The sequence below is a fragment of the Eulemur rufifrons genome, chromosome 30 (assembly GCF_041146395.1).
Source record: "Eulemur rufifrons isolate Redbay chromosome 30, OSU_ERuf_1, whole genome shotgun sequence".
Classification (NCBI taxonomy): Eukaryota; Metazoa; Chordata; class Mammalia; order Primates; family Lemuridae; genus Eulemur; species Eulemur rufifrons.
This window is the reverse complement of record NC_091012.1, coordinates 68,093,917-68,238,095: the sequence shown is the minus strand read 5'-3', so window position 1 is coordinate 68,238,095 and position 144,179 is coordinate 68,093,917. Positions and strand designations below refer to the sequence as shown.

General features: G+C 40.3%; 2 protein-coding genes, 2 non-coding genes and 2 pseudogenes across 8 annotated transcripts; 3 read left to right on the top strand and 3 right to left on the bottom strand.

The window, feature by feature from the left end:
• The first annotated feature begins 82,157 nt into the window (after positions 1–82,157).
• Positions 82,158–82,912, top strand: LOC138378933 (POU domain, class 5, transcription factor 1-like; annotated as a pseudogene).
• An 8,889-nt stretch (positions 82,913–91,801) lies between these two features.
• Positions 91,802–117,022, top strand: CSTF2 (cleavage stimulation factor subunit 2). Of its 3 annotated transcripts, XM_069462919.1 has the most exons (15): positions 91,802–91,885; positions 93,302–93,380; positions 93,945–94,114; positions 94,758–94,894; positions 95,378–95,497; positions 95,611–95,748; positions 98,129–98,252; positions 104,474–104,536; positions 106,940–106,999; positions 107,655–107,796; positions 108,572–108,747; positions 109,019–109,296; positions 113,145–113,255; positions 114,027–114,152; positions 116,203–117,022. In XM_069462919.1, the coding sequence occupies exons 1-14, from the start codon at positions 91,828–91,830 to the stop codon at positions 114,147–114,149; spliced, it is 1,779 nt and encodes a 592-aa protein (XP_069319020.1). In that variant the 5' UTR covers positions 91,802–91,827; the 3' UTR covers positions 114,150–114,152; positions 116,203–117,022. The 3 variants fall into 3 exon arrangements, with proteins under 3 accessions (XP_069319020.1, XP_069319022.1, XP_069319021.1); XM_069462921.1 differs by lacking the exon at positions 106,940–106,999 and having other exon boundaries at positions 98,180–98,252; XM_069462920.1 differs by lacking the exon at positions 106,940–106,999.
• On the bottom strand, positions 106,643–106,829 carry LOC138379182 (U2 spliceosomal RNA). Its single transcript, XR_011231986.1, has one exon. It is a non-coding gene; the product is annotated as a U2 spliceosomal RNA (small nuclear RNA).
• Positions 117,023–119,331: 2,309 nt separating the features above from the next.
• On the bottom strand, positions 119,332–139,598 carry NOX1 (NADPH oxidase 1). 3 transcript variants are annotated; one of them, XM_069463727.1, is made up of 13 exons: positions 139,554–139,598; positions 135,447–135,542; positions 130,696–130,806; positions 130,379–130,463; positions 129,881–130,032; positions 129,596–129,777; positions 129,373–129,505; positions 125,349–125,441; positions 124,194–124,429; positions 123,674–123,836; positions 122,764–122,910; positions 122,441–122,565; positions 119,332–119,458 (listed from the first exon to the last, which is right to left on the bottom strand). In XM_069463727.1, exons 1-13 carry the CDS (start codon positions 139,596–139,598, stop codon positions 119,332–119,334), a joined length of 1,695 nt encoding a protein of 564 aa, XP_069319828.1. The 3 variants fall into 3 exon arrangements, with proteins under 3 accessions (XP_069319828.1, XP_069319830.1, XP_069319829.1); XM_069463729.1 differs by lacking the exon at positions 122,764–122,910; XM_069463728.1 differs by lacking the exon at positions 130,696–130,806.
• On the bottom strand, positions 123,979–124,074 carry LOC138379278 (U6 spliceosomal RNA; annotated as a pseudogene).
• On the top strand, positions 125,761–125,867 carry LOC138379270 (U6 spliceosomal RNA). The gene has a single exon (XR_011232049.1). It is a non-coding gene; the product is annotated as a U6 spliceosomal RNA (small nuclear RNA).
• Positions 139,599–144,179: the final 4,581 nt, after the last annotated feature.

The window sequence follows — 144,179 nt, the reverse complement described above, 5'->3', positions numbered from 1 at the left end:
GAAGGTCTTGCTCTTGTTCAGGCTGGTCTCGAACTCCTGACCTCAAGCGATCCACTCGCCTCGGCCTCCCAGAGTGCTAGGATTACAGGCGTGAGCCACCGCGCCCGGCCTTTTAGACCACTTCTTGCAAGGAAAAATATTCAATTCTCAACAAGCTGTGGAAAAGGCCTTTGGCGATTTCATCGCCACTCACCCTCCAGACTTCTTTGCTGCTGGCATAAACAAGCTACCATTAAGATGGAAAAACTGTGTGGATAGTTTAGGCACATACTTTGATTAATTGCACTGCTTCTTGGTTGAGATATAATAAACTACACTTTTGATTCGAAATAGGACATTTCATATTTAATTAAAAAACCAGAAAACTTCTTCAGTGTGGCAACTCTGCATTAAACATTGTTCTCGCTATACCAGGGGTGAACACTTTAGGTCATTAATACCTCAGTATTAGTGGATTTATGGGGGAGGAGCTGAAAGAGCAGAAAAGAAGCCAGTTAAAAATAGGTCCAAGATGTACTGAAGACTAATTTCTGCTACAAATGTACAAAGTCTAGGGTCAATCCTACCAAGAGCAGTATTCTGGAACGCTAGATCCTCGGATCCTGAAGAAGCAGTGTACTAGGGGAATAAAAGATTGGTTTATGAGAAACCCATCGCTTTTTCCAGACACCACAATTCTAACCAAATGATTTCACCACCAGAAAACCCATCTCATTCCATGTTAAGGGCCAGAGAAACACCTTTTCTGCCCTGCTACAAACCATCACAAGAGCTAGAAGCATTCTGTGCCCCTTCTGAGGGTTTCTGGGCGGCAAGATAAGCAGTTCGGCTCCAGAGCACACATCCTGGTCCCCAGTCCCAAGCACAGAGGGAGCCCATTGAGGCAGGACTCAGGCCAACCGGCCTCCAGCCTTTACCTGCGGGGGACTGGCCAGGCCAGGAAAGCCAACACAGCAAGGTCCGAGGTCCGGAGACAGTGCAGGTTACAGACCCCGCGCGATGGCCCAGAGCTATGAGAGGAACCCACGAAAGGTGACCGGACACCTCTGAGGGCACAGTTCCAGCTAAGAGCTCGGATCCACCCCCGCCGCCAGGGCCAGCTCTCTGGAGGGGCCCGGCTCCGGCTGGCGGGAAAAGCCCGGGCACTCTGCTCACAGAACGCGGAGCCCAGAGGGACGCAACCCGCGTTAGCGACGGGTGGGCCAAGGAAGGAGCCAGAAGAGGCCCGGGAGAAAGAGAAGTGTAGGGGAGGGACCGCCCCAAGCAGACGGAGTCAAAGCCTGGGGGGTGCGGTCCCGAAGAGGGGACTGGGGAAAGGGGACAGGCGGTCAGCTAGGGAGAAGGAAAGACAGGGAGAGCAGAAAGTGGCAGGGAAGGAAGCGGGACCGTGAAATGGGGGTGAGGGCTGCTTCAGCGGCAAAAAGGGGCTGGGGGCCCAGAAGGAGCCCCGGACCGAGGGTGAGGGGGCGGCCGCTGGCTGCAGATCTACCTGTCACCTGCAACAGGTGCCGCGAGAGAGTGAGACGTCCCAGTGCCGGGTTGAGGTGAGGGTCTCCAGCTCTGGGAATACCACAGCCCTGCTCTGGCGGCCGGCCCTTCTCACCCTCCCAGGAGGCGGAAAAAGCTGCAACTTTCCCTGGAGCGGGGAGGAGCTGGACTCTTAAAGGGGCCGCACAGCGCTCCCGGCTCCTTACTAGGGGGCCGCTCAGCCTGAACTCGAGCCCTGGGAGCCAAAGGCCTAAGGCACTGGAGGAATGTCCTCCCAGGTTAGGGAAGGGAACTTGGGGCCCGAGGATAGGGGCCTGAGACTAGATGTACCGCCCTCCTTTACTTCCATCTGGTTCACTCTCTTTGATGGTAAAATCAAACTTCTTCCGTTCAGCTGAGCCAAAAGTTGTCAAATTGTGTCGTACTTTTAAGATAAAGAGTCTGAGCTATAAATTAGGGAAAATGTGATATCATTCTGATCCTTTGACTTTCGGCCTTTTGTGGCAAATAAAAGCGTCTGTCTAAACTAGAAAGGTTTTGGGCAAAGGACACAGACTAAATTTACACATACACACTCAAAGACACAACTGGTTAAAATATTCATCTCACTAGTAATCCAATAAGAGCAAATTAGAACAATAATGAGATTCTTTGGCAAAGAGTTTTTTTAAAAAAAAAATAACACTAAATGACAAACTGGCCACCAAAACAAGCTCTCTCATAATTGCTGGTAGGAGTGTATGTTGGTTAAAAACCCTTTTAGAAAACATATGACCAACATATATATAGATAGACTTTAAAATGTTACTCGGGAGGCTGAGGCAGGAGGATCGCTTGAGCCCAGGAGTTTGAGGTTGCTGTGAGCTAGGCTGACGCCACGGCACTCACTCTAGCCCGGGCAACAGAGTGAGACTCTGTCTCAAAAAAAAAAATAAATAAATAAATAAAATAAAATGTTTATATCTACACAGTAATTGCAACTTCCTCTCTTTCTCTTTTTCTCTCCCACCCCCTATCTTCTTTTGGGGGGAAGGAGAATGGTTTTTATTTATTTATTTTTATTTTTTATTTTATTTCAGAGTATTATGGAGGTACAAACATTTTGGTTACATAAATTGCTGTTGTACAGTTTGAGTCAAAGTTATAAGTGTGCCCATCACCACATGTACTCCCCCCATCTTCTTTACATTAGCCATTGAACGTGCTCAAGTCTCTCCCAGCTTAAAAATATATTCTGAGCCAGGTGCGGTGGTTCACACCTGTAATCCTAGCACTCTGGGAGGCTGAGGCGGGAGGATCGCTCGAGGTCAGGAGTTCGAGACCAGCCTGAGCAAGAGCGAGACCCCATCTCTACTAAAAATAGAAAGAAATTATCTGGACAGCTAAAAATATATATAGAAAAAAATTAGCTGGGCATGGTGGCACATGCCTGTAGTCCCAGCTACTCGGGAGGCTGAGGCAGAAGGATTACTTGAACCCAGGAGTTTGAGGTTGCTGTGAGCTTGATGCCACGGCACTCTAGCCTGGGCAACAGAGCGAGACTCTGTCTCAAAAAAAAAAAAATATTCTGCCTACACAAAAAGTCCCTCTCCAGCTCCTCTTTATGGGCAAATGTATTGAAAATGTACTTTGCAAGTAAGTGCATTTGTAATTTTCATTCCCTTACTTCTCATTCATTTCTCAACCCTCAGCAATCCAGCTTCCTTCCCCACTGAAACTGTACTCAGTAAAATACCCACCCAATGAATTCTGTGTCAAATCCATCAATAAATAGATAAATAAATAGGGCATTTTCAGTCCTTATCTTGCTTGACCTCTCCCCCACATTTAACACTGTTAACTATTTCCTCCTTGGAACTTTCTGTGGCATCTATGACATCATACTCTCTTGCTTTTCCTCCTACTCCTTTGCCCTCTCCTCAGTCACCTTTGTAGGTTCCTCTTCCGTTATCTAATCTCTGAAAGTTGGACATTATTAGGGCTAGGATACAATACTCCCTCCCTGAATCATCTCTTTCACTCACTTAGCTTTCATTACCATCTACATGGCCACATCTGTAATTCTATAACTCCACCCAGACTGCTTCATTGAGCTCTGTTTTCTTGACATCGCCACTTAGATGTCCTGCTGACACCTCAAACTCAACACATCGAAAGCTAAACCTACCATCTTTTCTCTTAAATTTGCTCCTCCTCCAGTGTTTCCTATCTCAGTAAATGACAACATGCCACTCAGGGAAGAAACCTGGCACCTAGACCTTGCACATAGTAGGTCCTCAGTAAGGTTTGTATAATAAATGAATGTATCCTAAGAAAAGAGAGATGTACACAATGCTTTTGTTCAGCTATGTTAATCCCAGTATTACTTAGAATAATAAAATACTAGAAAAAAATTAATGGTTCAATGGTTAAGTAAATTATAGTATAGTCAAACAATAGAATATTATAAAGCCAATTAAACTGATATTTACACATAGTTTGTAATGACAGAGAAGTGTTTATGCTATAATATAAATTGAAAGTAGGATACAGCATTTAATATAAAATATGATCAAAACAATTCATGGAAACAGAATATGCGTGGAAAAAATTAAAAGGAAAAACATGCATAGTTTGTTTTATTGCACTTCGCTGATATTGTTTTTTACAAATTGAAGGTTTGTGGCAACCCTTTGTCAAGAAAGTCTATCGGTGCCATTTTTCCAACAACATATACTCACTTCACGGTTTCTGTGTCACATTTTGGTAATTCTCACAATATTTCAAATGTTTTGATTATTATATCTGTTATGGTAACTTGTGACCAGTGATCTTTGATGTTACTATTGTAATTGTTTGGGGGCACCACAAACCATGTCCATATAAGACAGCAAACTTAATTGGTAAACACTTGTGTTCTGACTGCTCCGCCAACTGGACATTCCTTTATCCCTCTCCTCAGACTTCCCTACTCCCTGAGACAAAATAATATTGAAATTAGACCAATTAATAATTCTACGATGGCCTCTAAGGTGTTCAAGTGAAAGGACGAGTGGCACGTCTATCACTTTAAATCAAAAGGCAAAACATGATTAAGCTTAGTGAGGAAGGCATGTCAAAAACCAAGCTAGGCCTTTTGTGCCAAACAGTTAGCCAAGTTGTGAATGCAAAGGAAAAGTTCTCCAAGGAAATTAAAAGTGCTAACCCAGGGAACACACGAATGATAATAAAGAGAAACAACTTTCTTGCTTATATGCAGAAAGTTTTAGTGGTCTGAATAGAAGACCACTAAAACTTCTATTTTAATGAAACCAGCCAGAACATTCCTTTAAGCCAAAGCCTAATCCAGAGCAAGGCCCTAACTCTCTTCAATTCTTTGAATGCTGATAGAGGTGAGGAAGCTGCACAAGAAAAGTTTGAAGAGAACAGAGATTGGTTCATAAGGTTTAAGGAAAAAAAATCTCCATAACATAAAAGTGCAAGGTGAAGCAGCAATGGCTGATGGAGAAGCTGCAGCAAGTTATCCAGAAGATGTAGATAAAACAGACTTCTACCAGAAGAAGATGACATCTAGGACTTTCATAGCTAAAGAGAAGTCAATGCCTGGCTTCAAACCTTCAAAGGACAGGCTGACTCTCTTGTTAGGGGATAATGCAGTTGGTGACTTTAAGTTGAAGCCAATACTCATTTACCATTCTGAAAACTCTAGGGCCCTTAAGGATTATGTTAAATCTACTCTGCCTGTACTCTATAAATGGAACAATAGAACAACAAAGCCTGGATGACAGCACATCTGTTTACAGTATGGTTTGCTGAATATTTTAAGCCCACTGTTGAAACCTACTGCCCAGAAAAAAAGATTCCTTTCAAAATATTACTGCTCATTGACCCAAGAGCTCTGTACAAAGAGATTAATTTTGTTTTCATGCCTGCTAACACAACATCCATTCTGAAGCCCATGGATCAAGGAGTAATTTTGACTTTCAAGTCTTATAAGTTAAGAAATACATTTCATAAAACTATAGATTCCATTCCCCTGATGAATCTGGGCAAAGTAAATTGACAATCTTCTGGAAAGGATTCACCATTCTAGATGCCATTATGAACATTTATGATTCATAGGAGGTCAAAATGTCCACATTAACAGGAGTTTGGAAGAAGTTGATTCCAATCCTCATAGACGACTTTGAGGGGTTCAAGACTTCAGTGGAGGAAGTCACTGCAGATGTGGTAGAAGTGGCAAGAGAAATATAATTAGAGTGGAGCCTGGAGTCATGATTGAATTGCTGCAATCTCATCATAAAACTTAAACAGATGAGAAGTTGCTTTTCATGGATGAACAAAGAAAGTGGTTTCTTGAGATGGAATCTACTCCTGGTGAAGACACTATAAACGTTGTTGATATGACAACAAAAGATTTAGAATATAACATAAACTTAGTTAATAAAGCAGCAGCAGGGTTTGAGAGGCTTGACTCCAATTTTGAAAGTTCTACTGTGGGTAAAATGCTACCAAACAGCAACAAATGATACAGAGAAATCTTTTGTGAAAGGAGGAGTCAATTGATGGTACAATCTTCATTGTTGTCTTATTTTAAGAAATTCCACAACAACCCCAACCTTCAGCAACCATCACTTGATCAGTCAGGAGCCATCAACATTGAGGCAAGCCCCACCACCAGCAAAAAGATTGTGGCTTCATGAAGGCTCAGGTGATCGTTAGCATTTTTCAGCAATAAAGTATTTTTTAATTAAGGTATATACATTGCTTTTTAACATAATGCTTTTTCACACTTAATAGACTACAGTATAGTGTAAACATAACTTTCATATGCACTGGGAAACCAAAAAATTCATGTGGCTCACTTTATTGTGGTGGTCTGCAACCAAACCTGCAATATCTTCAAGGTATGCCTATATAAAAAATATTAATGGTGGATGTTTCTCTATGTGGTTGAACTAAATGAATTTTTAGTTTTACTCCTACTTTTCTGTATTTTTCAACTTTTTTTAATGAGCATGTATAGCTATAATAATATAATAAAAACTTTAAAAGGACAAAAAGTATTTTAATTCTAGCAGACAAAACAGTAAAGATCCAGGTCTCAGTCTCTACACAGAGGTTTTTCTTTTTTCTTCATTTTTTAAAAATTTCAGCATATTACGGGGGTACAAATGTTTAGGTTACATATATTGCCTTTGCTTCACCCAACTCAGAGCTTAAAGCATGTCCATCCCCCAGATGATGCACGCTGCACCCATCAGGTGTGCATATGCCCATCCCCTCCTCCCCCCTCCCATCTGCCCAATGCCCGATGAATGTTACTGCTATATGTACACATAAGTGCTGATCAATTAATACCAATTTGATGGTGAGTACATGCGGTGCTGTTTTTCCATTCTTGTGATACTTCACTTAGTAGAATGGGCTAAGCTCTATCCAGGATAATACAAGAGGTGCTAGATCACCATTGCTTTTTAGGGCTGAGTAGTACTCCGTGGTATCTCTATACCACATTTTATTAATCCACTCATATATTGATGGGCACTTGGGTTGTTTCTACATCTTTGCAATTGTGAATTGTGTTGCCGTAAACATTTGAGTGCAGATGTCCTTTTTATAGAATGTCTACCCACGGCTACCCAGAGGTTTTTTCCCCATATTTTAGCCCTCCAATATCCTACTCCCACCCTGAAGTGTGAAGAAGCCACTTCAAAAAGGAAATGCTTTTGTCCTGTCTATTTATGCCTACTCAGTCTTTCTTCTGGGCCCTTCTGCTCAGCCAGGGCTTTGAATTGTGTTCCACCCCCCAAACCTGGTCTGTGAGAACTCAGACCAAGCATTTCTCTGCTCCTTCTTTGCAGCTGGTGCCTGACAGGAGCTGAAAACACCTTCAGCCAGAAGTAACTTCAGATTTGGGTGGGGCAAGGGCAATATACATAACCTAAACATTTTTACTACCGTAATATGCCGAAATAAAAAAAAATTTTTTTTAAGTAACTTCAGAAAACATTTGCTCCAACCCCCTCACTCTTCGGCAAAAGTTTGAGTTTTTACTTCTTTCTGTGTACAGTTTCTCATTCTCCAAGGTCTTCTTCACTAAAGATGTGAGAATCTGATCCCTCTTTTCTAAGACAGTCTCACTGATCCAGCGGCAAATATACACAGAGAGACAAACATAAACAAAGAACCAAAACAAAGTCAGTCAATGGCCTGTTTATATATATTTGGTGCTTTGCAAACTGCTGTTTATTTCTATTTGATCTTCCTTGCTGCCACAAGGATTCTGTGTTCAAATTTTCATACTAGGCTGGGTGTGGTGGCTCACACCTGTAATCCTAGCTCTCTGGGAGGATGAGGCGGGAGGGTTGCTTGAGCTCAGGAGTTCGAGACCAGCCGGAGCAAAAGTGAGACCCCGTCTCTACTAAAAATAGAAAAATTAGCCAGGTGTCATGGTGTACGCCTATAGTCCCTGCTACTAGGGAAGCTGAGGTAAGAGGAACGCTTGAGCCCAGGAGTTTGGGGTTGCAGTGAGCTACCATGATGCCACTGTACCCTATCCAGGGCAACAGAATGAGACCCTGTCTTTAAAAAAAAAATCCTTATACTAAATATTATGAGAGTTTCAATGTAAGCAAACCCAGGCACTATCCTGTGCAAAAATGTAAACAGGAACTTATGGATATCGTATTATGTATAGTATGTAATCTCCTCTGTCATAGTGAATGATTGGATTCAATGAGTTGTTTGATTTTGTCACATGGAGAGAGTTCTGGTTAGCGCAAACTTTAAAAGATGGAGATTTTCCTCAGCCCCAGATGATAGGATACCTCAGTATTGAGCAATTACTTTTTTAAAAAAGTATTAAATATTTCAAAAATACATAAACATACAGAGAATAATATAACAACAAGCATATACCCACTACCCAGCTTAAGAAATAAGGTAGTACCACTACAATTGAAGCCACCTTTATGCTCCTCCATCCCGAAGCTTTCAGTCTCAGATTTGGTCCTGATCGTTTCCATGTATGTCTACATACATTTACTACATATGTGTCTATTTCTAAACAATATGTAGTACTTTACATAAATAGTATCATTTTGTATGTACCTTCCAAAATTTGCTTTCCTCACTCAACATTATGCTTATGAGATTTATCCCTGTTGATAGATTGTAGCTCCAATTCATTTATTTTCACTGCTATAGAGCTTTCCAGGGCATAAGGATATTGCAATTTATATCTCTGTCGTTCTATTGATCAGGTACTTTTTAATTGCTAAAGTTTTAATTCTGTTTGCCAGGACACACTCCCTCTTCATCTCGTGTCGAGTAATAGTTTACTTTGGTAAAAACAAAACAAAACAAAAAAAGCAGGCTTCCTGACAAAGCAAATTTAGTGCACTAGTGGTCTGCAGTGAGTGTACTGTGTAAAAAGTAGATTCAGTCTCTTGAATGGTCAAGGTCAAGGTTTCTCATTCTCTGCACTGTTGATATTTTGGACTGGATACTTCTTTATTGGGGGAGGAGGGGCTGTCCTGTGCACTATGGGGTGTTTAGCAGCATCTCTGGCCTCTATCCACCAGATGCCAGTAGCACTTCCCCAGTTGTGACAACCAAAAATGTCTCCAGATATTGCCAGTGTCCCCAGGTGAGAACCACTGGTCAAGATGTACTGAGTACCCACTACATGTAAAGCACTTTAATAGGTGCTATGGGAAGATAGAAGATGAACAAACACTGAAAAAAAGTATATTCATTCAAAGATATGTATTGAGCATCTGCTATATGCAAAGTATGCTGTGCTAGGTAGGCACTGGGATTTTGGTAACCCTTCCCTCAGGGAGTTTACAGTTTATTAAATGGGGTGAGGGGAGGCAGGCAAACTATAAACATAAAATTATAATACAGTGTGGAAAGTGCAAAGCTGGGCTGATGCTCAGCATATGGGGGAACATTTCAGAAGGCCACTTATACCACCCTGGTGTGGCAGTGGTCAGTGAACGATCCCTGGAAGAAGTAATGGCTTCTCTGAGCCTTAAAGGATGAGTAGGAATTAGTTACACCAAAAGGTAGAAAGGCATTGCAAGCAGAAGAATAGCATAGGCAAAATCAAAAAGTCTAGAATCACTAGATATGTGTAAAGAAAGTACAAGGAAGTTGGTGATGCTGGAGCATAAAGTGAAAGAAAAAAGTGATGATAGATGAGGATAAAAAGATGATGTATTAGTTTGTCAGGGCTGCTGTAACAAAATACCACAAACTGAGTAGCTTAAACAACAGAAACTTATTGTCTCACTGTTCTAGAGGCTAGAAATGTGAGATCAAGCTGTCCATAGGATTGGTCCCTTCTGAGTGAGAAATAATCTGTTCCATGCCTCTCTCCTAGCTTCTGGTGCTTTGCTGGAAATCTCTGGTATTTCTTGGCTTATAGAAGCACCACCCCAATTTCTGTCTTGATCTTCACATGGGGTTCTCCCTGTGTGTGTGTGTGTGTGTCTCTGTGTCCATATTTCCCCTTGTTATAAGGACACCGATTGTATTGGATTAGGGCCCACCCTAATGATCTCATCTTAACTAATTACATCTGCAAATACCTTATTTCCGAATTGGGACACATTCTGAGGTACTGGGGATTAGGACTTCAGCAGATGAATTTTGGGGTATACAATTCAACTCATAATAGATGGGTAGGGACTAGAACAGTGGCCTTGTGAGACATGTTAAAGAATTTGGACTTTATCCATTAGCTTATTACAGCCTTTCAAGGAGCCCTGGAGTTCCCTACTCCACCATTTTTGGTGACATCATTCAAATCATTCCTCATGCTTTTTATGGCTGAATAATATTCTACTATGTGGATATACAACATTTTGTTTATCCATTCAGATGCTGATGGGCATTTGAGTTGTTTCTACATTTTGGCTCTTATGAATAATGCTGCCATAATCACTAAAGCATGAAGTCTTTGTGAACATATGCTTTCAAAACACTTGTGTATATACCTAGGAGGGGAATTGCTGGCTCATACGGTAACTCTATGTTTATTTATTTTTTTTTTTTTTTGTTGAGACAGAGTCTCACTTTGTTGCCCAGGCTAGAGTGAGTGCCGTGGCGTCAGCTTAGCTCACAGCAACCTCAAACTCCTGGGCTCAAGCGATCCTACTGCCTCAGCCTCCCGAGTAGCTGGGACTACAGGCATGCGCCACTATGCCCGGCTAATTTTTTCTGTATAGATTTTTAGGTGTCCATATAATGTCTTTCTATTTTTAGTAGAGACGGGGTCTCGCTCAGGCTGGTCTCGAACTCCTGACCTTGAGCAATCCACCCACCTCGGCCTCCCAGAGTGCTAGGATTACAGGCGTGAGCCACCGCGCCCGGCCAGGTAACTCTATGTTTAACCTCTTTTTTCTACCACAATATGATCTACAGGATTGTTTAACATTTTGAGGGATGGCCAGACTGCTTTCCAAAGTGGCCGCATCATTTTACATTTCCATCAACAATGTGTGAGGGTTCTAATTTCTCCACATCCTCAATAACACTTGTTACTATCAGTATTTTTTATTATAGACATCCCAGTGGGTGGGAATTGGTATCTCATTGTGGTTTTTATTTGTGTTTTCCTAATAACTAATAATATTGAACATCTTTTCATGTGCTTATTAGCCATTAGTATAGCATGTTTTAATTTTTTTTAATTTCAAAATATTAAGGAAGTATAAATGTTTTTATTACATAGATTTTGTAATGCTTGGGTCATGGCTATAAATGTGCCCATCACCAGAAGAGTGTACCACTAGTATATCTTCTTTGAAGAAACGTTTATTCAGATCCTTTGTCAATTTTTAATTGAGTTGTCTTTTTATGATTGAGTTATAACAGTTCTTTGTATATCCTACTTATACTTTTGAAAAGAGATAAGGTAGGTAGGAGGAAGGGAAAAGGACATTCTTAGGAGGGGAGGTCTCGTGGAGTTGTAAACAGACATAAAGAGCAGGTTGCATTGTCTGATTCAAGAGGAGAGTCCAAGTCAGGGAAGAGCATACTGAATTGCATTAAGGATGGGTCCTTTAAGGTTAAGGCCAAGACTAAGTAAGTGCAGGACTTGTTCTTTGGAGGTTGGTAATGAAGAGCTGAAAACTTTTAAGACCTATTATCAAAGATTTATTCTGAGTAGTCATTCATTTTAATAAAAGCATCTTTCAGGGAAATAAAACCAGTATTTACCAAGATACGAAAGTGAAAAATGGGGCTTCTTGTTACAGAATGCAATGACTGCTTTTTAGTTTTATTTTCCTTTGACCCTTTAGCAATGTTTGACATGGCTGACCACTCCTTACTTGTTAAAGTCTTCTTTCTTATGATTTCTGGAACATCATGACCTCCTTGTTCTCCCACCTCTCTGGCTGTCTTTCTTAATCTTCTCAGATCCCACTTTTTCTGCCCATACCTTAATATTGAAGGCTTAATTGTCAAATTAATTTATTCAGAAGTCTGAGGGCACTAACATTTACTAGTGCCGATTATATGCACTGTTTTTCAGGAGCTGAAAATACAGCAGTAAACTCTTGTATACATGGAGCTTATATTCTAAGTCAGAGAAAAATAAACACTGGCACTAATAGTAAACACATATAGCGCTTACTGCTATCCTAAGTACTATTCTAAGGTACTAATCTAAGAAACACAAACAAATGTGCACATGTACATAGTCTTCACATAGATCCTATGATGTAGATACTATTATTATCCCAGTTTTACAGATAAAGAAACTGAGGTACAGAGAGGTCTAATGGTTAACTCAGGATTTGAAACCAGAGAGTATATGGCTTCAGAGTCCATATTCTTAACTAATACTCTATATTGCCTCTCAGCAAAAAACAAGCATATCATGTATGTATGTGTGTATATATATATGCACATACACAAGATATATATTTATATATGTGTGTGTGTTCATATTGCTATATATACTTGTAAAAGGATGTTAAATGGGACTTTTTCTGCTGTTTCCCAAAGTTTGGACTGAGGCCTCAAGATTGAAGATATACACACTCAAAGGGTAGCCATAGATTCTAAAGAGAGATGCTAGACAGATTCCCACAGGACTTGCTAAGAGGTAGCCACACTCATATATCAAATATTAATCCCCACTATTCAACTCCAGTCTCTAAAAGACAATTCTAGAGGTTAATTGAAGGAACAAAGAGGATTTTTTGATGGGAATTCATGACAGTAGAAGGCACTATAGTTCCCTTGCTCACACCAAGCCAAAAAGATCCCAATTAAACCTTTCAAAGAGAGGAGACTAGCATCTTCCTCCCAGGCTGGAGGCTTGCTGCACTACAGAAATTTACACCTACCTGTGTTTCTACTGAAACAGAAGCAGTTCATGGGAGAACCTCACATGTGTCCCCTGGTATTAGGAAAAGACAGAAACTTGCACTTGCAATTAAGATCTGAAGTCTGAAAGGAGAAGGATGGTTGAAGTTGCACACAGTGGCAGGGCACAGAAAGAGATCTAGACTTCCAAGGGACCATGTTTTCTGTAGGCCAGGTAGTTTCTTCTGAGTATATCTGACAACTCCAGCATAAGAATGAGGATCCCATGAGAAGAAAGGTTTGGGAGCAACAGCCAAGGGGGAATACAGTCAGATGGTACACTGTTCCTATCAGGGAACAGTGCAGGGAAGAGGTCCCCACTAGGGGTGAGTAGTGAGGGAGTCCCTGAATAAACCACAAAGCCACACCATAAGGAAAGGCAGTATTGGGGCATTACCTTACAAAGGATATCGATAGCCAGATTATACCTGCATCTGTCAATTAAGCTTCTTACTGTCCCTTTAAGACTCTCCTCTCCCCATCCACCCCACCCCTAAGTCCTGAGTGTGAAGCAGTAGAGCAAGTAGGGAAGGAGGTGGAGCAATGAAAATGAAATAACAGACCAAGTCACTTTTCTTCACTGGAGATCTATGGGATCGCCAGTCAAGCTGCATTGGAGGTTGGAGGCTGGAGGAGAAGTTCTAAATTGGATGTGAGATAGCAGTTTTTATTTTGAGTGGTTGAACTTTTAAATGCCTGCAAATTAAACTATTATAAATATCTGAGAATAACCAAAAAGCTAATGGGTTAAATACATAACATAATATGGGATACTAATGTGTTACCACAAAAAATTAGGGTAAAGGAATAAAGACTGGTAGGGGTGATATTTTATATGTACCAGTCAAGGAAAGCCTCTCAGAAGAGATGACACAAGTGAAGTGAAGAAGCGAGCCATGGAAAAATCCTTGGCCCTCATCTCTTTTCAGTATACACATTCTCCTTGGATGATCTCTTTCATTCCCATGGCTTCAGTTTCTCCTGATGACTCTCAATCTTGCATCTCTACCCTAAGTTTTCTCCTGATCTTCAGACTCATATATTTAATGCCTACCAGCTATCCCCATCTCAATGATCACAACCACCTCAAATTAAACTTTTTCAAACTGAAACTTCATCTTCTTTCCAAATCTCTTTTGTCCCCAGTGTTTTCCATCCCAGTGAATAGCACTACCACCTACCCAGTAGCACAAGCTAGAAACCATCCCCATACTAAACTAGTCTCCAGACCATGTTGTTCTCCTCATCTAAGTAGATCTTGAATTCTTTCCCACTGTCACAACCCTAACTCAGTCCATAATCAACTCTCAATTGGACTACAACAATAGCCTCCTGTCTGGTTACCATATTTCCAATCTATTTTCCACACTACTGCCAAGGTAATCTTCCCTAATTCCAAATCGGATCATGGAGAAACTCAATGGCTCTCAGTGGCTCTCAAAATTGAGTCTTTTACATGACTTTGAAGGACTTTCGTGATCTACTCCCTGTCGATCTTGCAAGCTTCCATTCTACCACTCTTTGTTTTTGATCATTCTGCTCCCATCCAACTTAAATGATTTGCATTTTCCTTCAAACAGCAAGTTTTCTCATGTATCTTCCATCTTCCCTTTATCTTCTCCAGGCTAATCCTTACTTATCCTTCAGCCCAGACATGATCTTTTCTGGAAAGCCTTCCTTGCACCTCACTAGGGTGGTTGCCCCTCCTCTGTGCTCCCATTGTCCCATAGCAACCTTTATATTAAATATATTTTTAACATTGTACTCATTACACAGTATTCTCATTGTCTTTTCAAGTGGCTGCCTCTACCACTAAAATGTGAGCTCCTTGAGAGCAGGACCTATGTCTTACTAATCTGTTTCAATAAGGCCTGCATATGAAATAGGTTCTCTTTCAAAATCCAAACTGTTCCTCTGCCTGAACTCTTCTTTCCCTTGTCCCCCCTTGCCCTTTGAATTTCCAATCATTCCTGGGTATTTTTATGCCAAAGAGCTAGCTGATTCGTTTCTTCTAGGGCTGCATCTCAACCAGGGACAATGCTGTTCCTCTTCCCAGAGGACATTTGTCAATGTCTAGAGACATTTTTGGTTGTCACAACTTAAGGGAGAGGTGCTATTGGCATCTAGTGAGTAGAGGGCCAGGATGCGGTGAAACATCCTATAGTGCACAGGACAGACCCCCACAATATCCAGCCCCAAACATCAATAGTACCAAGGCTAAGAAATCTTGCCTTAGGGTAAGCAAAGTCCCTCAACTATGGTGTACTTTTGAGACTTGTTTCTTTTATGCTAAATTATAGAGTTGCCTGTGAAATTCAGTCCTGTCTTCTGGAGTCTTAGATATGGTGAAGAGGAAAAAGGAGTTATAAAGATAAAGTTTCTGTGGGCTAGGGTTTCACTTGTTCTTGCTGGATGAGAAAAACACATTCGAGCATAGGATAAAACCCATATTTGGGAAAACATTCACTTACCAAGAGATGGGCCATTTTATAAATGGCCCAAAGGGCTTTAACTAAATTCAGAGAACACTTTAGAGATACTATTTTTTATTTAAGCTAAGCACACTAGACAAACTCCTGTATCAGTGGAAAAAGAAAGGGAAATGATCATTTGTTGAGCTATTTCTTGATGCTGTGTAAAAAATTTACTGTGTAAAATGCTTTACATGCATTATCTTTTTTTTTTTTTTTTTGTTGAGACAGAGTCTCACTTTGTTGCCCAGGCTAGAGTGAGTGCCGTGGCGTCAGCTTAGCTCACAGCAACCTCAGACTCCTCGGCTTAAGCGATCCTACTGCCTCAGCCTCCCGAGTAGCTGGGACTACAGGCATGCACCACTATGCCCGGCTAATTTTTTCTATATAGATTTTTAGTTGTCCATATAATGTCTTTCCATTTTTAGTAGAGACGGGGTCTCGCTCAGGCTGGTCTCGAACTCCTGACCTTGAGCAATCCACCCGCCTCGGCCTCCCAGAGTGCTAGGATTACAGGCGTGAGCCACCGCGCCCAGCCGCATTATCTTTTTTAATAATAACAATAGCATTATAAATTAGGCACTGTTATTATCTCCACCTTACAGATGAGGAAACTGTGGCTCAGAGAAATTAGATAGCACATTAACACTAAGTGAAGAAATACGGACTTAAATCCAATGTCTTTCTATTACACCATGCTAGAATGATTCAGTACTCAAGGCACACCAAAATGAAGTTCTCAACGCAGAAGATGTCCTCTAATACTTTCAACATTTTGTTTACTCTATCAAACTTAAAAAGAAAGAGCAGCTTGACATTCACTCCAAGTCCAGTTAATCCTGTGTCTGATTCTTCACACTTGAGTAGGACATGTCTTTCTTTGGTATATTTCCATTTGGAGACACTGTAGTTTGATAGGATCTTGCCTGAGCTGGGAACCAAAAGTTGTGAACTCATCCAACTAATCATGTGTTCTTGAAAAAATGACTGTAGAAATTACATCACTATTCCTTGGTTTCCCATCTGCATAATGATAAGGTTTGATTATGGTAATAATAGGCTATAATAAATGTGATATATCCCACATATAGGAATTTCTAAAATGCAACTTCAGAGTCCCTTTTCAGGCCAAGACTCCCCTGCCAAAGGCCTCTAGGAGTCAATCTTCCTTTCTCTCTTTCCAAAAGTGCTGCTACCTTCTCTATCCCCTTGAGGTTCTCAATACTCTCCTTCCCCCATTCTGTGGAGTGGGACACAATCTCAATACTCCAGAAGACAATCACAGGAATTCTTTTTACGTAACCAGTTATAGCACTACTGAGCACTACTAAGTGACTCTTTGCATTGGCCAGACTCAGAGAAAAACATGGAGTGTGTAACTTTTCTGTTGTCATTAAGAACACCATCAAAGACTGCTCTAGCACCATGCATAATGTTTCATAGGAATTGTGGTCATTGTAATAGGAGTGTGCACGTCTTATAATGCCTCAATTACTCAATCATCAACACTTGCCCCAACACAAAGGGCAATTTGTGCTGATACTGTAACATATGGTCTAACCATGACACACCACAACCTGCATTACTAGCCTTTCTCCCACTCTGTTTATATCTACTTTAACATTACAAGCTTCATCTTCAAGGATCTTGAGGTCACATCTGCACCTACCTTGATGTTGCCATTCTGTTTTTGATAATGCTGCTCAAAATTTCTCTCTTCAGGCCGGGCGCGGTGGCTCACGCCTGTAATCCTAGCACTCTGGGAGGCCGAGGTGGGCGGATCGTTTGAGCTCAGGAGTTCGAGATCAGCCTGAGCAAGAGCGAGACCCCCGTCTCTACTAAAAATAGAAAGAAATTATATGGACAGCTAAAAATATATATAGAAAAAATTAGCCGGGCATGGTGGTGCATGCCTGTAGTCCCAGCTACTCGGGAGGCTGAGACAGGAGGATCGCTTGAGCTCAGGAGTTTGAGGTTGCTGTGAGCTAGGCTGACGCCACGGCACTCACTCTAGCCTGGGCAACAGAGTGAGACTCTGTCTCAAAAAAAAAAAAAAATTTCTCTCTTCAGACTTATAAGGAGGAGCAATCTACAAATCACCTCATCTGTGTTTAATCCCTGCTTCGTTTTCCTAAAATTTTCTTTATGGTTCTTCTTCCACTCCTACTTGACAATCTTTTTTTGTTTGTTTGTTGTTTTTGTTTTTTTGAGACAGGGTCTCTCTCACTCTGTCGCTCAGGCTAGAGAGCAGAGTAGTGTCATCATAGCTCACTGCAACCTCAAAATCCTGGGCTCGAGCGGTCCTCCTGCCTCAGCCACTGGAATAGCTGGGACTACAGGTGCATGCCACCATGTCAGGATAAATATTTCTATCTTTTGTAGAGATGGGGGGTCTCGCTCTTGCTCAAGTTGGTCTCGAACTCCTGGCCTGAAGTGATCCTCCTCTGCCTTGGCCTCCCAAAGTGCTAGGATTACAGGTGTGAGCCACTGCACCAGGCCCTACTTGACCATCTGTTCTTACTGTGTAGCCAAAGGTATGTGAAAATGAAGCTTGACAAAAATCAACTGCAACTAGATCTGCAGGCAGTTAGTAGGGAGCTTCTGCAAATTCCTTCAATCCTGGCACTCATTTTAAGCAAACAAACAAGTTTATTGAGAGTCCACTTTGCCCAGATACTTTTCTATTTGAAACTCAGTAAACTTACAACTATCTCACCTCACCATGAACTGAAAAGGTGCAACAAGATTTCCAAAAGAAAGGTATTTGATTCTGCTTCACTTTCAGTGATGAAAAAAAAAAGGTATTTGACTAGCAGAGTTAAAGTGAAAATTAGTCTTTAAAAAAGAAAAGAAGGGCCAGGTGCGATGGCTCATGCCTGTAATCCTAGCACTCTGGGAGGCTGAGGCAGGAGGATTGCTCAAGGTCAGGAGTTCAAGACCAGCTCGAGCAACAGTGAGACCCCATCTCTACTAAAAAAAAAAAAAGAAAGAAAGAAAAAGAAAGAAAGAAATTAGCCAAACAAATAAAAATAGAAAAAATTAGCCGGGCATGGTGGCGTGTGCCTGTAGTCCCAGCTACCCGGGAGGCTGAGGCAGTAGGATTGCTTGAGCCCAGGAGTTTGAGGTTGCTGTCAGCTAGGCTGATGACACAGCACTCTAGCCCGGGCAACAGAGTGAGACTCTGTCTGGAAAAAAAAAAAAAGAAAGAAAGAAAAGAAAAAGAAGATTGGTTTTCTCTAGTCTCCAAGTTCTATGATTGGTGTGACAAATTTTTCACATTGATAGCTCTTTCTTTAGGTCTTCAAAAAAAGCAGACTCACAAACAGGCTTTTTTTTTTTTTTTTTAGCATGAAACTAGAGACTTGAAGAATAATTGTACAAGAAAGAAAGAACAAGCACGAAGGATGATGCCCAAATTCGATCCTTCTGTTGCTACTGCTAACTGTCCAGAAAAGGGAATTGGTAGAAAGTTGATGTTTCAGTTGCTCTGAAGTAGTGAGACAAGTAATCAAATGGGAGCCTCCCTAGGAAGAAAGATCGTGAACGGTCACCAAAGCAGCTAGTGCAGAGGAGCCTCCATTCTGTGTACATCTTTGCCTGTGCAGATTCCTTCTCTCTGGGCTCTTATTTTCCTAGCCTAATTTTTTAAGCTTGATGACAAAAGGATTGATTATTTGGGGTCAGCATAACACCGAGCAATGGAAGAGCAAATACAGGGGACAAGATGTTCTACGCATACATAATAGTGTCATTTCTTTTGAGGAGACACAGGAATCAAATAGCAGAGATTCTGGCTCTTCGGATTCTGAAGGAAAACAAAATGACCTTGGCATCTAGCAAGTAAGCTCCAGTTCCGAAGATTGAAGTTATTACCCACAATGAGGTTAGATTCTGCCCTGTGGGAATACATTTGTGTTTCTCAGTCACTTTGGGATTAACCTTTTCAGGGCTGCTGGAATATTAATTGGTTCTTAACTTCTCTCTCTAGACTGTCTCAGGCTCTAGAGGTTTCCATGTATTCCAAGTGGAAAGGGAGGTTTGTGCAAGGCAGCCAGCTGTGCAACCATGGCTTATTTACCCATGCTTCTGGCGTAGATTCCTCTGAGTGTGAGAACTGTGGAAGGCAGCCCCTCCCAGAGAGCACACAAGCCCAGCCCAGCACAGCAGGACTTAGTGTGGGTGGAGTCCATCCAGTGCATCAATTATGACAGTCCAGAAAAGGGCTGAACTATGAAACCACCCCCGGTCTGCTTCCTCCTTCTCTATGTTTTTATTTTTTCAATTGCTCCTGCTTTGCCCACACTACCATAGATAGGGGGAAGCTGCGGAAATTCCAAAAGACCAAGAATTCAAGCTGGCACTGCCTCAGGACTTGTGGGTTTTTCAAAGAAGTATACAACTTAGACATGTGTAGTTAAAAAGGATATTCATCAAAATGTTAACAGCAATCATTTCTGCAGAGTGGGATTACTGAAGATTTTTATTTCCCCCTTTGTGGTTTCCTAAATTTCCTGTCATGATCATGTATTTCTTGTGTAGATTTTTTTAAATTTCTTTTTTTTTTTAAAAAAGTAACCTTCCTAGATGAGTCATTTTTATTTCCCTAGTGCTCTATCTCCAAACGCTATAGAACAGCCCTGAAAGTGTACAGAAAAACACCCAAGTGGGGAGTTTTCCACTTCCAGCATTATTGTTCTTTAAAAGAAGGGAGATAAGGCAAAGGATGAAGATATAAACAGACTTTATCAGCAGGGCCTCAGCAGGAAAATAATTCACTCCAAATGGTTCAGATGAAGGGAGTTTGTAAAAAGACAATGTGCAGGGAGTGGTCAGGGTTACAGGAAGAAACAAGGAATAGTGAGGGTTGACTGGGAAACTGTTACCACCCCACAAGCCAAGGGGTCATGGGATGAAATAGAGTTACCAGAGCCCAATCAGTGTGAGCACTATGGAGGAAGAGTTGCCCAGTGGGTACTCTGGTTGTGCAGGAATGCAGCTACTGCTGGGGATGTAGTGCCACAGCAGAAAGAGTGGGGAACAAATACCCTTGACCCCTCTATCCTCCCACTATCTGATCTCCTACTATTTCTACCCCTTTACTAAATCCAACTACAAGCCAACAGGCAAGGGAACCAAGAATATGCAGTCCATAGGGGTAAACCTCCTAGGGCATAAACAGGGACCAGGAAGAGTAAAGAATGGATAAGGGCAGGAGATAAAGTATATCTAGCAAAGGTTGCTACCCCTTTTATTAAAAAACCACTTCATTGAGGTATGACTGATATGTGAAAAGCTGTACGGATTTAATGTACACAACTTGATGAGTTTGGAGATAAGCATACACCCATGAAATTATTACCACAATCTGTACCATAAATGCATCCATCACCTCCAAAGTTTCCTCTTGCCCTCTTTCTTTTTTTATAAGAATACTTAACATAAGTTCTATTCTCTTAGCAAATTTTTAAATATGTAACCCAGTATTGTTAACTATAGACACTATGCTGCACAGTAGATCAGAGGACTTATTTATCTTGCATAACTGAAACCTTGTATCCTTTGACCAATATCTTCCTATTTCCTCCTCTCCCTAGCCCCTGCTAGGGAGGGTAGAACCACCATTCTACTCTCTGCTTCTATGAGTTTGACTATTTTAGATTCCTCATAAGTGGTATTATATAGTATTTGTCCTTCTGTGTCTGGATTATGTCACTTAGCATAATGTCCTCCAGGTTCATCCATGTGTTACAAATGTTAGGATTGCCTCTTTTTTTTTTTTTTTTTTTTTTTGTGGAGACAGAGTCTCACTCTGTTGCCCTGGCTAGAGTGCCATGGCATCAGCCTAGCTCACAGCAACCTCAAACTCCTGGGCTCAAGCAATCCTACTGCCTCAGCCTCCCGAGTAGCTGGGACTACAGGCATGCACCACCATGCCGGCTAATATTTTTTACATATTTTTAGCTGTCCAGTTAATTTCTTTCTATTTTTAGTAGAGACGGGGTCTCGCTCTTGCTCAGGCTGGTCTCTAACTCCTGACCTCGAGCTATCCTCCCACCTCGGCCTCCTGGAGTGCTAGGGTTACAGGCGTGAGCCACCGCACCCAGCCAGGATTGCCTCTTTTTTAAAGGCTAAATAATATTCCATTGTGTGTATGTATACACACACACACACACACACACACACACTCTCTTCCGGCATTATTGTTCTTTAAAATCTGCATATATATACCGATTTCATATATATATATATATATATATATACACACACACACACACACTGTATGTGTGTGTGTGTATATATGTTACACACACATACAGTAGCCACTCCCCCTTATCAGTGGTTTTGCTTTCCTCGGTTTCAGTTACCTGTGGTCAACACAGCAGTCCAAAAATATTAAATGGGAAATTTCAGAAATAAACAATTCATAAGTTTTAAATTGTGTGTTGTTCTGAGGAGTGTGATGAACTCTCACCCTGTCCTGCTCAGTCCTGCCCAGGACATGAATCATCCCTTTGTCCAGTGTATCCATGCTGTCTACCCTACCGTATGGCAGTGCTTGTACTCAAGTAACCCTTATTTTACTTAATAATGGCCCCAAGCACAAGAGTAGTGATGTGGGCAATTAGGACACGCCAAAGAGAAGCTGTAAAGTGCTTGCTTTAAATGAAAAGGTGAAAGTTCTCAACTTAATAAGGGGAAAAAATTGTATGCTTAGGTTGCTAAGATCTACAGTTAAGAATCAATCTTGTTTCCACATCTTTGCTATTGTGAATTGTGCTGCTATAAACATTTGGGTACATGTGTCTTTGTTACAGAATGACCTTTTTTCCTTTGGGCATATGCCCAGTAATGGGATTGCTGGGTCAAATGGCAGGTCTACTTGAATCTGTTTAAGATACCTCCATAATGCTTTCCACAGGGGTTGCACTAGTTTGCAGTCCCACCAGCAGTGTATGAGTGTTCCTGTCTCTCCACACCCACGCCAACATGTGTTGTTTTGGGTTTTTTTGATAAAGGCCATTCTCATTGGAGTTAAGTGATATCTCATTGTGGTTTTGATTTGCATTTCTCTGATGATTAGGGATGTTGAGCATTTTTTCATATGTTTGTTAGCCATTCTTATATCTATCTTCTTTCGAGAAGTTTCTATTCATGTCATCTGCCCACTTTTTGATAGGGTTGCTTGATTTTTTCTTGCTGATTTTCCTGAGTTCTAAATAGATTCTTGTTATCAGTCCTTTATCTGATGTGTAGTATGCAAAAATTTTTTCCCATTCTGTAGGTGGTCTGTTTATTCTCGTGACTGTTTCTTTGGCTGTTCAGAAGCTTTTTAATTTAATCATGTCCCATTCATTTATTTTTGTTGCTGCTGTGATTGCCTTGGGGGTCTTCTTCATAAATTCTTTGCCTAGGCCAATGTCTGTAAGAGTCTTTCCTATATGCCCATCAATACATGATTGGATTAGTAAGCTGTGGTATATGTATACCATGGAATATTACTCAGCTATAAGGAATGATGAAGATACGACATCTCTATGGTTCTCCTGGAGAGAGTTGGAACCCATTATATTAAGTGAAGTATCCCAAGAATGGAAAAACAAGCATCACATGTACTCACCAGAAAATTGGTTTCCCTGATCATCACCTAAATACAAATCTGGGAACGACACCAATTGGATATCAGACTGAGGTGGGGGGTGGGGGAGGGGATGGGGGTATGCCTACACAATGAGTGCATTGCGCACCGTTTGGGGAATGGTAACACTTGAAGGTGCTGGCTCGGGAAGGGGGGGTGGGGGAGGGAGGGATATATACCTACACGATGGGTGCAACACGTACGACCTGGGGAACAGACACGCCTGGAGCTCTGACTTGGGGGGAAAGGTAGTACAGGAGCAACGTATGTAACCTGCAATTCTGTATCCCCCATAACAAGATGAAATAAAAAAAAAAAAGAATCAATCTTTTATCTGTGAAATTGTGAAAAAGGAAAAAGAGATTCATGCCAGTTTTGCCATCACACCTCAAACTGCAGAAGCTATGACCACAGTGGGTAATAAGTGCTTAGTTAAGATGGAAACAGCATCAAATTTGTGGGTGGAAGACATGAGCAGAAAACATGTTCTGACTTACAGCAATGTGTTGCTCCAGAAAGCATTCAGTCTATACAAAGACTTTGGCAAGGGATCCTCTGAATTGACATCAAGCCATTTACTACAAGTAAGGAATGGTTACACAGATTCAAGAATAGGTTTGGACTGAAAAATATAAAATTTACTGGAGAAGCTGTGTATACCAATGAAGAAGCTACTGCCACACAAGTACAGTACAATATTTTGAGAGAAAGAATATGCATACTCACATAACTTTTATTACAGTATATTGTTATAATTGTTCTATTTTATTATCAGTTATTGTTGTTAATAAATTGTGCCTAATTTATAAATTAAACTTTATGTATGTATAGGAAAAAACATAGTATATATAGAGTTTGGTACTAGTAAGTTGTCAGGCATCCACTAAGGGTCCTGAAACATATCCTCCGTGGATGAAAGGGAAATATTGTTTCTTTATTCATTTGTCTATCCATGGACATTTAGGTTGCTTCCATGTCATGGCTATTGTGAATAATGCTGCAATGAACATGAGAGTGCAGATCTCTTCCAGATCCCGATTTCAATACCTTTGGCTATATACTCAGAAGTGGGATTGCTGGGCTGGGCATGGTGGGTCATGCCTGCAATCTTAACACTCTGGGAGGCCAAGGTGGGAGGATTGCTCGAGGTCAGGAGTTTGAGACCAGCCTGAACAAGAGTGAGACCCTGTCTCTACTTAAAAAAAAAAAAAAAAAGAAAGAAAGAAAGAAATGAGCTGGACAGCTAAAAATACATTTAAAAAAATTAAAAAATAGAAAAAGAAGTGAGATTGCTGGATCATCTGATAGTTCTGTTTTTAATTTTTTGAGGAAATTCATACTGTTTTCCATAGTGTATGTACCACTTTACATTCCTACCAATAGTGTTCCAGTGTTCCCTTTTTTCTACATCCTCACCAGCACTTGTTACCTTTTGTTGTTGTTATTTTATAATAGCCATCCTAACAGGTGTGAGGTGATATCTCATTGTGGTTTTGATTTGTATATCCCAGATGATTAATGATGTTGAGAACCTTTTCATATACCAGTAGGCCATTTGTGTGTTTTATTTGAAGATATGTCTATTCACTTCCTCTGTCCATTTATCATTATTATTATTATTTTTTTTGAGACAGGGTCTCACTCTGTCATCCTGGATAGAGTGCAGTGCTGTCATCCTAGCTCACTGCAACCTCAAACTCCTGGGCTCAACCATTCCTCCTGTCTCAGCTTCCCAAGTAGCTGGGAATACAAGCACACACCACCATGCCCAACTTATTTTTCTATTTTTGGTAGAGATACGGTCTCGCTCTTGCTCATGCTGGTCTCGAACACCTGACCTCAAGCTATCCTCCCTCCTCATCTTCCCAAAGTGCTAGGATTATAGGTGTAAGCCACCGTGCCTGGCCTACTTTTTAGACAGAGTCTCGCTTTGTTGCCCGGGCTAGAGTGAGTGCCGTGATGTCAGCCTAGCTCACAGCAACCTCAAACTCCTGGGCTCAAGCCATCCTCCTGCCTCAGCCTCCCGAGTAGCTGGGACTACAGGCATGCACCACCATGCCCGGCTAATTTTTCTATATATATATTTTAGCTGTCCATATAATTTCTTTCTATTTTTAATAGAGACAGGGTCTCGCTCTTGCTCAGGCTGGTCTCGAACTCCTAACCTTGAGTGATCCTCTCGCCTCGGCCTCCCAGAGTGCTAGGATTACAGCACTCTGGGAGCCACTGTGCCCGGCTACTTTTTGTCTTTTTGATAACAGCCATTTTAACTGGGATGAGATAATATTTCATTATGGTTTGATTTGCATTTCCCTGAGAGTTAGTGATGTTGAGCATTTTTTCATAAGTCTGTTGGTCATTTGTATTTCTTCAGTTGAGAAATGTCTATTCAGATCATTTGCCCATTTTTTCATTAGATTATTTGGGGTTTTGCTATTGCGTTGTTTTAGTTCCTTATATTCTGTTTATTAATCAATCCCTTGTCAGATGGATAGTTTGCAAATATTTTCTCCCATTCTGTAGGTTGTCTCTTCACTGTGTTGTTGCCTTTGCTTTGTAGAAGCTTTTTAGGTTGATGTGCTCCCATTTGTCTATTTTAGCTTTTGTTACCTATGCTTTTGAGGTCTTCAAAAAATCTTTGACCAGACCAAGATCCTGAAGCATTTCCCCTGTGTTTTCTTTTAGTAATTTCATAGTTTCAGGTCTCACATTTAAGTCTTTAATCTTTTTGAGTTGATTTTTGTATGTGATCTAGTTTCATTTTTCTGCATGTGGACATCCAGTTTCTCCAGCACCATTTATGAAAGAGACTGCCCTTTCCCCACTGAATGTTTTTGGCACCTTTGTCAAACATCAGATGGCTGTAAATATGTGGATTTATTTCTGGGCTCCCTATTTTGTTCCATTGGTCTATGTGTCAGTTTTTATGCCAGTGCCATGCTGTCTTGGTTACTATACCATTGCAGTATATTTTGAAGTCAGGTAGTGTTATGCCTCCAGCTTTATTCTTTTTGTTCAGGATTGCCTTGGTTATTTGGGGTCTTCCATGGTGCCATTTGAAATTCAGGATTCTTTTTTCTATTTCTGTGAAAAATGTCATTGTTATTTTGATAGGGATTCTGTTGAATGTGTGGATCACTATTTGTAGTATAGTCATTTTCAAAATATTAATTCTTCCAATCTCTGAACATGGGATGTCTTTCCATTTTTCTGTGATCTCTTCAATTACTTTCATCAGTGTTTTATAGTTTTCTTTGTAGAGATCTTTCATCTCCTTGGTTAAATTTATTCCAAGGTATGTTATTTTATTTTCGTAGCTATTTTAAATTAGATTGCCTTCTTGATCTCTTTTTCTGCTAGTTCATTGTTAGTATATAGAAATGCTACTAATTTTAGTATGTTAATTTTGCATCCTTCAACTTTACTGAATTCATTTATCAGATCTAAGAGTTTTTTGGTGAAGCTATTAGAGTTTTCTATATGTAAGATCATGTCATCTCCAAACAGGGACAATATGGCTTCTTCCTTTCCAATTTAAATGCCCTTTATTTCTTTCTCCTGCCTAATTGCTCTGGCTAAGACTTCCAGTGTTATATTGAATAAGAGTGGTGAGAGTGGGCATCCTTGTGTTGTTCCAGTTCTTAGAGGAAAAGCTTTCAGCTTTTCACCATTCATTGTGATGTTAGCTATGGGTTTGTCATATATGGACTTTAATGTGCTGAGGAATGCTCCTTCTATACATAATTTGTGATGGCTTTTATCACAAAGTGATGTTGAATTTTATCAAATGCTTTTTCAGCATCTGTTGAAATGATCATATGATTTTATTCCTTCATTCTGTTAATGAAATGTACCATGTTTATTGATTTGTGAATATTGCACCATCCTTGCATCCCTGGGATAAATCCCACTCAATCATGGTGAATGATCTTTTTAATGTGCTGCTGAATTTTGTTTGCTAATATTTTGTTGAGGATTTTTGCATCTATGTTCATCTGAGATGTTGGCCTATAGTTTCCTTTTTTTGTTGAGTCCTTGTCTCTTTTTGGTATTAGGGTTATGCTGGACTTGTTCAATGAGTTTGGAAGAATTCCCTCCTCTTCTATTTTCTGGAAGTGTTTGTGAATAATTGATATTAGTTCTTTATTAAATGTTTGGTAGAATTTGGCAGTGAAGCCATTAGGTCCTGGGCTTATTTTTTGATAGGAGACTTTTTATTACTGATTCAGTCTTGTTAATTGTAATTGATCTGTTCAGGTGTTCTGTTTCTTCCTAGCTCAGTCTTGGTAGGTTGTATATGTCCAGGAATTTATCCATTTTTGTTAGGTCTTGAATTTGTTGGCATACGGTTTTTCATAATATTCTCTAATGATTCTTTGTATGAAGTATCTTATTCCATCTCTTCTCTTTTACACTGTGTGTTCTTAGATTTAAAGTGAGTCTCCTGTAGGCAATATATAGTTGCATCTTGCTTTTTTTTATTATCCATTCAGATAATCTATGTTTGTAATTCGCATAATTAAACCATTTAGATTTAAAGTAATCACTGATAGGGAAGAACTTACTATTACCATTTTGTTAATTGTTTTCTGTACATCTCAGAGCTTTTTTGCCCCTATTCTTTTGTCTTTCTGCTTCCTTTTGTGTTTCATTGATTTTTTTGTAATATCATGTTTTGATTCCCTTCTCATTTCCCTTTGTGCATAGTCTATAGATATTTTCTTTATGGTTACCATTGTAATCAAATAAAACAGCTTAAAGTTATAATAATGTTTTTAATGGATGCTACTGTGGTTTGGAAATAACAATCTTTTGAATGGATAACAACTGAATTTCAATCACAAATAAAAACTCTACTGCTTTACATCTCTGTTTCCCACAAGTACTTTGTTATTCATGACACAAATTACCTTTTATATTGCATATTCATTAACATAAATTTTAAATTACCATTTATGCTATTTTATATTTTTTTATTTTTTTATTTTTTTTTGAGACAGAGTCTCACTCTGTTGCCCAGGCTAGAGTGAGTGCCGTGGCGTCAGCCTAGCTCATAGCAACCTCAAACTCCTGAGCTCAAGGGATCCTCCTGTCTCAGCCTCCCAAGTAGCTGGGACTACAGGCATGCACCACCATGCCCGGCTAATTTTTTCTATATATATTTTTAGCTGTCCATATAATTTCTTTCTATTTTTAGTAGAGGTGGGGTCTCGCTCTTGCTCAGGCTGGTCTCGAACTCCTGAGCTCAAACGATCCGCCCACCTCGGCCTCCCAGAGTGCTAGGATTACAGGCGTGAGCCACCGCGCCCGGCCTTTTATTTTATTTTATTTCATTTTTGGAAACAGAGTCTCGCTCGGTTGCCCAGGCTAGAGTGCTATAGCGTCAGGTCAGCCTAGCTCAATGCAACCTCAGACTCCTGGGCTTAAGCAATCCTGCCTCAGCCTCCTGAGTAGCTGAGACCACAGGCATGCGCCATCATGCCTGGCTAATTTTTTCTTTATATTTTTAGTTGTCCAGCTAATTTCTATTTTTTTTTTTTTTTTAGTAGAGATGGGGTCTCGCTCTTGCTCAGGCTGGTCTCGAACTCCTGACCTCGAGCAATCCTCCCACCTCAGCCTCCCAGAGTGCTAGGATTATAGGCATGAGCCACCGCACCAGCCCTAACCTCTTGTTTTTTAAATGCTAGACAAGATTTTTTTAAGGGATTTGTGCACCTGCATTACAATACTACAGAACTCTACATTTATCTATATATTAACCTATACCAAGGAGTTTTATATTTTTATATGGTTTCATGTTGCTGTTTATTGTCTTTTTGCTTCAACTTGAAAGACTCCCTTCAGCATTTCTTATAAGGCAGGTCTAGTGTGATCAATTCCCTCAGCTTTTGTTTACCAGGGAAACTCTTAATTTCTCCTTCATTTTGCCAGATATAGTATTCTGGGGTAGCAGTTTTTCTTTCAGCACTTTGAATATATCATTCCACTCCCTTCTATTCTGCAAGGTTTCTGCTGAGAAACTGGCTGACAATCTAACTGAAGCTCACTTGTATGTGATGAGTCATTTTTCTCTTACTGCTTAAAAGATTTTCTCTATGTTTGTGACTTTTGACAATTTATGACATATCTCAGTATAGGTCTCTTTAGATTTACCCTAGTTGGATTTCTTTGAGCTTTGTGAATATCTACATCTTTCTTCCTCAGATTTGGGAAGTTTTCAGCCATTACTCCTTCCAATAGGCTCTCTGCTCCTTTCTCTTTTTCTTCTTCTAGGACTCAAATAATGCATATGTTGTTATACTTGATGGGGTCCCATAATTCCCTTAGACTCTGTTCACTTTTCTTCATTCTTTTTTTTTTTCTTTTAGCTATTCTGCCTGGATAATTTCAAATGCCTTGTCTTCAAATTTACTGATTTTTTTTCTTCTGCCTAGTCAAGTCTGCTACTGGACCTGTGTAGTGAGTTTTTCAGTTCAGTTATTGTATTCTTCAGTTCCAGAATTTCTGTTTGGTTCTTCTTTATAGTTTCTATGTCTTTGATGATATTCTCATTTTGTTCATGTATCATTTTCCTGATTTTGTTTAGTTGTCTCTCTGTGCTCTCTTTTAATTCACATAGAGCATCCTTAGGATGGTTATTCTGAATTCCTTCTCTGGTAATTCATATATCTCTGTTTCTTTAGGATAAGTTTCCAAATATTAATTTGTCCTTTAGACTGGGTCATGTTTTCCCATTTCTTTGTATGCCCTGTTATCTTCTGTTGGGACTTCAGCATCCAAAAATCAGCCATCACTCCCTGTCTTTAGAGTCTGGTTCCATACAGTGAGGATTGTCTCAAATCAGTCTGGCTAGAGATTCTGGAGATATCTGAAGCTTTTACTGGAGATCCTTCCTCTCTGGACTTCTGTGTGAAATCTAACTGAAGAGGTTTACTGGTTTCTACCCAGGAGCGCCACCTGGTGTCTATCTGTGGTACTGTAGCCTGCCTCGCTGGTAGTTTAGTAAACCACGGTACTGGAGCTCCACCCAGTGTCTACGTATGATACTGCAACCCTGGTGGGCATCAATCTCCTTTGTTCTCAGCAGCCCTCAATCTGGCACCTCATTCTTGTCAGTACTTAGCTTTAGCAAGACAGAAACTAGACTCTTGGGAAGTCTGCCCTCCAAAAAAGTTAGAATATTGGAAGTATGCTCCACTCTTCTCTTTCCCTACTCAGTCTTCTCCCAATCACTCCCACTGTTCTGGGAAAACAGATTCTGGTTAGTGTCATATTTTCCTACCACGTTTCAATTTGGTTGGCTTCCCACTAACCTAGGGTTCAGGGACATCTTAACTGGATGCTGGGTTTCTTACAAATGCAATTGACCCATGTATTGTTGTTAAGTAAGTGTCTCCACGGGGGAATTAGGGTCTGAGGCTTCCCATTCTGCCATATTGCTGACATTACTTTTGTAAGTCTACACATCACTTTTTAATTAATTTAATTTTAGAGACAAGGTCTCATTCTGCTGCCTTCATATATGGATGTGGTTCGTAACACCCCAGTACAATTACAATAGTAACATCAGAGATCAACATAACAGATTTAATAATAATGAAAAGTTTGAAATATTGCAAAAATTACCAAAATGTGACACAGAGACATGAAGTGAGCATATGTCAGAAAAATGGTGCTTATAGATCTCTTTGTTGCAGACTTGCCACAAACCTTCTATCCTGCCCCCTGTAAGCATCTTTATGACCATTATTTTAAATTCCCTGTTGGGTAAATCACAAAACTCCGCTACATTAGGGTCAGCTTCTATATATTTATCTTGTTCTTTTTTTTTTTTTTTAGAATATATCCCTGTTTCTTCATTTTCCTTGATTCTTTGTGTCAGTTTCTGCACATTATATAAGGCACCTACTTCTATCTTATTAGACTGGACTTGTGTGGAAGAAGGTTTCCACCAATCCATCTGTCCAGAGAGTTTAAGGTGCCTCTCTAATCTTTGTGTTTGCCCAGACTGCTATTTCTGTTTTTAATGGCCCCCGGGAGCTTGGGATGTGCCACATCTTGTCAGCACCTCAAAACTGGTATAGGCCAGGCATGGTGGCTCATGCCTATAATCTTATTACTCTGGGAGTCCAAGGCGGGAGGATCACTTGAGCTCAGGAGTTCGAGACCAGCCTGAGCTAGAGTGAGACCCCATCTCTACTAAAAAATAGAAAAATTAGCTGGGCGCGGTGGCACATGCCTGTAGTCCCCAGCTACTGGGGAGCCTGAGGGAGGATTGCTTGAGCCCAGGAGTTTGAGGTTGCTGTGAGCTAGGCTGATGCCACGGCACTCTAGCCTGGGCAACAGAGTGAGATTCTGTCTCAAAAAAAAAAAAAAAAAAAAAATACCAGACTGGTATAATAGCAGCCAAGCTCTTTAGATGTAGTTAATAAAGTTGGGGTGTTGGATGTGAGTCCCAGTTCTTTCTATCTTCATGGTGAGGCTGGGTGAAGGTGTCTATCTCCCATTCTCTCTGGACTAAGCCAGGAGAGGATCTGTGGCAAATGCTTGTGCTCATGTTCAAGTTGCACCTTCTGATCCTTAAAGGATAGCTGCTAGGAGTGGGCCCATTATACCTCCACCTGTTTGTTTTCTGTCATCTTGGTTCACTCAGGATTGCAAAACCCCCTTGACTTCCAGGTCTGGGTTGTTGAGAAGACAGTCCCTTGGATAGGAACTATAGAAGTTGTAGTGCTTGAAGACTAAATAGGCCTGGATTTCTCTCTTGAACAAGTCAGAGCAAGGTCTCATGAAGTGCCAACCTCTGGCTCCAGCTGCCAAAGGGTTACTGTTTGTTTGCCCAGTTAGCTCCCTGATCCAAGTTAATTAGAGCCCACACCATCAAGTAGCCACTGGCAGTGTGTCATAAGCCCCTTCTGGAGAGAAAGTGAAAGCTTCATGTTCCTGTCCCCTTTCTGCACTGCTCCAAAAGGTGGTATTCCCTGCAAGTGTTTGGACATTTATTAAAATCACCTCCCTCTTTGTTTGGGGGTCAGGAGAGATTTGGGTATGACAGTCCTTCCTGTTTCCAGAGCTACTAGATTTAGGATGGAGTCCTTCAGGAGGCAGCTTTAAGAATTGAGGCTCAGCTGGGCGCAGTGGCTCCCGCCTGTAATCCTAGCACTCTGGGAGGCCGAGGTGGGCAGATCGTTTGAGCTCAGGAGTTCGAGACCAGCCTGAGCAAGAGCGAGACCCCATCTCTACTAAAAAAAAAAAATAGAAAGAAATTATATGGACAGCTAAAAATATATATGGAAAAAAGTAGCCGGGCATGGTGGTGCATGCCTGTAGTCCCAGCTACTCGGGAGGCTGAGGCAGGAGGATCTCTTGAGCCCAGGAGTTTGAGGTTGCTGTGAGCTAGGCTGACACTACGGCACTCTAGCCTGGGCAACACAGCAAGACTCTGTCTCAAAAAAAAAAAAAAAAAAAAAAAAAAAAAGAACTGAGGCTCTTTATAATTGAGTAGTATTCCATTGTATACATATACCGTATTTTATTAATCCACACAGTAGTAATATTCTTTGGGGGTTGGAGGGTTCAGGGTGGGTAAACTCACAACTAATGGACGCGGTGAGCAGTGTAAGGGGGAAGGGCACGTCTCAAATCATGGTTGGGATGTGGCAAAGTCATAACATGTAACCAAAATGTTTGTACCCCCATAATATCCTGAAATAAAAAAAATAAAAAAATAAAGAATTGAGGCTCTCAATGTGTGTCCTAAACCCACTCTGGGAAGAAACAGGGAGTTGCTTGTTTTGGGAGGTGCCTTCTCTTCCCCACTCTAGGGGGATGGAGTCCTTAGAGGTGCTTGCATGGCCATTTAAAAATGCCGCTTTTTTCCTGCTGTCTAGGGAGACATGTGTATGACAGTCCCTTCTGTTCGCAGATCTAGGAGACTTATGATGCAGTTTCTTAGGTGGATGTTGTAAAATTGTGCTCTAGATGTGAGTGCAAATTTCTCAGGTTGGCACCAGGTTAATAGTTGAGTGTCCGTATAACTCTTTAATGCAAGCTAGTTAAAAGTCAGACCACAAGTTAGCTGCTGGAAGGGTGTTTCATAAACCCCTTTCAGAAGGAAAAAGGGGGCTGTGTTTTTAAGGCCCTTTCTTGGCGCTACTCCCAAGGGGATGGAGTCCTTTCAAGAGCCCATGCACCTGTATAAAGGCACTGCTTTATTTCCTGCTGTCTAGAGAAACATGCATATACCTGCTCCCAGAGGTAGGAGATTTATAATGTAGTCCCCTCAGTCAGTTTAAGAGTTGGGGTGCTTGGTGTGGGTACAAACTCCTCCCAGACTGGTGTTGGGTTAATAATTGACTGCTTCTTTATCTCCCCAATGCCAGGTAGGTAGAAGCCAGGCTGTCTGGCTGCCGCAAGATGGACACTTCCTAAATGCCTTCTGGGGGGGAAACAAAGGAATGTGTTTTTGTTAAGTCCCTCCTCTGCACTGCTTCCAGAGGGATGAACTACCTGGAAGTTTTTGTGCACCCATATACGACCACTGCTTTATTTCCTATGGTCTGGAGAGACACAAGTGTGTTGAATCCTCTCCATTCCCACAATGGGTGAATTAAAAGTCAAACCACGAGGAAACTTGGTGTTAAGACAGTATATGTAAGGTCCAGAACCTCCTTTCTATAGGGAGAAAACAGTTGTTGGGGATTCCTTCCCCACTTGTACAGTGCAGTTCCTGGTGTGGGATCTGGGCCTGAATGTGCCTCAGCTTATCCTAGCTGTTCAATGTGAATGTTTCCCACATGGGTAGGGATCTCTCAACTGGTCTTTGACTTTCTCTTAGAGGAAACTGATCTGTGGATAGATGTTTATTTGGTGCATCTGTGGGTAGAGGGAGAGTCAGAAGTTTCCTATTTTGCCATGTTTGTGATGTCATTCCTAACCATCATTTTTCAAACAGCTTTATTAAGTTATAATTCACATACCATACAATTCACCCTTTTAAAGTGTACAATTCGATGGTTTGTAATATATTCACAGATAATTGCAACTGCTACCATAGTCAATTTTTGACATAGAATATTTTTATCACCTCATGCAAAAACTCTGTACCTTTTAGCTATCACTGTCCTTTTACCACCATCCTGCCAATCCCCAAGCAACCACTAATAAAGCTTTTGTCTCTGTAGTTTTCTCTATCCTGGAAATCTCATATGAATGGAATCATATAATACATGATATTTTATGACTTTTTTTATTTCATCTTATTATGGGGGATACAGAATTTTAGGTTACATACGTTGCCCACGTACCGCCTGTCCCTCCAAGTCAAAGCTCCAGGCATGTATGACTTCTTTCACTTAGCGTGTTTTCAAGGTTGATCCATGTTGTAGCATGTATCAGTACTTCATTACTTTTTTAGCCAAGTAAAATTCAATTCTCTGGTTATATCACATATACAAGAAAAGGAGACATCTACAGATAAATATCTCTCATGTAATTAGACGCAACAATATACAAGGAAATATTAAGAAATTGAACCCAATAATGTATTAAAAATTGTATCAGGGGTGGGGCACACTGGCTCATGCCTGTAATCCTAGCACTCTGGGAGGCGAAGGTGGGAGGATCGCTTGAGGTAAGGAGTTCGAGACCAGCCTGAGCAAGAATAAGACAACATCTCTACTGAAAATAGGAAGAAATTATATGGACAGCTAAAAATATATATGGAAAAAAATTAGCCGGGCGTGGTGGCACATGCTTGTAGTCCCAGCCACCTGAGAGGCTGAGGCAGGAGGATTTCTTGAGTCCAGGAGTTTGAGGTTGCTGTGAGCTAGGCTGACACTACGGCACTCTAGCCTGGGCAACACAGCAAGATTCTGTCTCAAAAAAAAAACAAAAAAAAAAAAACCAATTATATCAGGACCTGTTTCTTTCAAATATGTAGGGTAGGTACAATATTGAAAAATCAATCAATGTAATCCATTGTATTAACAGACTAAAGGGAAAAACTCACACTATCAATTCATCCTGAGAAGTACTTGATAATTAAACATTCACATAAATTTACAAAAAAAAAAAAAAAAAGGCTTTTGAAAAAAAGCCTGAGCAAACTAGGACTATAAGTGCACTATTACTGAGGATTTTTGCATCTATATTCATAAGGAATATTAATCTATAGTTTTATTTTTTGTAATATTTTTGGTGACTTTTGGTACCAAGGTAATACCGGTCTCATAAAATGAAGTTGGAACTCTTCCCTCATCTCTTTTTTGGAAGAGTTTGTATAGAACCGATATAAATTCTTCTTTAAATGATTAATAGAATCACCTATGAAGCCATCTGGTCCTGGGCTTGTCATTGTAGAAAAATATTTTATTGAGATCTAATTCACGTACCATAAAATCCAACCTTGTAAAGTGTGCAATTGTGCAACTAGCACCACAATTAATTTTAGAACATATGTATCACCCCTAAAAAACAAGTCCATACGAATTGGCAGTCATTATCCTGCCCACCCCACCTCCTCTGCCCTCCCCAGCCCTAGGCAACCAATAATCTATCTTCTATCTCTGTGTCTTTTCCTATTATGGACATTTTGTATAAATGGAAACATAAACTCTATGGTCCTTTGTGATCACATAGCATAATACTATTAAGGTTCATCCATGTTACATCATGTAGCAGGACTTCACTGCTCTTAATGTCCAAATAATATTCCATTGTATGGGTGTGCAACATGTTGTTTATTCCTCAGTTGACAGACATTTAGGTCATTTCCACTTTTGGTTATTAGGAATGATGCTTCTAGGCCAGGCGCGGTGGCTGACACCTGTAATCCTAGCATTCTGGGAGGCCGAAGCGGGAGGATCGCTCGAGGTCAGGAGTTCAAGACCAGCCTGAGGAAGAGCGAGACCTCGTGTCTACTGAAAAACAGAAAGAAATTAACCGGACAACTAAACATATATAGAAAAAAAATTAGCCGGGCGTGGTGGCACATGCCTGTAGTCCCAGCCACTCGGGAGGCTGAGGCAGGAGGATCGCGTGAGCCCAGGAGTTTGAGGTTGCTGGGAGCTAGGCTGATGCCACGGCACTCTAGCCTGGGCAACAGAGCGAGACTCTGTCTCAAAAAAAATTTAAAAAATTAAAAAAAATTAAAACTTAAATTATAAAGCTAGTTAAATCTTCCTAACAACTAGTTTTAATGTTCACAGCTACATTTTACCTTAAATTACTGTTTACATTATATAGAAATACAGATTCATCTTAAGCACAGAATGGATATTGGGAATCAGTTTGGGAAAGAGGTTTTTGTGGATTCTTCTATACTGTAAAAGAAATAAAAATGCCTTATGGGGGGAATTCAACTGATTTCTAATCTAGTCTTTAAGACTAGAATGCTAAAAACAAACATATGAAGGAAAGGAAACCCCTTATTATTGAATTGATCTGTAACAACATTGTTACTGGAAATTGATTGGGACTTGAGGCCTTTTTTCCAGAAAATAAGGACTTGATTGTCAGGTCTTTATAAGGTTTTGAACTTTAATGCCATGTATTTGTACTTATTAAAAATTTTTCCGCCGGGCGCGGTGGCTCACGCCTGTAATCCTAGCATTCTGGGAGGCCGAGGTGGGCGGTTCGTTTGAGCTCAGGAGTTCGAGACCAGCCTGAGCAAGAGCGAGACCCCACCTCTACCAAACATAGAAAGAAATTATATGGACAGCTAAAAATATATATAGAAAAAATTAGCCGGGCATGGCGGCGCATGCCTGTAGTCCCAGCTACTCGGGAGGCTGAGACAGGAGGATCGCTTGAGCTCAGGAGTTTGAGGTTGCTGTGAGCTAGGCTGACGCCACGGCACTCACTCTAGCCTGGGCAACAGAGTGAGACTCTGTCTCAAAAAAAAAAAAAAAAAAATTTTTCAATGAAAAGTGTATTATTGGCCGGGCGAGGTGGCTCATGCCTGTAATCCTAGCAATCTGGGAGGCCGAGGCGGGAGAATCGCTCGAGGTCAGGAGTAGAAGACCAGCCTCAGCAAGAGGAAGACCCCGTCTCTACTAAAAAAGTAGAAAGAAATTACCTGGACAACTAAAAATATATAGAAAAAATTAGCCGGGCATGGTGGCGCATGCCTGTAGTCCCAGCTACTTGGGAGGCCAAGTCAGGAGGATCGAGTGAGCTCAGGAGTTTGAGGTTGCTGGGAGCTAGGCTGACGCCACGGCACTCGAGCCTGGGCAAAAGAGCGAGACTCTGTCTCGAAAACAAACAAACAAACGAAAAAAAACAACGAATTATATCAGGACCAGTTTCTTTCAAATATGTAGCGTTGGTTCAATATTTACAAATCAATCGATGTAATCCATTGTATTAACAGACTAAAGGGAAAAACTCACAGTGTCAATTCAACCTGAGAAGTACTGGATAATTCAACATTCACGTAAATTTCAAAAAAAAAAAAAAAAGGCTTTAGAAAAAAAGCCTCAGCAAACTAGGACTATAAGTGCACTATTATTGAGGATTTTTGCATCTATATTCATAAGGAATATTAATCTATAGTTTTATTTTTTGTAATATTTTTGGTGACTTTTGGTACCAAGGTAATACCGGTCTCATAAAATGAAGTTGGAACTCTTCCCTCATCTCTTTTTTGGAAGAGTTTGTATAGAACCGATATAAATTCTTCTTTAAATGATTAATAGAATCACCTATGAAGCCATCTGGTCCTGGGCTTGTCATTGTAGAAAAATATTTTATTGAGATCTAATTCACGTACCATAAAATCCAACCTTGTAAAGTGTGCAATTGTGCAACTAGCACCACAATTAATTTTAGAACATATGCATCACCCCTAAAAAACAAGTCCATACGAATTGGCAGTCATTATCCTGCCCACCCCACCTCCTCTGCCCTCCCCAGCCCTAGGCAACCAATAATCTATCTTCTATCTCTGTGTCTTTTCCTATTATGGACATTTTGTATAAATGGAAACATAAACTCTATGGTCCTTTGTGATCACATAGCATAATACTATTAAGGTTCATCCATGTTACATCATGTAGCAGGACTTCACTGCTCTTAATGTCCAAATAATATTCCATTGTATGGGTATGCAACATGTTGTTTATTCCTCAGTTGACAGACATTTAGGTCATTTCCACTTTTGGTTATTAGGAATGATGCTTCTAGGCCAGGCGCGGTGGCTGACACCTGTAATCCTAGCATTCTGGGAGGCCGAAGCGGGAGGATCGCTCGAGGTCAGGAGTTCAAGACCAGCCTGAGGAAGAGCGAGACCTCGTGTCTATTGAAAAACAGAAAGAAATTAACCGGACAACTAAAAATATATAGAAAAAAAATTAGCCGGGCGTGGTGGCACATGCCTGTAGTCCCAGCCACCTGGGAGGCTGAGGCAGGAGGATCGCGTGAGCCCAGGAGTTTGAGGTTGCTGGGAGCTAGGCTGACGCCACGGAACTCTAGCCTGGGCAACAGAGCGAGACTCTGTCTCAAAAAAAATTTAAAAAATTAAAAAATATTAAAACTTAAATTATAAAGCTAGTTAAATCTTCCTAACAACTAGTTTTAATCTTCACAGCTACATTTTACCTTAAATTACTGTTTACATTATATAGAAATACAGATTCATCTTAAGCACAGAATGGATATTGGGAATCAGTTTGGGAAAGAGGTTTTTGTGGATTCTTCTATACTGTAAAAGAAATAAAAATGCCTTATGGGGGGAATTCAACTGATTTCTAATCTAGTCTTTAAGACTAGAATGCTAAAAACAAACATATGAAGGAAAGGAAACCCCTTATTATTGAATTGATCTGTAACAACATTGTTACTGGAAATTGATTGGGACTTGAGGCCTTTTTTCCAGAAAATAAGGACTTGATTGTCAGGTCTTTATAAGGTTTTGAACTTTAATGCCATGTATTTGTACTTATTAAAAATTTTTCAATGAAAAGTGTATTATTGGCCGGGCGAGGTAGCTCATGCCTGTAATCCTAGCACTCTGGGAGGCTGAGGCGGGAGAATCGCTCGAGGTCAGGAGTAGAAGACCAGCCTCAGCAAGAGCAAGACCCCGTCTCTGCTAAAAAAATAGAAAGAAATTACCTGGACAACTAAAAATATATAGGAAAAATTTAGCCGGGCATGGTGGCGCATGCCTGTAGTCCCAGCTACTCGGGAGGCCGAGGCAGGAGGATCGCGTGAGCTCAGGAGTTTGAGGTTGCTGTGAGCTAGGCTGACGCCACGGCACTCGAGCCAGGGCAAAAGAGCGAGACTCTGTCTCAAAAACAAACAAACAAACAAACAAAAAAAAACAACGAATTATATCAGGACCCGTTTCTTTCAAATATGTAGCGTTGGTTCAATATTTACAAATCAATGGATGTAATCCATTGTATTAACAGACTAAAGGGAAAAATTCATAGTGTCAATTCAACCTGAGAATTACTGGATAAATCAACATTCACATAAATTAAAAAAAAAAAAAAAAGGCTTTAGAAAAAAAGCCTCAGCAAACTAGGACTATAAGTGCACTATTATTGAGGATTTTTGCATCTATATTCATAAGGAATATTAATCTATAGTTTTATTTTTTGTAATATTTTTGGTGACTTTTGGTACCAAGGTAATACCGGTCTCATAAAATGAAGTTGGAACTCTTCCCTCATCTCTTTTTTGGAAGAGTTTGTATAGAACCGATATAAATTCTTCTTTAAATGATTAATAGAATCACCTATGAAGCCATCTGGTCCTGGGCTTGTCATTGTAGAAAAATATTTTATTGAGATCTAATTCACGTACCATAAAATCCAACCTTGTAAAGTGTGCAATTGTGCAACTAGCACCACAATTAATTTTAGAACATATGTATCACCCCTAAAAAACAAGTCCATACGAATTGGCAGTCATTATCCTGCCCACCCCACCTCCTCTGCCCTCCCCAGCCCTAGGCAACCAATAATCTATCTTCTATCTCTGTGTCTTTTCCTATTATGGACATTTTGTATAAATGGAAACATAAACTCTATGGTCCTTTGTGATCACATAGCATAATACTATTAAGGTTCATCCATGTTACATCATGTAGCAGGACTTCACTGCTCTTAATGTCCAAATAATATTCCATTGTATGGGTATGCAACATGTTGTTTATTCCTCAGTTGACAGACATTTAGGTCATTTCCACTTTTGGTTATTAGGAATGATGCTTCTAGGCCAGGCGCGGTGGCTGACACCTGTAATCCTAGCATTCTGGGAGGCCGAAGCGGGAGGATCGCTCGAGGTCAGGAGTTCAAGACCAGCCTGAGGAAGAGCGAGACCTCGTGTCTACTGAAAAACAGAAAGAAATTAACCGGACAACTAAAAATATATAGAAAAAAAATTAGCCGGGCGTGGTGGCACATGCCTGTAGTCCCAGCCACCTGGGAGGCTGAGGCAGGAGGATCGTGTGAGCCCAGGAGTTTGAGGTTGCTGGGAGCTAGGCTGACGCCACGGAACTCTAGCCTGGGCAACAGAGCGAGACTCTGTCTCAAAAAAAATTTAAAAAATTAAAAAATATTAAAACTTAAATTATAAAGCTAGTTAAATCTTCCTAACAACTAGTTTTAATGTTCACAGCTACATTTTACCTTAAATTACTGTTTACATTATATAGAAATACAGATTCATCTTAAGCACAGAATGGATATTGGGAATCAGTTTGGGAAAGAGGTTTTTGTGGATTCTTCTATACTGTAAAAGAAATAAAAATGCCTTATGGGGGGAATTCAACTGATTTCTAATCTAGTCTTTAAGACTAGAATGCTAAAAACAAACATATGAAGGAAAGGAAACCCCTTATTATTGAATTGATCTGTAACAACATTGTTACTGGAAATTGATTGGGACTTGAGGCCTTTTTTCCAGAAAATAAGGACTTGATTGTCAGGTCTTTATAAGGTTTTGAACTTTAATGCCATGTATTTGTACTTATTAAAAATTTTTCAATGAAAAGTGTATTATTGGCCGGGCGAGGTGGCTCATGCCTGTAATCCTAGCACTCTGGGAGGCTGAGGCGGGAGAATCGCTCGAGGTCAGGAGTAGAAGACCAGCCTCAGCAAGAGCAAGACCCCGTCTCTGCTAAAAAAATAGAAAGAAATTACCTGGACAACTAAAAATATATAGGAAAAATTTAGCCGGGCATGGTGGCGCATGCCTGTAGTCCCAGCTACTCGGGAGGCCGAGGCAGGAGGATCGCGTGAGCTCAGGAGTTTGAGGTTGCTGTGAGCTAGGCTGACGCCACGGCACTCGAGCCAGGGCAAAAGAGCGAGACTCTGTCTCAAAAACAAACAAACAAACAAACAAAAAAAAACAACGAATTATATCAGGACCCGTTTCTTTCAAATATGTAGCGTTGGTTCAATATTTACAAATCAATGGATGTAATCCATTGTATTAACAGACTAAAGGGAAAAACTCATAGTGTCAATTCAACCTGAGAAGTACTGGATAAATCAACATTCACATAAATTAAAAAAAAAAAAAAAGGCTTTAGAAAAAAAGCCTCAGCAAACTAGGACTATAAGTGCACTATTATTGAGGATTTTTGCATCTATATTCATAAGGAATATTAATCTATAGTTTTATTTTTTGTAATATTTTTGGTGACTTTTGGTACCAAGGTAATACCGGTCTCATAAAATGAAGTTGGAACTCTTCCCTCATCTCTTTTTTGGAAGAGTTTGTATAGAACCGATATAAATTCTTCTTTAAATGATTAATAGAATCACCTATGAAGCCATCTGGTCCTGGGCTTGTCATTGTAGAAAAATATTTTATTGAGATCTAATTCACGTACCATAAAATCCAACCTTGTAAAGTGTGCAATTGTGCAACTAGCACCACAATTAATTTTAGAACATATGTATCACCCCTAAAAAACAAGTCCATACGAATTGGCAGTCATTATCCTGCCCACCCCACCTCCTCTGCCCTCCCCAGCCCTAGGCAACCAATAATCTATCTTCTATCTCTGTGTCTTTTCCTATTATGGACATTTTGTATAAATGGAAACATAAACTCTATGGTCCTTTGTGATCACATAGCATAATACTATTAAGGTTCATCCATGTTACATCATGTAGCAGGACTTCACTGCTCTTAATGTCCAAATAATATTCCATTGTATGGGTGTGCAACATGTTGTTTATTCCTCAGTTGACAGACATTTAGGTCATTTCCACTTTTGGTTATTAGGAATGATGCTTCTAGGCCAGGCGCGGTGGCTGACACCTGTAATCCTAGCATTCTGGGAGGCCGAAGCGGGAGGATCGCTCGAGGTCAGGAGTTCAAGACCAGCCTGAGGAAGAGCGAGACCTCGTGTCTACTGAAAAACAGAAAGAAATTAACCGGACAACTAAAAATATATAGAAAAAAAATTAGCCGGGCGTGGTGGCACATGCCTGTAGTCCCAGCCACTCGGGAGACCGAGGCAGGAGGATCGCGTGAGCCCAGGAGTTTGAGGTTGCTGGGAGCTAGGCTGACGCCACGGCACTCTAGCCTGGGCAACAGAGCGAGACTCTGTCTCAAAAAAAATTTAAAAAATTAAAAAAAATTAAAACTTAAATTATAAAGCTAGTTAAATCTTCCTAACAACTAGTTTTAATCTTCACAGCTACATTTTACCTTAAATTACTGTTTACATTATATAGAAATACAGATTCATCTTAAGCACAGAATGGATATTGGGAATCAGTTTGGGAAAGAGGTTTTTGTGGATTCTTCTATACTGTAAAAGAAATAAAAATGCCTTATGGGGGGAATTCAACTGATTTCTAATCTAGTCTTTAAGACTAGAATGCTAAAAACAAACATATGAAGGAAAGGAAACCCCTTATTATTGAATTGATCTGTAACAACATTGTTACTGGAAATTGATTGGGACTTGAGGCCTTTTTTCCAGAAAATAAGGACTTGATTGTCAGGTCTTTATAAGGTTTTGAACTTTAATGCCATGTATTTGTACTTATTAAAAATTTTTCCGCCGGGCGCTGTGGCTCACGCCTGTAATCCTAGCACTCTGGGAGGCCGAGGTGGGCGGATCGTTTGAGCTCAGGAGTTCGAGACCAGCCTGAGCAAGAGCGAGACCCCACCTCTACCAAAAATAGAAAGAAATTATATGGACAGCTAAAAATATATATAGAAAAAATTAGCCGGGCATGTCGGCGCATGCCTGTAGTCCCAGCTACTCGGGAGGCTGAGACAGGAGGATCGCTTGAGCTCAGGAGTTTGAGGTTGCTGTGAGCTAGGCTGACGCCACGGCACTCACTCTAGCCTGGGCAACAGAGTGAGACTCTCTCTCAAAAAAAAAAAAAAAAAAAAAAAAATTTTTCAATGAAAAGTGTATTATTGGCCGGGGGAGGTGGCTCATGCCTGTAATCCTAGCACTCTGGGAGGCCGAGGCGGGAGAATCGCTCGAGGTCAGGAGTAGAAGACCAGCCTCAGCAAGAGCAAGACCCCGTCTCTGCTAAAAAAATAGAAAGAAATTACCTGGACAACTAAAAATATATAGGAAAAATTTAGCCGGGCATGGTGGCGCATGCCTGTAGTCCCAGCTACTCGGGAGGCCGAGGCAGGAGGATCGCGTGAGCTCAGGAGTTTGAGGTTGCTGTGAGCTAGGCTGACGCCACGGCACTCGAGCCAGGGCAAAAGAGCGAGACTCTGTCTCAAAAACAAACAAACAAACAAAAAAAAAAAAAACAACGAATTATATCAGGACCCGTTTCTTTCAAATATGTAGGCTTGGTTCAATATTTACAAATCAATGGATGTAATCCATTGTATTAACAGACTAAAGGGAAAAACTCATAGTGTCAATTCAACCTGAGAAGTACTGGATAATTCAACATTCACGTAAATTAAAAAAAAAAAAAAAAAAGGCTTTAGAAAAAAAGCCTCAGCAAACTAGGACTATAAGTGCACTATTATTTAGGATTTTTGCATCTATATTCATAAGGAATATTAATCTATAGTTTTATTTTTTGTAATAGTTTTGGTGACTTTTGGTACCAAGGTAATACCGGTCTCATAAAATGAAGTTGGAACTCTTCCCTCATCTCTTTTTTGGAAGAGTTTGTATAGAACCGATATAAATTCTTCTTTAAATGATTAATAGAATCACCTATGAAGCCATCTGGTCCTGGGCTTGTCATTGTAGAAAAATATTTTATTGAGATCTAATTCACGTACCATAAAATCCAACCTTGTAAAGTGTGCAATTGTGCAACTAGCACCACAATTAATTTTAGAACATATGTATCACCCCTAAAAAACAAGTCCATACGAATTGGCAGTCATTATCCTGCCCACCCCACCTCCTCTGCCCTCCCCAGCCCTAGGCAACCAATAATCTATCTTCTATCTCTGTGTCTTTTCCTATTATGGACATTTTGTATAAATGGAAACATAAACTCTATGGTCCTTTGTGATCACATAGCATAATACTATTAAGGTTCATCCATGTTACATCATGTAGCAGGACTTCACTGCTCTTAATGTCCAAATAATATTCCATTGTATGGGTGTGCAACATGTTGTTTATTCCTCAGTTGACAGACATTTAGGTCATTTCCACTTTTGGTTATTAGGAATGATGCTTCTAGGCCAGGCGCGGTGGCTGACACCTGTAATCCTAGCATTCTGGGAGGCCGAAGCGGGAGGATCGCTCGAGGTCAGGAGTTCAAGACCAGCCTGAGGAAGAGCGAGACCTCGTGTCTACTGAAAAACAGAAAGAAATTAACCGGACAACTAAAAATATATAGAAAAAAAATTAGCCGGGCGTGGTGGCACATGCCTGTAGTCCCAGCCACTCGGGAGGCTGAGGCAGGAGGATCGCGTGAGCCCAGGAGTTTGAGGTTGCTGGGAGCTAGGCTGACGCCACGGCACTCTAGCCTGGGCAACAGAGCGAGACTCTGTCTCAAAAATATTTAAAAAATTAAAAAAAATTAAAACTTAAATTATAAAGCTAGTTAAATCTTCCTAACAACTAGTTTTAATGTTCACAGCTACATTTTACCTTAAATTACTGTTTACATTATATAGAAATACAGATTCATCTTAAGCACAGAATGGATATTGGGAATCAGTTTGGGAAAGAGGTTTTTGTGGATTCTTCTATACTGTAAAAGAAATAAAAATGCCTTATGGGGGGAATTCAACTGATTTCTAATCTAGTCTTTAAGACTAGAATGCTAAAAACAAACATATGAAGGAAAGGAAACCCCTTATTATTGAATTGATCTGTAACAACATTGTTACTGGAAATTGATTGGGACTTGAGGCCTTTTTTCCAGAAAATAAGGACTTGATTGTCAGGTCTTTATAAGGTTTTGAACTTTAATGCCATGTATTTGTACTTATTAAAAATTTTTCCGCCGGGCGCGGTGGCTCACGCCTGTAATCCTAGCATTCTGGGAGGCCGAGGTGGGCGGTTCGTTTGAGCTCAGGAGTTCGAGACCAGCCTGAGCAAGAGCGAGACCCCACCTCTACCAAACATAGAAAGAAATTATATGGACAGCTAAAAATATATATAGAAAAAATTAGCCGGGCATGGCGGCGCATGCCTGTAGTCCCAGCTACTCGGGAGGCTGAGACAGGAGGATCGCTTGAGCTCAGGAGTTTGAGGTTGCTGTGAGCTAGGCTGACGCCACGGCACTCACTCTAGCCTGGGCAACAGAGTGAGACTCTGTCTCAAAAAAAAAAAAAAAAAAAAAAAAAAATTTTTCAATGAAAAGTGTATTATTGGCCGGGCGAGGTGGCTCATGCCTGTAATCCTAGCAATCTGGGAGGCCGAGGCGGGAGAATCGCTCGAGGTCAGGAGTAGAAGACCAGCCTCAGCAAGAGGAAGACCCCGTCTCTACTAAAAAAGTAGAAAGAAATTACCTGGACAACTAAAAATATATAGAAAAAATTAGCCGGGCATGGTGGCGCATGCCTGTAGTCCCAGCTACTTGGGAGGCCAAGTCAGGAGGATCGAGTGAGCTCAGGAGTTTGAGGTTGCTGGGAGCTAGGCTGACGCCACGGCACTCGAGCCTGGGCAAAAGAGCGAGACTCTGTCTCGAAAACAAACAAACAAACGAAAAAAAACAACGAATTATATCAGGACCAGTTTCTTTCAAATATGTAGCGTTGGTTCAATATTTACAAATCAATCGATGTAATCCATTGTATTAACAGACTAAAGGGAAAAACTCACAGTGTCAATTCAACCTGATAAGTACTTCATAATTCAACATTCACGTAAATTTCAAAAAAAAAAAAAAAGGCTTTAGAAAAAAAGCCTCAGCAAACTAGGACTATAAGTGCACTATTATTGAGGATTTTTGCATCTATATTCATAAGGAATATTAATCTATAGTTTTATTTTTTGTAATATTTTTGGTGACTTTTGGTACCAAGGTAATACCGGTCTCATAAAATGAAGTTGGAACTCTTCCCTCATCTCTTTTTTGGAAGAGTTTGTATAGAACCGATATAAATTCTTCTTTAAATGATTAATAGAATCACCTATGAAGCCATCTGGTCCTGGGCTTGTCATTGAAGAAAAATATTTTATTGAGATCTAATTCACGTACCATAAAATCCAACCTTGTAAAGTGTGCAATTGTGCAACTAGCACCACAATTAATTTTAGAACATATGCATCACCCCTAAAAAACAAGTCCATACGAATTGGCAGTCATTATCCTGCCCACCCCACCTCCTCTGCCCTCCCCAGCCCTAGGCAACCAATAATCTATCTTCTATCTCTGTGTCTTTTCCTATTATGGACATTTTGTATAAATGGAAACATAAACTCTATGGTCCTTTGTGATCACATAGCATAATACTATTAAGGTTCATCCATGTTACATCATGTAGCAGGACTTCACTGCTCTTAATGTCCAAATAATATTCCATTGTATGGGTGTGCAACATGTTGTTTATTCCTCAGTTGACAGACATTTAGGTCATTTCCACTTTTGGTTATTAGGAATGATGCTTCTAGGACAGGCGCGGTGGCTGACACCTGTAATCCTAGCATTCTGGGAGGCCGAAGCGGGAGGATCGCTCAAGGTCAGGAGTTCAAGACCAGCCTGAGGAAGAGCGAGACCTCGTGTCTACTGAAAAACAGAAAGAAATTAACCGGACAACTAAAAATATATAGAAAAAAAATTAGCCGGGCGTGGTGGCACATGCCTGTAGTCCCAGCCACTCGGGAGGCTGAGGCAGGAGGATCGCGTGAGCCCAGGAGTTTGAGGTTGCTGGGAGCTAGGCTGACGCCACGGCACTCTAGCCTGGGCAACAGAGCGAGACTCTGTCTCAAAAAAAATTTAAAAAATTAAAAAAAATTAAAACTTAAATTATAAAGCTAGTTAAATCTTCCTAACAACTAGTTTTAATCTTCACAGCTACATTTTACCTTAAATTACTGTTTACATTATATAGAAATACAGATTCATCTTAAGCACAGAATGGATATTGGGAATCAGTTTGGGAAAGAGGTTTTTGTGGATTCTTCTATACTGTAAAAGAAATAAAAATGCCTTATGGGGGGAATTCAACTGATTTCTAATCTAGTCTTTAAGACTAGAATGCTAAAAACAAACATATGAAGGAAAGGAAACCCCTTATTATTGAATTGATCTGTAACAACATTGTTACTGGAAATTGATTGGGACTTGAGGCCTTTTTTCCAGAAAATAAGGACTTGATTGTCAGGTCTTTATAAGGTTTTGAACTTTAATGCCATGTATTTGTACTTATTAAAAATTTTTCAATGAAAAGTGTATTATTGGCCGGGCGAGGTGGCTCATGCCTGTAATCCTAGCACTCTGGGAGGCCGAGGCGGGAGAATCGCTCGAGGTCAGGAGTAGAAGACCAGCCTCAGCAAGAGCAAGACCCCGTCTCTGCTAAAAAAATAGAAAGAAATTACCTGGACAACTAAAAATATATAGAAAAAATTAGCCGGGCATGGTGGCGCATGCCTGTAGTCCCAGCTACTCGGGAGGCCGAGGCAGGAGGATCGCGTGAGCTCAGGAGTTTGAGGTTGCTGTGAGCTAGGCTGACGCCACGGCACTCGAGCCAGGGCAAAAGAGCGAGACTCTGTCTCAAAAACAAACAAACAAACAAACAAAAAAAAACAACGAATTATATCAGGACCCGTTTCTTTCAAATATGTAGCGTTGGTTCAATATTTACAAATCAATGGATGTAATCCATTGTATTAACAGACTAAAGGGAAAAACTCATAGTGTCAATTCAACCTGAGAAGTACTGGATAAATCAACATTCACATAAATTAAAAAAAAAAAAAAAGGCTTTAGAAAAAAAGCCTCAGCAAACTAGGACTATAAGTGCACTATTATTGAGGATTTTTGCATCTATATTCATAAGGAATATTAATCTATAGTTTTATTTTTTGTAATATTTTTGGTGACTTTTGGTACCAAGGTAATACCGGTCTCATAAAATGAAGTTGGAACTCTTCCCTCATCTCTTTTTTGGAAGAGTTTGTATAGAACCGATATAAATTCTTCTTTAAATGATTAATAGAATCACCTATGAAGCCATCTGGTCCTGGGCTTGTCATTGTAGAAAAATATTTTATTGAGATCTAATTCACGTACCATAAAATCCAACCTTGTAAAGTGTGCAATTGTGCAACTAGCACCACAATTAATTTTAGAACATATGTATCACCCCTAAAAAACAAGTCCATACGAATTGGCAGTCATTATCCTGCCCACCCCACCTCCTCTGCCCTCCCCAGCCCTAGGCAACCAATAATCTATCTTCTATCTCTGTGTCTTTTCCTATTATGGACATTTTGTATAAATGGAAACATAAACTCTATGGTCCTTTGTGATCACATAGCATAATACTATTAAGGTTCATCCATGTTACATCATGTAGCAGGACTTCACTGCTCTTAATGTCCAAATAATATTCCATTGTATGGGTGTGCAACATGTTGTTTATTCCTCAGTTGACAGACATTTAGGTCATTTCCACTTTTGGTTATTAGGAATGATGCTTCTAGGCCAGGCGCGGTGGCTGACACCTGTAATCCTAGCATTCTGGGAGGCCGAAGCGGGAGGATCGCTCGAGGTCAGGAGTTCAAGACCAGCCTGAGGAAGAGCGAGACCTCGTGTCTACTGAAAAACAGAAAGAAATTAACCGGACAACTAAAAATATATAGAAAAAAAATTAGCCGGGCGTGGTGGCACATGCCTGTAGTCCCAGCCACTCGGGAGGCTGAGGCAGGAGGATCGCGTGAGCCCAGGAGTTTGAGGTTGCTGGGAGCTAGGCTGACGCCACGGCACTCTAGCCTGGGCAACAGAGCGAGACTCTGTCTCAAAAATATTTAAAAAATTAAAAAAAATTAAAACTTAAATTATAAAGCTAGTTAAATCTTCCTAACAACTAGTTTTAATGTTCACAGCTACATTTTACCTTAAATTACTGTTTACATTATATAGAAATACAGATTCATCTTAAGCACAGAATGGATATTGGGAATCAGTTTGGGAAAGAGGTTTTTGTGGATTCTTCTATACTGTAAAAGAAATAAAAATGCCTTATGGGGGGAATTCAACTGATTTCTAATCTAGTCTTTAAGACTAGAATGCTAAAAACAAACATATGAAGGAAAGGAAACCCCTTATTATTGAATTGATCTGTAACAACATTGTTACTGGAAATTGATTGGGACTTGAGGCCTTTTTTCCAGAAAATAAGGACTTGATTGTCAGGTCTTTATAAGGTTTTGAACTTTAATGCCATGTATTTGTACTTATTAAAAATTTTTCCGCCGGGCGCGGTGGCTCACGCCTGTAATCCTAGCATTCTGGGAGGCCGAGGTGGGCGGTTCGTTTGAGCTCAGGAGTTCGAGACCAGCCTGAGCAAGAGCGAGACCCCACCTCTACCAAACATAGAAAGAAATTATATGGACAGCTAAAAATATATATAGAAAAAATTAGCCGGGCATGGCGGCGCATGCCTGTAGTCCCAGCTACTCGGGAGGCTGAGACAGGAGGATCGCTTGAGCTCAGGAGTTTGAGGTTGCTGTGAGCTAGGCTGACGCCACGGCACTCACTCTAGCCTGGGCAACAGAGTGAGACTCTGTCTCAAAAAAAAAAAAAAAAAAAAAAAAAATTTTTCAATGAAAAGTGTATTATTGGCCGGGCGAGGTGGCTCATGCCTGTAATCCTAGCAATCTGGGAGGCCGAGGCGGGAGAATCGCTCGAGGTCAGGAGTAGAAGACCAGCCTCAGCAAGAGGAAGACCCCGTCTCTACTAAAAAAGTAGAAAGAAATTACCTGGACAACTAAAAATATATAGAAAAAATTAGCCGGGCATGGTGGCGCATGCCTGTAGTCCCAGCTACTTGGGAGGCCAAGTCAGGAGGATCGAGTGAGCTCAGGAGTTTGAGGTTGCTGGGAGCTAGGCTGACGCCACGGCACTCGAGCCTGGGCAAAAGAGCGAGACTCTGTCTCGAAAACAAACAAACAAACGAAAAAAAACAACGAATTATATCAGGACCAGTTTCTTTCAAATATGTAGCGTTGGTTCAATATTTACAAATCAATCGATGTAATCCATTGTATTAACAGACTAAAGGGAAAAACTCACAGTGTCAATTCAACCTGATAAGTACTTCATAATTCAACATTCACGTAAATTTCAAAAAAAAAAAAAAGGCTTTAGAAAAAAAGCCTCAGCAAACTAGGACTATAAGTGCACTATTATTGAGGATTTTTGCATCTATATTCATAAGGAATATTAATCTATAGTTTTATTTTTTGTAATATTTTTGGTGACTTTTGGTACCAAGGTAATACCGGTCTCATAAAATGAAGTTGGAACTCTTCCCTCATCTCTTTTTTGGAAGAGTTTGTATAGAACCGATATAAATTCTTCTTTAAATGATTAATAGAATCACCTATGAAGCCATCTGGTCCTGGGCTTGTCATTGAAGAAAAATATTTTATTGAGATCTAATTCACGTACCATAAAATCCAACCTTGTAAAGTGTGCAATTGTGCAACTAGCACCACAATTAATTTTAGAACATATGTATCACCCCTAAAAAACAAGTCCATACGAATTGGCAGTCATTATCCTGCCCACCCCACCTCCTCTGCCCTCCCCAGCCCTAGGCAACCAATAATCTATCTTCTATCTCTGTGTCTTTTCCTATTATGGACATTTTGTATAAATGGAAACATAAACTCTATGGTCCTTTGTGATCACATAGCATAATACTATTAAGGTTCATCCATGTTACATCATGTAGCAGGACTTCACTGCTCTTAATGTCCAAATAATATTCCATTGTATGGGTGTGCAACATGTTGTTTATTCCTCAGTTGACAGACATTTAGGTCATTTCCACTTTTGGTTATTAGGAATGATGCTTCTAGGCCAGGCGCGGTGGCTGACACCTGTAATCCTAGCATTCTGGGAGGCCGAAGCGGGAGGATCGCTCGAGGTCAGGAGTTCAAGACCAGCCTGAGGAAGAGCGAGACCTCGTGTCTACTGAAAAACAGAAAGAAATTAACCGGACAACTAAAAATATATAGAAAAAAAATTAGCCGGGCGTGGTGGCACATGCCTGTAGTCCCAGCCACTCGGGAGGCTGAGGCAGGAGGATCGCGTGAGCCCAGGAGTTTGAGGTTGCTGGGAGCTAGGCTGACGCCACGGCACTCTAGCCTGGGCAACAGAGCGAGACTCTGTCTCAAAAAAAATTTAAAAAATTAAAAAAAATTAAAACTTAAATTATAAAGCTAGTTAAATCTTCCTAACAACTAGTTTTAATGTTCACAGCTACATTTTACCTTAAATTACTGTTTACATTATATAGAAATACAGATTCATCTTAAGCACAGAATGGATATTGGGAATCAGTTTGGGAAAGAGGTTTTTGTGGATTCTTCTATACTGTAAAAGAAATAAAAATGCCTTATGGGGGGAATTCAACTGATTTCTAATCTAGTCTTTAAGACTAGAATGCTAAAAACAAACATATGAAGGAAAGGAAACCCCTTATTATTGAATTGATCTGTAACAACATTGTTACTGGAAATTGATTGGGACTTGAGGCCTTTTTTCCAGAAAATAAGGACTTGATTGTCAGGTCTTTATAAGGTTTTGAACTTTAATGCCATGTATTTGTACTTATTAAAAATTTTTCAATGAAAAGTGTATTATTGGCCGGGCGAGGTGGCTCATGCCTGTAATCCTAGCACTCTGGGAGGCCGAGGCGGGAGAATCGCTCGAGGTCAGGAGTAGAAGACCAGCCTCAGCAAGAGCAAGACCCCGTCTCTGCTAAAAAAATAGAAAGAAATTACCTGGACAACTAAAAATATATAGAAAAAATTAGCCGGGCATGGTGGCGCATGCCTGTAGTCCCAGCTACTCGGGAGGCCGAGGCAGGAGGATCGCGTGAGCTCAGGAGTTTGAGGTTGCTGTGAGCTAGGCTGACGCCACGGCACTCGAGCCAGGGCAAAAGAGCGAGACTCTGTCTCAAAAACAAACAAACAAACAACAAAAAAACAACGAATTATATCAGGACCCGTTTCTTTCAAATATGTAGCGTTGGTTCAATATTTACAAATCAATCGATGTAATCCATTGTATTAACAGACTAAAGGGAAAAACTCACAGTGTCAATTCAACCTGAGAAGTACTGGATAATTCAACATTCACATAAATTAAAAAAAAAAAAAAAAAAGGCTTTAGAAAAAAAGCCTCAGCAAACTAGGACTATAAGTGCACTATTATTGAGGATTTTTGCATCTATATTCATAAGGAATATTAATCTATAGTTTTATTTTTTGTAATAGTTTTGGTGACTTTTGGTACCAAGGTAATACCGGTCTCATAAAATGAAGTTGGAACTCTTCCCTCATCTCTTTTTTGGAAGAGTTTGTATAGAACCGATATAAATTCTTCTTTAAATGATTAATAGAATCACCTATGAAGCCATCTGGTCCTGGGCTTGTCATTGTAGAAAAATATTTTATTGAGATCTAATTCACGTACCATAAAATCCAACCTTGTAAAGTGTGCAATTGTGCAACTAGCACCACAATTAATTTTAGAACATATGTATCACCCCTAAAAAACAAGTCCATACGAATTGGCAGTCATTATCCTGCCCACCCCACCTCCTCTGCCCTCCCCAGCCCTAGGCAACCAATAATCTATCTTCTATCTCTGTGTCTTTTCCTATTATGGACATTTTGTATAAATGGAAACATAAACTCTATGGTCCTTTGTGATCACATAGCATAATACTATTAAGGTTCATCCATGTTACATCATGTAGCAGGACTTCACTGCTCTTAATGTCCAAATAATATTCCATTGTATGGGTGTGCAACATGTTGTTTATTCCTCAGTTGACAGACATTTAGGTCATTTCCACTTTTGGTTATTAGGAATGATGCTTCTAGGCCAGGCGCGGTGGCTGACACCTGTAATCCTAGCATTCTGGGAGGCCGAAGCGGGAGGATCGCTCGAGGTCAGGAGTTCAAGACCAGCCTGAGGAAGAGCGAGACCTCGTGTCTACTGAAAAACAGAAAGAAATTAACCGGACAACTAAAAATATATAGAAAAAAAATTAGCCGGGCGTGGTGGCACATGCCTGTAGTCCCAGCCACTCGGGAGGCTGAGGCAGGAGGATCGCGTGAGCCCAGGAGTTTGAGGTTGCTGGGAGCTAGGCTGACGCCACGGCACTCTAGCCTGGGCAACAGAGCGAGACTCTGTCTCAAAAAAAATTTAAAAAATTAAAAAAAATTAAAACTTAAATTATAAAGCTAGTTAAATCTTCCTAACAACTAGTTTTAATCTTCACAGCTACATTTTACCTTAAATTACTGTTTACATTATATAGAAATAAGGATTCATCTTAAGCACAGAATGGATATTGGGAATCAGTTTGGGAAAGAGGTTTTTGTGGATTCTTCTATACTGTAAAAGAAATAAAAATGCCTTATGGGGGGAATTCAACTGATTTCTAATCTAGTCTTTAAGACTAGCATGCTAAAAACAAACATATGAAGGAAAGGAAACCCCTTATTATTGAATTGATCTGTAACAACATTGTTACTGGAAATTGATTGGGACTTGAGGCCTTTTTTCCAGAAAATAAGGACTTGATTGTCAGGTCTTTATAAGGTTTTGAACTTTAATGCCATGTATTTGTACTTATTAAAAATTTTTCCGCCGGGCGCGGTGGCTCACGCCTGTAATCCTAGCACTCTGGGAGGCCGAGGTGGGCGGATCGTTTGAGCTCAGGAGTTCGAGACCAGCCTGAGCAAGAGCGAGACCCCACCTCTACCAAAAATAGAAAGAAATTATATGGACAGCTAAAAATATATATAGAAAAAATTAGCCGGGCATGGCGGCGCATGCCTGTAGTCCCAGCTACTCGGGAGGCTGAGACAGGAGGATCGCTTGAGCTCAGGAGTTTGAGGTTGCTGTGAGCTAGGCTGACGCCACGGCACTCACTCTAGCCTGGGCAACAGAGTGAGACTCTGTCTCAAAAAAAAAAAAAAAAAAAAAAAAATTTTTCAATGAAAAGTGTATTATTGGCCGGGCGAGGTGGCTCATGCCTGTAATCCTAGCAATCTGGGAGGCCGAGGCGGGAGAATCGCTCGAGGTCAGGAGTAGAAGACCAGCCTCAGCAAGAGGAAGACCCCGTCTCTACTAAAAAAGTAGAAAGAAATTACCTGGACAACTAAAAATATATAGAAAAAATTAGCCGGGCATGGTGGCGCATGCCTGTAGTCCCAGCTACTTGGGAGGCCAAGTCAGGAGGATCGAGTGAGCTCAGGAGTTTGAGGTTGCTGGGAGCTAGGCTGACGCCACGGCACTCGAGCCTGGGCAAAAGAGCGAGACTCTGTCTCGAAAACAAACAAACAAACGAAAAAAAACAACGAATTATATCAGGACCAGTTTCTTTCAAATATGTAGCGTTGGTTCAATATTTACAAATCAATCGATGTAATCCATTGTATTAACAGACTAAAGGGAAAAACTCACAGTGTCAATTCAACCTGATAAGTACTTCATAATTCAACATTCACGTAAATTTCAAAAAAAAAAAAAAAAGGCTTTAGAAAAAAAGCCTCAGCAAACTAGGACTATAAGTGCACTATTATTGAGGATTTTTGCATCTATATTCATAAGGAATATTAATCTATAGTTTTATTTTTTGTAATATTTTTGGTGACTTTTGGTACCAAGGTAATACCGGTCTCATAAAATGAAGTTGGAACTCTTCCCTCATCTCTTTTTTGGAAGAGTTTGTATAGAACCGATATAAATTCTTCTTTAAATGATTAATAGAATCACCTATGAAGCCATCTGGTCCTGGGCTTGTCATTGAAGAAAAATATTTTATTGAGATCTAATTCACGTACCATAAAATCCAACCTTGTAAAGTGTGCAATTGTGCAACTAGCACCACAATTAATTTTAGAACATATGTATCACCCCTAAAAAACAAGTCCATACGAATTGGCAGTCATTATCCTGCCCACCCCACCTCCTCTGCCCTCCCCAGCCCTAGGCAACCAATAATCTATCTTCTATCTCTGTGTCTTTTCCTATTATGGACATTTTGTATAAATGGAAACATAAACTCTATGGTCCTTTGTGATCACATAGCATAATACTATTAAGGTTCATCCATGTTACATCATGTAGCAGGACTTCACTGCTCTTAATGTCCAAATAATATTCCATTGTATGGGTGTGCAACATGTTGTTTATTCCTCAGTTGACAGACATTTAGGTCATTTCCACTTTTGGTTATTAGGAATGATGCTTCTAGGCCAGGCGCGGTGGCTGACACCTGTAATCCTAGCATTCTGGGAGGCCGAAGCGGGAGGATCGCTCGAGGTCAGGAGTTCAAGACCAGCCTGAGGAAGAGCGAGACCTCGTGTCTACTGAAAAACAGAAAGAAATTAACCGGACAACTAAAAATATATAGAAAAAAAATTAGCCGGGCGTGGTGGCACATGCCTGTAGTCCCAGCCACTCGGGAGGCTGAGGCAGGAGGATCGCGTGAGCCCAGGAGTTTGAGGTTGCTGGGAGCTAGGCTGACGCCACGGCACTCTAGCCTGGGCAACAGAGCGAGACTCTGTCTCAAAAAAAATTTAAAAAATTAAAAAAAATTAAAACTTAAATTATAAAGCTAGTTAAATCTTCCTAACAACTAGTTTTAATCTTCACAGCTACATTTTACCTTAAATTACTGTTTACATTATATAGAAATACAGATTCATCTTAAGCACAGAATGGATATTGGGAATCAGTTTGGGAAAGAGGTTTTTGTGGATTCTTCTATACTGTAAAAGAAATAAAAATGCCTTATGGGGGGAATTCAACTGATTTCTAATCTAGTCTTTAAGACTAGCATGCTAAAAACAAACATATGAAGGAAAGGAAACCCCTTATTATTGAATTGATCTGTAACAACATTGTTACTGGAAATTGATTGGGACTTGAGGCCTTTTTTCCAGAAAATAAGGACTTGATTGTCAGGTCTTTATAAGGTTTTGAACTTTAATGCCATGTATTTGTACTTATTAAAAATTTTTCCGCCGGGCGCGGTGGCTCACGCCTGTAATCCTAGCACTCTGGGAGGCCGAGGTGGGCGGATCGTTTGAGCTCAGGAGTTCGAGACCAGCCTGAGCAAGAGCGAGACCCCACCTCTACCAAAAATAGAAAGAAATTATATGGACAGCTAAAAATATATATAGAAAAAATTAGCCGGGCATGGCGGCGCATGCCTGTAGTCCCAGCTACTCGGGAGGCTGAGACAGGAGGATCGCTTGAGCTCAGGAGTTTGAGGTTGCTGTGAGCTAGGCTGACGCCACGGCACTCACTCTAGCCTGGGCAACAGAGTGAGACTCTGTCTCAAAAAAAAAAAAAAAAAAAAAAAATTTTTCAATGAAAAGTGTATTATTGGCCGGGCGAGGTGGCTCATGCCTGTAATCCTAGCAATCTGGGAGGCCGAGGCGGGAGAATCGCTCGAGGTCAGGAGTAGAAGACCAGCCTCAGCAAGAGGAAGACCCCGTCTCTACTAAAAAAGTAGAAAGAAATTACCTGGACAACTAAAAATATATAGAAAAAATTAGCCGGGCATGGTGGCGCATGCCTGTAGTCCCAGCTACTTGGGAGGCCAAGTCAGGAGGATCGAGTGAGCTCAGGAGTTTGAGGTTGCTGGGAGCTAGGCTGACGCCACGGCACTCGAGCCTGGGCAAAAGAGCGAGACTCTGTCTCGAAAACAAACAAACAAACGAAAAAAAACAACGAATTATATCAGGACCAGTTTCTTTCAAATATGTAGCGTTGGTTCAATATTTACAAATCAATCGATGTAATCCATTGTATTAACAGACTAAAGGGAAAAACTCACAGTGTCAATTCAACCTGATAAGTACTTCATAATTCAACATTCACGTAAATTTCAAAAAAAAAAAAAAAAGGCTTTAGAAAAAAAGCCTCAGCAAACTAGGACTATAAGTGCACTATTATTGAGGATTTTTGCATCTATATTCATAAGGAATATTAATCTATAGTTTTATTTTTTGTAATATTTTTGGTGACTTTTGGTACCAAGGTAATACCGGTCTCATAAAATGAAGTTGGAACTCTTCCCTCATCTCTTTTTTGGAAGAGTTTGTATAGAACCGATATAAATTCTTCTTTAAATGATTAATAGAATCACCTATGAAGCCATCTGGTCCTGGGCTTGTCATTGAAGAAAAATATTTTATTGAGATCTAATTCACGTACCATAAAATCCAACCTTGTAAAGTGTGCAATTGTGCAACTAGCACCACAATTAATTTTAGAACATATGTATCACCCCTAAAAAACAAGTCCATACGAATTGGCAGTCATTATCCTGCCCACCCCACCTCCTCTGCCCTCCCCAGCCCTAGGCAACCAATAATCTATCTTCTATCTCTGTGTCTTTTCCTATTATGGACATTTTGTATAAATGGAAACATAAACTCTATGGTCCTTTGTGATCACATAGCATAATACTATTAAGGTTCATCCATGTTACATCATGTAGCAGGACTTCACTGCTCTTAATGTCCAAATAATATTCCATTGTATGGGTGTGCAACATGTTGTTTATTCCTCAGTTGACAGACATTTAGGTCATTTCCACTTTTGGTTATTAGGAATGATGCTTCTAGGCCAGGCGCGGTGGCTGACACCTGTAATCCTAGCATTCTGGGAGGCCGAAGCGGGAGGATCGCTCGAGGTCAGGAGTTCAAGACCAGCCTGAGGAAGAGCGAGACCTCGTGTCTACTGAAAAACAGAAAGAAATTAACCGGACAACTAAAAATATATAGAAAAAAAATTAGCCGGGCGTGGTGGCACATGCCTGTAGTCCCAGCCACTCGGGAGGCTGAGGCAGGAGGATCGCGTGAGCCCAGGAGTTTGAGGTTGCTGGGAGCTAGGCTGACGCCACGGCACTCTAGCCTGGGCAACAGAGCGAGACTCTGTCTCAAAAAAAATTTAAAAAATTAAAAAAAATTAAAACTTAAATTATAAAGCTAGTTAAATCTTCCTAACAACTAGTTTTAATGTTCACAGCTACATTTTACCTTAAATTACTGTTTACATTATATAGAAATACAGATTCATCTTAAGCACAGAATGGATATTGGGAATCAGTTTGGGAAAGAGGTTTTTGTGGATTCTTCTATACTGTAAAAGAAATAAAAATGCCTTATGGGGGGAATTCAACTGATTTCTAATCTAGTCTTTAAGACTAGAATGCTAAAAACAAACATATGAAGGAAAGGAAACCCCTTATTATTGAATTGATCTGTAACAACATTGTTACTGGAAATTGATTGGGACTTGAGGCCTTTTTTCCAGAAAATAAGGACTTGATTGTCAGGTCTTTATAAGGTTTTGAACTTTAATGCCATGTATTTGTACTTATTAAAAATTTTTCAATGAAAAGTGTATTATTGGCCGGGCGAGGTGGCTCATGCCTGTAATCCTAGCACTCTGGGAGGCCGAGGCGGGAGAATCGCTCGAGGTCAGGAGTAGAAGACCAGCCTCAGCAAGAGCAAGACCCCGTCTCTGCTAAAAAAATAGAAAGAAATTACCTGGACAACTAAAAATATATAGAAAAAATTAGCCGGGCATGGTGGCGCATGCCTGTAGTCCCAGCTACTCGGGAGGCCGAGGCAGGAGGATCGCGTGAGCTCAGGAGTTTGAGGTTGCTGTGAGCTAGGCTGACGCCACGGCACTCGAGCCAGGGCAAAAGAGCGAGACTCTGTCTCAAAAACAAACAAACAAACAACAAAAAAACAACGAATTATATCAGGACCCGTTTCTTTCAAATATGTAGCGTTGGTTCAATATTTACAAATCAATCGATGTAATCCATTGTATTAACAGACTAAAGGGAAAAACTCACAGTGTCAATTCAACCTGAGAAGTACTGGATAATTCAACATTCACATAAATTAAAAAAAAAAAAAAAAAAAGGCTTTAGAAAAAAAGCCTCAGCAAACTAGGACTATAAGTGCACTATTATTGAGGATTTTTGCATCTATATTCATAAGGAATATTAATCTATAGTTTTATTTTTTGTAATAGTTTTGGTGACTTTTGGTACCAAGGTAATACCGGTCTCATAAAATGAAGTTGGAACTCTTCCCTCATCTCCTTTTTGGAAGAGTTTGTATAGAACCGATATAAATTCTTCTTTAAATGATTAATAGAATCACCTATGAAGCCATCTGGTCCTGGGCTTGTCATTGTAGAAAAATATTTTATTGAGATCTAATTCACGTACCATAAAATCCAACCTTGTAAAGTGTGCAATTGTGCAACTAGCACCACAATTAATTTTAGAACATATGTATCACCCCTAAAAAACAAGTCCATACGAATTGGCAGTCATTATCCTGCCCACCCCACCTCCTCTGCCCTCCCCAGCCCTAGGCAACCAATAATCTATCTTCTATCTCTGTGTCTTTTCCTATTATGGACATTTTGTATAAATGGAAACATAAACTCTATGGTCCTTTGTGATCACATAGCATAATACTATTAAGGTTCATCCATGTTACATCATGTAGCAGGACTTCACTGCTCTTAATGTCCAAATAATATTCCATTGTATGGGTGTGCAACATGTTGTTTATTCCTCAGTTGACAGACATTTAGGTCATTTCCACTTTTGGTTATTAGGAATGATGCTTCTAGGCCAGGCGCGGTGGCTGACACCTGTAATCCTAGCATTCTGGGAGGCCGAAGCGGGAGGATCGCTCGAGGTCAGGAGTTCAAGACCAGCCTGAGGAAGAGTGAGACCTCGTGTCTACTGAAAAACAGAAAGAAATTAACCGGACAACTAAAGATATATAGAAAAAAAATTAGCCGGGCGTGGTGGCACATGCCTGTAGTCCCAGCCACTCGGGAGGCTGAGGCAGGAGGATCGCGTGAGCCCAGGAGTTTGAGGTTGCTGGGAGCTAGGCTGACGCCACGGCACTCTAGCCTGGGCAACAGAGCGAGACTCTGTCTCAAAAAAAATTTAAAAAATTAAAAAATATTAAAACTTAAATTATAAAGCTAGTTAAATCTTCCTAACAACTAGTTTTAATCTTCACAGCTACATTTTACCTTAAATTACTGTTTACATTATATAGAAATAAGGATTCATCTTAAGCACAGAATGGATATTGGGAATCAGTTTGGGAAAGAGGTTTTTGTGGATTCTTCTATACTGTAAAAGAAATAAAAATGCCTTATGGGGGGAATTCAACTGATTTCTAATCTAGTCTTTAAGACTAGCATGCTAAAAACAAACATATGAAGGAAAGGAAACCCCTTATTATTGAATTGATCTGTAACAACATTGTTACTGGAAATTGATTGGGACTTGAGGCCTTTTTTCCAGAAAATAAGGACTTGATTGTCAGGTCTTTATAAGGTTTTGAACTTTAATGCCATGTATTTGTACTTATTAAAAATTTTTCCGCCGGGCGCGGTGGCTCACGCCTGTAATCCTAGCACTCTGGGAGGCCGAGGTGGGCGGATCGTTTGAGCTCAGGAGTTCGAGACCAGCCTGAGCAAGAGCGAGACCCCACCTCTACCAAAAATAGAAAGAAATTATATGGACAGCTAAAAATATATATAGAAAAAATTAGCCGGGCATGGCGGCGCATGCCTGTAGTCCCAGCTACTCGGGAGGCTGAGACAGGAGGATCGCTTGAGCTCAGGAGTTTGAGGTTGCTGTGAGCTAGGCTGACGCCACGGCACTCACTCTAGCCTGGGCAACAGAGTGAGACTCTGTCTCAAAAAAAAAAAAAAAAAAAAAAAAATTTTTCAATGAAAAGTGTATTATTGGCCGGGCGAGGTGGCTCATGCCTGTAATCCTAGCAATCTGGGAGGCCGAGGCGGGAGAATCGCTCGAGGTCAGGAGTAGAAGACCAGCCTCAGCAAGAGGAAGACCCCGTCTCTACTAAAAAAGTAGAAAGAAATTACCTGGACAACTAAAAATATATAGAAAAAATTAGCCGGGCATGGTGGCGCATGCCTGTAGTCCCAGCTACTTGGGAGGCCAAGTCAGGAGGATCGAGTGAGCTCAGGAGTTTGAGGTTGCTGGGAGCTAGGCTGACGCCACGGCACTCGAGCCTGGGCAAAAGAGCGAGACTCTGTCTCGAAAACAAACAAACAAACGAAAAAAAACAACGAATTATATCAGGACCAGTTTCTTTCAAATATGTAGCGTTGGTTCAATATTTACAAATCAATCGATGTAATCCATTGTATTAACAGACTAAAGGGAAAAACTCACAGTGTCAATTCAACCTGATAAGTACTTCATAATTCAACATTCACGTAAATTTCAAAAAAAAAAAAAAAAGGCTTTAGAAAAAAAGCCTCAGCAAACTAGGACTATAAGTGCACTATTATTGAGGATTTTTGCATCTATATTCATAAGGAATATTAATCTATAGTTTTATTTTTTGTAATATTTTTGGTGACTTTTGGTACCAAGGTAATACCGGTCTCATAAAATGAAGTTGGAACTCTTCCCTCATCTCTTTTTTGGAAGAGTTTGTATAGAACCGATATAAATTCTTCTTTAAATGATTAATAGAATCACCTATGAAGCCATCTGGTCCTGGGCTTGTCATTGAAGAAAAATATTTTATTGAGATCTAATTCACGTACCATAAAATCCAACCTTGTAAAGTGTGCAATTGTGCAACTAGCACCACAATTAATTTTAGAACATATGTATCACCCCTAAAAAACAAGTCCATACGAATTGGCAGTCATTATCCTGCCCACCCCACCTCCTCTGCCCTCCCCAGCCCTAGGCAACCAATAATCTATCTTCTATCTCTGTGTCTTTTCCTATTATGGACATTTTGTATAAATGGAAACATAAACTCTATGGTCCTTTGTGATCACATAGCATAATACTATTAAGGTTCATCCATGTTACATCATGTAGCAGGACTTCACTGCTCTTAATGTCCAAATAATATTCCATTGTATGGGTGTGCAACATGTTGTTTATTCCTCAGTTGACAGACATTTAGGTCATTTCCACTTTTGGTTATTAGGAATGATGCTTCTAGGCCAGGCGCGGTGGCTGACACCTGTAATCCTAGCATTCTGGGAGGCCGAAGCGGGAGGATCGCTCGAGGTCAGGAGTTCAAGACCAGCCTGAGGAAGAGCGAGACCTCGTGTCTACTGAAAAACAGAAAGAAATTAACCGGACAACTAAAAATATATAGAAAAAAAATTAGCCGGGCGTGGTGGCACATGCCTGTAGTCCCAGCCACTCGGGAGGCTGAGGCAGGAGGATCGCGTGAGCCCAGGAGTTTGAGGTTGCTGGGAGCTAGGCTGACGCCACGGCACTCTAGCCTGGGCAACAGAGCGAGACTCTGTCTCAAAAAAAATTTAAAAAATTAAAAAAAATTAAAACTTAAATTATAAAGCTAGTTAAATCTTCCTAACAACTAGTTTTAATCTTCACAGCTACATTTTACCTTAAATTACTGTTTACATTATATAGAAATACAGATTCATCTTAAGCACAGAATGGATATTGGGAATCAGTTTGGGAAAGAGGTTTTTGTGGATTCTTCTATACTGTAAAAGAAATAAAAATGCCTTATGGGGGGAATTCAACTGATTTCTAATCTAGTCTTTAAGACTAGAATGCTAAAAACAAACATATGAAGGAAAGGAAACCCCTTATTATTGAATTGATCTGTAACAACATTGTTACTGGAAATTGATTGGGACTTGAGGCCTTTTTTCCAGAAAATAAGGACTTGATTGTCAGGTCTTTATAAGGTTTTGAACTTTAATGCCATGTATTTGTACTTATTAAAAATTTTTCAATGAAAAGTGTATTATTGGCCGGGCGAGGTGGCTCATGCCTGTAATCCTAGCACTCTGGGAGGCCAAGGCGGGAGAATCGCTCGAGGTCAGGAGTAGAAGACCAGCCTCAGCAAGAGCAAGACCCCGTCTCTGCTAAAAAAAATAGAAAGAAATTACCTGGACAACTAAAAATATATAGAAAAAATTAGCCGGGCATGGTGGCGCATGCCTGTAGTCCCAGCTACTCGGGAGGCCGAGGCAGGAGGATCGCGTGAGCTCAGGAGTTTGAGGTTGCTGTGAGCTAGGCTGACGCCACGGCACTCGAGCCAGGGCAAAAGAGCGAGACTCTGTCTCAAAAACAAACAAACAAACAACAAAAAAACAACGAATTATATCAGGACCCGTTTCTTTCAAATATGTAGCGTTGGTTCAATATTTACAAATCAATCGATGTAATCCATTGTATTAACAGACTAAAGGGAAAAACTCACAGTGTCAATTCAACCTGAGAAGTACTGGATAATTCAACATTCACATAAATTAAAAAAAAAAAAAAAAAAGGCTTTAGAAAAAAAGCCTCAGCAAACTAGGACTATAAGTGCACTATTATTGAGGATTTTTGCATCTATATTCATAAGGAATATTAATCTATAGTTTTATTTTTTGTAATAGTTTTGGTGACTTTTGGTACCAAGGTAATACCGGTCTCATAAAATGAAGTTGGAACTCTTCCCTCATCTCTTTTTTGGAAGAGTTTGTATAGAACCGATATAAATTCTTCTTTAAATGATTAATAGAATCACCTATGAAGCCATCTGGTCCTGGGCTTGTCATTGTAGAAAAATATTTTATTGAGATCTAATTCACGTACCATAAAATCCAACCTTGTAAAGTGTGCAATTGTGCAACTAGCACCACAATTAATTTTAGAACATATGTATCACCCCTAAAAAACAAGTCCATACGAATTGGCAGTCATTATCCTGCCCACCCCACCTCCTCTGCCCTCCCCAGCCCTAGGCAACCAATAATCTATCTTCTATCTCTGTGTCTTTTCCTATTATGGACATTTTGTATAAATGGAAACATAAACTCTATGGTCCTTTGTGATCACATAGCATAATACTATTAAGGTTCATCCATGTTACATCATGTAGCAGGACTTCACTGCTCTTAATGTCCAAATAATATTCCATTGTATGGGTGTGCAACATGTTGTTTATTCCTCAGTTGACAGACATTTAGGTCATTTCCACTTTTGGTTATTAGGAATGATGCTTCTAGGCCAGGCGCGGTGGCTGACACCTGTAATCCTAGCATTCTGGGAGGCCGAAGCGGGAGGATCGCTCGAGGTCAGGAGTTCAAGACCAGCCTGAGGAAGAGCGAGACCTCGTGTCTACTGAAAAACAGAAAGAAATTAACCGGACAACTAAAAATATATAGAAAAAAAATTAGCCGGGCGTGGTGGCACATGCCTGTAGTCCCAGCCACTCGGGAGGCTGAGGCAGGAGGATCGCGTGAGCCCAGGAGTTTGAGGTTGCTGGGAGCTAGGCTGACGCCACGGCACTCTAGCCTGGGCAACAGAGCGAGACTCTGTCTCAAAAAAAATTTAAAAAATTAAAAAAAATTAAAACTTAAATTATAAAGCTAGTTAAATCTTCCTAACAACTAGTTTTAATGTTCACAGCTACATTTTACCTTAAATTACTGTTTACATTATATAGAAATACAGATTCATCTTAAGCACAGAATGGATATTGGGAATCAGTTTGGGAAAGAGGTTTTTGTGGATTCTTCTATACTGTAAAAGAAATAAAAATGCCTTATGGGGGGAATTCAACTGATTTCTAATCTAGTCTTTAAGACTAGAATGCTAAAAACAAACATATGAAGGAAAGGAAACCCCTTATTATTGAATTGATCTGTAACAACATTGTTACTGGAAATTGATTGGGACTTGAGGCCTTTTTTCCAGAAAATAAGGACTTGATTGTCAGGTCTTTATAAGGTTTTGAACTTTAATGCCATGTATTTGTACTTACTAAAAATTTTTCAATGAAAAGTGTATTATTGGCCGGGCGAGGTGGCTCATGCCTGTAATCCTAGCACTCTGGGAGGCCAAGGCGGGAGAATCGCTTGAGGTCAGGAGTAGAAGACCAGCCTCAGCAAGAGCAAGACCCCGTCTCTGCTAAAAAAAATAGAAAGAAATTACCTGGACAACTAAAAATATATAGAAAAAATTAGCCGGGCATGGTGGCGCATGCCTGTAGTCCCAGCTACTCGGGAGGCCGAGGCAGGAGGATCGCGTGAGCTCAGGAGTTTGAGGTTGCTGTGAGCTAGGCTGACGCCACGGCACTCGAGCCAGGGCAAAAGAGCGAGACTCTGTCTCAAAAACAAACAAACAAACAAACAACAACAAAAAAAAACAACGAATTATATCAGGACCCCTTTCTTTCAAATATGTAGCGTTGGTTCAATATTTACAAATCAATCGATGTAATCCATTGTATTAACAGACTAAAGGGAAAAACTCACAGTGTCAATTCAACCTGAGAAGTACTGGATAATTCAACATTCACATAAATTAAAAAAAAAAAAAAAAGGCTTTAGAAAAAAAGCCTCAGCAAACTAGGACTATAAGTGCACTATTATTGAGGATTTTTGCATCTATATTCATAAGGAATATTAATCTATAGTTTTATTTTTTGTAATAGTTTTGGTGACTTTTGGTACCAAGGTAATACCGGTCTCATAAAATGAAGTTGGAACTCTTCCCTCATCTCTTTTTTGGAAGAGTTTGTATAGAACCGATATAAATTCTTCTTTAAATGATTAATAGAATCACCTATGAAGCCATCTGGTCCTGGGCTTGTCATTGTAGAAAAATATTTTATTGAGATCTAATTCACGTACCATAAAATCCAACCTTGTAAAGTGTGCAATTGTGCAACTAGCACCACAATTAATTTTAGAACATATGTATCACCCCTAAAAAACAAGTCCATACGAATTGGCAGTCATTATCCTGCCCACCCCACCTCCTCTGCCCTCCCCAGCCCTAGGCAACCAATAATCTATCTTCTATCTCTGTGTCTTTTCCTATTATGGACATTTTGTATAAATGGAAACATAAACTCTATGGTCCTTTGTGATCACATAGCATAATACTATTAAGGTTCATCCATGTTACATCATGTAGCAGGACTTCACTGCTCTTAATGTCCAAATAATATTCCATTGTATGGGTGTGCAACATGTTGTTTATTCCTCAGTTGACAGACATTTAGGTCATTTCCACTTTTGGTTATTAGGAATGATGCTTCTAGGCCAGGCGCGGTGGCTGACACCTGTAATCCTAGCATTCTGGGAGGCCGAAGCGGGAGGATCGCTCGAGGTCAGGAGTTCAAGACCAGCCTGAGGAAGAGCGAGACCTCGTGTCTACTGAAAAACAGAAAGAAATTAACCGGACAACTAAAAATATATAGAAAAAAAATTAGCCGGGCGTGGTGGCACATGCCTGTAGTCCCAGCCACTCGGGAGGCTGAGGCAGGAGGATCGCGTGAGCCCAGGAGTTTGAGGTTGCTGGGAGCTAGGCTGACGCCACGGCACTCTAGCCTGGGCAACAGAGCGAGACTCTGTCTCAAAAAAAATTTAAAAAATTAAAAAAAATTAAAACTTAAATTATAAAGCTAGTTAAATCTTCCTAACAACTAGTTTTAATCTTCACAGCTACATTTTACCTTAAATTACTGTTTACATTATATAGAAATACAGATTCATCTTAAGCACAGAATGGATATTGGGAATCAGTTTGGGAAAGAGGTTTTTGTGGATTCTTCTATACTGTAAAAGAAATAAAAATGCCTTATGGGGGGAATTCAACTGATTTCTAATCTAGTCTTTAAGACTAGAATGCTAAAAACAAACATATGAAGGAAAGGAAACCCCTTATTATTGAATTGATCTGTAACAACATTGTTACTGGAAATTGATTGGGACTTGAGGCCTTTTTTCCAGAAAATAAGGACTTGATTGTCAGGTCTTTATAAGGTTTTGAACTTTAATGCCATGTATTTGTACTTACTAAAAATTTTTCAATGAAAAGTGTATTATTGGCCGGGCGAGGTGGCTCATGCCTGTAATCCTAGCACTCTGGGAGGCCAAGGCGGGAGAATCGCTCGAGGTCAGGAGTAGAAGACCAGCCTCAGCAAGAGCAAGACCCCGTCTCTGCTAAAAAAAATAGAAAGAAATTACCTGGACAACTAAAAATATATAGAAAAAATTAGCCGGGCATGGTGGCGCATGCCTGTAGTCCCAGCTACTCGGGAGGCCGAGGCAGGAGGATCGCGTGAGCTCAGGAGTTTGAGGTTGCTGTGAGCTAGGCTGACGCCACGGCACTCGAGCCAGGGCAAAAGAGCGAGACTCTGTCTCAAAAACAAACAAACAAACAAACAACAACAAAAAAAAACAACGAATTATATCAGGACCCCTTTCTTTCAAATATGTAGCGTTGGTTCAATATTTACAAATCAATCGATGTAATCCATTGTATTAACAGACTAAAGGGAAAAACTCACAGTGTCAATTCAACCTGAGAAGTACTGGATAATTCAACATTCACATAAATTAAAAAAAAAAAAAAAAGGCTTTAGAAAAAAAGCCTCAGCAAACTAGGACTATAAGTGCACTATTATTGAGGATTTTTGCATCTATATTCATAAGGAATATTAATCTATAGTTTTATTTTTTGTAATAGTTTTGGTGACTTTTGGTACCAAGGTAATACTGGTCTCATAAATTGAAGTTGGAACTCTTCCCTCATCTCTTTTTTGGAAGAGTTTGTATAGAACCGATATAAATTCTTCTTTAAATGATTAATAGAATCACCTATGAAGCCATCTGGTCCTGGGCTTGTCATTGTAGAAAAATATTTTATTGAGATCTAATTCACGTACCATAAAATCCAACCTTGTAAAGTGTGCAATTGTGCAACTAGCACCACAATTAATTTTAGAACATATGTATCACCCCTAAAAAACAAGTCCATACGAATTGGCAGTCATTATCCTGCCCACCCCACCTCCTCTGCCCTCCCCAGCCCTAGGCAACCAATAATCTATCTTCTATCTCTGTGTCTTTTCCTATTATGGACATTTTGTATAAATGGAAACATAAACTCTATGGTCCTTTGTGATCACATAGCATAATACTGTTAAGGTTCATCCATGTTACATCATGTAGCAGGACTTCACTGCTCTTAATGTCCAAATAATATTCCATTGTATGGGTGTGCAACATGTTGTTTATTCCTCAGTTGACAGACATTTAGGTCATTTCCACTTTTGGTTATTAGGAATGATGCTTCTAGGCCAGGCGCGGTGGCTGACACCTGTAATCCTAGCATTCTGGGAGGCCGAAGCGGGAGGATCGCTCGAGGTCAGGAGTTCAAGACCAGCCTGAGGAAGAGCGAGACCTCGTGTCTACTGAAAAACAGAAAGAAATTAACCGGACAACTAAAAATATATAGAAAAAAAATTAGCCGGGCGTGGTGGCACATGCCTGTAGTCCCAGCCACTCGGGAGACCGAGGCAGGAGGATCGCGTGAGCCCAGGAGTTTGAGGTTGCTGGGAGCTAGGCTGACGCCACGGCACTCTAGCCTGGGCAACAGAGCGAGACTCTGTCTCAAAAAAAATTTAAAAAATTAAAAAAAATTAAAACTTAAATTATAAAGCTAGTTAAATCTTCCTAACAACTAGTTTTAATCTTCACAGCTACATTTTACCTTAAATTACTGTTTACATTATATAGAAATACAGATTCATCTTAAGCACAGAATGGATATTGGGAATCAGTTTGGGAAAGAGGTTTTTGTGGATTCTTCTATACTGTAAAAGAAATAAAAATGCCTTATGGGGGGAATTCAACTGATTTCTAATCTAGTCTTTAAGACTAGAATGCTAAAAACAAACATATGAAGGAAAGGAAACCCCTTATTATTGAATTGATCTGTAACAACATTGTTACTGGAAATTGATTGGGACTTGAGGCCTTTTTTCCAGAAAATAAGGACTTGATTGTCAGGTCTTTATAAGGTTTTGAACTTTAATGCCATGTATTTGTACTTATTAAAAATTTTTCAATGAAAAGTGTATTATTGGCCGGGCGAGGTGGCTCATGCCTGTAATCCTAGCACTCTGGGAGGCCGAGGCGGGAGAATTGCTCGAGGTCAGGAGTAGAAGACCAGCCTCAGCAAGAGCAAGACCCCGTCTCTGCTAAAAAAATAGAAAGAAATTACCTGGACAACTAAAAATATATAGAAAAAATTAGCCGGGCATGGTGGCGCATGCCTGTAGTCCCAGCTACTCGGGAGGCCGAGGCAGGAGGATCGCGTGAGCTCAGGAGTTTGAGGTTGCTGTGAGCTAGGCTGACGCCACGGCACTCGAGCCAGGGCAAAAGAGCGAGACTCTGTCTCAAAAACAAACAAACAAACAACAAAAAAACAACGAATTATATCAGGACCCGTTTCTTTCAAATATGTAGCGTTGGTTCAATATTTACAAATCAATCGATGTAATCCATTGTATTAACAGACTAAAGGGAAAAACTCACAGTGTCAATTCAACCTGAGAAGTACTGGATAATTCAACATTCACATAAATTAAAAAAAAAAAAAAAAGGCTTTAGAAAAAAAGCCTCAGCAAACTAGGACTATAAGTGCACTATTATTGAGGATTTTTGCATCTATATTCATAAGGAATATTAATCTATAGTTTTATTTTTTGTAATAGTTTTGGTGACTTTTGGTACCAAGGTAATACCGGTCTCATAAAATGAAGTTGGAACTCTTCCCTCATCTCTTTTTTGGAAGAGTTTGTATAGAACCGATATAAATTCTTCTTTAAATGATTAATAGAATCACCTATGAAGCCATCTGGTCCTGGGCTTGTCATTGTAGAAAAATATTTTATTGAGATCTAATTCACGTACCATAAAATCCAACCTTGTAAAGTGTGCAATTGTGCAACTAGCACCACAATTAATTTTAGAACATATGTATCACCCCTAAAAAACAAGTCCATACGAATTGGCAGTCATTATCCTGCCCACCCCACCTCCTCTGCCCTCCCCAGCCCTAGGCAACCAATAATCTATCTTCTATCTCTGTGTCTTTTCCTATTATGGACATTTTGTATAAATGGAAACATAAACTCTATGGTCCTTTGTGATCACATAGCATAATACTATTAAGGTTCATCCATGTTACATCATGTAGCAGGACTTCACTGCTCTTAATGTCCAAATAATATTCCATTGTATGGGTGTGCAACATGTTGTTTATTCCTCAGTTGACAGACATTTAGGTCATTTCCACTTTTGGTTATTAGGAATGATGCTTCTAGGCCAGGCGCGGTGGCTGACACCTGTAATCCTAGCATTCTGGGAGGCCGAAGCGGGAGGATCGCTCGAGGTCAGGAGTTCAAGACCAGCCTGAGGAAGAGCGAGACCTCGTGTCTACTGAAAAACAGAAAGAAATTAACCGGACAACTAAAAATATATAGAAAAAAAATTAGCCGGGCGTGGTGGCACATGCCTGTAGTCCCAGCCACTCGGGAGGCTGAGGCAGGAGGATCGCGTGAGCCCAGGAGTTTGAGGTTGCTGGGAGCTAGGCTGACGCCACGGCACTCTAGCCTGGGCAACAGAGCGAGACTCTGTCTCAAAAATATTTAAAAAATTAAAAAAAATTAAAACTTAAATTATAAAGCTAGTTAAATCTTCCTAACAACTAGGTTTAATGTTCACAGCTACATTTTACCTTAAATTACTGTTTACATTATATAGAAATACAGATTCATCTTAAGCACAGAATGGATATTGGGAATCAGTTTGGGAAAGAGGTTTTTGTGGATTCTTCTATACTGTAAAAGAAATAAAAATGCCTTATGGGGGGAATTCAACTGATTTCTAATCTAGTCTTTAAGACTAGAATGCTAAAAACAAACATATGAAGGAAAGGAAACCCCTTATTATTGAATTGATCTGTAACAACATTGTTACTGGAAATTGATTGGGACTTGAGGCCTTTTTTCCAGAAAATAAGGACTTGATTGTCAGGTCTTTATAAGGTTTTGAACTTTAATGCCATGTATTTGTACTTATTAAAAATTTTTCAATGAAAAGTGTATTATTGGCCGGGCGAGGTGGCTCATGCCTGTAATCCTAGCACTCTGGGAGGCCGAGGCGGGAGAATCGCTCGAGGTCAGGAGTAGAAGACCAGCCTCAGCAAGAGCAAGACCCCGTCTCTGCTAAAAAAATAGAAAGAAATTACCTGGACAACTAAAAATATATAGAAAAAATTAGCCGGGCATGGTGGCGCATGCCTGTAGTCCCAGCTACTCGGGAGGCCGAGGCAGGAGGATCGCGTGAGCTCAGGAGTTTGAGGTTGCTGTGAGCTAGGCTGACGCCACGGCACTCGAGCCAGGGCAAAAGAGCGAGACTCTGTCTCAAAAACAAACAAACAAACAACAACAAAAAAAAACAACGAATTATATCAGGACCCGTTTCTTTCAAATATGTAGCGTTGGTTCAATATTTACAAATCAATCGATGTAATCCATTGTATTAACAGACTAAAGGGAAAAACTCACAGTGTCAATTCAACCTGAGAAGTACTGGATAATTCAACATTCACATAAATTAAAAAAAAAAAAAAAAAAGGCTTTAGAAAAAAAGCCTCAGCAAACTAGGACTATAAGTGCACTATTATTGAGGATTTTTGCATCTATATTCATAAGGAATATTAATCTATAGTTTTATTTTTTGTAATATTTTTGGTGACTTTTGGTACCAAGGTAATACCGGTCTCATAAAATGAAGTTGGAACTATTCCCTCATCTCTTCTTTGGAAGAGTTTGTATAGAACCGATATAAATTCTTCTTTAAATGATTAATAGAATCACCTATGAAGCCATCTGGTCCTGGGCTTGTCATTGTAGAAAAATATTTTATTGAGATCTAATTCACGTACCATAAAATCCAACCTTGTAAAGTGTGCAATTGTGCAACTAGCACCACAATTAATTTTAGAACATATGCATCACCCCTAAAAAACAAGTCCATACGAATTGGCAGTCATTATCCTGCCCACCCCACCTCCTCTGCCCTCCCCAGCCCTAGGCAACCAATAATCTATCTTCTATCTCTGTGTCTTTTCCTATTATGGACATTTTGTATAAATGGAAACATAAACTCTATGGTCCTTTGTGATCACATAGCATAATACTATTAAGGTTCATCCATGTTACATCATGTAGCAGGACTTCACTGCTCTTAATGTCCAAATAATATTCCATTGTATGGGTGTGCAACATGTTGTTTATTCCTCAGTTGACAGACATTAGGTCATTTCCACTTTTGGTTATTAGGAATGATGCTTCTAGGCCAGGCGCGTTGGCTGACACCTGTAATCCTAGCATTCTGGGAGGCCGAAGCGGGAGGATCGCTCGAGGTCAGGAGTTCAAGACCAGCCTGAGGAAGAGTGAGACCTCATGTCTACTGAAAAACAGAAAGAAATTAACCGGACAACTAAAGATATATAGAAAAAAAATTAGCCGGGCGTGGTGGCACATGCCTGTAGTCCCAGCCACTCGGGAGGCTGAGGCAGGAGGATCGCGTGAGCCCAGGAGTTTGAGGTTGCTGGGAGCTAGGCTGACGCCACGGCACTCTAGCCTGGGCAACAGAGCGAGACTCTGTCTCAAAAAAAATTTAAAAAATTAAAAAATATTAAAACTTAAATTATAAAGCTAGTTAAATCTTCCTAACAACTAGTTTTAATCTTCACAGCTACATTTTACCTTAAATTACTGTTTACATTATATAGAAATACAGATTCATCTTAAGCACAGAATGGATATTGGGAATCAGTTTGGGAAAGAGGTTTTTGTGGATTCTTCTATACTGTAAAAGAAATAAAAATGCCTTATGGGGGGAATTCAACTGATTTCTAATCTAGTCTTTAAGACTAGAATGCTAAAAACAAACATATGAAGGAAAGGAAACCCCTTATTATTGAATTGATCTGTAACAACATTGTTACTGGAAATTGATTGGGACTTGAGGCCTTTTTTCCAGAAAATAAGGACTTGATTGTCAGGTCTTTATAAGGTTTTGAACTTTAATGCCATGTATTTGTACTTATTAAAAATTTTTCAATGAAAAGTGTATTATTGGCCGGGCGAGGTGGCTCATGCCTGTAATCCTAGCACTCTGGGAGGCTGAGGCGGGAGAATCGCTCGAGGTCAGGAGTAGAAGACCAGCCTCAGCAAGAGCAAGACCCCGTCTCTGCTAAAAAAATAGAAAGAAATTACCTGGACAACTAAAAATATATAGAAAAAATTAGCCGGGCATGGTGGCGCATGCCTGTAGTCCCAGCTACTCGGGAGGCCGAGGCAGGAGGATCGCGTGAGCTCAGGAGTTTGAGGTTGCTGTGAGCTAGGCTGACGCCACGGCACTCGAGCCAGGGGAAAAGAGCGAGACTCTGTCTCCAAAAAAAAGAAAAAAAGTGTATTATCAATATGAACTTTTAGTCCAGTTATAAGTTCTTGAAACATGTGATATTTGCATAGAAGTGTTTCAATCTTTTTATTTTCTAGTCTCCTCTCTTCCCCTCACTGGATAGAACTGAAGCTAGAATTTTCCCTTTTAACAACGGAATAAAAAATGAACATGTTATTTGTAAATTGATATTTAGTAACTAGTGATAAACTTTAAATACTAGAATAAATATAAGCCTTAATCCTAGGTAGTCTTTTGAAAATGAATCTCTTTTAAGTATCTTAAGATATTTAAAGTTATTTTTTCCTTTTTCAGAACAGAGCTGCTTTGTATTTTGGAGATACTTTTTTCATTGAGGTGTTAATTCACAACGGGCTGCATTTTTTGATAACGCTTTTTATAACTTTGGCTGGATGTTTTGCTTTAGTCTTCCAAGAAAGGCCATTTTATTTTTCAAGAGTCACTTCTAAAGTCATGTGATCATTATCTTTGGAAACTATTTTGCAGATGAGTGCTAATACAAATTAAAACCCAAGTAGACCTCATTGCATTTTGCCCCATGAATATTGACAATGGAAGGAACGACTTGCCAGTATACTGTCACTTCTGGACTGAAAAGCTGGTAAAGAACCTTAATTTTCTTCTTTTTTTAATATATCAGAAAAACTTACAACTAAGGTCCTGAGTTTCCTTGTTGACCTCAGCAGATGAAGTAAACTGATAGCGTTAATTCAGACTGAAGAAATTATCTGAGGCCGGGCGCGGTGGCTCACGCCTATAATCCTAGCACTCTGGGAGGCTGAGGCGGGTGGATCGCTCTAGGTCAGGAGTTTGAAACCAGCCTCAGCAAGAGTGAGACCCTGTCTCTACTAAAAATAGAAAGAAATGATCTGGCCAAATAAAAATATATATAGAAAAAATTAGCCGGGCATGGTGGCACATGCCTGTAGTCCCAGCTACTTGGGAGACTGAGGCAGTAGGATCGCTTGAGCCCAGGAGTTTGAGGTTGCTGTGAGCTAGGCTGACACCACGGCACTCACTCTAGCCCGGGCAACAGAGTGAGACTCTGTCTCAAAAAAAAAAAAAAAAAAAAAAAAAAGAAATTATCTGAATCTTGGTTCGTGTAGGTTTATAATCTACCTACAATATTAACCAAAGCAGATAGCCTTTACTGTTCCAAATGTGTACGTACATGGGCTCCCTCCCATGCCCTTCCATATCCATTAGCTATTGCACTTTGTAAACTGGCATTGAAAATGTTACAACAGTGTTTTGCTGCACCAATTTTATAAACCTATACAGTGTAATACGTGTTATTTTCTGAGGCAAACCAAAGGTAAATTTTGCAAGGTTCTTGCTGCCTTCGTTAGCAGCATTTGATGGTTCTTTTATATACTTGTAATAGATAAAAATAAACCATATTGCAAACCCATTTTTAAAATTTTAAACCATGTACCAATTTTTTCGGTCCAAATTATACAGGATAAGTTAAACTTAAATTCCATTCTATTAACCAATATGAGTATATTTCTATAAGCATAGTTATGTTGAAATAAAGTCTTAAAAAGTAAAAAAAAAAAAAAGATAAAATTGACATTCAGTGTACTTTGATATGAACATATCACAATCTAACAAAATAATTTTCTTATGGTCTGAAGCAAAAAGACCAATAAAGATTGAAGAGTGAACTGAATCTAAACAGGAATCTAGGGAAGATGAGGCTACTTCAAGCCAACGGTTCCTGGAATTGTCACCTGTGTAGACATTCCCAAGTGCTTCTCCAGTACAGGGTGGTAGGGATGCCACTTGCAGCTTCTCAGTGGTAACTCCAAATGAGACATGCACTGGGTCACATCAAACTTACACCTAGTGAAAGAAATGTAACAAGAGGCCAGCTGAATAAAATAGGTATCAAACAAAAAAAGTGAGTGCTGACAGTTCTTCATGACAGTATAGTGGCTAGTCTAGACTAGTAAAGAATTGAAATGAGTAACAATAGCCAACACATGAGTGCTTATTACATGCCGGGCATTATGCAAAGCATGTGTTCTATCTCATTTAATCTTCGTCACAATAATTTCATGGGATTATTCTATTCATCTCACAGATAAGGAAACTGAAGTTCACAAACACACAGCTAGAAAGTGAGATTTGAACCTAAGGTATCTGACTCTTACTTTTGCTCTTAAATTGCCTGTAAATGTATAGTGAACTATCATTCAGGAAAGAATTGGATTATGACCCTTCCAGCTTACTCTTCTTCTTCTGCCCTGTTAACCACTCCCTACACACTTCCTCCAAATGGGTTTCCATCGGCTCTACTACAAACTACTAGAATCTTTCACATTCTGAAAGACACTTTGATTTACTGAAAGGAACCAGGGCTCCTTCAAGAAATGTCTGATTCTAGGGCTATGACAAGGAATATACAAAAGGAGCATCTTATAGTGTCAGAAAGTTAGTTAGTACTCAAAAGACAAATGATGGGGGCATGCCAAAGGGACACAGGAGCCAACTTGAAACAGCTTTCAATGGACAAAGCTGAAACAATATGAGAAAAAAATAAATTATTCTTCCTTATAGAAGAATTCTAACTAATTTATGTACATATTTGCCCTCTAGGAAATGGTACTTAATCCCTCAGAACTCTCTTAAGTATGGGCTGGACTTAGTAGCTTCCTTACAAAAATAGAGTATGGAAAACAAGGAAAGTAACTTTATAGCAGAGAAACCTGGCAAACACTATCTTGGCCAACTGATCGAAGCCTTGATATGATGTCATAAGAATGGCACTTTACCTGTGTGATCTTACTCCCAAACACCTGTAACTCCGGTCTAATCATGAGGAAAGCATCAGACAAATCCCAATTGAGGGACAGTCTACAAAATACCCGAGCAGTACTGCTCAATACTGTCAAGGTCATTAAAACAAGGAAAATCTGAGAAACTGTCACAGTCAAGAAGAGCCTAAGGAGGGGGCCAGGCACAGTGGCTCACGCCTGTAATCCTAGCACTCTGGGAGGCCGAGGCAGGCGGATCGTTTGAGCTCAGGAGTTCAAGACCAGCCTGAGCAAGAGCAAGACCTTCTCTCTACTAAAAAATAGAAAGAAATTATCTGGACAACTAAAAATATATACAGAAAAAATTAGCCAGGCATGGTGGCGCATGCCTGTAGTCCCAGCTACTCGGGAGGCTGAGGCAGGAGGATCGACTGAGCCCAGGAGTTTGAGGTTGCTGTGAGCTAGGCTGACGCCACGGCACTCACTCTAGCCCAGGCAACAGAACAAGACTCTGTCTCAAAAAAAAAAAAAAAAAAAAAGAGCCTAAGGAGACATGACAACAAAATGTAATGTGGTATCATGGATTGGATCCTAGAACAGAAAAAGACAATAGGTAAAAACTAAGGAAATCTGAATAAACTATGAACTTCAGTTAATATCAATAATAATTTATCAATATTGGTTCATTAATTATAATAAATGTACCAGATTAATCAGTTAATTAAAGGGATAACTATGTGCAGGGATGGGGAGGAGAGTAGACAGATATGGGAACTCTGTGCACTATCTTTGCAACTTATTAGTGAATCTAAAATTACTTTAAATTACAAAATTTCTTTAAAAAATCATAGAACCTGGAAAAAGAAAAAATAGAGTCAAATTCCAGCTATACTCCTTATTAACTGTGTAACCTTGTACAAATCACTATCTGAGCATTGGTATCCCTGTTTATAAAAAAGGGAGAATTTTTTTTTGAGTGGCATCTATAAGATGGCAGACTAAGAAACTCCAGGCCCTCCTTTCCCCACAGAAACATTAAAAAAAATTAGAGACTGGCTAAAATAACTTTATGAATCTGGAAAACAGTCAAAAGTCTACAGCAACCAACCAAACACCAAATTGAGAAAACGCCACAGTCAAAACAGTAGGAAATTTTGTGACATTTTTATTTGCCTGTACTCTAACCCTCCTTTCCTCTTTGCACACCTGGGAGAAGCAGCAGCCCAGCTGCCAATTCCTTCCCTGGAACCCTGGAGAGAGGAAAGTGGACTTTATTTGAAATATTCTAACTTGTCTAGGGGCTCCCTGTGGTACTAGTATCTGTTTTGCCTAACTCAGAACTCAGACAGGGAAAAGCAGCATAGCTTGGATCTAAGGCTAGGAAAAGCCACAGGAAATGGTAGGCAATGTTCATGAACACTGCAGGGGGACTACAGATTCACAAACACCTGAGACAAAAGCTTAGTGGTAGAGGAATAGAATAGAATATTTAAGGCCCCCACAAGAAGCAGGAGTGAGACTTTTTGGAAAATTCAGACACTTAAAAATAGTCCTGTAATCAGAGGAATTGAAAAAAAAGCACATATGCAGGCCAAGGCAAGACGCATGCCCAAAAAAGGCCTAAGAAGACCTTAAGACTTCACATGTGACTGACCCCAAGGCCCAGGGCATACCGTACTAATTAGAGGAGATCTTCTCTGGCACAGAGCCCATCTGCAAAGGCTGGTAGAAGTGGCTGTTTTGTCAAATGGACAATTTTGAACCCAAAACCACAAACTGTTAGAGTAGGAGACTAAGAGAACTGAGACCGGATGCAGGGGCTTGACGATCAGGTGCAGGTGTTAAATAACTCCTAAGCAGAAGCTAACTAGAGGAGCTGATAACCACAGGCAAGAACGGGCTGTGACTGGCTTGTCAGCTATCTCCGTCAACTTACATGAACTTCGGCTAATTATAATATTATTTACATTGTGGTTTTAAAATTTCCCCACCTTTGAAATCACTATAAAAGTTCCAAAACAACCAAAAAAGGATGAAAATGTGAAGGAACCCAATTCTAAGAATTACTATCCAAATTCTTAGTAAAAGCCAACCCCTTGGCCTTATTCCTCCCTTCAATTAATAAGACTACAAAAGATCTAAAACCACTTACTCTCAGGGCAGCTGCTCTCTTTCTAGCCTGCCTGCTCTCCTCCTTGAGAGTGTATTAGGTTGATGCAAAAGTAATTTCGGTCTTGGACCATAAATTTTAAATCATTATCTAGGCTCAAACAAAATAAGAACCATTACAATCAACACATTTTTGCCAATGAGAAATAAGTTTGTTTATTTCTGTAGTGCAAAAATCTGTGCTTCGGGATTCCATGAACACTTGGAAAGTATTTTCTGCATCTTGCTGGTTGTGGAAGCATTTTCCCTGCAAAAAGTTGTCAAGATGCTTGAAGAAGTGGTAGTTGGTTGGCGAGAGGTCAGGTGAATATGGCGGATGAGGCAAAACTTTGTAGCCCAATTCGTTCAACTTTTGAAGCGTTGGTTGTGCAATGTATGGTGGAGCGTTGTCATGGAGAATTGGGCCCTTTCTGTTGACCAGTGCTGGCTGCAGGCATTGCAGGTTTCAGTGCATCTCATCGATTTGCAGAGCATACTTCTCAGATGGAATGGTTTCGCCGGGATACAGAAAGCTATAGTGGATCAGACTGGCAGCAGACTACCAAACAGTGACCATGACCTTTTCATGGTGCAAGTTTGGCTTTGGAGCTTCTGCTCAGTCGAACCACTGAGCTGGTCATCACCAGTTGTTGCAGAAAATCCACTTTTCTTTTCTTTTCTTTTTGTTGTTGAGACAGAGTCTCACTCTGTTGCCCGGGGTGGAGTGCCATGGCGTGACACTAGCTCACAGCAACCTCAAACTTCTGGGCTCAAGCAATCCTTCTGCCTCAGCCTCCCGAGTAGTGGGACTACAGGCATGCGCCACCATGCCCAGCTAATTTTTCTATATATATTTTTAGCTGTCCATATAATTTCTTTCTATTTTTAGTAGAGATGGTGTCTCACTCTTGCTCAGGCTGGTCTCAAACTCCTGACCTCAAGCGATCCTCCCGCCTTGGCCTCCCAGAGTGCTAGGATTACAGGCGTGAGCCACCGTGCCCGGCTGAGAAAATTCACTTTTCATCTCACGTCACAATCCAATCGAGAAATGGTTCATTGTTGTTGCATACAAGAAGAGAAGACGACACTTCAAAACGACGATTGTTTTAATTTTCGGTCAGCTCATGAGGCACCCATTTATCAAGCTTTTTCACCCTTCCAATTTGCTTCAAATGCCGAACGACCACAGAATGGTCGACATTGAGATCTTCCGCAACTTCTTGTGTAGTCGTAAGAGGATCAGCTTCAGTCATTGCTCTCAATTAGTCATTGTCAACTTCCGATGGCCAGCCACTGGGCTCCTCATCTTCAAGGCTATCATCTCCTTTGCAAAACTTCTTGAACCACTACTGCACTGTACATTTGTTAGCAATTCCCGGGCCAAAAGCATTGTTTTTTTTTTTTTTGAGACAGAGTCTCACTCTGTTGCCCAGGCTAGAGTGAGTGCCGTGGCGTCAGCCTAGCTCACAGCAACCTCAAACTCCTGGGCTCAAGCAATCCTCCTATCTCAGCCTCCCGAGTAGCTGGGACTACAGGCATGCACCACCATGCCCGGCTAATTTTTTCTATATATATTTTTTTTAGCTGTCCATATAATTTCTTTCTATTTTTAGTAGAGATGGGGTCTCGCTCTTGCTCAGGCTGGTCTCGAACTCCTAAGCTCAAACGATCCGCCCACCTCGGCCTCCCAGAGTGCTAGGATTACAGGCGTGAGCCACCGCGCCCGGCCCCAAATGCATTGTTGATGTTACAAGTTGTCTCTGCTGCTTTATGACCCATTTTGAACTCAAATAAGAAAATCACTCAAATTTTGCTCTTTTTTTTTTTTTTTTTTTTACCAAATTTAGCAGTGGGGGACTCAAATTTTGCTTTTTGTCTAACATCCTTTCCATAGTGTAAAATAAATATAAACAGCAAGGAATAAGTCATCAGCAAAAAAACATAAAGTGAGAAATGTGGGCAAGGCACGGCAGCTCACGCCTGTAATCCTAGCACTCTGGGAGGCCGAGGTGGGAGGATTGCTTGAGCTCAGGAGTTCGAGACCAGCCTGAACAAGAGCGAGACCCCATCTCTACTAAAAATTAAAAAAAAAAAAGAATGTATGCCAATATCAAATGCCAAATTTCAACAATGCTCAAACCACAATTACTTTTGCACCAGCCTGATACTTTTGCTTTCAACAAAAGTTTTCACTTGTTTGGCTTACCTGGTGTGTTATGAAATTCTTTTCCCCAATGTACACACCAAGAACTTGGAGAAACCTCCACTTAGAGGCCAATAACAAAATCATACAAAGAAAGAGGAAAATATGGCCCATTAAAAGGAAGAAAATAGAATGTCAGATGCTGTCCCTGAAGAAATGCAAGCATCAGAAGTACTAGACAAAGACTAAAACTATCTTAAATATGTTCAAAGAATTAAAAGAAAACTCAAAAAACTAAAGGAAATCAGGAAAACAAAAGGAAAATATTAACAAAGAGAAATTATAAAAAGAAACCAAATAGAAATTTTGGAGCTGAAAATATAATAGCTGAATTGAGAAATTCACTACAGGAGTTCAACAGTAGATTCAAACAGAAAGAAGGAATCAGTGAACTTGAAGACAGGTCCTTTGAAATTATTGAGTATGAGAAGCAAAAACGAAAAAGATTAAGAAAAGTAGACAGATATTAAGAGACTTATGGGACACCATCAAACTGACTGATACACATACCATGGAAGTTTCAGAAGGTGAAGAGACCAAAAAAAGGGGGCAGAGGAATTATTTAAAGAAATAATGGGGCCGGGCGCGGTGGCTCATGCCTGTAATCCTAGCACTCTGGGAGGCCGAGGTGGGCGGATCGTTTGAGCTTAGGAGTTCGAGACCAGCCTGAGCAAGAGCGAGACCCCATCTCTACTAAAAATAGAAAGAAATTATATGGACAGCTAAAAAATATATATATAGAAAAAATTAGCCGGGCATGGTGGTGCATGCCTGTAGTCCCAGCTACTCGGGAGGCTGAGACAGGAGGATTGCTTGAGCCCAGGAGTTTGAGGTTGCTGTGAGCTAGGCTGACGCCACGGCACTCACTCTAGCCTGGGCAACAGAGTGAGACTCTGTCTCAAAAAAAAAAAAAAGAAATAATGGGCAAAAACTTCCCAAATTTGAGGAAAGTCATGAATTTACAAATTCAAAAATCTCAATGACCTCCAAGTAGAATAAACCCAAAGAGGTACATATCAAGACACATTATAATCTATCAAAAGCCAAAGACAGTGAGAATCTTAAAAGCAGCAAAAGAAAAGGAACTCATTATGTACAATTATGGACATCCCCCAGCCCTGCACTGTCCCCACCTTCTCCAAGCTGGAGAAGGAGAATCTAGAGAAAAACCCTGAGGAGTCCCAGGACATCAAATCTTTGCAGAAAGAACTCAATTTTCCAAGCTCCTGAAGCAGAAGAGGATCACCCTGGGATATATTCCCAGGCCAATGTGGAGATCACCCTGGGGGTTCTCTTTGGGAAGGTGTTCAGCCAAACGCCCATGTGCCATTTTGAGGTTCTTCAGCTCAGTTTCAAGAACGTGTGTAAGCTGTGACCCCTGCTGCAGAAGTAGGTAGAGGAAGCTGACAACAAGGAAAATCTTCAGGAGGAGATATGCAAAGCAGAGACCCCCATGCAGGCACAAAAGAGAAAGCTAACTTGTATTGAGAACCGTGTGAGGAGCAACCTGGGGAACTTGTTCCCGAAACCTACACTGCAGCAGATCAGCCACAGGCCCAGCAGCTTGGGCTTGAGAAGGATATGGTCCAAGTGTGGTTCCGTAACTGGCACCAGAAGGACAAACAATCAAGCAATGACTATTCACAAATGGGAGGATTTTGAGGCTGCTGGGTCTCCTTTCTCAGGGGGACCAGTATCCTTCATCCTTTCCACTGGCCCCAGGGCCCCATTTTGGTATTCCAGGCTATGGGAGCCTTCACTTGACTACACGGTACTCCTTAGTCTCTTTCCCTGAGGGGGAAGCCTTTCCCTCTGTCTCTGTCACCACTCAGGGCTCTACCATGCATTCAAACTGAGGTGCCTACTCTTCCTAAGAATGGGTAACAGGGAAAGGGAACCTGGAGTTTATACTAGGGTTTTTGGGATTAAGCTCTTCATTCACTAAAGAAGGAATTGAGAACACAAAGGGTGGGAGCAGGGCGTTTGAGGGGAACTGGCTGGAGATAAAGTGAAGTTCAACGGTGCTCCTGATTTTAATCTCCACATCACTTATTTTATCACTTTGTTCTTAAATAAAGAAGCCCGAGACACAGTTAAAAAAAGAAAGAAAAAGAAAAAGAAACTTGCTATAAGCTACAGTAATCAAAACAATGTGATATAAAGACAGACATATAGACTAATGGAATACTAAAGAGCCCAGAAATAATCCTTCACATATATTATCACATGATTCTCAACAAGGGTGCCAAGACCATTAAATGGGGAAAGGAAAATCTTTTCAACAAATGGTGCTGGGAAAACTGGATACCCATAGGCAAAAGAATGAAGACTTTACCTTACACCATATACAAAAATTAATTCAAACTGGATGAAAGACCTAAATGGAAGAGCTAAAACTATAAAACTCTTAAAAGAGTTAGGGAAAAAGCTTCACGACACTGGATTTGGCAAAAATTTCTTGCATCTGATACCAAAAGCACAGACAAAACAAAAAAATATATGAGTTGAACTCCATCAAAGTTTTAAACTTTTGTATATCAAAGGACATTATCAACAGAGTGAAAAGGCAACCCACAAAGTAGGACAAAATATTTGCAAATCATATATGTGATAAGGGGTTACTATCCAGAATATATAAAGAATTCCTACAACTCAACAACAAAAAAAAACTGAACCACCTGATTTAGAAATGGACAAAGGACTTGAATAGACATTTCTCCAAAGAAATTATACAAATGACCAATAAACCTATGAAAAGATGCTCAACATCACTAACCATCAAGAAAATATAAATCAAAAAATAAAAACCACAATGAAATACTACTTCATACCAATTAGCGTGGCTATTATCAAAAAAATAGAAAACAGCAAATGTTGCCAAGGATGTGGAGAAATTGGAACCCTTGTGCATTGCTGGTAGGAATGTAAAATGGTACAGCTACTGTCGAAAATGTTAAGACTGTTCCTGAAAAAAATTAAACATAGAATTAACTATGTGTATTACACAGTGTTCTCCAGAGAGACATACAGATATAGATGTATGAGAGAGGATTTATTAGGGGAATTGGCTCACACAATTGTGGAGGCTAAGAATTCCCACAGTAGGCTGTCCACAAACTGGATATCTGTAATTCTGATAGCATGTCCCAGTTCAAGTCCAAAGGGCTGAGAACCCGAGTGGGATGCTGGGAGTCTAAGGGGCTCAGAGCCTGATGTCCAAGGGCAAGAGAAGAAGATTGTATCCCAACTCCAGAAGAGAGAGAGACAAATTTGCCTTTCCTCTGTTTTTGTTCTATCTGGGATCCCAGCCAATGGGATGGTGCCTGCCCACACTGAGGGTGGTGGATCTTCCCCACTTAACCCATTCAGACTTACAAGCCAATCTCCTCTGGAAACACCCTCACAGACATACCCAAAAATAATGTTTTACCAGATGCTTAATCCAGTCAAGTTGACATAGAACATTAACCATCACACCATGTGATCCAGCAATTCCATTTCTGGGTATATACTCAAAAGAATTGAAAGCAAGGACTCAAAGAGATATTTGTACACCTATGTTCACAGTAGTATTATTCATAATAGCCAAAGGGCAAAAATAACCCAAATGTTAATCAATAGACGAATGGATAAACATGTGGTATATACATACAATGAAATATTATTCAGTCTTAAAATGTAAAGAAATTATGACACGTTACAACATGGATGAAACTTGAATGTATTATGCTAAGTGAAATAAGCCAGCCACAAAGGGACAAATATTGTACGCTTTCACTTACATGAGGTACCTAGAGTAATCAAATACAGAGACAGAAAGTAGAATGGTAGTGGCCAGGGGCTGATAGGAGGCAATGGGAAGTTAGTGTATAATGGGTATGTAGTTTCATTTTGGGAAAATAAAAAATTTCTGGAAATGGATGGTGGTGATAGGTACATAGCAATGTGAATGTACGTACTGCCCCTGAACTGTATACTTAAAAATGGTTAAAATGGAGAAATTCTAAGTTATATACAGTTGACCCTTGACCAATATGGGTTTGAACTGCACAGGTACACTCATACTCGGATTTTTTTCAGCAAAATGCAGACTGAAACTACAGTGTTCCCAGATGCAAACCCCATGTATACAGAGAGCTGAATTTCATATACGTGGGTTCCACGGGATTTGAGTATGTGTGGATTTTGGTATATTGGGGGGTCCTGGAACCAATCCCCCACATACACTGAGAGATGAATGTATATTTTACCACAATAAAATATAGATATAATACTAAAACTATCTCATGGGTTTTGTGAGAATCAAATGAGATCTACATAGAAAAGCCTTGTAATCTATACAGCCCTTCACAAATGTTAGCTCTTCTTAGTTATTATCACCCCGTTTTCCCCCAACCTGGTACCATTACCCAATGCTCTACCCAGCCATGCTTACACAGCAGCACTCACTTTAAGTGCTATATGGTGATAGCTACCTTCACTTTGCTAAACCCTAGATGCTATGTGATATGGTTTAGATATTTGTCCCTTCCAAATACCATGTTGAAATTTGATCCCCAATGTTGGTGGTAGGGCTGAATGAGTGGGAGGTGTTTGGGTCATGGGGACAGATCCCTCATGAATGGCTCGATGCCCTCTTGGAATAATAAGTGAGTTCTCACTTTATTAGTTCACACAAGAGCTGGCTGTTTAAAGGAGCCTGGCACCACTTCCTCCCTCTTTTGTTCCCTTCTCCTGCCATGTAACATGCCTGCTTCCCCTTTGCCTTCTGCCGTGATAGGAAGCTCCCTGAAGCCCTCACCAGAAGCAGATGCTGTTGCCATGCTTGTATAGTCTGCAGAACCATGTCCCAAATAAACCTCTTTTCTTTATAAATTACCAAGCCTCGGGTATTTCCTTTATAGCAATGCAAAACAGACTAACATACCATGTGCTAGGCAATAATATCCCTGAATTCCGGTTCTGAAACAGAATAAGCCCACAAAGAGACATAAGTTTTAGACCAGCCTAGTGGATTCCAGGTTTTAAAAAAAACCAAAGAGTTCCTCCTCTTACCCAGTTCTTCCCAGTCCTTGGCTTGGAAGCAGTCCTCATTTGGTAACAAGAAGTCACCGTGCCTTTGCCACGAATAGAGCAAATCTTCCTCAAATTCTGTTGAATTCCCTGGCCTTCTACCAAGCAACATATGTCATAACGCAGTCTTTGAGCAGGTGAACAACCCTGAACCTTCTTTGAAGGAATAGGATTCTGGGAAAGGAATATAAAAAATATACACAGTGTGCATTGAGAACAAAATTAGTTAGCTAAGAAATAAAAATTAAAAATGTTAAAATTTAAAGACCTGAATGATCAGTTTTGATGGATTGGACAACTCTTTGTTGAGTAGTTTCAGGGCCGAACTCTCAGATAATCCTAAAAAGTGTAGATATTGCTACAGAACCAGTCTGATAATGCAGTAGGGCAGAAATTAGGAATGGTATTTCTTTCTGGAAAGCAAGCCAACTGATACCTTCATTTAGATATTGATCAGGACCTGTGTCAGCATTCAGGTGCTCTCTGGGAGCTACAAGTTTCCTTAGCTCTTACAGGTGCTGCTCGTTGAAGATTTATCCTAACACAGGTAATGCTACCAGTGTCATCTGGCAACTTTTTCAAGTAATGATATCTACCCAGGAGTTGTTGCCTTTTCAGATATTCCCTGCAGGACCACTGAGGGATTTCATTCCATGACTCTTTGAGGAACTTTAAACATGGATAAGACATGAAGTAGTATTTATTCTAGCCTTAGAAATTTAACCTTCTATGACCAGGAGAAAGAACCCACATCTCTGTGCCCTCACAGTCTTGAAATGTCTTTGCTTGCTTCACTTATGCGTACTTCATCCAAGATTGTTAGTGTCATCGACAAGATTGGATAAGAACTCAAGACTTTTCTACAGGCCCGGCACAGTGGCTCATGCCTGTAATCCTAGCACTCTGGGAGGCCGAAGCGGGAGGATCGCTCGAGGTCAGGAGTTCAAGACCAGCCTGAGCAAGAGCGAGACCTCGTCTCTACTAAAAAATAGAAAGAAATTAACCGGACAACTAAAAACATATACAAAAAAATTAGCCGGGCGTGGTGGCACATGCCTGTAGTCCCAGCCACTTGGGAGGCTGAGGCAGGAGGATTGCTTGAGCCCAGGAGTTTGAGGTTGCTGTGAGCTAGGCTGATGCCACGGCACTGTAGCCTGGGCAACAGAGCAAGACTCTTTCTCAAAAAAAAAAAAAAAAAAAGAAGAAGACTTTTCTACATAACTTTCTGAAAAGGCCCCACAAATCTTGACTATGGTTTTCCAAATTCTTTGATACTCCACTAGGTACACTTTCTCTTCTGTTCAAAACCCCAAGTAACATTTATCCTGTATATTTAGTCCCATTTACATAGAAATGCTTCTTTCGTGGTGTTTCCTCTATCTCATCATATCTTACCTATATGATTGTGTTAATTGAGGCTCAGTCATAACATCTACAACAGCAAGAGACATCCTACCTTGTATCTTCACTTTGATATAAACTGGAGGCAAAAGAAATGTCATTCAGGGAGTGTCGCAATGAAGGGAAGAACTCTCATGGACAGGAACTGAGGCAGGGGTCACTGGTATATAAGTGAAACCTAAAGATAAAAAAAGCAAGTGCTTAGGATATATCCTTTACACACACCTCCTCTTTTATAACCAGTAGAGTGAGGGTGGTTGCTGAAGTGATAGAACCAATAGTCCATTTTCCACAGATGGTTGATGATAGCAGAACAAGGCCTGGCTAAGTGTCTCAACCTCTTCTTGAGTGGCTCATTATTAGGAACCACTGACCCACCATCACCAGGTCATATGATCTACACTCTTTCTCAAAAATGGCAATAAAATATGTTCAGCCATCCACATTTCTTCAGTTATACTGAGAGGCAAGAGATACAGCAGTTAAGCAGTCTCTGGAGCCAGAGCAACCTGAGTTCAAACCATGTGTTGGCTTCTTGTTGTGGGGCCTAGGGACCTATTTAAGTTACTTAAACATGTTTATCTATAAAACAGGTATGACAGGCAGAAGTCAAAGATGGTCCCAAGATTTCCTGACTCCCTTGATGTATTTGCCCTGCGTAATTCCCAGGATGGTGTTTATAATGTATTTTACTCTAATGATTAGGTTATGTTACATAGCATAGTTGACCTTAATATAAAGAGATTATTTGGGTGGGCCTGGCCCAAATACAAGAGTCCTTTAAAAGCAAAGTTCTTCCTAGCTGGTCGAAGAAAAGGAAGTCAGAGATTCAGAGCATAAGAAGGTTTCAATGTGCCAGTGCTGGCTCTGAGATGTAGAAGCCCACATGTAAAGACCAGAAAGAAGCCTCTAGGAGAAAAGAGTGACAGACCCCAGTCAACAGCCAGCAAGGAAATAAGAACTTCAGTCCTATTGTTACAGCAAGTGTTACAGTGAGTGGTCCCGAGGACAAACCAAGCGGCACATGGAGAGTCAGAGAATCAAGGTTTATTCGCCGGCGGGCTCAAAGGGTTCGCCACCAAATTCTGAGCCCCGTCTACCCAATTTTTCCCATTTTTATTAAGTTGGGCTGATCCAAGGGGTGGGGTCTCAGGTGACTAATGCCTGCCAGGTAATAGGTTAGGTTAGTTGCTGCACCAGGTAATAGGTTTAGTGTTATGCTGACATGCCAGGTAATAGGTTAGTACTATGCTGATGGGCCAGATGTTAGGTTAGTATTATGCTAATGTGGGTCTTCCATGAGGGGTGGGGGTCTCAGGTGGCTGCTGTGCTAAGTAATAGATGGGGGTTTTCCTTATCACTATGACTACTACAAAGAACCAAATTCTGACAAGAAAAATGAGCTTAGTGTAAGGCTGGTGGCGGGCACCCCTCCCCTCCCTAATGGAAAAAGAAGAAGCCCACGAGACCTGCCGAGAACAATGCCTGCAAGGCCCAGCTAAGTTAAAGGATGACCACACCTGGATGGTTACCCTGATAACAGTCACAGTTCCTGGAGTCCACACATACCACCGGCCCCTCCTATTTCTCAATACCCGCCCTAAAACTGCAACAAAGAAATTCCTCACTCTTAGAGCCAAAACTCGACAAAACGCTCCACAAAGAAACCCCATCCCCCAACTCTAAAAACATATATAAGCCCACTCAAAACTTCTGGGCGATGTGACTTTTCTCGGGCCTCTTTCTCTCGGAGCCCGTGAACCTCCCCCGGGAGCGCCCCAATAAAGCCTCGTTGCTTACCCCTTTCAACTCTGCTTGTGTTTCTTTCTCTGGCGCTGGCCAATCCAAAAAACCTTACATTTAGAAGCTGATTCTTCCCTAGAGACTCCAGATAAGAGCCTAGTACCTTGATTTCAGCTTTGTGAGATCCTAAGCAGACAACCCAATAAAGTCTACTCAGACTTCTGACCTACAAATATGTGAACTAATAAATGAGTGTTGTTATAAGCCATTAAGTTTATGGAAATTTCTTACACAACAATAGAAAACAAATACAACAAGCATAGAGCAAATGCTCAATAAATGTTAGCTTTTATTGTTACTAATTCATTGGGATCAGCCACAGTTGTGAAAAGGCTAAAGCACAAATTATTTGTGCAAGGTGGGCAATGCAACATGCCCTTCAGATCTAGGGTCCATTTGGTCTAATATGGCAGATATTAACAGTGCCTCAAGGGGAGAGACATTATTGGCATTTGATGGGGGGAGGGGTTCATTGTGTGGGGCTGCTCTGTCTCTACTTATCATCTCTGGCTCTCCTCAGCACCAGTCATTGCAAAAACTGAAAATGCTCCTGTATATTACCAAACATCCTCCCCGACAAGGAGTGGTTCTGGGTTGAGAACTTTCAGAACTGCTTTAAGGGAAATTTCATAAGAAAGCACAGTTGTCCTAAATGTTGCCACAAAGCTACCTCAGTAACCACAATGCTACCTGCAAGGCTGGTGGCAGGCACCCCTCCCTTCCCTAATGAAAAAAGAAGAAGCCCCTCCTATTCTTCAATACCGCCCTAAAGCTGAAACAAAGAAATTCCTCACTCTTCGCGCCAAAACCTTCCTGCCGGAGAATCTCCCATCCCCCAGCCCTAAAAACACATGTAGGCCCACTCAGACTTCTGGGCGGTAACTTCTCGGGGTCTCTCTCTCTCTCTCTCTCTCTCTTCAGGGACCTGAAAATCTCGCCCGGGCCCCTCTCTTGGGACTCGTTACCCTCACCCAGGAGCGCCCCAATAAAGCCTCTTTACTTATCCCTCTCAACTCTGCTCGTCTTTCTTTCTCTGGCGCCGGCCACTCCAAAAAACCTTACACTACCCAAGTTGTATGACTCTAAAAATCATCAGGGGCACTTGTTTAAAAATAATGACTCCCAAGTTCTCTCTCTGGAATCACATTCCATATGCCTGGGGTGGAGCCCCAGAAATCTATACCCTTACTTAAGTACCCCAGGTGAATCTTTTGTTCATGTAAGTTTGCAAAACAGTAGGTTAGAAATATATTCCGCCATGCATGCATTTAAGCAAAAGTTCACCACACTGCAACAGTGACACACACCAAATTTGAAACTGTACCTTTTACGGAGCTGTAAGTCTCGTTTTGGACTATTCTATTATACAAGATGTTCTCTTGGTCACACAGTGATTGCAAATAGAACTGCAGAGTCCTGGAAGTAGGAATACTCTTCCAAAACTATCTTTACTAGAATTACTTCTTGAAGTGATACGCTCCACGGCATAAAGTAGCACTTATTTATTTTTTCTAAGTATTTCTCATATTTCATATACACTTCTAATACATGTGGAATAAAAACGTCCGTGCCTCAAATTCTGTGGCTATTTGACTATTTGTTTCCCTTTTTCGGACAAGTCCCTGGTAGGGCTCTTGGCTCCTACCATCTTTCATCCTCTAACCCTATTCTACATAAGTGCTCTCTGGGTTTCCCTCCAATCCAGGTAAACGCTGTGTTTCCAGAGAGGGGCAACGACTAGTTCTACACGCCATATCCCAAAGGCGCAGGCACCAGAGTGTGGACTCACCGGTCAAAGATGTTTTCTGTTGTTTCCAATAGTCTGCCTGCCAATGTCCCCCGCCGCACCACCTCACCACTTAGCACACGGAGCCCAAAGGCTACACGAGAGCAGATGGGGGTCTGCTCTCCCTTTTCCTCCCCCATTTCCTCAGCTACGCTGGTGCTTACACGTAGAGCGCTGCTCATTCTCGCACTCTGCCGCCTAGCGCGACTCTATTCCCTCATCTCCACACACTATCGCCTTTAGCAAAATAATGATATGCACGCTGCCGGGGCGGGCCCAAGCACTTCCCTCCCCAATAGGGCGGAACTAAAATGAAAAATGCCACAGTTGTTAGCAAATGACTTCCTTGTTACCAAGGTAAAGCCGCTGCCGCCATCTTTATTGTGGCTGACGAGCACTTGCGTCAGCCTAAAGCAGAATAAGGACGTCTACAGGATAAAAGCTTTCAAATCAGCCCGGCCCCGCCTGTATCTAGCTCACAGCGGAATTATTTTCAGGCTGTAGCTCCGCCCAGAGGAGGGGGTTAGTCTTCCCCCACGGACATAACGCGCGCCTGTGGCTGGAAGCAATGACGCCAGAGGAGGGGCCCTGCGTCCGCCCCGCCCAGGCTCTTCCGGTTCATGTGCCGAACGAAGGCGTGGTCTGCTATGTGCTTGTGCGCTGTACGGAAGTGTGCTTTGGTGCACCGGAAGCCACCGAAAGAGAGCTATGGCGGGTTTGACTGTGAGAGACCCTGCGGTGGACCGTTCCCTACGTTCTGTGTTCGGTGAGAGGTATTCGTTGGAGCCAAGCATCGGGGAGGGACAGAAAGAGGCAGGGAGTGGCGAGGAACGCCCCTCTGCACCTCCAACCTCATGAATCGCCACAGGAGCCGGTGACGGGTCGCGAGTGTAGCTCTCCCTGCCTATCCTGTAGGGTGGCCAACCTGGTGGACTCGTGTGCAAAGAGATGCGCTCTTTCCCCAGAGGTCTTGTAGGCTTTCCGCAGTATCGTTGAGGATGTTAGACTAGCGTCCAGCTTATATACATTTCTCCATGAACTTCAATTATCTAGAAGAGAAGGCGCAAGGCAGCAGTCCCTCTGCGTCCCGTACCATTCTCATCCCCATCCCACAATGCAGATTATATACTGAAGTATAGAGCTCTGTGTTCACTTCCTGGCCTCTCCTAAAGACTTTCATCGTTTGCTTTTTACCTGTAACATTTTAGTTCATTGATAGTGGTGGTGGCCATTTGGTGTCTTGAGATGAATCGTAAATAAATGAATGAATGAATAATTAAGACCTTATCGAAAGAATTTTAAAGAGGAGCTAAACTATTCTGAGTAATCTTTTTGGCTGAAATAAGTTGTTTTTTAAAAGTATGTGTGGAGAGGCCGGGCGAAGTGTCTCACGCCTGAAATCCTAGCACTCTGGGAGGCCGAGGCGGGAGGATTGTTCGAGGTCAGGAGTTCGAGACCAGCCTGAGCAAGAGCGAGACCCCGTCTCTACTAAAAATAGGAAGAAATTAGCCAGACGACTAAAAATATATAGAAAAAAAATTAGTGAGGCGTGGTGGCACATGCCTGTAGTCCCAACTACTCCAGAGGCTGAGGAAGAAGGATTGCTTGAGCCCAGGAGTTTGAGGTTGCTGTGAGCTAGGCTGACGCCACTGCACTCTAGCCCAGGCAACAGAGTGAGACTCTGTCTCAAAAAAAAAAAAAGTATGTGTGGTTATTTTAAAGCACTTTGAAAGCGATATGACAAAACAATTCAGGATAATTTTTACTTTCATGGTCATTCTCCCTTTAAGTGTATGTGTGGAAATACGGGCATATGAACCTGTTTTAAAAATTATAACATTGACATTTTTAGTAGTCACCGACAAGACTTGCAGACCTTCAGGTAAATACCAATGCCTAAGTATCTGTTTTCACCAAAGTTAAGGAAAATCTGATACTTGTCACATCAGTCTGAGAACTAACGTTTAGGAGTATCTATCCCTTTTATATTTAGTCTCAGTGGTATAGTTCCCTTGTTAAGTGGTCTAAAGAAATACAGTGGTATTGGAATTGGGAGAACACAATTTTTAGCCAGTTGTTATATACTCAATGATATAAATAGATACTAATACCGTTTACTTTCTCACTAAAGATCTAGGTTACAAACTCAGAATTTTAATACATTACCTGTTTTCTTCCTTAGTGGGGAACATTCCTTATGAAGCTACTGAAGAGCAGTTGAAGGACATTTTTTCTGAGGTTGGACCTGTTGTTAGTTTCAGGTGAGATCCCCTTTTTCTTCTTGGTGGGAGCTTCTTAAATATCACCACAAATGTGGCTCTTAGTAATAATGGCAGGGTTTTTTGTTGTTTTTTTTTACTGGTGACTTTTCACATGCATTTTATTTTTGTAACTGCTTTTTTGTTTTTTGAGACAATTCTCGCTATATCACCCAGGCTGGTCTTGAACTCCTGGCCTCAAATGATCCTCCCAAGTAGCTGGGACTACAGGCCCATGCCACTGCACTCAGATAATTTTTAAAAAAATTTTTAGGGATGGAATCTTGCTGTGTTGCCCAGGCTGATCTTGAACTCCTGGCCTCAAGCAATCCTCCCACCTCTGTAACAGCTTTTTTGAGATATAATTCACATACCATGCAATTCACATTCATTCTTACCTAAAAGATATGTTTTTTTCATTAAAAGTGTTTTAAAAAATATTTCAGTGGGGCCATCAGAGTTGTAAGGTTACTTATCTTATGGTGGGTCAAATTAGAGCATGGCAATGTCAACAGGAACCCTGTATGTGTGTAACATTTGTGCCTAATGCTTGGTTCTGCTCTCTAGATTGGTATATGACAGGGAGACAGGAAAGCCAAAGGGTTATGGCTTCTGTGAATACCAAGACCAAGAGACGGCCCTTAGTGCCATGCGGAACCTGAATGGGCGCGAATTCAGTGGGAGAGCACTTCGAGTGGACAATGCTGCCAGTGAAAAGAACAAAGAAGAGCTGAAGAGTGAGCATAATCCCAAGTTGTATGCAATATGAATTAGTAAACATGTAATGATGAAGATTTTCCATTTATGATATGTTTTGAATATGCTGGAATTGGTATCCACACAGCTTCTTTACTTAATCAACCTGAGGTGCCTGAGTTAGAGAAGTATATATCTTTGAGAAACAGGTAAAGTTGACTTTAGAAGTCCTTCAGTTGCCAAGGAGTTGATTTCTTGTTAAAAGATGAATTCAGGTTCACCAAGCCATTAGTAGTACTAGCTATGTCGTTGTCACACCTCTGACTGTGTTGTCAGATGTGTAAACTGGTGGGTACTAAAGACATTTTTATGGCTTTTTTCAAGAGGTTACAGATGCAGGAATTTTTATAATTAGCATCTTTTTCTATTTAAACCTTTTGCATCTGAAATGGCTTGTCAAAAGAAAATATGACTGTTCTCTAATTGTCCCAGCCTTCATCTGAGAACAGAAAATATACTGTCCCTTTCTTTCAAAGAAACAAGAGACTTTTAATTCATTTATTTCTCAGCTCCAGAGAATTTAGTTATCGGCTGTTCTTGCAGCAGCCCTGGAAAGTAGATACTTGAAATGATTTAGCTTTTTATTTTCCCTCCCTAACTTTCTTGTACTTTCTTCCCGATTAGGCCTTGGCACTGGTGCCCCTGTCATTGAGTCACCTTATGGAGAGACCATCAGTCCTGAGGATGCCCCTGAGTCCATTAGCAAAGCAGTTGCCAGTCTTCCACCGGAGCAGATGTTTGAGCTGATGAAACAAATGAAGGTGGGAGGAGACATTAGGTTATGAATAAAGCAAATTACATCAGGTTTTCAAGGAGTTAATTGGTAAAAATAATGGAATTAGTTCCCTGAGCTCAGATAGAAATTGTGTCTATAGACTACCATTTCTTGTACCTCCAATATTCTGTATGTGCACAGTAAATTTTACATTTCGTACAAAGAACTTTGTATTTTTGTACATGAACACAACTACTCTCATAATCCAACTGGGTTTTTGTGGCCCATAGGTATCAGATGTAGATACTAAAATGGAGCTTTTTTCCCCAAATGACAGTATTACAATATTTGAAATGCCTCTTCCTTCTCTTGCCTGCCATGACCAAGATTTTTTGTGCCATACAAAAACTGATGATAACTTAAAGAGCCTCTTGAATATTACATTTCTCAGATGGGAATGGCTCTAAATCACTGTCAATTTCTAGGTAATAAGTATTGAAGCTGATGATGAATCTGCTTATCTTCTCAGCTCTGTGTCCAGAATAGCCCTCAGGAAGCACGGAACATGTTGCTTCAGAACCCTCAATTGGCTTATGCTTTGCTGCAAGCACAGGTAGTGATGAGAATTGTGGATCCGGAGATTGCCCTGGTGAGTACTTTTTGTTCTTTTACAAAATGATAGGGCAAACCTTGAGTGGGATAGGAACTACCTGATTGCTTGGTTAAACAGACAGCTCATAGGTTTGTCTTTTCACTTTTTAGAAAATTCTGCATCGCCAGACAAATATCCCAACGCTGATTGCAGGCAACCCTCAGCCAATCCATGGTGCTGGGCCTGGCCCAGGATCCAATGTGTCCATGAACCAGCAGAATCCTCAGGCCCCTCAGGCCCAGTCTTTGGTAGGGCTTTATCCCTTAAAATTTCTTTTATCTGTCTTAGAATGTCATTTTCTTTTTAGGAGAATATATTGAAAGAAGAATGGTCAGGAACCAGAGATGATAATTTCAATTTCCAGGCATAAAAGCCAATTTCCAGGTTGCAGAGCACATGGCTTCTGAATAGATTCAATACCAAGTTTGTAAAACAAAGAAATCCTTCTTGTATGCCCTTTTCTTATAAGCTAACTTTGTGTGTATGTGCATGCCTGGCACTTCGTTATTCCATATGCATTATTTCATTTAATCCTCACAGCAATTGTATGAGGTTGGCACTCTTATTATCTCCATTCTTACCAATGAAAAATTAAAGCTCGCTTTCCAAACATGACACAAAACCCTGAAGCTATAAAAAATTGATACATTTGAAAACTAAAAAGTTTCTGTGTAGAGAACAAGAAATAAACATCAAAGACAAATGACAAATTGGGAAAAAGTATTTGCCACACACATGATGGACCACAGACTTATTAATAAAAGAACCCTTAGTCATGTTCAAGAATGTTTATTGCCACATTATAATAATGAAAAATTGGCAATGTCCTAAATGTATATCAATGGAAGAATGGAGAAAATGTGGTATATTTATCCAACAGAATACTTAACAACAGTTAAATAAACTACACATAATCAATATGAATGACTTTCAAAAACATAATTCCATACAGCAGTTAAGATGAACTGGGATACATGGTATCAACACAAATAACTCAAAAACATAATACCATACAAAAGTGAAACTAAGTCAATGTGGAAGAATTCCTTAAAGGTTGGATATATGTGTCTGCATAAATCTCAAAAATATGTTCAGTGAGTTGCAGAAGAATACATTCAATGTGTAATGATTCATATAAAATTTTTAAAAATCTATAAGAATTTTTAGTGGTTGTCTGAGGAGAATGGGGTACAAGATGTGATTGGGGAAGACCATACAGGAGATTTAATTTATTTCCTAAACTGGATGGCTATTTTATTTTCTATATTACTTGTATATTTGTAGTTTTTCAGACTAAATAAAAAAGGCCTCCTATAAATTGGTAAGAACATTTCCAATAACCCAGTAGAAAAATGGGCAATAGACATGAACAGTTCACAAAAGTAGAAATATAAAGTAAATATGAAAAAGTATTCCACCTAAAAATGAGACAATATAATAAATTATGTCACTAATAAATGTAATGAGATAATGTAAATAGAAACCACAATAAGCTATCATTTGTCCTATCAGATTGGCAAAAGTAAACAATTTTGATGGATTGTATCAAGGTAGAGGGCAGAGGCTGGCAAACGTTTTCTGTAATTGGCCAGATAGTAGATATTTTTGGCTTCTATTTTTGGCTTCGCAGACCATAGGATCTCTGTCACAACTACTCTGCCATAGTAGTATGAATCAGCCATAGATAATATAGAAACAAGTGTGTGTGGTTGTGTTCCAATAAAACTTTATTTATACCAGACAGCAGATTTGGCCCATGGGCCTTAGTTTGTCAACCCCTGCTCTAAATAAATAAATACTTTTTCAAGAGATAGAGAGGAAATAAACTAAGGCCCAGAGAAGTTAGCTGGTCCAGAAATTATGCAATTTTAAGTGGCAAGTCTAATTCTTAACCTGGTTCTGTCTGAACTCAGCCTGTTTTCTCTTAAGACCACCTTCCTATACAGATTCCTATTTTCTGTTTTAGCATTTTGTTTGTGTTCTCGAAGCATATATGTGATTGTTTTATAACTTAGCTTTTATTCTTTATTGAGCTCTTTATTCCAAAGGACTGCTCAGTTTCCTGGGGAATACACAGATGAAAAGATAGCATTCCCTTACCCTCAAGGAGCTTTAATGTAGCATTAAAAAAAATTCACATTCCTCCCAAACCAGGATTATATCCAAGATTGGTTAAATCAAAAAATTTTTTTGATTTTAAAAATGTGGACTTACCAGCAGTTTTTTTTTTGGGTGGGGGGATGTTTTTGTTTTTTAAGCCCCAGTCTCTTTCTCTTTTTGGGTTCAAGGTACTTTTTTTTTTTTAACTCTTACTGCCAAGCCTCAGTTAGGAAGTCAACAGTAGGTGCTACATGCTATCTTGCCACACAAATAAGACTTGTCAATCTCTACAGTTAGAGTATGTTCCATCTTAACTGTGTTCCATATAACCAGGCTCATGATGTATATTGCAACTTGCTTCTGTGGAATTCAAAGTGCGTGATGAATCTAATTCTACATTAGACATACTATATAAAAAGGATGTAGAATATTTGGAGCTATCAATTTGAAGAGGACTTTAAGGTCATTGACTTAGTGTATTGAGTCTCCACAGAAACATGAACATACTCTGGTTTTTTTCTTGGTCAGGGTGGAATGCACGTCAATGGCGCACCTCCTATGATGCAAGCTTCTATGCAGGGTGGAGTTCCAGCACCAGGACAAATGCCAGCTGCTGTTACAGGACCTGGCCCTGGTTCCTTAGCTCCTGGAGGTAAGTTTCATTTAGAGTCCCCACCACTTCAGTACTTGCTAAAGTTTTGTCATAAAAACTGTCACAGTGCAACCAAATTATTATGTGGTAATGGGATCCTGATATAAAATTAATACACAACTAGAAAGTATATATCCTAAATGGAGGAAATAGTTTATTTTTTATATACAAATCTTAGATGTCTGATTATGATAACAGGGAAAGGGACAGTAAAGTGGAAGAGCATAGTAAAACTTCCAAATTAACAAGGGAAAAAAATGGAATGAATAGAAACTAAATCAAACCAGCAAAAAATAGAGAAAAGGAAAGGACAATGTAAAGTAAGTAATAAATAGAATAAGATGAAGGAATAAAACCTAGTATAGTACTCTGGGAGGCTGAGGCAGGAGGATTGCTTGAGCTCAGGAGTTCGAGACCAGCCTGAGCAAGAATGAGACCCCCGTCTCTACTAAAAATAGAAAGAAATTAGCCAAACAATTAAAAATAGAAAAATTAGCTGGGCATGGTGGCTTTGCCTGTAGTCCCAGCTACCCGGGAGGCTGAGGCAGAAGGATCGCTTGAGCCCAGAAGTTTGAGGTTGCTGTGAGCTAGGCCGATGCCACGGCACTCTACCCAGGCAAGAGAGTGAGACTTTGTCTCAAAAAAGAAAAAAAAAAAAAACTAGTATAGTTGTTTTTCTTCTAAATATGAATGGACCAAATTCTTCCATTATAAACCAGAGACTATTAGATTAGGTTAAAAAGATCTTGAAGAAAAATACAAAAATACATGATCACATTTGTTATTATGTTGAACAGACATAACATTGTATTTCAACAAACATAATCAGACCAAACAATAAAAGGAAAAAAGAAAAATTTAAAAACTATACACATTCATTAGGCCAGGCGCGGTGGCTCATCCTAGCACTCTGGGAGGCTGAGGCGGGCAAATCTTTTGAGCTCAGGAGTTCAAGACCAGCCTGAGCAAGAGTAAGACCCTGTCTCTACTAAAAAAAATTAGCCAGGTATAGTGGCGCATGCCTGTAGTCCCAGCTACTGGGGAGGCTGAAGCAGTAGGATTGCTTGAGCCCAGGAATTTGAGGTTGCTGTGAGCTAGGCTGATGCCACGGCACACTAGCCGGCAACAGAGTGAGACTCAATCTTAAAAAATAAATAAATAAATAAAAACTATACGCATTATTTGAAAGTATGTAGATAGGTAATTAATAGGCTGTTGCTAATACACTTGTAACTTTTTATTATTTAACAATTGTAACTAAAAAAAAGTTGAGTGAAATAGCAATTCCCCATATTTAACACCTGTATGAACGAATAATATATTATCAATATTTAAAGTTTTTTATGTAACAAACTTGTTAATTTACCTAATCTAGGTTAGACTGACGACAACACTACCAATGGGGACTAATTTAGATCTATATTGTTCTGTTTTGTAGAGAAATCAGTCTACAGAGCTAAATTGATGAGGACTGGAAAAACGAATTTTTAAAGAAATTTCAGCAAACTCAGCATTTTTATGTATCCACTTTATCCTAGTAGACTTAAGTTATGCTTCAGTAAAAGAAATGAATTCTGTACTTTATACATTTTTAAGTTATAGGTGCCTAATTTACCTTAAAGTATCACAAGTTGTCCCGGCTGGATGCAGTGGCTCACGCCTGTAATCCTAGCACTCTGGGAGGCCGAGGTGGGCGGATCGTTTGAGCTCAGGCGTTCAGGAGCAGCCTGAGCAAGAGCGAGACCCTGTCTCTACTAAAAGAAATTGAAAGAAGTTAGCTGGACAACTAAAAATATATAGAAAAAATTAGCCGGGCATGGTGGTGCATGCCTGTAGTCCCAGCTACTCGGGAGGCTGAGGCAGAAGGATTGCTTGAGCCCAGGAGTTTGAGGTTGCTGTGAGCTAGGCTGATGCCACGGCACTCCAGGCCGGGCAACAGAGTGAGACTCTGTCTCAAAAAAAAATCACAAGTTGTAATGTGATCCTGCTGCACATTTTAAGTATGCAACCCATGACATGAGGCTCATTAAATGAATTGAAAAATACTCAGACTTCTCTGTATCCTGTTCAGTGAGATAAGTACACTGATGATACACTTGGATGTCATGGCAATGTCAGATTACTACAAAACTTTCTAAATTTCTGCTCTCCATTTCTGTACTTATCTTGTGAACTAGTAACATACAGGTTGTAGATCAGCACCTTCTGTGGACCACACTCTGCATATGCTTGTGGACAAAAAAATAAGAACACGAATTAAATAATAGAATCAGGCCAGGCGCGGTGGCTCACGCCTGTAATCCTAGCACTCTGGGAGGCCGAGGTGGGCGGATCGTTTGAGCTCAGGAGTTCGAGACCAGCCTGAGCAAGAGCGAGACCCCATCTCTACTAAAAATGGAAAGAAATTATATGGACAGCTAAAAATATATATAGAAAAAATTAGCCGGGCATGGTGGCACATGCCTGTAGTCCCAGCTACTCGGGAGGCTGAGACAGGAGAATCGCTTGAGCTCAGGAGTTTGAGGTTGCTGTGAGCTAGGCTAACGCCACGGCACTCACTCTAGCCGGGGCAACAGAGTGAGACTCTGTCTCAAAAAAAAAAAAATAATAGAATCAATAAATTTCATTTACTATATAGAGGCAGCCTTATATCTTTAGACTAGATAATACACTCGTCACCCCTCTAATGACCATAGAACAGTTTAAAGAAAAAGACCCTGTACAGTACTTAGCCATAAAATAAAGCTTTAATAAATTCAAAAAAGTAGAGATTTTATAGACCATATTCTTTTATTACAAGCTAATAAAATTAGAAGTAATTAAAAGGTGACTGAAAATAACTTGGAAAATTAAGGAACATACTGTAGGTTATCCTTGAGTTAAGAGAAAATAAAAAGAAATTTATAAATTATCTAAAGGGAGTATGTATACTTCATTCAGAACAGTATGGGAAATAGTGAATGCAGTGCTTGAAGGAAAATGAATATCCTTAAATGCCTATATTAAAAAAATAAAGGAAATCTAAGTATTCATTGTAAGGAATTAGAAAACTAATAAACCAGAATATACCAAGAGGGAGTTAATAAAGATAAAAGTGGAAAGTAAGTGTAAAAAAAGTTTAAATAGCCGAGGCGGGCGGATTGTTTGAGCTCAGGAGTTCGAGACCAGCCTGAGCAAGAGCGAGACCCCATCTCTACTAAAAATAGAAAGAAATTATATGGACAGCTAAAATATATATAGAAAAATTAGCCGAGCATGGTGGCGCATGCCTGTAGTCCCAGCTACTCGGGAGGCTGAGGCAGAAGGATCGCTTGAGCCCAAGAGGTTGAGGTTGCTGTGAGCTAGGCCGTCGCCATGGCACTCTAGTCCTGGCAACAGAGTGACACTCTGTCTCAAAAAAAAAAAAAAAGAAGTTTAAATAATTAAACTTTCAAGTGATATTTTTGTGAGTTTGTAGCATTTATACTTCTGAAGTTATTAAAACTGTCAGGTGCAGTGGCTAACACCTGTAATCCTAGCACTTTGGGAGGCCAAGGCAGAAGGATTGCTTGAAGCCAGGAGTTCAAGACCAGCCCAAGCAACAGAGCAAGACTCCATCTCTGAAAAAAAAATTTCAAAAATTAAAACTTCACTAAGATTTTTGAGATAACCTGTTCAGGCCAGGCACAGTGGCTCATGCCTGTAATCCTAGCATGCTGGGAGGCCGAGGCGAGGCGGGAGGATCGCTTGAGGTCAGGAGTTCGAGACCAGCCTGAGCAAGAGTGAGACCCTGTCTTTACTGAAAACAGAAAAATTAGCCGGGCTTGGTAGCACATGCCTGTAGTCCCAGCTACTCAGGAGGCTGAGGCAAGAGGATCACCTGAACGCAGGAGTTTGAGGTTACAGTGAGCTATGATGATCCCACTGCACTGTAGCTGGGACAACAGAGCAAGATTCTGTCTCAAAAAAAAAAAAAAAGAGAGAGAGAGAGATACCATGTTCAAAGCTCTTTGACAGGAATGAAAAGGGGGCAAACAACCTAGTAGAAAAGTTAGCGAAGAAAATGAGTAGGCACTTCATAAAAGAACGAATCCTAATGGCCAAGAAAAACAAATTCATTTATAGTTAAAGGATTATAAATTAAATAACAGGATTTTACTTTACTTAAACCCATGAGACTAGCAGAAATTTCAAAGAGATGATGCTTAATGTTGCTGGGAAAAATGGTACTTATACATTGAGAAATGTGAAGTTTTTCAGCCTTTTAAGAAAGTAGTCTAACATTAAAAATTGATACATTTTGACCCACCAATTCCACTTCTGGGAATCCAGCACTTACAAATAAAAGCACTGTTATGTGATAATGTATAATGAGAAATTATGCCCATAATAGCTTCTGCCATTCCTTTCTTTAGGTCCTAAATTTTTATATTGTTTTGGTGATTTGTTGGGAATAGAATGAACGCAGTAGAATGTTACGGCTAGAAGAGAGCTTTGAAATCATTTAGACCAGTGGTTTTTAAACTTTATGTTAAAATCACCTGAAGAACTTACAAAATGAAGATAGCTAGTCCCCACCCTCAGACTAATTCAGTAGTTGTGAGGTAGGGCCCCAAGAATTTGCAGTTCTAACAGATTCTCTCATGGTACCAATGTTGCTTGTCTGGGGACCACATTCTGAGAACCACTGGTATAGACCAACTTTCTCACTTAACAACTGAGGAAGCCTGGGAATGTATTAATTTGATTAAGTCGCTTGTTCAAAATCACAATTATTTAGTGGCAAGCGCAGGACTAGTACCCAGTTCTTTGGGTTCTTAATCCATAGCTCTTTGGTGCTTGGTGTGTTAAGTGGAATAGGGGGATGTGGTGTATACTTGCTATTTTAGGGAAGTATTGATGAACTGCAAATATTTAACAGATCAGCTTGTCTTTTCTCCCCACTCTTACCATATATTGCTCCTTTGAGGAAAAGAGAACTACTGCCATATGGAAAGGACCAGACAAGGACTTGTGGTGCATGATTATTCTTTATAAAGCAATCATCATGCCCCAACTGGTTAAGGTAGACCAGTGGTTCTCAACCCTATTAGACCCAGTGTCCCCTTTCTATAACAGGTATTTTGCAGTGACTCTGCTATCCTGAAATGAAATACACAGATGATGTAACCTGTGTAACATGATTTCAAAAAATCAGTATATTGCTTTAACTATAATATAGAGGAGAAGTAAAAGGGCATTAATTGATAATAAAAAGAATTTTTAATATGCAAGTGTTCAGGCACAACTACACTAAAAAACAAAATTTAGGAGTTAGGTGCTTGCACCTATAATCATGAATGTAAAAGCTAAAAATGTATGCAGACTGAGCACGGTGGCTCACACCTATAATCACAGCACTTTGGGGAGACTAAGGCAGGAGGATTGTTTGAGGACAGGAGTTTGAGACCAGCCTGGGCAACATAGCAAGACCCTATCTCTACTAAAAAAAATTTAGACAGATACAGGCATATTGTTTTGGCAACTCAAATGCCATAAGGACAGTTGACACTGATGATGTTATTTTCTGAAATGGTGAAATCTCATGGTAAAGTTCTTAAATTGCAGTATCCCTAATTTACTCAGTAATTTCATGTCTGGAATATTCAGTGTATATATATTTGAAAACAGTGCAAAGAACCTTTGTGTTTATAAATAAAACCAACTTAGGTCTAAGTTCAGATGACTGTAAGTACATTTTCATTTGTGTGAATGTTCAGTGAGGTATTTGAAAGTTTTACAAAAAACAGGGTAATTCTTGATTTTGTGGGACTGCCTCATGCATTGCAGGATATCTAGCACCTTCTCATTCAATGCGAGCCATCCCCCTACAGATCTTTGTCACAACCAAAACAGTATACCCACATATTTACAAAATACCCCAGGAGCGGTACTGCCTCCGGTAAGAGGAGGTCCATGGGTAAGTGGCATTGTTTTCCTGTATTACAACAGAGCTTCCTGCCAAGGTTTTGGTAACCAGTGAGATGATGTATTCTTATTGAAGTCCCTTTTCTGTCACTAAATCATAAATTATACTAACAAACCCCATCTTCTGTCTAAGTGTATCGTTGAATAGTTGTTATCTTCCTTTGTAGATTTCTGCTTGTGGGGCAGAATGAGGAAGTTTGTAAACTCAGTCACTGTTCTAATTTTTCTTCCATTACCCTAATTTGTGTTTTTCTTTTCTGCCCTTTATCTTCTAGGAGGAATGCAGACTCAGGTTGGAATGCCAGGAAATGGACCGGTGTCCATGGAACGGGGACAAGGTAAATAAATATTAATGTCTGATTAACATGGGCTGGCGTTGGAAATGTTCCATATCTGCACTATCTAATATGGCAGCTACTAAACCACTGGTAGCTATTTAAATATTAAGCAAATTAAAAAAAATTGATATTATTTAAAACTCATTTCTTTAGTCACACTAGACGCATTCCAAGTGCTCTATAGCCATCTGTGACTAGAGGATACCATACAGGACATTGCAGATATAGAGCATTGCTATTGCCACAGAAAGTTCTATTGGACAGTGCTAGTCTACACTTTCCACCTAGCATTTCAGAGCTCTACAAGAATTGATGATGGAGCAAGTGGATCCTTTGTTTCCTGCTGGCTTAATGATTGTACTGACATGTTCTCTCTCCCTCTATGAAAATCTGTTGGCTGAGTAAGGAATTTCAATAATGAGCATGTAAATATGTGGCTGAGTATATAAAAGACTCAATTTAAACCCCCGAGAAAACTAGGAGGGGATCATAGGTCCATAAAGCCTACTCAATAAAATATCTGCTGTGCTGTGGCAATAATGCCATATACAACAGCAGCCACCATTCCAAAATCTCCACGTTAGTTCTCCACATTACTGGAGGTTGAAGGAAAAGAAAATGCAGTCGTTCAGTTGGAAACAGTGTTAGGAGGAGAGGATAAGAGAATAGAAGGAACTGAGTGCGTGCTATGTGCCAGGCACTTTAATATTCATAAACTACCTTGTGAGTTAGGAGGCAGCACCTCAGTTTTACAGGCAAAGAGATGGAAGCTTAGAGTTTTAAGTTTCTTACTCAAGGGGACAAGGTAAGTAAATACTAATGTCTGAGTAACATGGACTGGATTTGGTGCTCTCATCCTCTCTTCTAACCAGTAAGTGGCAGAGCTAAGATTCAAAAGTCTCTAACTCCAGAATCTATTCTCTTTCTGTCATTCCATAGTGCCTCTATTAACTTCCAGAAATATTCTTCAGCGTCTTATACTCTTACTCATTGAGTCTCTGTGATGGGAAAAGACTGCTTTGGACAAACACAGAGAAGCTTAAGTTTTTTCTTGTTAGCACATGGCCTATAAGTGAAACTCATTTGGAAAGCAATATATTAAGGTACACTGGGGTTGGTTGCTAAAGAGACAGAACTAATAATTTTTTCTTGTTAGATGTCTGACAGCAGGACCAACTCCTGGCCAGATCTCATCTTTTCTTTAAGCATCCCATACTTTTGTGCTGTTGTACATCCCTTACCCTGACCCCACCACTGTCAATAGATTGTGTGTGTACCCCCAAAGTATTTCTGCAGTAGTGAGAAGGAATTAGGATTTTGGTCATACTTGTGCTTCTCAAGGGCCCAGCAATCAATCGATCAAGTTTTAGCTGTTTAACACATACTTCCATGAGACATCTTCCTTCCTGCTATATATCTTCACCTTTCTGGTCAAAAATTGACAAAGGGATATGACTCATGTTTTGAGGGTACTTTAAGGATGTCTTCATGAAGAGACAAAGTAAGATGAGTTTTATTTTATAGCTTCCTTCAGTACCCAGCAGAAGCAGCAAGAATCTTTTTCATTTGTGCCCAATTTGTCTTACTTTCCTGGAATCTACTACTTTTGCACATTTATAATGGTGAAAGAAGGCAGTGAAATGTTTTAGAAGATATTACTTGCTTTTCTACCACCTTTGTTTACTGTTGGTGCCCATATCATTTCATTAGTCTTTGTTTGCTGTTGTCGTGATGTTTATTATCAAAGACTTGCTGTGGCAGAGTCTTTCTTGTGGAGTGATACTCTCTTTCCTCATCTAAAGTTCATTCACTGCATTTCCCCATTTGATAGTAGAAATTTTTGTGCTCTAAAATATGACAAAAATAGTACTGCCCCACGTCTGTAATGGCCTCTCCAAAATAAATCTTGCCTTCCAGATTCAGTGCAGTTTCTTTCATGTTTTGTTTCTGAAACTACGTTTATGTTCTTTGCTTAACTAGAGATTCAAAAGTATTCTGTTTATATTTTATTTCTTTCTTATTTTAATGGTATCATAAGGAGACTTAAGGGAAAGTATAGTAGCAGAGGTGAAAACCAAAAACGGTTGGCTATTCCTGCCAAGATAAAAACAGTGCCCCACAGGTTTCCCTTTAGGAAGCTATCTGGTCAAAGTGGAACTGTTTCAGATACCCAAAGGAGCTAGTATAGTTTAGGGAGGTTTTGTAGCCTGGGGCAAGCTGATGAACTCTTGGCTTTTAAAACTGATAAGAACAGATACTACACTTGATCTTAGCCAAAAGGCCGAGAAGCGATTGGCTTTTTATGTGTAAATCTCCAGTGTCCGTATGTATGTGTTTCTGCGTGTATGTGCAAGCTATTTTAAGTGTCTGCTCTTTCTCCTTTTGAACTTACTGCTCACCTAGGAACCCTACAGCACTCGCCCGTGGGACCCGCCGGGCCTGCATCAATTGAGCGAGTTCAAGGTACCCATTGTATCTGCGGGTTTCCTTTTGCTTGTGGTGCTCAGGGTGGGACGTTGAGAGGAAACGAGCTGCTTGGCAGTCTCATCCTCACGTTCAGAACCCAAAAGGGTAGTGTTTTGGGGTTTTTTTTTTTTTTTTTTTAATTTTTTCCTGTTGAGGCCACAAGCCTAAGATTGACCTCTTCACACAGGGCAGAGAACATGGATGATATGGGCATCTGTCCGAGGCTGTACTCCCTCCCTACTGGTGTCAGGAGGCTTGGATGGAATAGCAGTCTGTAAGGAGACAGCGGGTTCTTGCAAAGCCATGGCAGTGTTCACATATGCCAAGACCCCACCTCTCTTTTGTGACCCTGGTCCTTGAACTAAGATTGATTAGAAGGAAAACCAGGAGCATAAGTTTCTTCAGGTCGCAGTGCTAGTCCTTGGCAGGTTGCTTCCCAGTTTGCACTTTATATAATTCCATCCATACCTCTGACATGGCACAGATTCTGCCTACACCCTGCTTCTGTTCTTGAGCTGCAAGAGGATTCTGCTGTGGTGAGGTTTCACCCACTCTAAGGTGTCTGAATTATATTGTCAGTGGTATATAGAGCCATTTCTTGTTTCCTTATGTGTCCTTCACAGAAGTAACTCCCCGTTTGTTTCCCTGTCAGTGCCGATGCAAGACCCCAGAGCAGCTATGCAGCGGGGATCCTTGCCTGCCAACGTCCCAACTCCTCGAGGTCTGTTAGGAGATGCTCCGAATGACCCACGGGGAGGCACTTTACTTTCTGTAACTGGAGAGGTAGAGCCTAGGTAAGCACTAACATAGAAGGAAACAGTTTGAGAAATCCTGATTTTCCTTCTTTTGACAACAGAGTCTTTCTATACCAATCGTACCTGTTTGCCTACTTCAAGGTACATAAATATTCATGGCCACTGTCCAAGACTAAGCACATCGCCTAAGGCAGAACTATGTAGTTGAGTATGTCATTTTGAAATACTATGTTTTCAGAAATTGGAAATTCTAGTATGAATATCTACAGGGGAAACTTGTGATAGTAGTAATATTAATCGTAGCAATAATAATGACAGTTTACGTTAATAAGGCTCATGCCTCTGACTCTGCTCTGAATGCTGTACTTAGATCATCTTAAATCCACACAACAACACTGTGAGATGAATACCATTATTAGTCCCATTTTACAGATAAAGAAATAGGGACATGGAGAAGTTAAGTAAATGTACCCAAGTTCACACAGCTAATAGGTGATAGAACCTACATTTGAACCCATACAGTCGGAATCCAGAACCCATGTTCTTAAGCACTATACTGCATATTCATTATACACATAACGAATATCTGTTGATTCTTCCCTAATTATGAGTGCTCCAAATATGACATTCTAGAATATGTGGATTTATGTCTCCATAGCATTTCTTCAGTATGTTTGGTGTTACTCTCTTGTTAGCATTCGTAGACTGATGTTTGCATCAGTTCTTTGTTGGATGTTTACTTACTGATCTTCTGGTTGACAGTTTTTGGTTGTGTTTTTCTGTTTTAAAATATAACATTTTTCTCCACCTTTAGAGGTTACCTGGGACCACCTCATCAGGGTCCACCCATGCACCATGTCCCTGGCCATGAGAGCCGTGGACCACCACCACATGAAATGAGGGGAGGTCCATTAGCTGAGCCCAGACCTCTAATGGCAGAACCAAGAGGACCCATGCTAGATCAGAGGGGCCCGCCCTTGGATGGCAGAGGTAAGGGGAGACCACATCCCAAGGCTAACTGGTATTTATGGGCTAATGGTGAACCTAGCTATCTTAGGCCCCAATCTGGGATAAAGAATGCTAGAGCAATGAGATTGACAAGAATCTTTAAGGTTTATCTGCAAATCTGAGAAAATGGAGAAGAGACAATAGTCTCGTATAGTTGAGGGGAGACTAGAGGAATAGATTTCTATCTTTCTTGGATTGTTGGTTCTTGCAATACAAGTGAGTTTTGTTTTTTTTTTTACCACTTTCTTTATAGGTGGAAGAGATCCCCGAGGAATAGATGCACGAGGGATGGAGGCCCGAGCCATGGAGGCCCGAGCCATGGAGGCCAGAGGATTGGAGGCCCGTGCGATGGAGGCCCGGGCGATGGAAGCTCGTGCAATGGAAGCCCGAGTAATGGAGGCCCGTGCAATGGAAGCCAGAGGCATGGATACCAGGGGCCCAGTGCCTGGCCCTAGAGGACCTATACCTAGTGGAATCCAGGGTCCCAGTCCAATTAACATGGGGGCAGTTGGCCCCCAGGGATCCAGACAGGTATGTGTAACACTCCCTTCTAGCATCTAAGTGAAATCTAGATCTATTCAGAAATTGGTTATTGAGCCTGATTGCCTTCTGACTTGGACTGTTTCTCAGGTTGTTAGAAAGGGAAGACAAGGATCTTGCTATAGTTTCTGTGTCCATAAGGTAGTGATTTTCTGGGCTACCAAGATTGGAGTTCAAAAGAACAACCTTTGCTGTGAGCTAAGCTGACGCCACGGCACTCACTCTAGCCTTGGCAACAAAGTGAGACTCTGTCTCAACAAAAAAAAAAAAAAAAAAAAAACAAAAGAACAACCTTATCCCACAATAAGTAGCTATCCCATTCAGAGCAGAGCCCCTGAAAATTTAGGGGTTAGAGAGTAGTCTTCTACTACTTCTATTGGGGATACAGACCAATATCACATACAAGGCTTTTTCCAAAATATAGTTGCCTGGATCTCACCCCAGGCCTAACTCAGGATCTCTTATCAGTAGGATCTGAGCGTGGATAGTTTGAAAAACCTCCCCTAAGTGATTCTAATGTGCAACTTTGACTAAGAACCACTGGGTTAGAGTATATGGAGGGTTGTTAGTGGTCATTTAAAGTAATCTTGGGTTTGCTGAGACCTGCGCTGATTTACTGTCATCACATGGCCTAAGTGAACAGTGGAGTATGAAAGGCAATTTACTAATGATCACCTTAAAAGCTGTGGAAATGAAGCTTGTCTCCTCTCTGCATTATTTGGCTCTCTGCAGCTGTCTGTATATGATGGCCTATGGTTGTCATCACCTCCCTCTTTATCTCCAATTGGTTGTGGGAAGGTGGTACGTGTGTAGCTTCCCTGAGTTTTCATGTGCTGGCACCTTCATTTCCCTCTAGACCCTCCACCTTCCTTTTTCTTTCTTCCTTTGTGTACTTCTCTCTTCCCTCTTCCATTTGTTTATGTGTCTTCCTCCGTGTGTGTGTGTGTGTGTGTGCGTGGGCATGTGTGTGTGAGAAGGATAATATTAGAGCTGGAATGGAAATGTCAGTCATCCAGTTCCATCATTTTATAGGTTTGGAAACTGAGGCCCAGGAATTCAAGTGACTTGACCAAATTCACATAACTAAAAATTGGCAGAGCAAGGAATAGAACCTGCTATTTTTTTCCACTCTACTACTCTCTCCTGTTACCTGCACGTTTATAGTGTGGATATGTGTCCACCTCCTCCTCTTTAATATGAAATAAAAATACGTTTTTTTCTGGTATGTGTAGAATGAAACTATTCTTTATTGTTTTTCAAGTTTTGCTTTAAGAAAACTGTGTCCATGGGCCTTGGTTTTTATTGTCCCCTGTATGATCGGTAGCCTCAGAAATGGTTTTTATGCATTCATTCTGTCATTGAGCAAATATTTATTGAGCACTACTGTATAACAAAGATAGATCTAAGTACTGGGGATATAGCAGTGTGAACAGAACAAAGCCCCTACCCCTGTGGGGCTCACGTTCTAGTTGGGGAGACAGATAATAAGTATCTGCATAATGTGCTTATCTAATTCTGCCAATAATTCTGTGGAGAAAGACATTGAAAGTAATTGTTGGAAGACCATTTCTGGATGATGTCTTACTCCTCTTTTCCTGCTAGTACTTGAACTCATTACTCTAATACTAGGTTTATATAGTTTTCATTAGTAGATTCTATAAAGCCCATTAGATCCAAGGCGGAGAAAATAAAAATTTTTATCTTTGCTCTTTTTTTAAAAAAATTATATATTCACTTAAATATACATAATACATTCATTCATCTATAAAAGATACACATTAAGAACCTCACTTCAAGCCAAGTATGGTGGCATACCCCTATGGTCCCAGCTACTCAGGAGACAGACGGATCATTTGAACCCAGGAGTTTGAGGCTGTAGTGTGCTCTGATCCTGCCTGCAAATAGCCACGGCACTGTAGCCTGGGCAATATAGTGAGACCCCCACCACTCTTTAAAAAAAAAAACTAAAAAAACCTTGATTCCTCTCATACCTGTCTCTTCTGTGACCTCCAGCTCCTATAAATAATCACTTTTATTAGATCTTTTTATGTATCTTTCTGGCAGATAGGAATATTATTTTTCCCCCTTTCACTGTTCTTTACCTTGGTTTTTTCTTTTCTTTTTTTTTTTTTTTACTTAATGTGTCCTTAATTTGTAATTTTAAATCAGATTTTAAAATTAACTTCAGTCTTCCCAGTTGGAAACTTGTGGGTAAAAGGCTTATTATTACTAGAGTGATTATAGGATGATTATGTAATTTATCATCTAAAGGACACTTTTAAGAATAAAAGAGTGCTGTTAATAATTTACTCGGAGGCAAAAGCATAAACTGGGACTGTCTCAGGCAAACCAAGATAGATATATGGTCTCTCTTACTAGTACTTACCTGCCTAGAACAGGCACTCCTGGAAACTTAAAATGGCCATTATTGAGTGGTTAGATCACATTACAGTACCTCAAATTAGTATTGACTAAAGCTTGAAAAAGATTATACTCATAGGTGTTTCAGATCCATAAGAGCTCATTAAGGTTCAGCCCGGTCTCTGGATTCAGTACTGATAAAGAACAAAACAGTGCTAATATTCTAGCAATCTGTACAACTCTGTACCAGTGCTTCATCTATTTTGTGTCTTTGGGGAATGAGTTAATGCATGTAAGTGAATGTTCCAGATAATAGAACTATTCTACCAAGTTTTTAAACTGTTTTAATGAAAAATTATTTATGATATATTTTATGCTTCCTTTCTTAAACAGGATACAAAAAAATGATCATAATCATTTGTGACTACTCAAGGTCATCATTAAATAGATTCTTTATTGAATGTGCTATAGTATAAAACATCATTATCTCCTGTTTGGTTTCTGGTCTCCTTCACTGTCAGGCTGTCACCTGGCTCTTCACATTGCTGTCATGGTATCTGCTCCTAACAGTTGTTTATCCATATTTCTTTTATGCTTTGCTGCTTCTATGCTGGGGAAGCAGGTAACACGTTTGTTAACAATTTGTGTTTAATAAGAGAGTATCTAAGCTCTGGGTGAATGCCTGAGTGTGAACATAACTTTAAGTGTAGGGACCTTCTAACAGTTATGCTTGGTGCCCAGAGGTCTTTTCCTTGGTCTCTGATAAGTCTTCCAAAGGGTTGAACTCGTTGAAGATCTTAATTAAATACCAATAAGTACTTAATAAAAACTGCACTTTTTTTTTTTACTCAGGTTAGTCATATTTCTTGATCTGCATTTAGCAGAAAGCATCTACCATTTATTCTCTATGGAAAGCTATAAAAAGCAAATGTTGGGCGAATAGCATTCTTTTCCCCAGAGGCCTTCCCATCTCCTTTCCACCTCTCTGACATTATGATCGCCTCTGCCTCACTTGTGGTATAGGGCCTTTTGGGACGAACTACCTATGTCTTATTGAACTAGAGATAGGCAGTAGCCCCGTGAATGTCACTTCCCCAGCGGACAAGCATATGTTTTCTCTAGAATGTGTTGGCTTCATTTGTGTTTCCACTGAGCACTAGTTTCCAGGGTGCTCTCAGTTTTCCCTGTGCTTATTTGGCTGAATTTTGATTAATTCGATGGTATCCAGTTGTGCTGAGTGATACTTGATGATGCTAGAGCTGTTGTAAGCGAGTATGTCTAACTTGCTAGTTGGTCTCTGGCAAAACCCTGCCTTCTGTCATTGCTGACAGTATAGCAAATGATCTTCAGAGTCATTAATTTGCTTTTTTTAGTCATATCCATATAGACAGCATAATTTTTCACATTGCTTTTACTGGATTCAGGTTACCTATACATCAGGAGTTCCAAAAATCTCTCCTCTCTCTTTGTGCACATAGGTTCCAGTCATGCAGGGAACAGGCATGCAAGGAGCGAGTATGCAGGGTGGAAGCCAGCCTGGTGGCTTTAGTCCTGGACAGAATCAAGTCACTCCACAGGATCATGAGAAGGTAAGCAACACTGTCTGACTGCTTCCATATGCACAAATCTAGTCTTTTTGATTCCTGTTTTCACAGTTACCATGTGGAGATCCTGGGTCTTCAAAGTCCCTTTGGAGGTGATGTTTACTCTAACTTGGAACTCTTTTATGCCTTGTTACCTGAAAATTTGTGGGTCTGGTCATATAGTTCTTAAGTGGGTGTAAATGGCAGCTTATCTTGCATTTCAAACTCATCTGCCAGTAATAGTAGGTTCTTCTAATGTAGGCTAGACCGACCTGAAAATCCAAACCCCTTTCTTCCTTCCCTTTCTACCCTATCCCCCAAAACGATAGCAGATTCCCCATGAGTATATCTTTCTGTTATTATATTTGACCATTGTGGGGAGTTCATGTCTGGTGGGAAGGCTAAAACTTGTGAAAAGGAGAGACTTTCAAAACAGGATTAAAAACTGAAGAATTTCCAGGGCTTAAAGATACCATCTTAGTCTTCAGGAACTTTGAGTTCACGAAGGTGTCTATTTTGAATCAACTAATCTTAGGTATTTTAATTTATACTTGTTATTTTCATTGTGCCTTCTCTCACTAGATTTTTTTCTTTTTTTTTCTTTTTTTTTTTTTTTGCCTGCTGTTTGTTTTCCGTGTGTGAAATATCCTTCCTTTTTCCATTTTGCTTCATATCCCACTACAGTAACTTTTTGGACAGAAGCTGGTGGTGTTTTGTTTTGTTTTTGTTTTTTTAGCTGTCATCGTTAAAACTCACTACCTTTTTTCCTCTACACAGGCTGCTTTGATTATGCAGGTTCTACAACTGACTGCAGACCAGATTGCCATGCTGCCTCCTGAGCAAAGGCAGAGTATCCTGATCTTAAAGGAACAAATACAGAAATCCACTGGAGCACCTTGAAAGGTAAGCAAACTTAAACCCACCTGAGTAGGACTAGCTCCTTGTGTATTCTGGGTGTGTACTTTTAACCGTAACCAACAAGATTGTTCTCTCTGAGGCCCTCAATCCTCTTAGCTAGACTCTCTTTACCCTTCAGTAGGTCAGCTCCTGTAGGGATAAAATAAGGCTATAGAACATTTGTTGAGTTGTTGAATTGCTTATAATCTTTATTAACCTTCCTTTCCTAATGACAAAAGTCATATATGATCAGTTTAGCAAATGTAGAAAGTTAAAGGTAAGAAGCCCTGCTTCCTCGATCTCATTCCCCAGACAGAACCTCTAAATATAGTTTGGTATGTATCCTTCCAGAATCAGTTGTATTATTTTATTCCAAACTGTCCCATCAAAATGGAGAAAATACAAAGCATATCAATAAAATGTATAAATATTTGTTTCCTGTATTTGTTTTATAATGAACATTTTGATGTGAAACTATTACAGCACATAATTTAAGGCAGTAAGTGTCCACCATTGCCGTCGGTTTCTATACATTTTGGGTATTGCTGTACACTACTATCCTTATTTTTTGTGCTCATCAGTCCAATAAAAAGGATCCAGGTAACCTGTCTCATAAATAATCATATAACTTAACTTGATTACACATACACATATTGGTATTTCTTTTTAAAAAAAGTTTCCCCCAACATCTTTGTATTTTATAAATGAACTGTTTTTAAAAACAGTTTAAAATTCACATTGTCCCAATATCAGCTAGAATATCACATTTTTAATTCCTTTTTATCCCATCTATATTATAATTCCCATCCATATGTTTTAATCCATATTTGTAATGTCTTTAAAACATCTAAACAGCAACTATGTATCATATCTGTATTTAGACTTTAAATGACTGAACATTATAATGGGAAGCTGTCATAGATGGATTGGCTATCCAGACTTTTGGTGTGACCAGCACCTTAACCTTTTATTCCAGACACCCCAAGCATTTTATTTTCTTCAGTAAAAGCATAGACTACCTATTATATTCAGAGGAATAGAAAAAAATTATCACTCTTTTACCAATTTTTTTATGCAAGAGAAGGCATTCTCTGCAATGTGAGAAAATTACTGTTTTTGGATAGTGGAGGTAGAAATGTTTCTGAAAGTTCATTTATTATGTTGTTCTTGCTTATAATATATCTAATTTAAAGTCTTGCACATTACCCACAGGGCAAGGTTTTTATCTGTTTTTTATTAAATACCTTTTATTTTGAAATAATCATAGATTCACAGGAAAAATAGTGCAAAGAATCTCACATACCCTTCACCCAGCTTCCCCCAATAATAACATCTTAAATGGCTGTAGTGTAGTATCTTTTTGCTTTGTAGTAAAAACACCAAGAAATTGACATTGGTACATAACCAGTTAACTAGACTACAAACTTTCTTCAGTTTTCACCATTTTTTAAAACCTACAGTAATTTGTATGTATGTGGGTATAGTTCTATGCAGTTTTATGGGGACAAGATTTTACTGTGTGTCTACTGGTATTTGTGCATACTATGGCCAAAGTGTTGGCTTTGCCTTCATTCTGTACCTAGCTAGTTGTCATCCATCTCTGCCATCACTGTCCAGCTTCTGTACCATTACCATTACAGATCAGTGGTTCTCAACCATGGGCAGTTTTTCCCCCTAAGGGACATTTGGCAATGTCTGGAGACATTTTTGGTTGTCACAATTTAAGGGCGTATGGTGTGCTCCTGGCATTCAGTGGATAGTGAGCAGAGATGCTGCTAAACATCCTATAGTGCACAGGATACCTCCCCACTTCCCCAATAACAAAGAGTGCTCCAGCCCAAAATGTCAGTAGTGCTGAGGCTGAGAAACCATGCTGTAAGGGATGATTGCTTTGAAGAGATGGGAGGCAGGAGACAGACACCTTAGAAATCTGTCTTGGTGATTTGGTCTTATGCCTATCCTCCTACCTCCAGCCTTTTTATTTTTTTCTCATGGTTTTTCCTGCAGAGAACTTTGTCGCCAGTTCTAATGGCTCTCTCCCAACTTTTTGTTACAGGTTTTCAAAAATACCTGGCAAGAAATCCTGAAATTAACTCCATAAGTTTGTTGAAATGCTGAAAAAAGATGACTCTGCATCCTAACCCTTGAATGACTCAAATCGGTGCCAGGTGGAGGACTCCCATCATCTTCTCTCAGAACAAAATCAGTTCATTTTGTTGTCGTAGTTTGTATATTTTCTGTGACTTGAAATAAACTTTGAACACAATTTTAGTACACTGCAAATTGATATACATGACCTTTTTGCTTTTAAAAAGCTGAACACCAAGGGTGAAACCTTAGATGTGTTTTCTACCCTTACTGCAGCATTGTACTTTAACGTTATATTGCCATAGCTGTTTTTACTTTAGGTTTACCATTTATTATTCTTGATATTTGAGAATTTCTCAGAAGCAATGTTTTCTGAAACTTGCTTTTTGTTCAGTTTGCTTCTAGCAGAATAATAAGGCTTTGCCCTCTGAAAACTTTCTAGAACTTGAGTCTCCTGGCAGAAAATAGCACATGCTTACAGCTGCAAAGTGGTCAGAAGGCCAACAAATCAAAGAGCCTAGTGCAGCAGTGTGTTTAGTATAGAAAAATTTAAATATCAAAATTCATTTTTTGTCAATAGCAGGTCTGAACATGCATAGTTCATAGTAAAGACAAAGATGTGTTAGCACTGGTTTGAGTGTCTGTCAGCAACATAGAGACTGTTAACATTTACTTGTCTGTTCTAAAAACTTACCAGCGTAGGTAGGTAATCAACTTTAAAAGTTTAAAAAGCCACTAGTTTTTCACATATTCGAGATAAAATAAGAATTGAACAGTAACCAAATGAACAAAAAACATTTCATCCTGTCTTCTAGGAAATCACTAACCTGCTGCCCTACCCTATAACCAAACTTATTCTGGGAACTTAAAACATAGAAAACCCTAAAACTTTTACATTCTTCTCAGTTCAAAAGGACCAGATGTAGAGCACATACAGTCAGATTACCCATTAGGTCTGCTCCTAACTGCTTCCTTGCGGATAGGTATGAACATAATTAGTGCCATTAGCTCTATACCTATGAGTCTTCTTGCCTAGTATTCTCTCTCGTAGTGGCATTAGGAGGGAACATGGTTTCTCTTCTTCAGGCCAACCTCAAGAGGTTAAGAGTTGCCTTAATAATTAGTAAAGTTCTACTGGAACTACTTTTGAGCCTATTTATATTCTCAGAATCCTACCCCCTGGGTTAGGATTATAGTCAGGTGAATTAAAAGCCTGGCATAGGCTTAGAGAATGTAATAGCATATTGCTTACATGTCAAGCAAAAGAATGCAAAAATAATCAACTTTATGAGAGACACTGAAATTGAAGGATTTTCTACTCTGATATATAAACATTTATAACAAATATTTGCTGGATAAGGTATTTCATATTACAACCTAGCAAGAAAATCTTGATCGAAACAGCTGGGGAGCTTTCTGGGTATCCTGGTCATCCCCAATTCAGCTTGGATATTGATTATGCATAGAATTTATTATTTTCATTACCTTTTCTGCCTACTCCATGAATATTAAGGCCTTGACATGTTGATTTTGGCAGCAAAATCACTTAAAGTGTCAGTATATTCAGACATTGAGATTGAGTGAAGCCTTTCTTTTTAGAAACTCATTATAAATTTCAAAGAACACTAAGATTACAAAGCAAGGTCATTGAAGATTAAATCATTCAGTCAGCAGTTGTCTAACAGGGACCATATCTTCAAGGTTCCATTGTGCATTTTCCCAAAGTCCTGTTAAACCTAATTTAGACAGCTGAAATCTGGGTGCACAAATTGGCAACAGCAGTGGTATCCCTCCCTACGGAAATACCCACTGTTATTTTTTACTGGCGTAATAAACGAAACAGAATTAGCTACCATGAGTTCGTGACCCACCTTTATTGTGCTCAGACTGGTGACTGAAAAACCCAATTTTACCAATCCTTCAAGCCATGGAGGTTCCTGAATAATTAGAAACAACCATTTGTTCCTTCTTGGTCATTTAATGGTTAAAAAAAAAAGGTGCTATAATGCTAACTCAGTAGAAACATTCTTATAAATCTATAATGAGTTAAATTGTCTTTGGGCGCAATGAAGTGTGAGGTTTTTTTCTCTCTTTTAAGAGCCCTGGCTGTTTTCCTTCTAGTGATTCACTGACTACTAACACCCCAGACCCTGTTGTAGGGTCAGATTGGATAGATGGGAGAAATAAAAAGCATTGTGATAGGAGAAAGAAAAGCATTTTGCTTATGTCATTAGGTGAATGATTATTTAGTGGATAGATAGGAGCCAAACAAATCTACTAAAATTATAAATTCTTTTTTAAGCTAGACATTAATAAACCCGCTTAATAAAAGTGGCGATAAAGAGCCCCTGTTGAGTTTTCATAATTATTTTTAACAGAACAATACAAGATGACAAGGTAGCTGACTTGCAATTATAATACAATTTCAGTTACAATTAGCATGCTTTCAAGGTTTTCTTTCCCAAATGGAGAACCCAGAAGTAACAAAAGATTCATTAAGCAAAGAAGAAAATCCTTCAGTTTTTGACAAGCAAAAATAAGTAAAGCATAAATTGCTGTTCACACTGGATAAGACCATGTTTAAAGTTACAGTAAAAATGTACATAGGTGGTGTTATATGGGATGGGGTTCTTGATAATTTTCTGTTCATTGTTTATATTATTTATGTTTATTATGTTTTGTCATTAATTATTCAATAAATTTTTATTTAAAAAGTCACCCTACTTAGAAATCTTCTGTGAGGGTGGAAGGGAGAAATTACAAACCAAAGTCCTGGAGTTGCTAACACTTGGAATCGACATAATCACCTGGGGTTAAATTGTGTAACTGTCAACCACCAAAGCTCTGCTATCAAGCCTTGCTGCAGTCATGGCTTTCCAGAAGGATTTACAGTTATTTTCCCAAGAAAGGATCCATAGGTTTCACAATAGTTGTGACTTCTAAAGTTCCTAGGTTAGTGAAGCTCAAGTAACAAAGTAGAATGCAATCAAAAAAAGAATGCTAGGGAGTCAAGGCTTGAGAGGCACACCAGACCAAATAAGTTACTGAAGATGCAAAGGAGAGAGAAAATGCAGATTCCTGTCCTTATGCCAATAATTCAGAAATTTTCTTTGTTGAAGTAGAATTGAACCTTCCTGGGATCCAGACTGGAGTATCGGTGACAGCATTTGCGCAGGCTCTTTGCCAAAGTCCGGGGACCACATAAGAAAACCCCCACCACAGATCTGCAGGAATAGAACAATAGTAAGGGCCAGAATGCAGCCACGGCTGCTGATGTTAGCTAAGGCCTCTGCCACTCCCAAGAACCTTGAATAAATACTTGGTAACTCCCACATTCTTCGTGGTAGTTTTTTAACCTCTTCTGCCCACAAGCCCCAAATATGCTCTAAGCCCTTATCACTCTCAGAACTCAGCTTTACCTATTTTATTGAGGAACACAGACACTCCAGAGACAGTTCAGCACAGTGGTTAAATGCCAGACTCTGGAACCAGTCTAGCTGGGTTCAAATCTCAACTCTGACATCAATCCCACCTGTAGGACTTGAGGTAAATTCCTTAACCTCTCTCTCTCTGTTTCAGCATTCCCACCTGTAAAGTGGGGATAAAAATAGTACGACCCACCTCTCAGGGTTGTTTTGAAGATTAAATGAAAATATGAAAAGCAGAAAAATGCCTGGCATATATCAAATGAATATGTATTAGCTGCCATTGAAGCCACCCACTGTGAGCTTATCCACACCTCAAAATTTCTGCTACTGAAGAGGTGGTGTCCTTTCTTGCCAAAGCTAATGTTTCCAACTATGCTCTGGGTCTCACCCTCTCCTTCCTTCCCATACCTTCCTCTCCACTCTTTGTTTTCTTTTACCTAATTATAGTATAATTCATATACCATAAAATTCAACCCACTGAAGTATCCAATCAGTGCTTTTTAGTATAGCCACAAAGTTGTGCAACCATCACTACTATCTAATTCCAGGACATTTTCTTTTTTTTTTGAAACAGAGTCTCACTCTGCTGCCCGGGCTAGAGTGCCATGGCATCAGCCTAGCTCACAGCAACCTCAAGTTCCTGGGCTCAAACAATCCTTCTGCCTCAACCTCCTGAGTAGCTGGGACTACAGGCATGCGCCACCATGCCTGGCTAATTTTTTTCTATATATGTTTAGTTGGGCTGCTAATTTCTTTCTATTTTTAGTAGAGACGGGGTCTCGCTCTTGCTCAGGCTGGTAGCGAACTCCTAACCTCGAGTGATCCACCCGCCTCGGCCTCCCAGAGTGCTAGGATTACAGGCATGAGCCACCGCACCCAGCCCAGGACATTTTCATCATCCTGAAAAAAAACTCATCCACATTAGCAGTCACTACTCATTTCCTCCCAACTACCCCCCACCCTAGACAATCACTAATCTGCTTTCTATGTCTGTAGATTATGAAGGTTTCATATAAATGGAATCATACAATATGTGGCCTTTTGTGTCTGGTTTCTTTCATTCAACAAATGTTATCAAGGTTTGTCCATGTTTGTAGCACATATTTTTATAGCCAAATAATATTATATTATGTGAATATATCAATTTTCTTTATTCATCTGCTGATGGACACTTGGGTTGTTTTCACTTTTTGGCTATTATGAATAACGCTGCTATGTACATGTTTTGTGTGGATGTGTGTTTTCATTTATCTTGGGTGTATACTGAGGAGTGAAATTGCTGGGTCATATGGAAACTCTATGTTTAATGCTTTGAGGAACTGCCAAAGAGTTTTCCCCAAGTGCTGTACCATTCTACTTTCTCACAAGCAATGTTCTGAATTCCAATTTCTCTACTTCCTCGTTAACACTTATTATTGTCTGTCTTTTATTGTGGCCATCTTAGTCCTCTCCTCTCTTTTTTATATTTATTTTATTCCTATCTACTGGCCCCTGTTCTGTCTATAAATATGCTCAGATCATCCTTAAGCTAAATAAGCACTTCCTGACCCTGCTGCTCTTCCAACACTGTTGACTATTCTCTACCATTTCCTCCCTTGGCTTCTGTGACAACACTTCTCCACATATTCCCACTTCTGCCCTGGTTTATCTTTCTCTCTTTCCACATAACCTGGGAATTCCTTAATACTCTGTCCTTTGCCACTCTCCCTCTCCCCTGGCAGTCTCATGCACTCTCACAACTTGAACTATGTTCAACTCAACACTATAATTAGCATAATCTCTTTTGCTTATATGCTGCTTTACAATTTACAGAGCATTTTTTCATATATTGTCTGACTTGACCTTCACAACAACCTTGCAAGTGAATAGAGCAGGCATTTACTAATATAGCCCTGGTTTTACAGATGAGGAATCTGAAGACCAGAGGGTTTTCTAGCTCAAGTTCCCAGCACTGGAAAGTGTCAGAACCAACATTAGGACCCAGGATCATCTGAATCGGAGTCACTAAGTGCTCTGGCCACTGCTTCATGAAGCCTTTCCTGATCATCCCATGTGGCCATGGACTTTTCTTCCCTCAGGTGTCCATGCACCTCTTTCATGGAGTGCATCATTCTGCTCTGACGTGATTGTATGCATTTCTCATTCAAATGAGTGCTCCTTGAGGGCAAGAACCATATCCAATTTTTCTTTCAACCTCCAAAGCTTCTAGAATAGTGAATGCTGAGCTTATAGAAGGTAACCAATAATATTTGTGGAATTGAATTGATCTTTACCTGCCAACTTGTTCACAGAGTTTATCTACCATGACCAGCTTCATCTCCTTCCCATCGGAATGGCTGGTTTCATGGCACCAGATTTTCTTGTATGCTCTAACATGTCTCAAAACCCTCCAGAAAGACTGAACTCAGGTAATCAGTAAACTAGATAAGACACTCTGAACCCTTGTTGCTTTAAGTAGAGGTCATCAAGGTCCCCCACAATGCATTTAAAGTGCCCCAGTTCTCTAGTTTGTTTGTTAGTATAGGTCAGAACTGAGCCTCCTTGTCTCACTGTTTGAATAAGGCTTGCTGGGGCAGAAAACATCTTCTCATCAATCACAGGATCATGACCCACATTTTGCTAAAACCCCAGATGAAATTTCCTCAGTTTTCAGCAAAAATCTAAGAGTAGTGCAGTTTCTGCCCCAGAAATCTTTTCTCAAGAGTGTTCAACATGCTGTAATACCTTTCCTAAACCCTAATTCTGCCAATTCAATGAACTAGAGGAGAATATACTTACTTGGGGTGGGAGGTAGCTATTGTAGAAAACTCATTGTCCCACATTGGTCTCCCAAAGGAGGTTTTCTGTTTCAGACCTGTCACTATGTCAGTGGCCTTGTCAAAGTTTAATGCTGCATGACCGACCTGGAGTCAGAGAAGTGAAAGTTAGAAAAAGCAAGTCCTGGTAGCTGCCTCTTCTTTCAGCCAAATTGAAACTTGGGTCTGAGGGTGAGGGAAGGTAGGAAATCGTAACAAATAATTATTTCTAATCAGCATGTACTCTCCTTTGTCTGACATTCATCCTACATTTAACATGAGAATTAGTGTGTTGTTAGAACTCACGATATTGCTGTCCCATCCAGTGAGGAAGAGACGGTAGTTTAGAAAATCTACTTTGCCTAATTCCTCCATCTCTTGTTCCAGGGAGATCAGTAGGTCATTGAACCAGGAGAAAGCACCAGTCTCCCTACAGATCCAGTAGAAATAGATCTGAAATTAGCAAGAGACAACATGGCCTTATTAAGTGCCCTTTACAATGCATACTGTGGTGATATGAATATATACAGATGGTCCCCAACTTAAAATGGTTTGACTTACAATTTTTTAACTTTATGATGTTGCAAAAGGGATATACATTCAGAAGAAACCATTCTTGAAGTGCCCATACAACCATTCTGTTTTTCTCCTTCAGCACAGTATTCAATAAATTACATGAGATATTCAACACTCTTTTGTAAAATAGGCTTTGTGTTAGATGATTCTGCCCAGCTGCAGGCTAATGCAAGTATTCTGAGCACATTTAAGGTAAGCTAGGCTAAGCTATGATGTTCAGTAGGTTAGGTGTATTCAATGTATTTTTTATTTATGATATTTTCAATATATATGTACATATATGCACACATACATACATACTCTATATTTGTTAATCAACTCTAATGGTGACCTGATAAATCACTTTTACAGAGCAGCAAACCTTAGGCAGCATAAATGTTCAGAGTTCTGATAGTTTCCCTTATGGAAAGAGCCCTCCAAGGTCATTTTGGGGTCAGGGTGATTCTAAACTACAAATTGAAAAGAACACCCCACTCTTATGGTGAATCTGTAGAAGTGGATGCCTGGCAAAGAGAAGTGATCACTCACTCTCATAATTCCAGGAAGAGATAACTCTCTTATCAATTATAAAGAGCTTAGCACATGAAGGCAATGGATCTGTCAGGCCCATGCAGATGAAAAGTGATGTACAGGAGTGTACCTTTTGTGTTTTGAGGTCATGGTCTGCATGCTGGAATTTATACCAGATGGATTTCAAGATGGAAGCAAAGGGGGTGACCCCAATTCCTGCTCCAACCAGCATAGCCACTTCATACTGGAAAACATCCTCACTGGCTGTGCCAAAGGGACCATCCACCTCAATCCTGGCAGAAGACAGAAGACAACAAGCAAGTGAAGTCTCACCTTCACCTTTAACTGCAAATATCCTCCCAGAAACATAGCTGTTCCCACAGCTGACTTCTGCCTGTTTATTTTACTTTTTATTTTTTTAATTTTTTTTTACTTAAAAAATTATTTTAATCATGTCATCCTTGCGCAGGGGCCATGCTAATCTTCTCTGTATTGTCCCAATTTTAGTATATGTGCGGCCGAAGCGAGCACCTGCCTGTTTGTTTTAATTCTATTCTATTATACCAGACTTAAGGTTCAACGAGGTATTGCTTTCTCTTTTCTGCCAGTCTGCATCCTGGTCTGGATCTCTGCTGGTCTCGAGGACCTACCTGGGAATTGATGAATCCTGTTGTTCAAAAGCCCTTATGAGATTTTCTGTCCAGTCCCCTGCTGCTCGGATATGAATGGAGAAGGAATCTTCCTCTGGAGCAGAGGTCAGAGTAAAGGGATGCCACTCCAGGAGAGAGATTGAGGGGCAATTAACAAAGATATATTGTCCCACTTCCATGCTGAAGCCACCCTTGTTCATCTGCAATTCCAAAACTTTGGAGGGGTGCATGACAACCTGTGAATGAAGCATATAGACCAAAGGAGGCAAACTAAGATGGCAACAGGCAGGCCCATAGCGTAAATGAGTAAAGCCACATGGCTGGTGAGGTGGTGAACTGTGAACACAAGTCCTTTCTATTTATTTTATTTTATTTTTTTTTTTGAGACAGAGTCTCACTCTGTTGCCCGGGCTAGAGTGAGTGCCGTGGCGTCAGCCTAGCTCACAGCAACCTCAAACTCCTGGGCTTAAGCGATCCTCCTGCCTCAGCCTCCCAAGTAGCTGGGACTACAGGCATGCGCCACCATGCCCGGCTAATTTTTTGTATATATATATTTTAGTTGTCCATATAATTTCTTTCTATTTTTAGTAGAGACGGGGTCTCACTCTTGCTCAGGCTGGTCTTGAACTCCTGACCTCGAGCGATCCACCCGCCTCGGCCTCCCAGAGTGCTAGGATTACAGGCGTGAGCCACCGCGCCCGGCCACAAGTCCTTTCTAAAGGGGGCAGCAACTACTTAGCTCCAGACAATGGTTGCAATATGGAATAGTGACTCGTGTTATCAGGTTTCCTGATTCTTCAAAAGAAGCAATAATTGCCTTTTTAAAAAAATATGAAAGTCTCCATCCAGATTTTTAAATGTTGGCAACTAATTCAACTTTTAAACAAACATCGTGTGGGCCAAACAAAATATATCCCTGGGATAGATCTGGCCCAGGACACCTGCTTGCAGCCTCTGACATGGATCCATCCTGATGATTTCTGCCAAGGCCCTCTTTCCCAGTTCTGTCCAGCACTAGAGGAACTGAAGTATGTCACCCCCACCCCCACCACCAAGTGTCTTTATTCCCTTCAGGGTGACAACTTGGCAATTTAGTTCTATAATCAGGTAGAAGAGAACTCTTATCACAGCAAGAGGAAAGTGCATATTCTTTACCTTGGTTATCACAACCTTCTGCTGGGAGCGATAAAACCGGAGGATCCTTTCAAAGATATAAAGAATGATTGGTGCAACGATCCACTTCCAAGACTGCACAGAGACCGAGTAAAGAATAAGATTACACATTAATCTCTTCTTTAGGACTTATTTGTGTAGCAGTTCATTCCTTTATGTAATAAATATTTGAGTTCTACGACATGTACCCATTTTTAAGCCACTAATTTCACCAAATCTCGAGAACAGAAATGGAAAGGAATAAACTACAATGGTTTTGTTTGCTAACCTGTTACTCATAAAACAGGCCATTTCCTGAAAATTCACAGGTCTGACCAGGAAGCAAATGAAAAGCATAAAAACAGAATACATGGTAAACATTTATATTCTTAAATTATATATAAAATTTAATTTTGTGCTCACTTTGGCAGCACATGTACTAAAATTGGAATGATATCGAGAAGATTAGCATGGCTCCTGCGCAAGGATGACATATAAATTCATGAAGGCTTCCACAGTTTAAAAAAAAATTTAGGCCGGGCGTGGTGGCTCATGCCTATAATCCTAGCACTCTGGGAGGCTGAGGCAGGCGGATCGTTTGAGCTCAGGAGTTCGAGACCAGCCTGAGCAAGAGCGAGACCCTGTCTCTACTAAAAATAGAAAGAAATTAGCTGGACACCTAAAAATATATAGGAAAAAAAAATTAGCCGGGCATCAGCTACTTGGGAGGCTGAGGCAGGAGGATCGCTTGAGCTCAGGAGTTTGAGGTTGCTGTGAGCTAGGCTGACGCCACGGCACTCTAGCCAGGGCAACCGAGTGAGACTCTGTCTCAAAAAACAAAATTTTAATTTTAAGAATCTAAGACTATCTTCCAGAACAACTTGTCTAATCTGAAAAACCAATAGAGAAAGTAGATGTGAAATAGAAGCAGATGATTAAAAACAAAACAAACACAAAAAAGGAAAAGTGCATGGCCAATGCTATTGATAACAATATATAAAACTTGGTGCTTATGCACCACCTCTTTCCTCAAGTGCTCAAACACTCAACATAGTAATATTTTTTTTACCTTGTCTACATTGTTGTTTTTTTTTTTAAAGCAACCTTTCCGTCCCTGAGATCTTCTTAAGGTAGCAGGTTGCTTCTATATACACAGGAGCTACTAAAAATGTACTTCCTAGCAATACTAAATCATATCCTTTCTTGCACAATTGCTCAAGCATAATACATTGGAACTGTGTGGAATGAGGTTTCTTATGCTATTGCAGGCAAATAGCTTCTGTGGGTATCTCTGGGGAGGGAAGGGGCAGAGATGGGGCAAGTGAAATTTTTTCTTATTTGGAAAAAAATCCCCAGCTGGATTTGGAATACATGAAAAAACATATTGAACAAATGGGTAATAACAATGTGGAAAAAATATTGACCTCGGACATAGTCAGAGTAATAAATATTAAAACAAGATAGCATTTTAGTCTCTCAAATTGGAAAATAATTTTAAGCAATAATGCACAACATTGGCCAGGCGTCGTGGCTCACGCCTGTAATCCTAGCACTCTGGGAGGACAAGGTGGGAGGACTGCTTGAGGTGAGGAGTTCAAGACCAGCCTGAGCAAGAGTGAGACCACTGTCTCTACTAAAAAAATTGTTTTAAAAACTAGCCGAGCAACTAAAAATAGAAAAAATTAGCCGGGCATGATGGCATGACTCTACTCAGGGCAGCGAGTGAGATTATGTCTCAACATAAACAAACAGGGCAACTGAACACCCCTCCTCACAACCCCCTACCCCTTAATATTAAAAAAAAAAAAAGGAAATTAGGAAATTAGTTCACAGCCTGTGAATTGTAAATACTTTTCCTACTTAGCAATTCGTCATCTGTCTTTATTTATGAGGGAGTTTTTTTAGCCATGCAAAATTATTATCTTCTATTTTCTGGCTGCAAGATTGTTTATCATATTTAGAAATGTCTTCCCCCACTCTAGTATTAAAAAAATTCCCATGTGACCTTAGGGTACTTTTATAATTTTTTTTTTTTTTTTTTTGAGACAGAGTCTCACTCTGTTGCCCAGGCTAGAGTGAGTGCCGTGGCGTCAGCCTAGCTCACAGCAACCTCAAACTCCTGAGCTCAAGCGATCCTCCTGTCTCAGCCTCCCGAGTAGCTGGGACTACAGGAATGCACCACCATGCCCGGCTAATTTTTTCTATATATATTTTTAGCTGTCCATATAATTTCTTTCTATTTTTAGTAGAGGTGGGGTCTCGCTCTTGCTCAGGCTGGTCTCGAACTCCTGAGCTCAAATGATCCGCCCACCTCGGCCTCCCAGAGTGCTAGGATTACAGGCGTGAGCCACCGCGCCCGGCCTATAATTTTTTTTTTACATTTAAATCCTTGCTTCATGCATCCTTGATCCATATTTTAGTGTAAGGTACAGAATGCAGGTACAGCTTTTTTTCCCCCAGATGACTATCTCATTGTCCTAAAAAAATTAATCTATCATTTTCCCACTGAATTGAAATGGTAACTTTAGAAGACTTTTTGTTTTAGGTATTTTTCCCTTTGTAGATGAGGACTAAGCTCTTTTTTTTTTTTTTGACAGAGTCTCTCTTTGTTGCCCAGGCTAGAGTGAGTGCCGTGGCATCAGCCTAGCTCACAGCAACCTCAAACTCCTGGGCTTAAGGGATCCTACTGCCTCAGCCTCCCGAGTAGCTGGGACTACAGGCATGCGCCACCATGCCCGGCTAATTTTTTGTATATATATATATATATATATTTTAGTTGTCCATGTAATTTCTTTCTATTTTTAGTAGAGACGGGGTCTCCCTCTTGCTCAGGCTGGTCTCGAACTCCTGACCTCGAGCGATCCACCCGCCTCGGCCTCCCAGAGTGCTAGGATTACAGGCGTGAGCCACCGCGCCCAGCCAGGACTAAGCTCTTAATCCTGCATCTGATTTAAAGACTTTAATCATTCTCAGAGCACTTTGAGGCACCATAAGTCAACCTTTTCCTTCCAATTATTGCTCAAAATAACTTATTTTATGAACAAGCAAAAGTAAACCATAATATCCATGATAATTTCCCTGAGGCAATGTTTCATAATTATTCACTATCTAACAATAATTTTCAAGCAAGTTGTAATAACACCAAAGAAAGCCCACTTCAAGAAGGCTTTTTTCCTCCCCAATTTTTTTTTTTTTTTTTTTTGAGACAGAGTCTCACTCTGTTGCCCGGGCTAGAGTGCCATGTCGTCAGCCTAGCTTACAGCAACCTCAAACTCCTGGGCTCAAGCAATCCTACTCCCTCAGCCTCCTGAATAGCTGGGACTACAGGCTAATTTTTTCTATGTTTAGTTGCCCAGCTGATTTTTTCTATTTTTAGTAGAGATGGGGTCTCACTCTTGCTCAGGCTGGTCTCGAACTCCTGAGCTCAAGAGATCTTCCTGCCTCTGGCTCCCACAGTGCTAGGATTACAGGCGTGAGCCACCGCACCAGCCTCCCCCGAAAATTTGACCGGTATTTCACAGATAAGCTTTGGGACAGTACAGTGGTCATGAGTACAGTCTTTGGAATCTGAAAGGCCTGGCCTTGAATTCAAGCTCCACTACTTACTTACTGTGAGAGCTTGAAAGTTTACTTAATCTATTGGAATCCTAGTCCTTTTGTCTCAAAATGAAGACAAAAGAAGTACCTATCTCATAGGTTATTGCTATATAAACATACAATAATCCATATTACGCAGCAAGACTGGCACATGGTAAACACTATTATTAATAATAACATGGGCTATCATTACTACCTTTGCAGAGAGTCCCATGGCATGCAACAACCATTAGTTCTTCCTCTTCAAGAGCCCCTGTTAATTGCCTGTTGCCAGTGATACAGGAAGTTCCTTGAAGGTAGGAAGGACCCCTATGGATACCCTTCACAGGACCCAGCACAGGGTTGAGCTAGTAATAATGACAAGAGTAATAATAACAATAATAAGAGTAACAGCTCCTATCAAGTCTGTCCTTGTCCATAGGTTTATTACCTCAGGGGGGTGCCCTTCAAACTGGGGATCCCTGCAGTCGGAGTCATGATTATCCCACTTTTGAAAAGACTCTGCACACTTGTGAGGATCATTCTCATTCATGCTCTCCTCTGTTTGACCCCGGACAATTCCACTGAAACAGACAAAGAAGGACAGTTTGGGGCAAAGAATTATGCAAGGTTGGAGAGGCTGGGGCATGAGAATGAGGATTTGAGGACCTTACCCAATGCCGTGAATTCCTAAGCCAACGATATAGAAGACGAAAAGGTGGTGAGTATACCAGAAGACCTCAAAATAATTCCTCCGGATAAACTTGGTAGCTGAAGTTACCATGAGAATCAAGGCTAAGGTCATGATCACTCCAGTGAGCCCAGCAATGCTGGTGAATGTCACATACTCCACTGTCTGTGAAAGGAGAAATGTCAGCCTGACACAATGCCCAACAAGGATACTGTGCCCTTCCTGCTCATGACCAGATCTCAGATGCTTTGCCATTTAGTCAACTCACCATGTCTGGGGACTGGATAGGATTTAGCCAAGAATTCCCCTCTTTTTCACCATGAGATAGGCCAGAGAGAATGGAGGCAAGGGATCCATTTGTGGCCTGTCGACTTCTGCTGTAGCGGTGAAAGTTAAATAGGTGTGCTATGATATGAATAGCTAAATGGAAAGATGGAAAGGAACATAAGAGGCACCTCAAGAACATCAAAGCAGGAATGCCCCACTAGACTAGGAAAATCCTATATATATAGTGCCTAACAGAATGCTGAGTCCACTGAACGTGCCCAATAAAGCCTTGATTGAAGAGAGATCCAAGATCTTTTTTATACTTACTCTGTTCCCAAAGGAATAGAATGTAAGTTTCATGAAAACAGGCCTAGAATAGTGCCTGACAAATAGTGTCAGATGGCTCAATAAATATTTTTTGAATATGCATATGTATGGATGAATAAAAATAGACTTTGAGTGCCCTGGATTCTGCAGTTTCATAGCTTGCCTGAGTTACCTGTGTGCAGGCAGATCATATATGCCACCAGCTTGTGGAAGGTGAGGTTGTGATCCAATTGCTTTCTCAGTGTGCGGCTGCAAAACTACAAATGTAAACCGATCATGATCAGGTGTCCCCAGCCAGCCTTACTAACCCATAACCAAGATGTCTTGCACATAGCATGCCAATACCCAGCCACCCTTACCCAACCCCTTAGCTACAAAAGGAGACCTCTGGCTTCCATTCCTAGAAGCTTGGTGTTGGGCTTTCCTCCTGAGGACTCCGGGGTCTCTTTCTTTAATGTGGAAGTTGACCTAGGGGTGGTTGGGACTCACTGAGCAGGTGCCCCTCAGGAAGGACAGCAAATTGCGACACACAGGAAGCAGGATCAGCATGCTGTTGAAATTCAAGCAGAGAGCAGAGGCTCGGGCACAGGCCAACGACGGCTAGAGCAGAGGAGAAAAGAGACCATCAGCTTCTTGATCTCACCATCTACCAGGTGAGCACTGGCCCAGTCCTCTCATCTGAGATCTGCAAATGGACAGAGCTTCAGCTTCCTCCGCTTGCTCTCACTCTGTAGCTAGAACAATCAGGCCAGGCTCTGTTTGCAAAAGACAGAAAAAGTGCTGAATTTCATATTGAATTGAGCAATTCCCATGACAGTGGTTTGGAAATGTGTGACTCTACATTCATTAATATGAAAGTGAACAGGATTTAATGACTCCATGTTAGCGAATACATACTATGGATGTAATATTTTGTTTAATATACTTAATTATGATTTTCTTACTTGTCGTTTGCAAAACAGTCTTGAGGATTATACAGAGTTGTATTTTCATTTTAAATAAAGTTCATATTCAGAGGTATAATTACAGATGGCAACTATTTTATTCTTTTCTGTATTTTCTAATATTGCAATTATAAGCATGCAATAGTTGTATAAGAAAAACAAAAATTTTAACCACTTATATTTAAGATGTTTTCAAAATTGATGGCCGGGCTCAGTGGCTCACACCTGTAATCCTAGCACTCTGGAGACCGAGGCGGGAGGAGCATGAGCGAGATCCCCTCTCTACTAAAAATGGAAAAAAATTAGCCAGGTGTGGTGGCACGTGCCTGTAGTCCCAGCTCCTCGGGAGGCTAAGGCAGGAGGATCGCTTAAGCCCAGAAGTCTGAGGTTGCTGTGAGCCGCAGCACTCTAACCCAGGCAACAGAGTGAGAGTCTGTCTCAAAAAATAAAAAATAAAATAAAATTGAATGAAGCTTAGGCAAGACTAGCGAACCCTTCGAGAAAATTTTTACATTTAAGTAGGGATATGAGAAGGGAGAACTTCTGAAAGCAGAATCAAGCTGATTTCCCTGGGGGGTCAGGCAGCATAAATCAAGAGCAACCTGATCCAGCAGTAGAAGCTGCTAGAAAAGGAGATAAGGAGTCACTGCTTCAAAGAAGTATTTAGCTCAGAAACAGGCCTGACTAGATATAGGCCAGACAGAAAATGGTCACTCAATGGCAGCTGAGTCTAACTTCAGTCCTCAATTCTGTACAACTGATCTCTGAGCCTACTTCATAAACTTGGGACTGCAGGCTATGGGGCGTGACAATACTGTAGTAGTAGGGGAGCTGGCAGCCATAGCCCGGCAATTTTTGTTGCACTTCAGCTGACTGGCCAGACTTACACGTGTGTCTGTGGGAGACTTGCCAAAAGGAAGAGTGTCAGTTAGGGTTAACGATTTCTTGGCCTTTTTCTAATAATCTTTAAGACACAAAACCTATTTTTCCTTACAACCTAAACCCAGGACAATGTGACATCAGTTTAATAAGCCAGGCCAAGATCTGCCTAGTGTTCGTAATGGCTTACAAAGTTAGCAGTGCAGCGAGCAAGAGCCGCCCTACTGTTTTCCATTTCTGGCTCTTCCACATGACCTGTATTTTCTCCCTCTGCTGAGTCACACTCCAACTGTTTTTGGTACAGACAGCCGGTTCCATTTCTGAGTAAATTTCCTCAGCTCATCTCAGAGATCCCGCATTTCCACATTGGTTCCCACCACTTACTTATTTGAGTCACAGAGGTTTCTTAAAGCTAAAATTGGCAAGTGAATGGGAAATGTAGGACTATAATTTCACAGCTCCATATTCTGTGGCGGCTATCTGTATGGGATGAATTCTTTTTAGAGAAAATCTTTTTTCCCCATTGCAGCACGTTGAAATATGCCAACGTATGTTCATATCTCTATGTCAACACTCACTGATGCTATAATTGAACTGTTGCTGTCGTTAATGCCTCATTGACTATGGATTTAAACTTTTTCCTCAGCTGGAGGGAAGGCACTTGGGAGGGTGGCGGGGTGGGCAAAAAAATAAAAAATAAGCTTCTTCCTCTGCTACTTATTTACTCTACTTCATAGTGAATTAAATTGCTGTCTGTATTTTCCCAAGATGAGCATGAATTTAAGAAATATCCTACGGAATGATCAAGTAAATGATGGCACATCAATGTAATGGACTATTATTCTCTTACAAGGCTGAGAGCTATATGCAGTGGTGTAGTAGTGGTAAATGTTTTAATGACCAGCTTTTTTGGGGGAGAAGGGATTCCTGATTTCCAGCATTTGCCAATTTTGATGGTGTAAGTACTCCCACCATGGCAGATTTCAAGATACCAATTTGATGTTATTGAACACTACCGGATGCAGAGTTGGGAAGAGATGCACACAACTGGCTACTGCAAGCTGGTATGAGCTGATTCCAGTACAGCACTGGTAAATGTACTCACATGAAAAGATCTGAGATATATTAAGTATAAGAAGCAATTTCCAGCCAATATCTACAATGGGATCCCTTTTTTGGTTAAAACAAAAAACTATGTGCCCTATTATATGTGGATATCAAAACTCATAGAACTATACACCAAAAAGAGCAAATTTTATTATATGAAAATTAAGGCTGGGCACGGTGGCTCACGCTTGTAATCCTAGCACTCTAGGAGGCCGAGGCGGGATGATAGCTTGAGCTCAGGAGTTCGAGACCAGCCTGAGCAAGAGTGAGACCCCCCATCTCTACAAAAAATAGAAAAATTAACTGGACATGGTGCCGCATGCATGTAGTCCCAGTTACTTGAGAGGCAGAGGCAAGAGAATTGCTTGAAACCAGGAGTTTGAGGTTTCAGTGAGCTATGATGATGCCACGGCACTCTAGCCAGGGCGACAGAGTGAAACTCTGTCTCAAAAGAAAAAAAGAAAGAAAGAAAAGAAAATTAAAAAGTGAATAAACAATAGAACCTACCTCAAAAACAAAACCCATGTGTCTAATGTACTTGTGAACATACATCAGTATGTTTATGTACATACACACACCAAACTATTAATAGCGGTTATCTTGGAGTGGGATGGGAGGGGGATGTTCACATTTTACTTATACACTTCTATATGGTCTGATCTCATTGAAAGCAGCATTACTGATAATTAATTTTTTAAAATAGGGCTTCAAAAAATGAAATGTCTACAGACATTAGCATGATTTATTTTTCTGCTACTGACTTTTTGGTCATGAAGTAATCAAGCTCTTAATAACTAGTCACATCCATTGCATCATTCTCTTAATAAAAAGCTATTTTCAAAACAAATTAACACTTCCTTTGGAATTATAGCTTCTAAAGAAGGATCAAGAATGAACATTTAAAACGGAAAACAGCAAGGTGAAATAAGTCATGATCAGAACATTCAAATTAGTTGTGATCTCAACATGGGTCCTTTGATTATGGAAAGAAAAAAAGGATTTTTTCAAAGGACAAACTGTCTTTAAACGTGTACATTGGGCGGACCTTTGCGGAAAGCTACTAAAAAAAGGCATTGTCAAGATGAAAGGGATTTAACCAAATCCCCTACCTGTTACTGCATAATAGACTAGAGATAGCTGTCAAATTTGCTCTTCTAACCAGGCGGTGCCCAGGTTCACCAGCCTGTGAGAGAATCATCCTCACCTTACATCTTCTTCCTGGTCACCTCCACACCCACCCTCACCCTCGACTCACCCCCACCCTCTCTCATCTATTTCTGATCTGCCACTTCCCCAGCCTTCTCCATTCTGTGACTGTGACCTGACCCTACCTTTCTGCAGGCCTTGAGTTCTGCAACACCCCCACCCTCAGGCCCCCCCTAGGTGGCCCTCCTGTTTGATAGAGAGGTATAGAGGTATGTTTCTGTGACATTAGTCCACAGCAGTGGTTTTCAAGTTGTTTTCTGTTTTTCCTTTTTTCTTTGTTTCTTTCTTTCTTTTAATCAAACTCTTTCTTAACATCATAGGCAGGGCCAGGTGCGGTGGCTCACGCCTGTAATCCTAGCACCCTGGGAGGCTGAGGTGGGAGGATCGCTCGAGATTAGGAGTTCGAGACCAGCCTGAGCAAGAGTGAGACCCCATCTCTACTAAAAACAGAAAGAAATTAGCTGGACAACTAAAAATATATAGAAAAAATTAGCTGGGCATGGTGGCGCCTGCCTGCAGTCCCAGCTACTAGGGAGGCTGAGGCAGAAGGATCCCTCGAGCCCAGGAGTGTGAGGTTGCTGTGAGCTAGGCTGATGCCACAGCACTCTAGCCCGGGCAACAGAAGTGAGACTCTGTCTCAAAAAAAAAAAAAAAAGCATCATAAGCAGGAGTCCATAAGACAGATACAGGCTGCTCTGGTTGAAATTGGGGCAGGGCAGGAGCATTGCCCAGTTAGCCTTCCCCTCACACCCTGTAGGAGCACCTGAGTTCCTGGAAACCAGTTTGAAAACCACTGCCCAACAGTTTCCTTTATTGCATGTTTTTCTTGTCAGGTCTGGGGAGTGTGCCCAAGATAGGGCTGTCAAATTTAGTAAATAAAAATATAGGATGCCAAGCTAAATTTGAACTTCAGATTTTAAAAAATGAATATTTTAGTATACCTATGTTCCATGCAAAAATGATTTGTTGTTTATCTGAAAAATCCTGCATTTTTTTTCTGGCAACCCTAGCCCTAGAGAAAATCAGGACACTGGGTCATAAAGGACCTGGAATCAGAGATTAGAGGAAAATAGAGATTCTCCACATCACAACTGGGATACTCACCCCAAGGATTTCTCTTGTGTAGTAGTACTTGTCTGCCTTCTCATATTTCAGGAAGGCATCCACAAACAGGAAAACATTCAGCCCCAGCCAAACAGCCTGCAGGAAGACAAAACAAACAAGGAAGAAAGTGGAATTTGGGTATGGAAAGGAGTCGATAAGGGATAATAGAAAATAGTTGTCACCATCTGGGCTATTTTGTGTTTATCTGTTTTCATTATAAATGACTACAGTCCTGCCAGTATCTAACTTGCTTTCAGAGTGAGTTAGCACTTTGAGACATGCCCATTAGACACTAATGAGCAGGGTCAGCAAACTAAGGCCCATGGGCCAAATCTGACTCACTACCTGTTTTGCATGGCCTGCAAGCTAAGAATAATTTTACATTCTTTGTTTCACATTTTTAAATGGTTGAGAAAATCAAAAGAAGAATATTTCATGACATGAAAATAATATGAAATTCCAATTTCAGTGACCGTAAATAAAGTGGCATGGAACTAATAGCCACACCTACTCATTTCTGTATTGTTTATGGCTGTGTTTATGATACAATGATGGAGTTGAGCAGTTGGGACAGAGACCATATGGCTTGCAAAGTCTAAAATATGTACTATCTAGCTTTTTATAGATACATTTGTCAATTCCTGGACTACAGCATTCAAACTATTGTACCTAAAAGATGGCAATAAATGAATAAATGGATTTCTGAAGAAACAAAGAATAAATTTAGCATCTAAAACAATACCCATCTGAAAAGGACTAAACCACTCCAGATGGGCCTGCCTCTTTAATTTAATTTAATTACACCCTGACACACATTTTCTTGTTTTCAGATTGTCTTTTTTTGAAATTAACCTATTGTTGCTTTGGACTCATTTGAGCTCCTAAGACTACTGTTGCCTGTCCCAAGTTCTGTCTCTGTATTGGCTAAGGGGGAAATTTGGAACCCACTGCCCATTGCCTTGGAGACTACCCAACTGGGCTCTAGCCCAAGTCTGGAAGTGCTAGTCTGTAATTCAACAGGTCTCCGGGGCACTGGAATGCCTCTAGGATATATTCCTTGTTCCAGGATGAGTCAGAACCATCTCAGCCCACAGGTAAAGGGCCTTAAGCCTAAGACATGGTCCATTCAGATTCCCTAGATCTGGGCCACTCACATACCTCTAGTAGCATAGCGTAGTGATTTAAAGTTTGATATTGGAGTCAAACTTGTTGGGCTCAAATTCTAGTGGCACCACTTAGTAGCTCTGTAATCTTAGACAGACATGTGATTCAACTTCTCTGAAACTCAATTTCTTCACTTGTAAAATGAGGATAATAACAGTATCTACCTCATAGTAATGCTATAAGGCTTATATGAGATAATACATGTAAAGTGATTAATGCAATGCTTGGTGCATAGTAAGAAGAACTCATTATTACCAAACTGGTAATAACGCATTATCAGTCAATTTCTTCCTACCTCCTTTGCTCAGATACCCTTTCCAGAGTCGGCCATCTTCCAGAAAAGTGTCTTTGATCCAATCGAAAAAGAAGAGTTGAAAGCCTCAGATACCTCAGGAATTTGGAAGACAGGAGTGAAGCTTATTTAGAGGGAGGAGAAATATTTCTGGATCAGAGAGGGACACGGAGCAAAGAACCCTGTGTCAGCCCATCATGAATTATAGACAAGGTAAATGATAAAATACAGTGACATCTAGGAGTAAGGAATTCCATTCCCCATCTTGGCTGTCATTTCCTCTACTGTGAATGAAAAAGAAGGTGATGTAGAGCAGGAAGGAAAACAGGAGTAACTCCATGACAGACTGGACCTCCTAGGAAAGGCATAAGTTTCGGTTTCCCCAATGCAGGCCCTCCCCCTCCCCGGAATACCGCTAGTAACAACTAAAAGCCCTGGCTTGGAAACTGGCCAATCAGGAGCCAAAGCCCCGGCTTGGAAACCGGCCAATCAGGATCCAGAGCCCCGGCTTGGAAACCAGCCAATCAGGAGCCAGGGCCCCCGGCTTGGAAACCGGCCAATCAGGAGCCAATACTATCAGCCACTTTTGAAAGAGCAAATGAACTAAAAGGGAGGTGGGGAGGGTGTGCCCGATACATATAACCTACTGATAAGTACAAAAGCTTAGTGTCCACCCCAGGGCGGGGTCCCGGCTCATGGAGAGACCACTGCGCTGGTGCTCTGAGCCTTGGACCCTAGCCCGGGCTAGAAAATAAACTCCTTTGTCTGTTGCAGCCTTGGTGACTCTGCCTATCTGTTCCTGGGGCTGAGGGAAACCGGTTCTTACAGTGAAGCACAAGACCTGGGAGGAAGGAGGAATAAAAATATTTTTTGAGTATTTATTTTTTATTAGAAAATAGTGCAGAGGAGTATATGTCACAGATAGTGAGAAGTCTGAGCTTACCAGCAGGATTGGAGGGAAATGGAAATTGAAAGCTAGAGAGTAAAATGTGAGTTGTGAGTCATCACCAAGGGTGATGAACTCCCCCAGCAAAAAATAGGAGAGGACTAAAAACAACTCAGGTAGGCCAGGTATGGTGGCTCACGCCTATAATCCTAGCACTCTGGGAGGCCAACACAGGGGGATTGTTTGAGGTCAGGAGTTCGGGACCAGTCTGAGAAAGAGTGAGACTCCATCTCTACTAAAAATAGAAATAAATTAGCCGGGCAACTAAAAATAGAAACAAAAAATTAGCCAGGCATGGTGGCGAATGCCTGTAGTCCCAGCTACTGGGGAGGCTGAGGCAGGAGGATCGCTTGAGCCCAGGAGTTTGAGGTTGCTGTGAGCTAGGCTGATGCCATGGCACTCTAGCCTGGGCAACAGAGTGAGACCCTGTCTCAAAAAAAAAAAAAAAAAAAAAAAACCTAAGGTAAACATGGAATTTAGAGCTAGAAACAACCTTATATTTTTATCTAATCTAGTCACTTCATTAATCCCCTGCTCCCTCCCAACTTCCTCCCCCAAAGCCCCACACGCATACACACACACACACACACACACACACGCACAGGGCCTGAAGTCTAGAGAAGAAAAATAATTTCATGAAGGTCACTAAGTTAATAGCAGAACTGAAAGAGTTTGCTAGGTTTCCTATCTCCTAAACTAGTACTCTTTCCATTATAGTGCAAAAGGACTAAATATAGGGCATTGAGTGTTATGTATAAGTCATGTGATAACCTGAAATGTGGCTAGTCCTCACTGAGATGTGCTGTGGGTGTAAAATACACATCGGATTTCAAAGACTTAGTAAAAATAAAAGAACATAAATTATCTCATTAATATTGTTAAAATTGATTACATGCTGAAAGGATAATATTTTTGATATATTGGGTTTAATAAATTATATTGTTGGCCCGGCATTGTGGCTTCTGCCTATAATTCCAGCACTTTGGGAGGCTGAGGCAGGATTGCTTGAGGCCAGGAGTTCGAGATCAGGCTGAGCAACATAGCAACACCCTGTCTCTACAAAAAATTTAAAAACTAGCTAGTGTGTGGTGGCACACGCCTTTAGTCCCAGGCAGTCCTGAGGCAAGAGGATCACTTTAGTCCAGGAGTTGGAGGTTGCAATGAGCTATGTTGACGCCATTCTAGCCTGGGCAACAGAGTGAGACCCGATCACAGAAAAGAAATATATTGTTAAAAATTAATTTTACCTGTTTCTTTTTACCTTTTCAATATAGGTATTAGAAAATTTAAAAATTATATTATATGGCTCACAATATATTCCTAGTGAGCAGTGCTGTTCCAGATGATCTCTAAGATCACTTCCATCTCGAATATTCAATGATTTTATGAAATCCTGATGGAGCAGTATAGGAAAGATAGAAAGAAACAAATGCCCCATGGCAGTAGTTCGAAGTGAGATTGAAGAGAAAAGGAGAAGACTAAAAACAGACTGAAATTCCAAATGCCAATGGTTTGATAACATGAACAATGCATATTATCTATCTCTGTCCTCTCATACTTCTCAGAGTTGGATTCTCAGGCCTTGATGAGCCCAGTAATTGTCATGGAATCTTTCCATTTCAAATAACTTTGAAAATCTTAACAAATATGATGTCTCCTTACTCTGTTAACCTTCCTAATTAATAGAAAGTCAAACACCACTTACCAGAAACAAAGCTGAGAACCAGTGGTTAACCACCCAGTTTCCCATAGTCAGGAGGTGGTTTGGAGCCTCTCTAGGCAGTAGGGAAGATTCAGCAACCTGGATTCTGTAGAGAACCTTCAGGATTCGGACTTCTGTCCAGCTCAGGGTCTGTGAGTCTTTAAGATATGAAAAGTGCCCAGCCTGAGCAACAGTGAGATCCCGTCTCTACTAAAAATAGAAAAAATTAGCTGGGTGTGATGGTGTGTCCCTGTAGTCCCAGCTACTCGGGAGGCTGAGGCAGGAGGATCGCTTGAGCCCAGGAGTCTGAGGTTGCTGTGAGCAAGGCTGACGCCACGGCACTCTACTTAGGGCAATGGAGTGAGACACTCTCAAAAAAAAAAAAAAAAAAAAAAAAAAAAAAAGAAAAAGAAAAATGCACACCTACCCACAAAGTCCCTAGGAATGAATAAATCTATTCTGCCTGCCTCCTCTAGGCAGGACTGTGTCATTAGCTTAGGTAGACCAGGCCCATCTATGAGAACTACAGGGGTTTTCCCTGTTGGGGTTTTTACTCCTTCAGGAAATAGCAATCTCCTTAGGGGAAAAAGTTTCTCTCTCATCATCTTATCAACATGACGTAATGTGAAGCATTGCCTTCCTTGATAAGAGATTTACTAAGGTTTCTCCTAAGAAACATAATTAGTGTGGGGCTATAAACAGATTACCTCAGAAACAGGGAGAGAAGTGTGTGTGTTAACAAATCACCTCGAGGTGGACTTTCAGAAGAGTTGCCACATCTGCCGGCTGCCATTTGGGCCTCAACCTGGCTAGCTCTGAACTTCAGTATACCAGTTCCCCCGGAGGATGATCCATGATTGATGGACATGATGATGGCTCTGGGGAGAGCTTGATTGGCTGGAAGGACAAGAGAAAAAAGGGAAAAATAGAATGAGAGAAAAAAATGTAACACGTATAAATGTACACCTTCCTTCAAAATAAAACAGAGGTAGAACACTCAAAACAGGAGGATGGCCAAACTCGGTGGCTCACGCCTGTAATCCTAGCACTTTGGGTGGCTGAGGCAAGAGGATGGCTTGAAGCCAGGAGCTTGGGAACAGCCTGAGCAAAGAGGAAGAGACCCGGTCTCTACAAAAAATAGAAAAATTAGCCAGGCGTAGTGGTGCTTGCCTGTAGTCCCAGATACTCTGGAGGCTGAGACAGGAGGATCACTTGAGCCCAGAAGTTTGAGGTTGCAGTGAGCTGTGATGAGGCCACTGTACTCCAGCCTAGGTGACAGAGAGACCCTGTTTAAAAAAACAAAACAAAACAAAACAAACAAACAAAAAAACATGGGAGGTGATTGTCTTCTAGCACAATGGATTAGCTAGAGTTGCATGTGCAGCTCAGGGCACTGATTTTTTTTTTTTTTCCTTTTCTAAAATGGTAAAACATACACAGAATAGTGTATAAAACATATATGTGTAACTTAGAGAATGATTTTAAGGAATAAATATCTGTGTTCACTATCGAGGTTTAAAAAGTAGGGTATTTATTTTCAGTATCTTAAAGCCCTTTATGTGCCCTTCCCTGATCACATCCTTCTTCTTCTCCTCTTCCTCCCTTGCCAGATGTTACCACTATCCTGAAATTTGAGATAATCATTCCCTTGTTTTGCTGTATAGTTTTACTAATTATAAATGCATCCCTAAACAATATATTGTTTAATTTTTCCTGTTCTGAACTTTTTGTAAATGGAACCTAGCTACATGTATGTGTGCTTCTGTGATTTGCTTGTTTTAACATTGGGTTTTTGAGATTTATATATGTTGGTACATGTCGTTGAGATTTATTTACACTGCTATATATCATGACATTGCATGAATATACCTAATTTATTCATTCTACTATTGATTGATATGATGATGGAATGATACACATATACTACAGTTTCTTTAAGTTATATACCCAGGAGTGGAATTCCTGGGTCCTGAGATTTGCACGTTTAACTTTACTATGTAATGCCAAACTTTGTTCCAAAGTGATCAACTAAATGTACATGCCAATGAGCCATGGATGTGGATGAGAGTTCCACTTCTTCCACATGCTTCCCAACATGGTATTTTTCAGGCTTTTTAATTTTTATTCTAGTGAGTGGAACATACTACTTTCTTATGATTTTAATTTGCATTTCCCTGATTAGTAATAAGGTTGAGCATCTTTTCATTCAACTATTGGTCATTTGAGTTTTCTCTTTTGAAAAGAGCCTATTCTATCTTTTGGCCTTTCTCTTGGTTTATTTTTCTTTTACTTATAGATTCTTAGAGTTCTAGGCCAGGTGAGGTGGCCCATGCCTGTAATCCTGCCCCTGGGAGGCCAAGGTAGGAGGATCGATTGAGGTCAGGAGTTGGAGACCAGCCTGAGTGAGAGTAAGACCCTTCTCTACTAAGAATAGGAAAAAAATATGCCTGGTGTGGTGGCTTACACCTGTAATCCTAGCACTCTGAGAGGCCGAGGTGGGAGGATTGCTCGAGGTCACCAGTTCAAGACCAGCCTGAGCAAGAGCGAGACCCCGTCTCTACTAAAAATAGAAAGAAATTATCTGGACAGCTAAAATATATATATAGAAAAAAATTAGCCAGGCATGGTGGCACATGCCCATAGTCCCAGCTACTCAGGAGGCTGAGGCAGAAAGATCGCTTGAGCCCAGGACTTTGAGGTTGCTGTGAGCTAGGCTGACGCCACGGCACTCACTCTAGCCCGGGCAACAAAGCGAGACTCTGTCTCAAAAAACAAACAAACAAACAAAAAGACCCCGTCTCTACTAAAAATAGAAAAAATTAGCCGGGCATAGTGGTGCGCACCTGTAGTCTCAGCTACCTACTCAGGAGGCTGAGGAAGGAGAATTGTGTGAGCCTGGCGTTTGAGGTTGCAGTGAGCTACGATGATGCCACTGCACTCTACCCAGGGTGACAGAGTGACACTTTATCAAAAATAAAATAAAAATAGAAAAAACTAGCTGAGCATAGTGGTGCCTGCCTGTAGTCCTAGCTAGCTACTGGGGAGGCTGAGGCAGAGGATCGCTTGAGCCCAGGAGTTTGAGGTTGCTGTGAGCTAGGCTGACGCCACAGCACTCTAGCCCAGGCAACAGAGTGAGACTCTGTCTCAAAAAAAAAAAATTAAAAATTAAAAAATTAATGCAAAAAATATATTATTAGAGTTCTATTTATACTTTGATACTAACCTTTTGCTGGTCATGTTTATGGCTTGTCTTTTCACTCTCTTAATAGTGTTTTCTGCATAGCAAAGATATGAAATCAACCGAAGTGTTCATCAGTGGATAACTGGATAAAGAAAATGTGGTACACATATACCAAGGGATATTATTCAGCCATGAAAAAGAATGAAATCATCTTTTGCCCCAACATGAATGGAACTGGAGGCCATTATCTTAAGTGAAATAACTCAGACACAGAAAGTCAAATACTGTATGTTCTCCCTTGTAAATGGAAGCTAAACAATGTGTACACATGGACACAGAAAGTGGAATAATAGACATTGGAGATTTGGAAGAGCGGGAGGGTAGGAGAAGGGTGTGCAGTGAGAAATTATCTAACAGGTTCTATATACACTAGTGGGGTGATGATTACACAAAAAGCCCAGACTTCACCACTACACAAGCAATATATCCATGTAAGAAAACTACATTTGTACCACCTAAATCTATAAAAATAATAATAAATAAATAAATAATGAATGAGGGAGGGAAAAACAGCTTTGTACCACTTATAAAAATGATTTAAAATATCAGATTATTGAATTTCCCCTGTCCCAGTGGCCAACTGCCTCACAGCCAAAATTAATCTGTTTATCATCCCATAATTAAATAAATTTTAAAATGTTATTATCCCATTTATCAAAAATTGAAGTTCAGGGAAATGAGGCAATTTGTGCATATATACTCATCAATCCACTGTTAAAATTCAAGAATTGAGCTGTGATTTTTTTAACCTAATCTGTGTTTGTACAGTATGCCAGGTGGGCAGCATGCTGTTAATGGGAAAAAGAGGAAAATAATAAAAGAATTATTAGCTTTGAGTTGAATAAAAAAAACTATGTTTTCTGATAAATGGAAGTTCTTAATTTTAATGTACTCTACCAGTCTTTTCCTTTACAATTTATACATTTTGTGTCTTGTTTTAGAAACCCCTCACTATCCACAGATCAAGATGTTCTCTTATCTTTTCTCCTAAAAATTTTATATTTATGCCATTCAAATTTATGGTTTGAATCCATCTATAAATGTATGGTGAGAGGTAAGGGTCCAATTTATTATTTTACCATATGGAAAACTAATTGTTTCAGCACCATTTTTAATAAAGTACACTTTTTTCACTGATCTAAAATGTCAGTTCTATCATATATCAAATGTTTATATACATGTAACTTTGTTCTTGAGCTCTTTATTCAGTTCTCCCACGCCACTGCCTTAATTACTATGGTTTTATAATGTCTTGACATCTGATAAGACAAGTTTTCCCACCGTGTTCTTCAAGAGGGCTTTGGCTATTTTTGGCCTTTTTTACTTTCATGTAAATTTTATAATCAAGTTCCTCTTACATCTCCTTTGTCACATTCATTTATAAGAAC

What these genes read in the sequence shown, in the direction of transcription:
- CSTF2 (XM_069462919.1), top strand. Translation starts at nt 91,828, where the DNA reads ATGGCGGGTTTGACTGTGAGAGACCCTGCGGTGGACCGTTCCCTACGT. An exon ending in CCCCTCAGGCCCAGTCTTTG is followed by an intron (nt 95,749 to 98,128) that starts GTAGGGCTTTAT and finishes TTTCTTGGTCAG; the next exon opens with GGTGGAATGCACGTCAATGG. An exon ending in CTCCACAGGATCATGAGAAG is followed by an intron (nt 113,256 to 114,026) that starts GTAAGCAACACT and finishes TCCTCTACACAG; the next exon opens with GCTGCTTTGATTATGCAGGT.
- NOX1 (XM_069463727.1), bottom strand. Translation starts at nt 139,598, where the DNA reads ATGGGAAACTGGGTGGTTAACCACTGGTTCTCAGCTTTGTTTCTG. An exon ending in TCCTGAGGGGCACCTGCTCA is followed by an intron (nt 130,464 to 130,695) that starts GTGAGTCCCAAC and finishes TTACATTTGTAG; the next exon opens with TTTTGCAGCCGCACACTGAG. An exon ending in CTATCCAGTCCCCAGACATG is followed by an intron (nt 129,778 to 129,880) that starts GTGAGTTGACTA and finishes CTCCTTTCACAG; the next exon opens with ACAGTGGAGTATGTGACATT.